General features: G+C 35.4%; 6 protein-coding genes across 11 annotated transcripts; 1 reads left to right on the top strand and 5 right to left on the bottom strand.

Moving 5' to 3' along the window:
- Positions 1 to 3,122: 3,122 nt before the first annotated feature.
- Peritrophin-A (Peritrophin A) lies at positions 3,123 to 6,747 on the bottom strand. The gene is made up of 4 exons (XM_069055972.1): positions 6,564 to 6,747; positions 5,703 to 5,924; positions 5,456 to 5,650; positions 3,123 to 3,526 (listed from the first exon to the last, which is right to left on the bottom strand). The coding sequence occupies exons 1-4, from the start codon at positions 6,604 to 6,606 to the stop codon at positions 3,297 to 3,299; spliced, it is 690 nt and encodes a 229-aa protein (XP_068912073.1). The 5' UTR covers positions 6,607 to 6,747; the 3' UTR covers positions 3,123 to 3,296.
- Positions 6,748 to 8,553: 1,806 nt separating this feature from the next.
- On the bottom strand, positions 8,554 to 13,256 carry LOC138136693 (protein obstructor-E-like). Its single transcript, XM_069055971.1, has 5 exons — positions 12,956 to 13,256; positions 12,708 to 12,908; positions 9,087 to 9,293; positions 8,822 to 9,035; positions 8,554 to 8,768 (listed from the first exon to the last, which is right to left on the bottom strand). The coding sequence occupies exons 1-5, from the start codon at positions 12,993 to 12,995 to the stop codon at positions 8,717 to 8,719; spliced, it is 714 nt and encodes a 237-aa protein (XP_068912072.1). The 5' UTR covers positions 12,996 to 13,256; the 3' UTR covers positions 8,554 to 8,716.
- Positions 13,257 to 16,797: 3,541 nt separating this feature from the next.
- On the bottom strand, positions 16,798 to 21,759 carry LOC138136181 (protein obstructor-E-like). The gene is made up of 5 exons (XM_069055239.1): positions 21,598 to 21,759; positions 17,601 to 17,795; positions 17,341 to 17,547; positions 17,077 to 17,290; positions 16,798 to 17,027 (listed from the first exon to the last, which is right to left on the bottom strand). Exons 1-5 carry the CDS (start codon positions 21,638 to 21,640, stop codon positions 16,976 to 16,978), a joined length of 711 nt encoding a protein of 236 aa, XP_068911340.1. The 5' UTR covers positions 21,641 to 21,759; the 3' UTR covers positions 16,798 to 16,975.
- Positions 21,760 to 31,143: 9,384 nt separating this feature from the next.
- obst-B (obstructor-B) lies at positions 31,144 to 37,116 on the bottom strand. Its single transcript, XM_069056001.1, has 5 exons — positions 36,957 to 37,116; positions 36,025 to 36,312; positions 31,840 to 32,040; positions 31,589 to 31,784; positions 31,144 to 31,539 (listed from the first exon to the last, which is right to left on the bottom strand). Exons 1-5 carry the CDS (start codon positions 37,000 to 37,002, stop codon positions 31,398 to 31,400), a joined length of 873 nt encoding a protein of 290 aa, XP_068912102.1. The 5' UTR covers positions 37,003 to 37,116; the 3' UTR covers positions 31,144 to 31,397.
- Positions 37,117 to 38,553: 1,437 nt separating this feature from the next.
- Dok (docking protein homolog) lies at positions 38,554 to 41,099 on the top strand. Its single transcript, XM_069055232.1, has 3 exons — positions 38,554 to 39,059; positions 39,112 to 39,704; positions 39,936 to 41,099. Exons 1-3 carry the CDS (start codon positions 38,991 to 38,993, stop codon positions 40,705 to 40,707), a joined length of 1,434 nt encoding a protein of 477 aa, XP_068911333.1. The 5' UTR covers positions 38,554 to 38,990; the 3' UTR covers positions 40,708 to 41,099.
- A 3,424-nt stretch (positions 41,100 to 44,523) lies between these two features.
- On the bottom strand, positions 44,524 to 121,983 carry LOC138136171 (protein bric-a-brac 1-like). Of its 6 annotated transcripts, none has more exons than XM_069055229.1 (5): positions 92,031 to 92,433; positions 70,731 to 71,486; positions 65,870 to 65,962; positions 50,068 to 50,689; positions 44,524 to 44,664 (listed from the first exon to the last, which is right to left on the bottom strand). In XM_069055229.1, the coding sequence occupies exons 2-5, from the start codon at positions 71,463 to 71,465 to the stop codon at positions 44,597 to 44,599; spliced, it is 1,518 nt and encodes a 505-aa protein (XP_068911330.1). In that variant the 5' UTR covers positions 71,466 to 71,486; positions 92,031 to 92,433; the 3' UTR covers positions 44,524 to 44,596. The 6 variants fall into 6 exon arrangements, with proteins under 6 accessions (XP_068911330.1, XP_068911329.1, XP_068911327.1 ...); XM_069055228.1 differs by lacking the exons at positions 44,524 to 44,664; positions 92,031 to 92,433 and adding exons at positions 44,685 to 48,986; positions 121,855 to 121,983; XM_069055226.1 differs by lacking the exons at positions 44,524 to 44,664; positions 92,031 to 92,433 and adding exons at positions 44,685 to 48,986; positions 119,555 to 119,804.
- Between the last annotated feature and the right edge of the window lie 21,063 nt (positions 121,984 to 143,046).

The following is a 143,046-nucleotide window of genomic DNA, read 5'->3' as shown; positions in this document are numbered from 1 at the left end:
CCTGCATTTAATTTCTATGTCTTCGAGACTTATCCAGCAAGCTTAAAGCTTTAGAAACATGCAATATTAAGCATTTGTAATTTATTGAACAATTTCTTCCGTTTTTCTATCTTCTCATAGCTATTTCAGCTTCACTTTTAATTTTTTGTGATCCTAAATTTTTCATTCTCCACTTCATAGTTTTTTTTCTCTCCTTTTCATCTTTATTAGTTTTTGCCAATTCATTTTTATTTCTTCTTCTATGTTTCTTGTTCAATATTTTATCATTTCAGAAGATACTAATTCTTTATTTAAACCCCGCATTTAATTTTTATTTCTTCGAAGCTTTATGAAGAGTCTTTCGAAGCACATTCTAAGCATTTGTATTTTACTGATCAATTTCTTCCGTTTTTCTGTCTTCTCATAAATATTTCAGCTTCACTTTTAATCTTTTATTTCCACCTTCTAAGTGCCAAAAAAGCCCAATTTACACACGAACGAGTTGAATACAACGTTTTTAGAATTTGCGTCTCTAATAGGTCGATTATTGTATTCAATTTGGAGTCGTTTATGGCTATCTATTAAAACGCTCGTAGTTTAATAGATCTCTAAGAAAATGTTTATCAATATTTCAGTGTATTATTGCATTTGCACCAAAAAACTTCCAATATTAATGTTCATTCTACTTTTTAAAATCTGTTGCAAATGTAGTTGCATCCGTTACCTTGAATTACCAACTACAAAATTCCCTAGAATTTGAAAATTAAATTTTTTTATTTAAAAATTAAAACAAGGGTGCAAATTCTAAAAAATAACATAAAAAACTCGTTTTATAAGAACATTGGCGCACTCGTCCCATACAAAACTCCCCTACGGGTCGTTTTCTACACCTGGGACTCGTGTGCTAAATCAACCCTTATAAAACTCGTTCTTTAATATACTATTTATTGTTCGACAAGCCCTTTAAAGGCTCCAAATCGCTTAAAATATTTAAAATTAGTTTGACGTTTCGTTTTGACAAGTGGTGACATACAATCTCCGTTCACACAGGACAAAATTCTCAAATTCTGACAGTATCGAACAAATAATGATAGTTTACAGGCATTTGTGGTAACTAAGTAAATGAGTAGTTACGGGTAGAGCTCAAGGTTAAAATTGCTTCGAAAATTTGCAGTCATAAACCATATTTCATTCATTGCCGGAAGAAGAAATTTCTTGCGTTCCCTGGTGAAGACTATACATTTTTTCGCCTGCCTTTGGCGAAATTATCCCAATTTTGGTTATTTCAAAAGTAGCTGTCACTTTTGACGTCTGTTCCGACAAGTCGATCAGATAAATATTGAAAATAATTTTATTATTCATACGAATTACACGTTGCTTGGCAATTGAGGGAAGGTATTCAATTTTCTCGTAAATGGAAAATTAGATCGAGCTCTATTGGTCAATTTGATTAATTCATAACTAAAAAGCTGTTGCACCCTGAATATTTTTCTAAACGTTTTTTACCTTCATTACCACCAAGGAAAACGCACTCTAAGTTTGATCCGCGAGTTTTGGGACACCTGTGTAAGGCTGATAAAATAAATGAAATAGAAATAAATTTACGTGAAGAAGAATTTATTAACCTGCCTCCCCCATTTACGGATTCACGAGCCGCCACTGCAGATCGCGGCAAACTCCATGTGCGAGTAGATCTAATCCGACCACAGTCCCGGGCGAAAGAGTGTATGATTTCTACATAATTTGCTCCTGATGCAAAGTTTCTGGCTACATAGGTAGGTAAAATTTCTGAGTTCGCTTGAAGAAGAATTATAAATTATTATTGTAAGTTACTTGTCACTAAGTGTGACCCCTTTCGATGTCGAAGATTTGGGCTCTGCTATCGTAGTAAAAGTTCAGGATACTAAAAATTATAAATCGCGATCATTCACCATTTTGGGAAAGTTTTACGTGGAAATTTGCAGAAAGTACATCGAATAGAATGAATAGCATTGTAGACTTTACTAATATTATCGAAACTTTAAGTACCAATAACAAGGGAAGTAGAAATTACTTGCGCTTAAAAATTTGAAGATTGTAACTGCAGGAAAAGAAAAATAAATAAGTGAGTTTATGTTCGATTTTTTTTTTGTGATCCGCTTGAAGATAAAATAATATATACTATTTTATCTTCAAGCGGATCACAAAAAAAAATCATCATTCAGAGTAGAAGGTCTTTTGTGCCCAGTTGTCGGCCTCACCTACGTTTCGGCCTTCAATCTCTGGGCTAGGCACAAAAAGACTCACTTCTACTCTTAATGCTATAATATACTATTTTTTAATAAATGACAGAACCAAAAGAAATTAAGAGGCTGAGGAGTGTTATGATAAGTAAATCTGATGATGCTACATCAACTAATGGATTAGTCTTCATTTTAGAGAAAGAGCCTAATACGGTACAGCATTATTTTCGGATGCTGCAAAAATATAGTTAATGATTTATTGTATTCTCAATTTGGTTGTAGGTCGTAAAATTTTATTGCATATTTTATTATGAACGATTAACGGGCACAATGGTTGGGTTTGAAAAGGTTGGGAAGCGGCGCGTGCCGTTTGCCGTACAATGCAAATATACCAAATGTACAATACAACCCTGCTTAAAATATTACCTGCTAGTGGTAAACTAGGATTTATAAGCCCCGCAAGATCTTTAACTTAAAGTACCATAAAATTTTACGACTTACAACCAAATTAAAAACACAGTATATGATTCTATTTATTACATAAAGCGTTGTGTTCTCAAGAGGCCTTACTAGTAGTGCCTAAATCCTTCTTTTTGCACTTTATAAATGGTTCTTTCCTCTTTTTCTTCTTCACTATTTTAATATTTCTAAGTGTCCACATTTGGTTCCATCCTCCAGTCTTCTATCTAGACTTTTAGAAGAATATTTAGAATCATATTCAAGCAGTTGTCTTTTACTGAGCAATTTCTTCTTTCTTCCCAGAGCTATTTCAACTTCACCGTTAATCTTTTCTGATCCTGAATTTTTTATTCTTTACTTCATAAATGTCGTTTTCCCTCTTTATGTTCTTCACTGTTCTAATATTTACAACTACTACATTTTTTTCTCAATCGACACCTTTTGAAGAACAAAACAACAATCAAAAATTTCTGTTTTAATTTATTAAAACCGTATATATACAAACATTAAATAAAACAAATCAAACAAAAATTATGGACCAGTGAATGTAGAGAGACATTGTTTTTTTTTCCTGACGAACTAAATTCAATTCTATTTCTGTTTCTGAATGATGTATACTTGATTGGTCTCGGGTTCCTACTTCCTAATGTGGTTGGCACAGTGCGGAACCAATTCGGGTTCTTCACAAGTGAGGCTGGACTGGTCGAAGGCTTTGCCTTCACCGCACGAAATCAAGCGAGGGAAACCGTTGACGCAAGTGATGAGACGGCTGCAGTCGCCGGGGACGGCGAAACGGGGGTAGGGCCAGAACTTGGCGGCGGGGCTGTTGGAGGGTACTTTGGTGGGGCACTTGAAGCCCACCACGGCTGCAAAAATTCCAAAGAGTTGAGTGGTTCTCGTCCGAAATTAAATGTCGTAGTGGAAAGGGGATTAGGCAACGCAGAGACTGAGGAACGCGGAAAAAAGAAGAAATGAGAAGAGTTAGGTGTGCTGAAAAGACGAGAAAGGAAATGTTGGGTTGAAAGAGGAGAGGGTGGACACGGATCAAGTCTAAGATTGAAGAAAGGAAAGGAAGGGAGGTGTTGAGAAGATAAATAAGTAGGAAGGTAAAGATTTTAGATAGTTGGACTTTCAACAAACTCTAAAAGACAAAAATTAGAAAGGAGAGATTTCCAGGAAGAACACTTAGTACTTTTCTTGAATAAAATGTAGAACGCGGGCGTAGATTTAGAAGAAAATTCAGTTATGTAAAAGTTGTAAGAAGGTTATATAAAAAATCAATTTTTTAACTTCCAAGAGACTAAGAATTTGATAGAAAAATAAACATAGAATTAGAAGAAAGGTAACCAAGAAGAAACATGAAGATCAAGCTATGTGAAGCAGATCTAGAAGTTACTAACAGAATGAGCAATATAAAGTAAACTGAAATGAGAGCGCAGGATATGGATTTGTTAGTAAAAGCAAGAGAAATGAAAAATAATAATGAGAAGAGGAAGAGAAAGAAGAATAAAGATATCTATGGATACAAGATTAAAAGTGAAGTTGAAACAGCTACGAGAAGAAAGAAGAAAATAAGAAATTGATCGGTAAAGCACAATTGCTTTGAATATATTTCTAAAGATTCTTCGGAAAGCCTAGAAGAAATAGAAACTAAATAGAAGGTTTAAATGGAGCACCAATGTCTTAAATAAACATAGAATAAGAAGAAAGGTGACCAACAGGAAACAAGAAGATTAAGCTATGTGAAACAGATGTAGCAGATACTAACAGAATGAGCAACACAAAGTAAACAGAAAAAAATGAGAGCGCAGAATAAGGATTTGTTAGAGCGAAACGAAAGAATGAGAAGACAAAGAAGAAAAAAGATATCTACGGAATTGAGAATGAAAGATTTAGCATAACACAAGATTAAAAGTGAAGTTGAAACAGTTACAAGAAGAAAGAAGAACAGAAGAAATTGATCGGTAAAATACAATCGCTTTGAATATATTTCTAAGGATTCTTCGAAAAGCCTAGAAGAAATAGAAACTAAATAGAAGGTTTAAATGGAGCACCAATGTCTTCTGAAATGCTAAAATAGGTAGTAAAAAAAAAAATAAAGCAAAATATATAAATTAATTGGTAAAACTAATAAAGATGAGACCAAATGTAGATACTTGCAAATATTAGAACAGTAAAGAAGACAATGAAGTAAAGAGTAAAAGATTTAGGTCCATAAAAGATTAAAAGTAAAGTTTAAAAAGCTTTGGGAAGAAAGAACAGAAGAAATTGGTCAGTAAAAGACACCTGCTTTGAATTTGTTTTTAAAGAGGAAAGTCTAGAGAAATAAGAATTAAATGCGGGGGTTTAAATCAAGCACCAACAGGAAACAGAAGAAGAAATAAAAATCAATTGGCAAAAACTAATAAAGATGGGACCAAATGTGGATACCTACTTAGAAATATTAGAATAGTGAAGAAGAAGATGAAGAAAGAAAACATTTATGAAGTGAAGAATCACAGAAGATTAAAAATGAAGGTGAAATAGCTATGACAAAAAAGAAAGGTGGAGGAAATTGCAAAGTACACATGCTTAGAATATGTCTATAAAGCTTTCGCGGAAAGTCTCGATGACATAGAAATTAAATGCACGATTTAAATGAAGCACCAATATCTTCAAAAATCCTAAAATACTGAACAGACAAATAGAAATCAAATTGCAAAAACCACTAAAGATGGGACCAAATGTGGATGCTTGTGGGCAATCTACAATCAAGGTTCAAGCTTTAGTTTTTTTGTTTGTTTGTTGTGGCGAACCTTCAGGATTGCAAACTTCCAGCAGAAGATCAGGCCAGTTGCATCCATGGATGCGGTCGTCGTACACCAATCCGGGTTCGCACTGCTGGGGCAGAGGCTCTCCATGGACGCACTTGATGTAGTTGGTAGAACATTGGGCGCTTTCTGGGTAGAGTCCGAACTGGTACTCGCACCCGGGGGTACTGATCGGGGTCACTGAAAAACGACTGTCAGTACCGTCGGTACCGGTCATCTAGAAAAACCCTACGGTCGGCTTTGCGGTTGCCGCATTCCACCGCCCAGTGGTAATTGCAGTGGTGGTGAACGGCGCCTTTGCCGTCAAAGAGGAGTCCGTTCTCGCACTGTTCCACGGTCAGGGTGCCGTTGGTGCACAGGAAGAACAGGTTGCAGGACTCGGGATGGGCGTAGGCCTGCACTCCGTGCTGTTCCGGGCAGCTGGGGGCGTCCTGGACCAGGACTCCTCCACGGACTGTAACCAAAATGGTACTGGCAAAAAATTTGACACAGAGAATAAAAGGGGGTCGCGAACGGTATCTTGAGGGACACGTTTTTAATTTCTCTTGCAAAATGGAAAAAAAATCGTGGTCAAATGTCAAATTAGAAGTCTAGTTTTCACCTGGTACCACCAGATTACTACTTTTACACTTAACATTGAAATTTCATTTTGTCGGTACCAACGAGCGAGAGTTGACCATTTCCACCTGACTCACCTTGTCCGCAGAAAAACTAGTTGTCTTTTTTATTCATGTTAATTGGCCATAGAAAAAATTAATTTCTCAGCCGGACCAACGAGTTTACGAGCTTGAATGGAGCCGCAAGTGGGTCAGTCAGCTCAAGACAATGCAGTCAATATTGCCTTCCCCAGGCGGAAGTGGTTTCTAACAGTACCATTCGAGAGGAAACGAAGGAGGCGAGCAGGGCCAAACGAAAGGAAAATCGCGAAAAGTGATACCAGATCGACGCACTTAGCGTCGACTTAACCTTTAGAAGTTTTTTTGTGGCACAAGATGCCAACGGTACCACTTTCACTTGTCTGGCCCAAAGGCGGTACCGATGCTCGGGGAAGACACCAAAGACGATCGAGATTCGGCCAAAATGCGGTACTCACCTGAGGACAAGATGGAAACAGCGACGAACAGAAACACTCTCATGGTTGCCTTATCCTTGATAACTGGCAAGAACAGCAGCGAATTCGTACCGCAACACTTTCTATACTACAAAAATGTGCGCCAGCTCGGTCCGTGCCGCACACGAGAACCGTTCACCTCTGGTATTTCACTTCGATTCGTGATATATTAAGCGGCGGCCGCGACAATACCCGATTTGGAACACTGGATTTTGCATGGTGTGGAGTTTTAGACACGTTTCACTGCCCCAAATATTGACAGATCAGCTGGAATATGTTCGCAACACCAACCTGTGAAGGTTTTGTACCTGGGGGTACTAAATTCTTGACGAAGCTGCCCCAAGGGGCATGCTGGGGAGCTTTTGGGGCATTATTTTTTGCTCGTGCAGCGTACATACGAGTACGTAATTGAGTCGTTGTGTAACATGGGAACCAGAGCAGTGAAAGTTACTTAAAAGTGTTAGCACTTAAGCGGCGTTTAAGTCGTTGTGTGTTGTGTACTTTTAAAATTTTTCGAGGTCGTTGCTTTGACGGTTAATCCGTGATGTATGAAATGAATTTGTCGAAAAGTAAAAGTGTTACCGACCTTTTCGTTTTGGTGAATTATGCAAATTGAGGTTTTTCGAAAGTAGCAGGAAATGGTATTTGGGAATGTGCCACAAGAGAAGAAAGGAGAGTTGGTTGTGAATGTGAGTGGAGATTCGTTAGGGAGGATAGTCGAGGGTGGATGTGTGAATACAATAAATAATACAATTTAAGTCTTAGTTTCGAAGAGAAATAGGTCAGGATGTGAAAATGCAACCATAAACAAAACATTTTTACTGATGAAGCTTGGTTTTATAAGGTATACATTCTTTGGCTCTTTTCTATTTCATAGTCTATATTTAAAAGCTCCGTTATTTGTAGGAACTAGGAAAATGTTTTGGTTTGTACAAAATAAAATAATTTAAAAACATTAAAAAGCATTGCCATTGTTTTGGATAGTCTACTTTCACAAATATATAACAATGTTTAAATGTTAATAATGATAATAATAACAGTGATTTATGAATTTTTTAAGCTCCAGTTCTAAACTAGAACATAATAAAAAAAATTTGGTTTCTTATTTTTATTATCTAAATTTACATTTTTTTTCTGCTTTTCTATTTACTGATACCATTGGTTTTTACAAAGGTTTCAGTTTTGTGAATAGTTTCTAAACGTAAATTTTTTTTTTTACTGATGAAGCTTGGCTTTATAATGTGACAAATTTCTATAAAGAGATCTTGATTACTGAAAAAAAATCATATACAGAGTGAAGCCGAAACCTAACTTTTATGATTGTTTAATATTGAAGTGGTTTATTTTATTTTAAGATACTTTTTTAAATACACTTTTACCATCATCATCACAATTAAATTATCTATATACAGTATGTCTCTCTGTGTACATTTTTAAAAATCAACCAAATTTCCAAAATTATAATTTCTTTGAAAGATATTACAATCGCAAACAAATTTAACAATGTTGATTATAATAAAATATCAATATCTTTCAAGTTTAGACCACTTGCCAAACCGGTAGCGAAATGTCACAAGCTTATTAAATTTTTCATGCTGAACTTTAACTGTACTACAAATTTGAAGGCAAATTGACAAATTATCCGTCGTTTCAAATTGTGTCAACTTCTTTTACCATAAGTGATTAGACAAGAAGCTGATAGAAAGTTCGTTTTATAACAACTTTATCTAATGTTTGCACTCTAGAACACCACTTAATAATTACACGTTAAAACCGTTAAGTAACGTGTTTAGCATTGTTAGAACTACTTAAGAAAAAATTACTTGTGTTTAGCTAGAGCGTCGACATCTAGGGAGCACCCGAAATTTACTTCTACCGACCGGTAGGTGGCGTTAGATATAGACAATCGCGCCATCTTCACGTCCACTCGACAGTTATATTTAGTCGAGGTTTTGAAATAAAACCGCCAAAATACAAATTTTGTCACTTTATTCTATCAGTTCACCTCTGTACACTCAGTTTACAAAAAAATTATAATAAAAAAATATAAAATATAAGTAAAAAATGTTTGTTGTGGTCCAATCGCAAACATTTAGTAGAGTCCCTATTCTATCGACTAAGTTTTTAGATCACTTCTAGGCTTTCTTCGTCTTCTTCTCTTTCTCACCCTTGTCGTAGTAATTCTCGCTGCAAAAAAATCCTCTCAACTCCCCACTCTTTTAAAGTCGCCCCTCACTCACCATCCCGGCACGTTCTGGGGTTCGTCGCAGGCGAACGTCTCCTCGTTGTAGACCAACCCCTTCGTGCACAACCCCTTCTGGGGCATCACCCCGTTCCTGCAGATGTAGAACCTGGCGCAGTCGTCCGGGTGGGCGAAAGTGGGATGGGGCAGTTTGCGACCCCCGGGGCCGAGAATGTCCTCGTCGGGGCAGGAGAAGCCGTCGTCAAGCGAGTCTGCAATTGGGGTGGGTCAGTTGAGGGGATGGAGTGATAGGGGGCGGTTACCTCGCTTGGCGTTCTTGCAGTCTTTGCGGTTGCTGTCGTCGAACCAGGCGCACGTGCTGGCGGTGTCGTCGTAGATGAGGCCCGGGGGGCAGGGCAGCTCGTGGGGGACGCCGCTCACGCAGTTGAAGAACTTGTCGCAGGCGCGGGGGTCCGAGTGGCGGTAGTAGCCGTTGGCGCGTGGGCAGCCGGGGGTGGATTGGGGCTCCTCTGAACAAAACAATGTCATTTTTTATTTAAAAAAAATCTACAGAAAATTTCATTTCACGGCATTTTTTTAATACAAATCAAAAGTCAAACAAGATTTTATCGTGTTTTTTAAATTGTCTTTATTAGACCATTTACTTTCAGAATTTTGAAAAATGTAAAAATTATACAGGGTGTTTGTTGTCCAGAAATATTTTCAGTTTTATCTGAACATTTGTAATATTTTTGCTGTATTTCTCTTAGTTTTATAATTTACAATGTGAATTTTAAAATTTGAAAATTCAGTTTTTTTTTTATTTTAGTAGTACATACATACATACATTTTTGGAATTTGACGTTATGTCAAATAAACGGATTTTGTAAATCCTAAGAAATTTTGACCGTTTTATTAACAATAGTGACTTTGTAGGCTAAAAAAAATCAAATTAGCAAATACCAAAATTATACAAGGTTGACTCAAAAAATATTTTGTCCCGAGAAAATTTGTATTTTTATATCGGGTGTTCATTTAAAATTATCTGGCGTTCAAGAGCCGATTGTGAACGCACCACGTCTTAATCTGCACACTAAAAACACAAACAACGTAAACAGTGAGGTTAGATTCAAACAGCTGATCTGTAATCCGTGGTGCGTTCAGAATCGACTCTTCAACGCCTACTTCGTGGATAAATTTAAATGAACACCCAATATTACACTAATGCATTTCAAACTATTAAGTCTCTCGCTCATGAAGGATAATTTATTTTTGACAAATTGTTTTAACCTAGAATCAAGCAACCAATGTTTCGAAATGTTGAAATCTTCTTTGGATTTAATTGAGAGCAATTTTTTGCTGTAATTTGGCAACTTGAATATCCTTTTTTTTGCGTTTTGTAATTTTTACTCAAACAACTTTTACACGAGTTCGTCCAAGTCAAAGACCTGATATTGATGTTGAAAGAAATGGATTAATACAAAAATTTATGCGAATGTTGTGACATACTGCGACTGTTAAGTAAGCAGCAAACCATCCTGACCTTTGAATTAAGAAGTTTTAAGTTTTTATGGTACAAATGCGAAGAAATCTTATTTAAGATACGTTATGAGATTTTACATAACATAAACACCACAAGGAAACATTTGAATACTGAAAATGTGAACTAATGTAAACAGACTTTTCTGTAATGTCTAAGGTACCGAGCGTTCAAAAAATTTGTGACCAAGGGGGGCGTGGTTTTGCGTCTATGTATTTCGAGTGTTCAAAAAATTTGTGAATGTTTATTTCTTACTGTCGTGTGTCTAAATAAAAAGATGACAAAAAGTGCTTTGAAAAGTTTTGTGAAGGGACGTCCAGCATAATATGTTACATTTAGTTAAGTGACAAACCACTCACCGTTGATTTTACACCCTTTCCGGAGCAATTTTCTGTCATAAATACCCTTTATTCAGTTAACTAAACCGTTTTGTAATATTAGACACCAGTTAGTTAAAAGAAAGAAAAACAAATACACAATGACAGGTGTCATAAGATACAACATGATGAAAATAAACAGAAGTTCTGACAGGGCACTCTTGATCTGAGTTTTATTTAGACACCTGTTACTATCGGGTGTTCATTTTTGCTCAGCTGGTGTGGAAGAATCGATTGTGAACGCACCACTCGTCAGAGTAAAAACGCAAACAACACAAGAAGTGAGGTTAGATTTAAACAGCTGATTCGTGATCCCTAATGCGTGGGCGTTTACAATCGACTCTTCAACGCCAACTTTGAGGAGAAATTTAAATGAACACCCAATATAATAACTGTTGTTCTGGATAACATAGTTTTGAGAAACACTCTGTAGCTGTTTTCATTAACTCAAAACACCTTTACACTTTGAAAAATGATGAACAATGACAATTATAAAGTGACAGATGGCAGCTGCCAAATGTCAAATTTACGTTCTGGCACGTATTATTATTATTCTTTACAATGGCCAACAGGTGAAGCTCATTTAAAGGACAGGTACGTATGCAGAAGAGGCGGCAAATCTGTACGTATATCAATCACAGCCAGCTACGATGTTGGGAACATTTATAATAAATTTGTAAAAAAATTTTGAAAGTTGTGAATATATTTTAATCACGAGCCACTGGCTTGATGTAGAACTCGGAAAAAATGTTTAAAAAATTCTATGTCAAAAAATAAAATGACATTTATTTTTTGAGCTAACAAACCAACCTCGTAGGTAAAATTTCGGCACATTTTAAAAATACACCCTGTATATCATATTTTATAAAACGTACACCAATGCGGTTTCCTTGTTTTAAAGCATATTTCCTATAGGTTACTTCGCATTGGCGTACATTTTATAAAACATGATATACAAGGGTGTATTTTTAAAATGTGCCGAAATTTTACTTACGGGGTTGTAAGACAACGTAGAAAACTAAAAGCAATTAAAAAAATTGTAGCTCAAAAAACAAATGTCATTTTATTTTTTGACAGAATTTTTTAAATATTTTTTCCGAGTTCTACGTGAAGCCAGTAGCTCATGATTAAAATATCTGCACAACTTTCAAAATCACCCTGTATTTATTATATTTTGATAACAACATAATATAAATAATCCAGGTTACGACGTTATGTTTATTAGCGTAATTTGTAGAATTGAAACTGTAAAAAACTGTCAATAAAATTAAATGAATACAAAATATACAGGGTGATTTTTGAAAGTATCTTCACTGTGATGGAATTTCATTTATTTATTACATATCATGTTACTTGTTTGAATTAGTTTTGAAATATTGAAAGTTCCAAACATGTTCCTGGATTTTGTAATTTTTACACAAACAACTTTTAAAGAGTCCCATTCAAGTTGGCACGATGTTGAAAGAAATCGACCGGTAAAAAAAAATTGATTGCAATATCGTGACATACTGCAAGTGTTGAGTAAGCAGCAAGCATTCAAAAAAATCGAGGATGAGATTTCTCATTTTGAAACCATCGTAGTTCTATTTAAAAATGAAAGTGTCAAGATTTTTGAAAAACAAATCAACAGTGATACAGTTTTGAAATCGGAACGCGGTGTTGAACGAAGGTCAAAAGACAAATAAATCGTTTTGTGCTGGCAGTTGAAGGTCAAGGAACGTGCAGTTTTGTTCGAGAAAGAAAAATTTTGGGAAGCTCCGTTTCGATTTTGAAAAATGTGTAAAAGTTGTTGCAAAATGAAAGCTTCACCATTCAAGCGCACCCGACATTTCTCACGCCGCGAAACATAACTGTAACCAGAAAAAGTAAAAATTTCTATTCGGACCATGGCGAAGACAATTCCACGCTTCAGCCATCTGCCGCTTCCGCGTGGGCCCGATAAATCAAAATCCGCCGAACCCGAAAGGTCGCTCTCGCCGAATAGCAAAACCTCTAGAAAGCCGCGGCAAGGACTAAATGTCACTTACGCAATTCGGTCCTTTCGTCGCAGTCCACGTTCGCCGGTATGTCGCACCTCTCGTGCCTGGAGTCCTTGGCGTCGAAGACGAGCCCGTCGGGGCAGAGCTTCTCCTCGGACTCGCCCTTGGTGCAGACGTAGTAGAGGTCACACTGCACCGGGTCCGGGTAGAATCCGGTCCTCTCGGGGCACTTGAACTGGCCGGAACACCCTAGAGCACCATAAAGTGGAAGCGGAACCGTCAGGGGGAGTACTCACCGGTCAGCAAGAACAGGAGCGCGGCTACGGCGGTCTTCATTTCGTCGCTGGTTCGGCGACAATGAGGCGACGGTGCGGCACCCTCGACTCCTTCTTCGCCCGCCGATCGCAGGTGGAGGTGAACACTTCGGCTTTGGAGGTTGCTTTCAGGATTTTGCGTACGGCGCTTTTCTCGTGACGAGGAAAATGCGAGGTGGCGTAATCGCGGAAATTGAGTAACCTTGGTTCCGCGCTTTTTTTGTGTCTGCAGCGAACGGGTTCTGCAATTGGATAACTGGCACGTAATGTGTGCAACGAGGTGTGGATCGGTCAGAATGGGTTCCCGATTGCGGAATTGGTAGGTTCTGGTAGGTTCGGTCGGACGGTCGAAGTGATCTTGATGGTAGAGGTGAAAATGGCAAAATTTTTGCATTTTGTAAACTGTGTTAACTTGACAACTCAAAGCTTCTTGAAAGGTCAACCGATCTAAATCCAACCAAGTTTTTGGAGTCTCTAATTATTAAATTATAAATTATTTTTTTGGGTAGTTTACAAGTCGACATTTTTTTTAATATTTTGGGACCAGTTATTTTCAAAATTTTTACATTAATCGTTACCACAACAAAGAACCACCACAAATGATTTATTTAAAGATTTTTTTCTGTTGTAGTTTTATAGCAATTTTAATTGTTACCTACTTTTCATACCTTTTTCAAAATTTTGTCTTTATTGTTTGTATCATTCATTTGTTTGTCCTGATTTTTTAAAATATGCCAAAATTTTTTTGTTCGACACTGTCAGAATTTGAGAATTTTCTCCTGTGTGAACGGATTTTGATAAATGTCACAACTTGTCAAAACGAAACGTCAAGCTAATTTTAAAGGTTTTAAGCGATTTGGAGCCTTTAAGGGGCTCGTCGAACAAAAAAAACGTTGTATTCAACTCGTTCATGTGTAAATTGGGCCTTTTTTGGCACTCGTGGGCCTTTAAAACGCTCGTTTCACTCGCGTTTTAAAATGGCCCACGCGTGCCAAAAAGGCCCAATTTACACACCAACTCGTCAAATAAACTACTATTTTTTTGTAAAACTGAAAAACAGAACTGATGTGAATTCGATATTTTTGCAATTTTTCAACTTCCAAAAATTTGCTTTGGATTTGGATTGGAATTTAAGACCTCCTCAGCTTTACAAATCTGTATGAAACCAGGTTTTTTGGAACATTACAACATTTTTTACTCAGTTGCCAAGTCATATTTTTTTAAATTTAGTAACAATTATTTTCAAAAGTGTCTCATTATTGATTGCCAGTTGCCACAACAAAGAACCACAAATAATTTATTTAGTAAATCACAAAAAAAAAAACATTTCTAACTTACTGCACAAATAGCTATTGCTTTATCACTTCGTTCAGTCATAAAATTTAAAAAATCGATTTTGAGAAAAAAAAAATGTTTGTTCATACTTCCCTAGAAAGTGAGCCTGCATCCATATTTACCAGTGGGTGAAGGTTTCCTCTTCATTCACTTCACTTTTGCTCATTCGTTTTTCTCTCACTGTCTTTCACTCACTGGTTTTCATTCACTCGTACATTTTTCCAATTCTTTCTGATAACGTAATTTTGATTTTTTAGGCAACATTTGGTAACTCACGTCACTCTTCCTCTTCCAGGACGTCTTCAAGAACACATAATTCCTTCCATTTTCACAATTTCTACAACGTGCACACAACTACTTTATTGACGTTACACAACTTTGTTTATTTTGTATTTTATTTTTTTCCATAGTAATTTACTTTCTAAGGAGGTATCGAACAAAACCAAATACAGCACTCTAAAGTAACGCCGCTTTCGTTCACTTGAATTGCATCGTCCACTCAGATATCCGCTTCGTGGTCGAACACGCAATTCTCGTGAACGAAAGCTTTGTCTTCCTCACTCATACTGTAAATAATTATTTCGTACACGCTCATAATTCACAATTAATTCAAAGAACATATTTATGAAATTCGCATCAAAAGAAAATTATTAGTTTTTGAATTATTCCAACTTTAACATTAACAGCGAAAAATGACCAAAATCTACAACTATAGTGTCATAAATAAATACCTAATTGTTTGTAGACAACCAACCAATTTCTGTTGAGAACTTTTCTAGTAATTCTTACCATATCATAAATAACCCACGTTAACCTCTTTTGTGGAAGTGACCGCCCAGATTTAATAAATCAGCTAAATTTTGCACTTTAATATCGAATTCCACTTATTTCAAAAACCGGTGATGTTTTCAATGACACCAAATTTTTCCTAAATGTTTGAAAGTTCTCTCAGTGAAAAATTAGGTAAATTAATGTAGCGTTATTCAATTAAAAAAATTGAAATTTTTACAGAATTTTCTACAACTATACACAATCATTCCTGAATTTTTTGAGAATTTAAAATCAATTACAAGTGTGTTTTCGATCGAGCGGTAAAACTTGACTCACCCTGTATATTTTCAATTTTCAAAAAATTTCTTTTTTTTCTGTTTTCAGAGTACCTATATATTGTATGTATAATTTTACAATTTTTCTTAATGAACGATTTGGATTTTAAGGCTTCTTTAGGTTTACAACTCTGCAATTCTGCAACAAACGAGATTTTTAGAATATTGCAAAAATTTGTAACATAGTTGACAAGTCATATTTTTTTAATTTAAGAGCAATTATTTTCAAAAATTTCATACTTTTGGTTGCCCCAACAAAGAACCACAGTTGATTTATCTAATATTGAAACATTTTTTCTTCTGTAGTTTTATTGCAATTTTCGCTGTTATTTACTTACGCCTTTTAAAAATTTTTTTGATTACTGATTTTGATATGCTTTTGTTTTATTAAACTAAAAACCAGAACTGATACGGCTTGAATTTTTGCTTATTGCAATTTTCAAAAATATTTAAAATTTTTAACTTTGTTTTAGCAAGTTCTTATGTTCTTACCTATTGCAATATACAGGGTGTTTCTGAAATAAGTGCGTTAATTTTAACTCGTAATAGAACTCATCAAAAGGAACAACTTTTCTCTCTGCCATTTTGGCGAAAAACGTTGCGTAATGGCTTAAAAAACTAGGAAAGATTTTCCTAAAACCGTTCATATCTCCAAAACTAAGCTACCTAAAAACGTGAAACAACCAGATTCTTACGAAGTGGATTTTTTGCTATACGGGTAGATTTATTTGAATTTCGATTTCGGCGTTAAAACACGTTTTCTGGATGAAAATTGATGTTTTTTCATATTAGCGCTGATCTCAATTAGGCATTGCAGTATTTAGTGGCGTAGGGCTATTTAGTGAAAAATCTCTCCAATTTTTTTTTGGAATTAAACATCGTTTTTCGGCAAAATGGTAGATAGAAAAGTTGTTACTTTTGACGAGATCTATTACCAGTTAAAATTAACACACGTATTTCAGAAACACCCTGTGTTTTCCAAGATTTTTGCTTTATTACTAAACGAAATTTATTAGGCAAAGGCATTTGATAAAATGTATACAGGGTGTATCTAAAATATGTGTGTTAATTTTAACCAATGGTAGAACTCGCCAATTTATGAAACTTTTCTCTATAACATTTTTACGAAAAAGCATTACAAATTGATTTAAAATTTGGAATAAATTAGCCATCAAAATGTATACCCGCTTTTGGGTAAGGAGCCTTGTCAAAAAAGTTACATAGTAATAGAAAAAATTAAATAATTAGAATTATTTAAGATGCCAAAGAGCTTTTTAAGGATTTAATCAAGTTGCTAATTGAAAAATCTGGTGTTTCCCAGTCCCCTAGCTTGGAGTTTTATTCTTTTTTTTTATTGTCTACATCAAAACAAAACCATATTATAAAAAAATCATAATTACTTTATTGCTTGTCATACACGTACATACACAACAAGAATCAGTTCAGAATTTGGCAATATTTTCCACGTGTCCATACAAAAACAAAAAGTAGTACCTGAACTACAAACAACTTAAAATAATTTACATATCATAAATGAAAATAAAAATTATTGACGACCAGACTAGGCCTTCTTGGAGGGCTTGCTTGCAGGTTCATCTTTGTACCAGTCCTCACTAAAACACAAAAATCAGTACCGAGCAGTACCACACCGCAGATCCTCACCATCCAGGTACGTTCTCTGGAGCGTCGCACCTCTGCGTCTCTTCGTTGTAGACCTCCCCAACTTGACATCCCAAATCTCTAGGTTCTTGTCCGTTGAGGCAAACGTAGAATCTTTGACAATCGGTGGGGTGGGCGTACTTGGGGTGGACAATCAGCTGTCCGTTGGCGTCCGTCTGTTCCGCCTTGGGGCACTCGAACCCATCCTTCAGCTTGTCTGCGAACAAAAACGTAAAAACCTCATTTTTTCTTCGCTGGGGGTCTTACTGGTGACGTCCTTGTTGCATCCTTGTCGTCCTCCCGCATCAGGCCAGACGCAGGTTCCGGTGAACTCGTCGAAGTGCAGACCGGCGGTGCAGGTGATCTCGGTGTGTTCTCCCTCGATGCAGTTGTAGAACTTGTTGCAAACGGCGGGCTCGGGGTGGGCGAAGAAGCCGTTACGTCGGGGGCAGTAGTGGTTCGGTTTGGGGGTTTCTGCAAGGGTGGTGATGTACGAGGGTGGAGGCGGAGGGGTGATAAGTACTTACGCAGCTCGGTACGGTCTCCGCAGTCGACGTTGAAGGGTTGGTCGCATTTGTTGATTTTGCGGATCAAGGGGTCGAAGACCAAGCCGTCGGGGCAGAGCTTCTCGACGGCGACGCCATCCTCGCACTGGTAGAATTTGTCACATTGGCGGGAGTCTTCGTATTGGCCGTCTTTCGGGGGGCACTTGAACTGCGCATCTGCGACAAAAAAATCCAAATTTGGAAAATGTCTTTTAGACCGTTACGGTCAAGTTGAAAAATCTCTAATGTGGAATTAAATAGATGAATGTGTACAGATAGATGAATTTTGGAAATTTTCTAAGTATTAAGTGGAAAAAATTAAAAAAGAAAAAAGAAAATCATGAAATTAACAATTACTTTTATGCTGTCATCTGTTACTAATTGTAAGAATTAATTTGAATTTTGATTTCTGTTTTAATATTTTTCAAAAATTAATCCGGCCTGAATGCCGTGTGACTGGGTATGTGGTGGGTCATAAAAACGATAATAATTTCGAATTAATTAATAAAAGAAAATCAAAGGGAAATTATTTGTCTGTTACAATTTAAAATTTTCAAAAATATCTTGAACGTAATTTGAAATTTCGAATTTTCTGTTTTTTATTTTTGAAATGTCTTTTAGACCTTTACGGTCAACTTCAAAAATCTCTAATGTGGAATTAAATGGAATAATTGAATTTTGGAAATTTTCTAAATATTAAGTGGGAAAAATTAGCAAAAAATAAAATGATGAAATTAGCAATTACTTTTATGCTGTCATCTGCTACTAATTGTAAGGATTAATTTGAATTTTGATTTCTTTGTTTTAATATTTTTCAGAAATAAATCCGGCCTGAATGGCGTGTGACTGGGTATGTGGTGGGTTATAACAACGATCATAATTTCGAATTAATTAATAAAAGAAAATCAAGGGAAACTTATTTGTCTGTTACAATTTAAAATTTAAAAAAATATCTTGATGTATTTTGAAATTTCGAATTTCCAGTTTTTTTTTTGAAAATGTCTTTTAGACCTTTACGGTCAACTTCAAAAATCTCTAATGTGGAATTTAATCGAATAGTTGAATTTTGGAAATTTTCTAAATATTACCTAAGTGGGAAAAATTAAAGAAAAATAAAGTAATGAAATTAGCAATTACATTTATGCTGTCATCTGCTACTAATTGTAGGAATTAATTTGAGTTTTGATTTCTTTGTTTTAATATTTTTCAAAAATTAATCCGGCCTGAATGCCGTGTGACAGGGTATGTGGAGCGTCATAACAACGATCATAATTTAGAATTAATTAATAAAAGAAAATCAAAGGAAAGTTATTTGTCTGTTACAATTTAAAATTTTCAGATATTCTGAATGAAATTTGAAATTTCGAAATAAATTATTTTGACGTTCTGAGAAATCGTGGTGACATTTTAAGATTCTTTAAGTCGTAATGTGCTTCATTTTATTTTCGGGATTTTTTGAAATTAATTTTGAAAAACTAGACTTAAGTGTAGGTGTTGGATTTTCTCATGGGCTATGAGTCATATCTGCGCAAACATTGTCATTCGTTACGTAGTGTCTCTCTCTCTCGTTTATTTCCAGGTAAAGTAGTCGACGCTCCGCTTTAGCACAGATATTTCCAAGGTCACAGCCCATGACAGAATCCAATACCTCTACTCTCGAAATTTTTTTTTTCAAATTTTTATTTAAAAATTGCAAATTTAAAGGATGTGGCTACAGTAGCTTCATATTATCCTTTGCAGGATAATTATTTTGACTTTAATTTGAAAAAGCTATCTATACTGAAATAGATATTTACGATACAAGTGGGAAATTTGCACAACGAGGCGAAGCCGAGTTGTGTAACCGCACAAGTTTGTTAATAATGCGTTATCACTCGTGTATTGTACAATATTTTACCTACAACCACCCAAAATAAAAAAATCTACCGAAGTGAGAATCGACCCTACTAACAACCAAGAATTTAATATAATAGGTAAAAATTCACTTCACTGTCTTCATCGGGAGCTTATTTACAAATTGCAAAGATTGTGTAATTAATATTTATAAAAAATTGTTAGATCAGTTGTTATTGTAGTTAAATGTTTATTAAATTTAAATTTTGATTCATTGGTTGTTATATACTTATTATAAAAAGCGTGCTGTAATATAAATGCGTGTGGTAATGAAAATGCGTGCTGTAATGAAGTTCTTATCTCACACAAAATTGATGGGATAATTGTTATTTAGCTCACGGGCGTAGATAAAACCATTTTATTCCAGTTTCGAAAACTAGACAATAAAAACTTTTTGAAATATTCTGTTTTAATTTGCTTCCTTCTACTTGCCTGAGAATTTTGTCAAAATACGCAAAATTCAAGTTAAATTTAAGTTCACAAAAGATAAAGCGGACAGATTAGCTTGAGAATAAAATTTGGAAATATTTATTAAAAAATGTTAGGTACATTTATTAAATTGTGGTTAAAAAATTTTGGAAAAATTTGGAAATTATCTTTTCAGTTTCGTATTCTGACGCTCCGTCAAAACTATTCAAGACTCTTCTTAAAATGATAAACAATTGAAAATATATTTCAGATTTAACTGACAGCTTAGTTCTGCATTAAAATTTTGACTTTTTTTAATGGAAATCCAAAATTTTGAAAATATTTTTCTAAATAACAATAAAATATGTATTATCATCACTTCTGCATATAAAAGTTGTATTAAAAACAAAATAATATATTAATGTACTTTCTGGCACATTCCTTGTAGTGACGTCGAAAATAAAAAAGATTTTGTCAGTTTTTGACGAAATTTTGAAAAATCTGTTTAAAAGAGAAATAATGCAAGAACACATTTTCGAATTGGTGAAATTTTGAATTATTCTCTACAAAGTGATAAGATTTTTTTATGAATTTTTACTTTTATTCCGTCCTGAAATCGAAAATTTTGAAAATAAAATTTTGACTTTTGACCTAAATTTAGAACAACAACAACAACGAGTTAGGTACTTTATTTTGCAGAATCCAAATCCAAAATGTACCAAACAACATGATTGAATAATTTTGAAATTTCCTGCAGTTTACCGAGTCCTAAATCTTATCTAATCTTGTCAAAAGTAAAAAGGAATTAAATCAGCAATTTCTCCAAATTCAAAATAGTTCGGAGGACTCAATCAGAATTTTAATATTCATAAGATATTGAAAAAATTTGACCCACGAACTGATCCAAATAGAAATTTTGAAAAATTGTTTGCAATTTTTGACACCACTTTTGAAAAGATGTCTTATTCCACTTTTGAAACAAATGCAAAACGTGTCTGAAATTTTTATCGTAACGGAAATAAGAGATAGCTGACAGATCAAAATTTTGACATTCAAAAAAGATTTTTTATCCAAATTTGCGATTTTCAGAAATTTTTCAACAGTTTTAGAATCGTTGTACAATTTAAGGGGAATTTATACCTACGTGAAAATGTCAAGACAAGAAATAAGATGTGACTATTTAAACCGGTCTTGTTTTCTTAGGATTTTTTTGATTTTTTACGAATTTTTTGAAAATGACGTCATTTACAAGACCAAATTTTGAATCACCCGAAGAGAGTTTTTCGAATTTTTGACCAAAAATCTCACCACCAGCCAATTTGTGAGCTTTTTCGCGTTTTTCGAAATGGTAAAAAATTCCACGACCGCTCCTGCCACCGCTTGCAGTTGCAGGAGTCAACGTGTCAGCAGGAAAAAGTGAAAGGCTGAAAGTTTTGCAACGAAAACGAAACCTGCATCGATATCCCATCGTCCACGGCACACCGCGATCCGAACTAAACCCAATTTGGACCAGCCGAAAATCGCCCAACAAATCATACTTTCTCCGTGTGACATTTCCGACAGATTTGTCTTTTTCACAGAAATGATATAACCACCAGGAAGTTGCCACGCCACGTACGCACCCGGTTCAAAATCGAACAAAGCCAACCAATAACAATAATTAGAAAGTCATACTTACTGGCTGCGGAAACTAGAACTAGCGCTATCAATGCAAATTTCATCGCTAACTGTACTACTAAAAACTAAGTTAATAAATTAAGAGAGTAAGTGCGACCAGTGGGAACAAAGTTTTAACTGCACGTCCACCTCGGGGTACCTTATTTAAGAACTCTCAGCCTGTCGCACAGCCAATCATTGTGTATTCACGACGTCGCGATCACCGATCGGCTTCGATTGGACAGCTGGACGAGGTCCCCACCCGATCGTGGCGAAATATTTAACCTTTGTTGCGGATTCTTCGTAGACGTTTATCTAATAATATTCATAATTTTCTCTCGACTCTTCGAACCGATTCCAATTTAGTCGAGTCGATACTCTGAGGCGGTTTTAGAGAAGCGAGGCGAATCTTCACTCGTCTTGAGCCTTGAGCCGAAAGGTTAAAAGCGCCTTTCGTTGTTCGCAGAGGTCGGTTTTACAAAAAACAGAACTTTCTTCGGTAAAAGTAAAAATTTTTGCGGTGGTTGGCACTGTTGGGCGATGCGTGAAAAGCGTCCAAGTGTGTGGATTTTTTCATATTTTACCAACGAAGCGCGCACGAAATTGGAACTGGTCGATGCTCGATTGATTTTGACGATTTTTTCCAAAATTTTGATTTTGTGCTGGTCCTTCTCATGCATTAATTCTAATTCCCCTAAACAATATTCAATCTGAGCGTATCACTTTTTCACAATTTCCCAAATTGAAAAATATGTTGTTGCATGATTTCTCTTTTGGACAGATTTTTCAAAATTTCGTCAAAAATTGACAAAACCTTTTTTCGACGCCACTGCAAAGAAATGTATTGGAAAGTACATTGATATACCATTTTGAATTGAGTACGAGTTTTAAATGCCAAAGTAATGATGGTAATTTATTATTGTTAAAAAATTATTGCTAGCTGTGATACTGACCTGTCAGCTCTCTCTTATTTCGGTTATGTTAAAATCTTCAAATGTGTTTTGCATTTGTTTCAAAGGTGGAATAAGACATCTTTTCAGAAGTGGTGTCAAAAATTGCAAATAATTTTTCAAAATTTCTATTTGGGTCAGTTCGTGGATCAATGTTTTTCAATATTTCATGAATATTCAAATTTTGATTGAGTCCTCCGAACTATTTTGAATTGGCAAAAGTTCAAAGAAATTTGCTACTTTAGGTCCTTTTTAAATTTTGACAAGATTGGACAAGATTTAGGACTTGGCAAACTGCAGGAAACTTCAATCATGTTGTGTTGTAAATTTTGGATTTAAATTCAGCAAATTTTATGTTCAAAATTTTGGATTTCAGGGCAGAATAAAAGTAAAAATTCGTAAAAAAAATCTTATCATCTTGCAGAGAATAATTTAAAATTTCACCAATTCGAAAATGTGTTCTTGCATTATTTCTCTTTTGAACAGAAAAACTGACAAAATCTTTTTTATTTTCGACGTCACTACAAGGAATGTGCCAGAAAGTACATTAATATATTATTTTGTTTTTAATACAACTTTTATATGCAGAAGTGATGATAATACATATTTTATTGTTATTTAGAAAAATATTTTCAAAATTTTGGATTTCCATTTCGAAAAACGCGAATATCTGACATTTTGGCAGTGGTGGTGAGATTTTTGGTCAAATGGAGCGACAAAAATTCGAAAAACTCTCTTCGGGTGATTAGAAATTTGGTCTTGTAAATGACGTAATTTTCAAAAAATTCGTAAAAAATTAAAAAAATCGTAAGAAAACAAGACCGGTTTAAATACTCACATCTTATTTCTTGACATTTTCACGTAGATATAAATTCCGCTTAATTTGTACAGTGATTCTAAAACTGTTGAAACATTTTTGAAAATCGTAAATTTGGATAAAAAATCTTTTTTTGAATGTCAAAATTTTGATCTGCCAGCTATCTCTTAATTTCCGTTACGATAAAACCTTCAAACGCCTTTTTGTTTTTGTTTCAAACGTGGAATAAGACATATTTTCAAAAGTGGTGTCTAAAATTGCAAACAATTTTTCAAAATTTCTATTTGGATCAGTTCGTTGGTCAAATTTTTTCAATATCTTATAAATATTGAAATTCTGATTGAGTCCTCTGAACTATTTTGAATTTGGAAAAATTGCTAATTTAGATTCCTTTTTACTTTTGACAAGATTGGACAAGATTTAGGACTCGGTAAACTGCAGGAAATTTCAAAATTATTCAGTCATGTTGTTTGGTACATTTTGGATTTGGATTCTGCAAAATAAAGTTCCTAACTAGTTGTTCTAAATTGAGGTCAAAAGTCAAAATTTTATTTTCAAAATTTTCGATTTCAGGACGGAATAAAAGTAAAAATTCATAAAAAAATCTTATCACTTTGTAGAGAATAATTAAAAATTTCACCACTTCGAAAATGTGTTCTTGCATTATTTCTCGTTACTTTAACTGCTAGATGGTTTATTGATTACCAAAATTTTGCGAATTTTTGAAAATGTCCAAAATTGTGACGAATTTTTCAAAATATATGAAATGTTGAATCTATAAATTGGTGCTTGTCTTCAAAAAAACCTTCAATACATTCATTACTTTGAACAGAAGCATAAAAATTTCAAAAATTCAAATGTTTCATTATTTCTCTTTTTTTTTCAAAAACTTCTTAAAAAATGTACATTTTTTTAAACGCCACTGTAAAGGAATGTGTCGGAAAGTACATTAATATGTCATTTTCTATAAATATTAATTAAAATCATAATTTGGACACATTTTTACAAATTTTGACTTTCATTTCATCGTGAAATAGAACATTTTTAAAATAAGATTTTTATTTTTGAGCTTAACTTGGAAAAACTAGGTAGATACTTTGTTTTACTGAATCTAAATACAAAATTTTGAAAACAACATCATTTTGACATTTGTTCTAAAATTTTGAAGTTTATTTTGGAGGACCTGTAGATTACTGAGTTTTAAATCTACATATCTGAAAACCTTGTCAAAATATTTTAAAGGATCTAAAATGCGACCATTTGATTTTTTCCAAATTCAAAATAATCTGAAGCAAAATTTGAATATTCAAAAAATAATAGAAAGACGTGACCCAGGAATTGACCCAAATTCAAATTTAGAATCAATTATACAGGATTCAAAGTTTCTCAAACTGAAAATGTGTTATTGCATTATTTGTCGTATGTGCACATTTTTCGAAATTTCCTCAAAAATTGTAAAAAAAAATTTTTGACGCCACTGCAAAAGGAATGTGCCTGAAAGTACATTAATACATCATTTTCTATAAATACTCAATCCTCAGGCTGTAAACATAACACTTAACATTTTTCTTTGAGGCCTAAGTACTTTTTTCATTATTCGACAATTTAAATTCTGAATTTCTGAGTACAAGTTTTCCAACCAAAATTAACAACAATAATAGCAACAATAATTTCTTATTATTACTTGTTTATGTTTCCTTGTGTCGCCTCTGACTTTGTCATCCATTTTCTTCGCCTCTGTCCATGTTTCTGTCATCGACCGCCGACCTTCGCAGCATTTCTGCAGAAAATCGTAAATACCACCATTACCAAACATCCGCATCTCACCAATCGAACCGATTACTTAACACCTCACGTCTTCTGCGAGGCGATTTTTCGTCATTCGCTCAAATTTTTCCAAATCGTCGATTTATCCGAAATGTGGAGTGAACCGTGAGGCGTTTAACCTTGCACTTGGTAGTACTGCGATGGTCGTTATTGTTTAACCTTCAGATATTCAAATTTGATCAATGCACCTGATTGTGGGCGTGTAATCCAGTGGAAAAAAACCTAATCGCCTAATTGTGGCCAAGTGAAAGTCCTCCGCATTTTTCATCGAGCGTGCTGTTTTCGACAAACGAAAAATGTACTCTGGATCGACGGTTTCCACGTTTTTGCCAGTCTAGAATCTCGCACAGGCAAGAAAGATCGATAAAATTCGATCAGAACGAGAGATTTTGCGGTTTCTTTACAAACAGCCATGTGGAAAGCCCTACGTGAATCCCATTGAAATACCGTAGATCAGTGTTTTTTTACGCTAAATCGCAAACATTATCTGTACCGACCCAATTAACTGTCAATTTGGACCATTTACATTCACTCTACCAACCAAATTCTTCTACTTATTTGTCACAACTTTTTCTCTAATTGTTTAAAAATGTACGACGTTAATATACATAAATTACAAATAGTACGGTTTGGTGATCGACCTTGCACGTTTACTTGTTGCTCAAGTAGCCAACAATATAATACGGATTACAATGTCATATCCGGAATTCCTCAAGGTTCCACTCTGGGCCCCCTTTATTTCGTTTCTCCACCAATATTTTTATTAATGCTTGTAAACTATTTATATCTGTGATTACTCGCGATTGTGACAGACTACAACATAATTTCGTTACACAGTGGTGTAAACATGTAAAAAATGTAAAAGTGTTGTACGTCGTCCTGCAAGCAAATTTCTTGTCATAATTTAGTCCTGAAATGTTGCCATGACTAAAGAGCTGGGAATTTATTTTGATAAAGCATTGACTTTCACTCAAGGCAGACATGTACGTGGGGTGTGCATGTACGGTACTGAGATTTGCACTTGGAAACAGGAAACTGCCAACTGCAAGAGAGAACTTATTAAGAAAGATCTTCTTAATGTAGGTATAAAGAAATCTTCGTAATATTTTTTCTACAATGTGTTTGCAGTTCGATACTTCTTGGGTAGAGATTTATTATTATCAGTATTAGTATTATCGTTCTTAGACAAATTCCTCAGTTACAAATTTTTTTGTATTATTAAGTAGTACCACCCACTCGTACGGCAAGAAATTCCATGTTTCCTAATTGTTTTAATTGGTTTTTTATTATACCCGAATCATAATCCTTGCTTTTGACACTAAAATGCGTGCGAAAAAGGACCCTTAAAACACTTGCGACGTTAAAAGCACTCCGCTACGCGTCGTGCTCTTAAACTCATCGCGCGTGCTTTAAAGACTTCCTTACAAACTTGTATCATAATATACTATTTTCTAACACTAATATCTTATACTGTTTCTATGGTGCATTTGAGCTCACACCTTATGTTTCCCATAAAATACGCTCATACACCCGGCGGCACGGCAATTTTGCCGGAGTACATACACTATTACGGATATTACTATCAAGTAATAGTGCAGTGCTTATCAACATAATTACCGGCATCTCGCCTCCGCATTATGACTTTGTTGTGTGTTATGTTCTGTGTCAATGTTAAGGAACTTCCTCACGATGTGACATGGGTATAATAATATACCTTTTTGAATTTCAACTACCAATGTGTTATCTAAATCCAGAATTTTTAAATTTTTAAGAAGAGATTGCGGTACTATTCCCGTTGCTGAAATTAAAGTGGTAAAATCGAAATTTTTTCTAAACACCAAAGATTTCTCATAGCAACGGATAGCTCTAAATATTTATTAATTTTTGTGTTATATGTCTGTGTTATATTATGTGAATTTGGAACAGCTATATCTAAAAGATATGCTTGCTTTTGTTGTTTATTTAAAATTATAATGTCTGGTCTGTTATGCTTAATATGAATGTCAGTTAAAATTGTTCTATCAAAATATAACTTGTAACTGTCATTTTCCAAACAACTTTCTGGTGTATAACTATAATGTGGTTGTGTATTCTTTAATAAATTGAATTTAACACATATTATTCAAGAATCATTTTATTCATCATTTTTACAGTAATTATCACAAAAGTGAAAAGTACAATTATTGAATTGGAACTGCGACATTAGCTTCGTGCTCTTGTTCCTAACATCTTCTTCTTTAACTTCTGCTGTTTCATCCAATGCAAGTGCCCCTCCATCGAAAACTGGCAGTCTTTACATCTTCTTCAAATGATTCTTGCCGTAATGTGAATTAACTTTTAATGAACTTCTACACACTTACCCCATATTAAGAAAAGCCAAAATGACATCTTCCGTCACCTCCGTGATGCTTTTATAGTTACGGCCTTGAAACGAAACATACACCTTTTCGTATGCACTTTTAGACTTCATTGGTAACAAATTGCCCCTTTTTCTACCATAGTACCCACGGCAACCTTCGCATTTTGTGTATTGTGACGCGCCTCGAATAATTTCTGAATTTATTAAAATTTCTGATAAGATGTTAGTGTTAGAAAAAATCTTGAAGACAACACGTGTTTTATAACGCGTGTTCAATTGAAAAGATCATCAAATTGGCTTTGATCTTTGTCGCTATCTTTGTCTAACCAACTTAATTTACGATGTTGTTGTCTTTTAAAAAATAAAGTCAAAGCCAACTCAATTGAACACTTGTTAGTTTAAAAATCTAGGGGCCAGTTTACAGAAAGAGAATTAAATATTTAATTCGAATTAAATTTTAATGCGCGATTAACCCATGAATCCGAAACTTCGATTGGTTCAATCTGATCACGTGTTCAGTTAATCTCGCATTTGATTACGATTAACTTAATTTCGCTTCTGTAAACTGGCGCCTGGTCTATTAAACTACGACCTCGATTTTTAAATCGTCTATAAAACACTTGTTGTCTTAATAGCTATAAAATACATTCCATTTTTTAGCAAACTGGTAGTACCACAGCTGCCACGTCATGACGTAATAAAATGTATTAAATTATTTCCATATCCTTTACTTTTCATTTTCTTTATTTATATGTAACAGATATATTCCCATTTTTTCTCAATTTTTTATTTTTATTATTTAAGTAAATTCAGTCAATTAACGACATTAACGCTGTTTATAACCTCAAACTTAGAAAAACATAACCTAATTCAACAGACAGCTTTACTAGGATTTCTTAGTTTTTGAAGCAATTTCTCAGTTATGATTAGACCGGAACTAGTAAGTAGTACCACTGGTACGATAACCTATCTTGTTAGATAACGTCTTTACATATTTATATCTAATTAATTATGTCTGTTTGGTACAAAACCTACACTTTATAAATTACATAAATGACTTTGCCCAGCACCCATGGTACCACTTCTTGCCTATTGCTTATCTGTCAGTCGTATAAATTCTTTTATAAATAGATTCTTTCTTTCTTATTATTGCATTTTGTAACGTCTGAAGCAAGAGAGTAAAATTATGTTTGGAAGCTGAAAGCAGACATTTCTAACATTTAGGTACTCTAGTTCGTAAATACGATTGGAGGTCCTCATGATTCTTTTACAATCGACAGGTCACACATAATGCACACCTTTATGAAAATCAAGATTTCAACGTTCTCAAAATCAATAACCTAACTTTTAAGACACACTTGGTAATTGAAATTTTAAGGAATTGCCAACTGAAATTTTTTTCGATCTCACGGTATTACTACTATAAGTAAATTGAATAAAGTATATTTTTTGTTCGACACTCGTGGGCCTTTAAAACGCTCGTTTCACTCGCGTTTTAAACTGGCCCACTCATGCCAAAAAAAGTCCAATTTACACACGAACTCGTTAAATAAACTATTATTTTTACAGCTTACAAGATACCAAGTGGTACTGTTTGATTGCAATGACATAATCATTCTTTAAAACGTTACAAATCTCTATTTCGAATCTAAAATGAAGCAATTTTTTTGGAACTTGGTACTACCCAAGCTGTTTAACATCAAACACGTTGAAGATCAAGTTGTTATTACAAACAGGATTTGCTGGTTTTTGAAGCAATTTCTTAGTTAGGTTTAGACCGGCTTGTCTTTAGTATTATGAAGTAGTACCACACACTGGTACGGCAACAAATTCCTCATCTCCTAATTGTTTCAACAATAAGTTCCATTTTTAAAAAATTGGTAGTACCAGAGCTTCATAATGTAATAAGGTTTATTAAAATATTTCTATAATTGAATATCAATTTGCTATTATGAATAGGATTTCCTACATTTCGAACCAATTTCTCAGTTATGTTTAGACCGGAACTAGTAAGTAGTACCACTGGTATGATAAATAATCTTGTTAGATAACGTCATTACATATTTATACTTAATTATGTCTGTTTAATACAAAACATTCATTCCATGAATTAAATTTTTTACTCAGTACCCATGGTACCAGGTCTTACCCATTATTTACCTGTCAGTCGTATAAGTACTCTGACCGTTTCCTTCTCGTTAATTATCGCATTTTGTAACGTATGAAGCAACAGATCGTGCATTATTATTGTCATCATCATTATTATTATTATTGAAATTTTCGAAAATCCGGTCATGCCCGTTCGTAATGAATCGGCTCTCGTTCCAGTCGGCATCAATGATGCAAAATTACATAATCCCCCACCTGGGAGATGTTTGGGACAGATTCGTACATAAGAGACTTTCACTCCACTGATAACATGTGAAAGTTTAATGTAGGTATATGGAACACTCCTAAGAATAATTAATTTAATTTCGTTCGCCTTGGTTCGATTACGTCCGTCCGATAGTCAAGAAAACCGTTTTCGTAAAAAGGGTCAATAGCACTGAAAAAAAAATTACAACACTGTAACGCATTTGCAACGAGCGGTGAGGAATGCGAGACGGTCATACCAAATGTCAAGCGGTCTCGTTCGTATGGGAGATGGGTCGCTAGGAAATTTCCCATTCGAGGGGAGAGCGTCGGGTGCATCTGCTTGCTGCATAACAAGCGGCCGGATTTGACACCTATTGGATTTGTGTGGGAAAGTGTAGGATGCGGCACGAAAGTGGACAAATACATTTGGCGACAATGAATTGCGAATACTTTCGGTGGGGTAATGTGTTGGTTCAGTTGTCCAAACACGGTACCACTTTTTGGCTCTCGCTCAGGTGCTTTCGGTACCGCTCGTTATCTCTGATTTAAGCGATGTAGTTACGAAACTAAATGTTTTGTAGCAATTAAATTGAATCTTGAGTAACGCGTCGGACAGATTTGAATCCTACAGAATTTTTATGGGATTCGCTCAAATTTTCTTGCAACACGTATGTTCTCGAGGTTGGATTCTGTAAGAAATGTGAAAAGTATTTCATAAAAGAATTGAAATATATTTTTCGTTAAAACAGTCGAGGATTTTATGAAACTTTGACAATTTCAAAAAAACTTATACATTCTTTATTAAAAACATCTAAGAATCTTTTTGTTGACATTATCGTTGCTAAACAATTGACAATTGTTGGCAAATTTTACAAAATAAATAGAAATGGGGTTAGATTCTTGACAGTTTATTTTTAGAAATTATCCTGTCAAGAACCAGACATTTTTATTTTTCTAAAAATTTTAATAGTAAAAAAATCATATGAAGACATTTCGCATTGTGTGCTACAATCAATAAGTCTTTTTTCTTTTATTTTATTGCGAAACCTTTAGTGCTATTTGTTTGGGTAAAAATTGTTTTATTTCTATTTTTCCAAAAATGTCAAAAACCATTTAACGATCTCCAAATGTCTTACTTTGCACAAAAAAAAAATCTAAAATAATTTAAAGAGATGGTTCAAGTGTTACAAAGTTAAAAAAAAAGAAATTTTATTTTTGGAAAAGTGTCAAGCATTTTGACAATATTGTCAAAGAAAAGAATTTGTAAGACTAATTATTTTTATTATAAAATAAATGTCAATGATTTACAAACATGACGAATTATGCAACCAACTAAACTCGTGTGGTTACCGAATAAATCAGTATATCGATCAGAATCCCGTTTCCACCGGAAACGACAACAACTTTATTTTTATTCCTTAACCTAACAAATCGCCAGCGTCACCGCCAACATTCTAACGAGCTAATTTAAGCAGTTCCCTAATTAGATTTGAAGCGCAATTTCCTAATTAGGCTTATTCTTCTTCGGCGCGTGGTGAGTGCTTCGGCGGCCTCGGCTTCCTCCTGCTGACCTTGGTGGGCCTGGGTCTGGGAGTGGGTGGATTCTCCAGTTCCGCCAACTGCTCGTCAGTCAAGCGCCCCTTGTACCAATCGGCACTGAAAAATCCCCAAATCACGAATGGAACTACTCGGTACTACCACCCACCATTCGGGAACGTTGCGCACCCAGTCGCACTTCTTCTGGACGTCGTCGAACACCTGTCCCAATTTGCACCCGCTCCTCCTGGGGGTGTCCCCGTTGATGCACACGTAAAAGTACTGACAGTCGTCGGGGTCGGCGTACCTAGGGTGGGTCGCGGCCGCGCTCTCGTTTACCTTGGGACATTCGAAGTTGAAAACCTCTGAAAACAGTACCGGTTTGGTGACGGTCGATTTGTAGGTGCGCAACGGTACTACCTTCGGAGGAACAGCCTTTTTTCTTGGCTTCGTCGGGCCAGGAGCAGATGCCGGCTTTTTCGTTGTAGACGAGGCCGTTGGGGCATGTGATCATGTTGAATTTGCCGTCGACGCAGTAGTAGAATTTGTCGCAGATGTTGGTCTCTTCGTGGGCGAAGTACCCGTGCTTGCGGGGGCAGTGTTGACTAGGTTGGGGTGTTTCTGCAATTTTAAATCAAGAGAAAATGGAAGTGGGAGTACGTGAGAAGGCAGAGAGGTGCCCGGAGGTACAGGGTACTAGTGGTACTGCCGAGCAAGGAGTGATAGAGTAAAAAAATCAATTGGTCTGGGATTGTTTGGCAACAAAGAGACAAACTGACCAAGTCTTGAAAGTACTACATATTTACAATTTTCTACCGGGTACTGTAATCGATTCAATTAAATTAATCAATTAAATTTACCTCTTTTTAGTATAATTACCTCTTACAATGACAGTTAATATTCGTTATTTGTGACAATTTAAAAATGTATAAGTACATAGTGGAAAGCTGATTTCTTAATTTTTTAACTAACTAACTATGTAATTAACTCTTACAACGAGAGTCATTTGTTCTTTTTAACATTTAATTACAAACATTTTTTGGGGTACTATTTGGCTCGAAAATTATCTTTTTAGTTCAGTTTAAAAAGCGTTGAAAAATATTGTAATTTAATTTGTTCTAAGAAGTGCGAAGTGGGAAGAAAGAGAATTATACAGGGTGTTTCTGAAATAGGTGCATTAATTTTAACTGGTAATAGAACTCGTCAAAAGGAACAACTTTTCTATCTACCATTTTGCCGAAAAACGATGTTTAATTCCAAAAAAAAATTGGAGAGATTTTTCACTAAAATAGTCACTACGCCACTAAATACTGTTTTAACGCCGAAATCGAAATTCAAATAAATCTACCCGTATAGCAAAAAATCCACTTCGTAAGAATCTGGTTGTTTCACGTTTTTAGGTAGCTTAGTTTTGGAGATATGAACGGTTTTAGGAAAATCTTTCCTATTTTTTAAGTCATTACGCAACGTTTTTGGCCAAAATTACAGAGAGAAAAGTTGTTCCCTTTGATGAGTTCTATTACCAGTTAAAATTAATGCACCTATTTCAGAAACACCCTGTATTTCTTTTCCTAATGCAGACTTTATTTAAAAATGTTTCTTTGCTTCGATATTAAGATTTTCTGTTTAAAAATTTAAATAAAAAATTACGGTAAAATTTTTTACTATTTTGAGATTTTTTAATTAGTTAACTCCTACAATAAGAGTTATTTTTATGTTTTTTGTACCTACATTGTGTTGTGTCTAAAACTGAAACATCATGTAATAAAACCAATTTCACAATTTTTCCAACTACATAGTTAAATTTTCGTAATGAGAGTTTTATTTTTTTTTGAGAATGTGTGCTTAAAAAATAATAAAAAACTAATACATGCCCATTAAGAAATAATTAGACCAAAAATTAGGTTTTAATATTTTTTAAAGTTTATGCTCGTAATTTATGACAATTTGAAAATCTATAAATACATTGTGAAAAGCCGAGATAACTCTCACAATGAGAGTTATTTCTTCTTTTTAAGGTTGTATTTATTTAAAAAAATGGAATAACATTTAACGCGAAAATTATCATTTTTTGAAAACATCGATTTCGGCTTTATAAAATTATATAAATATATAGAGTGTTCTATTTACAAATGGGAAGTTAGAGTTAATATTTATTATCCACAAATTGATAACTCAAAATTTCAGGTTCTTTTTACATAACATGAAGAACGAATCTGATTGACAATTGTTTGATCGTCCAATAGTTTAGTTTAGGAAAAAATATTTTAACTTACGCAAATTAGGTATCCTAAGAAGTGAGAAATGTCAATTACATTTCTTATTAAACTGTGATTGAAAATGTTTCTTTCTACGTTACAAATTTCTATTCAAAAATTGAAAAAAAATGATTATCGTAAAAATTGTATTAAGTTTTTTTTTTTTATTAACTAACTCTTACAGTAAGAGTTATTTTTATATTTTTTCATGCATAGACTGTTCCGACTAAAAATTGAAGACAGAGTTAATTTAATACAATAGCTTACAAAATACTGTAATTCACGTAAATTCTCGAAGCAGTGAATTATACAGGGTGATTCATATAGTATCATACAAACTTTAACCAGTGGTAGATTCCAACCCCTAAACACTCTTACAAAAATGTCTAGGTTCTAACGTTAAAATTGTTGAAGATAAAACATGTTAAAGAGTGTACTACCACCTTTTAAGAACTGCAGATAAATGAAAATATTTTACGTTGAAACAAACTGTCGGACATTGTTGTCAAAATGAAACTAAAGCGACCTTTATAATACCAATAGTTTCTCTATAGCAACAGTTGTTTGCTTCTATTATGACATTCATGACATTTGTTATACATTGGACGTAAAGTAGAATCAACTAGCGAAGAATGACATTTACTAATAGTGAAAAAACCGATGTGGTAATTTTTGCCAATTTTTGAAGTACCTATGTCTCAATATTTTATTGTCAAGGCCTTTTGAGACCGGAATCTGCCACTGGTTAAAATATTTATGAAACAATATGAATCACCCTGTATAACAAATCTAATTTCACAATTTTTCAACCTTTCCACCTGTTAACTCTTACAATGAGAGTTATATTTTTTGTTAAGAATGCGTTTTCGAAAAGTGTAAAAAAGCCTAATTCCTACAACTGAACAATCAGCCTAAAAATTGGATTTTCATAGTTTTAATTTTCTTTAACTCTTCAATGAGAATTATTTGTTCTTTTTGGATGATATAAAAAAGCAAACATCAAAACGTGCAAGCAGAAAATGAATTAAATTGATATTTTCTTTATAAACTACAAGTTTTTGGATACTATACTAATACTTTTATGAGGGTTGGAACGGTTGGGACAGCCCATTGCTGTCGGCCGTCACAAATTACTCAAATTATTGAAGGTTCAGAAATGGGCCGTATTTAAACATTTCTTATTGGAAGTCTTCAACGCATTTGTGCTCTGCAATCTTTGCTAAATAATAAAAAATAGATCGCATCGATCAGGTTTGTGATAAATGTCATTTTTTATAACAATAATAATTTAAAAATTATTCGTCTAAGACCAAATACACATTAAAATTTTTGTTTGCTAATCAATGCAGGTTCGCGTGACATAAATATTATGGACTATTTTTACTTAGTGGTCCTAGGTAGGTACCTAGAAGGGCCTGGAAAATCCAATAATCCATTTATTGTCGAAACAGTCAAAATTCCTGGTATACATTACAAAATTTCGAGTACGGACCATCATGATGCAAATGTTCGGAGTGTGCCGAAGCGACCGAAATCAGGTATCATTTACGTAAATTCACCTAAATTCTTGAAGGAATTAATATAAGAAATCCAATTTTACAAATTTTCAACCTTTCCACTTGTTAACTCTTACAATGAGAGTTATATTTTATAAAACTTTAGGTTTTTGAATATTAACTTCCTGACTGATCTTATCAGACAAAACCATGTTTTCTTTCGAACCATAAATCTTCAATTTTCTACTGTCTGACAGTTTCTGTCTAAATTGTGAACAGAGTTGGATTTAAAAAGCTTCCTTGGGACACACTAATCGCTCTAGATTACAGTTTAAATGTTATTTGGTTTATATTATATCTTAACATCTCATAAAAGGCAACATTTGTATTTATGTATCACTCGTCTTCTTATACCTAAAGAACTACTGAAGAGAATTTGATGCGGTCTTCACTAATAGTGAGAGTTTTTCTTTAGCGAAGTTTTAGTATATAAACCATGGCACCACCTTGCAAGAAGACCGACTAGTAAAGAATTTAGAGTTTTTATTTTTGATATTTATTTTACCTTCGATTTACATCAACAACTTAGACAAACTCTCTCTTACAGCGTTGCAAGGACTAGATTCTATTCAAAATTGCCAAGCATAAATCCACACAAATAAAACAAAAACATCACGTTAAATAATCACCCAACCTAGTAGACCGTAGAATATTTATTATGATTTTTTCGTACCATTGGAACAATTGAAGCGTGACTCTCACAATTTCTACAACCCAGAATGCGCAATTCATCACAGAACAAGTCTCAAAACAGTACTCCCGACAGTACCAGGACTAGGAATGCTACTCACGCAATTTGGACCTCGACGAGCAATCTATGTTGAAGGGCAAATCGCACTTCTCGTACTCGCTGCTGTAGTCGTTGAACACCATCCCATCGGGACAGAGCTTCTCGGTGATTTCCCCATCCCTGCAGTCGTAGTACTTGTCGCACTGTTCGGCGTCGGCGAAGTACCCAAAGGGTTCGGGGCATTGGTCCGTGGTCTCAGAGTCTTCCCCCGTCTCACGGTCTTTGGCGGCGTTCTTCCTCCTGTTCTGCTCAGCCGCCTGCTGCTTCCTGCCGGCCGCCGTTGCCATTCCTGCAAAACCAACACATCTCAACCGGAGGCGCACCCCAAGGGTCTCGTGTTGGTCAACAACTTTTCATTTTTTGCCGAATCAGGTCAAGCTTTAAAATTTGACAACAACAAAAACAACAACAATAATAATAGATCGTTTTCCACTGCAGCACACAAAAAAGAAACAGCAACACAAATTAAATGATGCAAAATAAAATTATTATTATTGGTTTTGGTATTGGTACCATTGGCCAGTTGTAGAATTTTGCAAAAACAGAAAAATCAAGTAGGTTTCTTTTTGTGGCGTTAGCGGATGAATGACGTGTCGAGGGTTTTGTTTCGCGAGAAATCAGTTGGTAACACTATTTGTAAATATGAAGAATGCAGGAATTAATAATGATTGACATTTCTTCTAATCACAAAAGAATTCTGTCGTGTTAAATGGCTGGAGGTGGCGGTTGGCCTTTGTCGTGCAGGAATCCAAGAATCACTTTCACGACGCGACAACGCCGCGTTTACGTGGCCGATCGTGTTGCCGAAAAGAGACTCCGGAGACTCCGGGATGCCGAAAAGACGCAAACTTTTCCGACGGATCGTTCGAACTTTCCCATCGGATTTCTCTGAGACGAAGAAGAGCGCTCGGCGAAAAAAGGTGTAACACTTACCAACGGCGAAAAGCAGGAGAATAACGATATTCAACAAGCGCGGCATGTCTGCGACTAAGAACCGATTTCAAATCACTAACACTTATAAATTGGACGTTCTCCCTGAGGTTGACCTTGCGAAACGTCGACCACAGCGGGTTTCGTCAAATACAATGGCTCGAAGAAGAACGCGTCAAGTGACGATTTTTATTCAAAATTTGGCGATCACGCGGAAATGTGAAAGTTGGGGCACTTATCGAGGTGAAGGCGGTCGCTTTGTGCCGCTTTGTTGGTATTTGAATGGTAATGAGAGTCGGATTAAATCGCACGAGAAGATGCGGATGGACTTGAGTTGAATTTTTTTTCAAATTGTCTTGGAAAGTTTTTAGTTGGGAGGCTCGAGGCAACGGCTCTTGGGAGAAATCGGTTTTGTTGTGATTTTTTCTCTAATGTTTTTATTAAGTGAATTATTCATATGACTCTTTGGTAATAAGAATTGCCAACAAGTTTCGTTCCGGAGGTCACTGAATACATGAACTAAGCGAGAGGTACAGTACGAAATTTCTAAATCCGTTTGTTTGCGAATCGTAATTCTTCAATTTCTAACTCTTTGACAGTTTACGCTTTAATTTTGAACGCTTCCTTGAGACTCACCGATCGCTCTCAAGTACAGAACATGGTTGTTGTTCTGTGCACTTTAACATTATTTAAAACTGGGTCGCAGAAATTCTATTTTTTATTTTCCTTTTTTTCTCTCTTTGAATTATATTAATTTGACGGAAACAATAGATCGATAAACGAACAGTAAATTTTATCTACGCCACTGCTGACACTCTCCTTAACTTAAAGTATTGTTGGTTGCGGGAGAATTATTTTTTTTATTGTGGAAAATTAGAGGAAATGGCGTGAAATTCAAACTATACACTGTTCCAAAATGTTTACTTTTTTCAACGTCAGTCAGCCCAGATTTTCATTTGAACGCATACCTATTAAGAGGGCGGACTTTAGAAATTGCCAGAAGAATTGGCAGATCTCTAGACACCATTTTAAGATGTTGTCAGGCATGGACTCCAGAAGGCCGTGAACACAGGGCTAGGGGCACCGGACGTCGTAGGATGACAACAACATGTTTTATTATTATTCTGCATGTTTGCACTTAGGAAAGACGAAAGAAAACTTCAGTATAGTAGGAGTAATATATTAGGTTTTATTCATACAGGATATTTCACGAGTAATAATGAGTCCGACGGAATTAAAAATGCAACCCACAGTACATTTTCGAATTTCCGAAAAAAGCCGGCTACTGAAATTAAAATTACAGCTGAATCCTGAATCTGTTGGTATGAATGAAAATTTCAAATTTACCATGAAAGGTTCATTTCTGTAATAGCATAAAGATAACCGACATAACTTTTTTTTTAATGCGGTGTCAAGTTAAAACATCCGGTCAGTGCCAGTTACGAGACAAAAAAACACCAATGTTTTTCAATTGTTTCATTGCCAACAGCAAATAAAATACATAAGTATGTAATAAAATGAAGTGACAACATCTAAAGAACGACTTTTATTTTGACATACTGTCCTTGTCACTTTCAAAGTTTCTTTGATAAATATTTATTCGGTAAATATACAAATACTAAAAGAAGATCTCTAATAAAGTATAAATTTTACACCGACAAACTGACGCCGCCCATGTATGTATCAAATACATGATTTGCTTTCCACGACCTTGTCATACCAAAACCTAGTTGTCAAATGGTTTAGGATAACACAAAGAGGATGTAATTTACTTGAAGAAATGGTTGGAATTGTGCTGAATGAAATATAGGAACGAATTATTTTGTCAAAATGTCTGTAAAAGAAATCTTGACAAATCGGATTTTTTTTGTGTATTTTGTGTTTTGATGGGCGCAAATGTGGCAACGCCGCTTGCGGAAATTTGAACGATGACTTAGGTTAGGTTTAAGTGATAAGGAGTGATATGTTTGTGATAAAATCCCACATTGTTGTGACCATACTCGCCGAAAACCAGAAAAATTGCCCACAAGCAAGATAATGGAAAATGAAAAAGAGGTCTACAAGGGTTGTCTCGCCCTACCAGCGAGCGGGAAACTCCTGATGAAGGTAACCCAAACAAAGAAACATCGCCTTATCGTGACCGTTTTCGGAATTCCAGAAATCCTGGCAACAGAAGTACTGCTACTTATTCAAAGCGAGCAAATTCGGCATCGAACGACTGGAAATATGGGACAACTCTGACAAAACCAAAGGCGTCCCGGTCAGAATAATCACGCTGGAAAACTGCATCAAAATCGGCTCGGACGGCGACACCAGATTCACAATCACCACCAAAACGAACTCTTGCCCCTACGAATTCGACGCTCTGACCGCTGAGGAGAAAGCCAAGTGGTTGGCTGCATTCCAGTCGGTCGCCTTCCCAGATGATCTCTCCAACATCACCAGCATCCAAGAGGACAACGACTTGTATTGCTCTTCGGGGGAGGGAATTTTCAACGTGAAAATCTACCCCTCGCCGGCGTCCGAACGCTGCGGTCTCGATAGCGGTTCCATCTACATTCTTGTTTTAACGTTGAATGCCATGCAACTGAAGAGGTCATACGATGGGACTGTTCTCTACACTTGGCCGTACCACTTTATCAGGCGGTATGGCTACAAAAGCGGAAAATTCACGTTCGAAGCGGGGCGCAAGTGTGACTCGGGGGAGGGGACGTTCTTCCTGGAGCACTCAAATCAGCAGGAAATCTTCAGGTTTGTATTTGACTACAGATTCCTGTAATCGGTAACATAACTGTCAAAGAAGTGGCAAAATATCGTCCGTTCAGAGGATACTTGTAACATGTGTTCAAAGAATAATGTCACTTGCGAAGATGTGTTGGTACGTGAAGAATGTTTTTTTTTTTGGTTTTCGATTGGGAACGTAATGTTTTCAATGTTGAGAAGAAGATTGTCAAAAAATTCAGTAGAAATTTGTATGAATAGGTGTCTGGCATCGAAGATGAAGTCGATGAAAAAGCTTCTCCAGGAAGACTCCACCACCTCCTTACCATTGCTCGACTGCGGCGACAATCAATTCCACGCCGCCCTCAGCATGGAGGCCCGCTCTCGCAGCCCCCTGCCGCCATCACCCACCGCCTCCACGACGCTCCACGACGTCGAATCATCCAGTCTCGACTCGGACAAGAAGCCCCGCCCCAAACCGACGAAGCCGCCGCGCAAGTTCCTCTCCAATAAAGCCACCCCCAAGGTGATGAACGACACGTACGAGCCCATCGACAAGTATGACAAGATAGAGTACAGGAACGACGCCTGGAAGACGATGGGGGTGGATGACGTGAAGCACACGGAGACCCTGGTGCAGGAGGAGGACGACGACGTGTACACCTCGTGGGGGGACCTAAAGCAGAATCCCGCTGTGGTGCCGGCGCAGACCAGAGCCCCCAAGATCATAACGCAGAGCTCCACCGAAGACAACTACGACAAATTGGAGTTCTTCGGCTCGTCGAACAAGTTGAACGTGAAGTCGGGGTACAAGCAGGTGTCGGTGGCGTCCGGCTTGAACGCGGTTTGTCCGCCCTCGTTCAACGATTACGACGAGGTGCAGCCGGCAATGGAGGAGATCCGGTTGGCCGACGACAAGCATCTGGGGTACGCGCTAGTGAGAAAAAGCTCGGGGAAGGAGAAGAGCGACGTCGACCACCAATTCCACAACAACGAGCCCTACGCGGTCATCAGCAAACCAAAAAGAGTCTAGTCGAGTGTCTGATTTGCCATTAAACTACTTAATTTTTATACGATCGAGACGATGGTGGTCGAAGACGCGTTTTCTCTCATTTTTTCGCCCATTTGTGCCATACATGCCAAATTTTAAAAGTGAGGTTATGTTTGTATTTTCCAGTCGAGTATTTCGTCTCGTGACGAGCGCAATAATTCTTGTGATTTTGGTGTAAGTGAGAGGAAATTCTTAATACGAGTATTTTTGTATATTTTTTACAAGAAATGTAGATATTTAAGTGAGTATTTTTGTAAAAAGACCAGATACTTAATAGTATTTTTATTACCAGTTATATTTACACATTGAATATTTTTTATGCGCTAGCTTATCGCCTACATTTTATTTGCATTATTAAACATTATATTTTTAAATTTTTCTTTCACTTCGTACCCTCAAATTACACCCAACAAGTGCAAATTCCTGTATTATCGACTTCTCCAAAAATAATACACCTTTTAATATTTTTGTTAAAACAAGCAGGTATTTTTTTTTCTAAAGGATAATTTCTTTATTTATTCAGTAATTTTTGAAATCTTTATTAGCATACGCATGTCACATGCCCATCTGAAATTGACCGATATGATGCGAATTCAAAAAATCAGGTGTATAAGGCATTCACGATCTTTTTGGGACCGAGTCGGCTATGACCATCTAGTGATTTTGTTGGCAGTAATTCGGTGATAACTAAATTCCCTAAAGGAAATTGACACTTTTTGTGTTAGGTTAGGTTGTTTTCAATGTACGGTTATATTTTCTGAATAGGTATATTGTTGCCGGATCTCTTAAATCCGGTCTGCCCTTTTCAAATTAAATTAAATCGTTTAATGGGAATTTTTTATCGTAATAATAGTAGTTTTTTGTTCGACACTGTCAGAATTTGAGAATTTTCTCCCATGTGAACGGATTTTGATAAATGTCACAACTTGTCAAAACGAAACGTCGAGCTAATTTTAAACGTTTTAAGCGATTTGGAACCTTTAAGGGGCTCGTCGAACAAAAAAACGTTGTATTCAACTCGTTCGTGTGTAAATTGGGCCAAAAAAGGCCCAATTTACGCACGAACTCATTAAATAAACTACAATTTTTGTTGAGTTTCAGGTTTCCGTCGTTTTCTTTCTGCGAACCAATCGTCGCATTTACTTTGGTATTTAGTTTTTTTTTGAATAATTTTCTGCTCATCAAAAGACACATTTAAAAGTTTTATTTCTTTATCAATTAAAAAATTGACTTCGCTTTCCTGCATATCGGGTTTGGCACAGGATAAACCGTAATGCGAATCGTTGCCTTGATTTTTTAAAGAAGTATTTCTTTCAAAACAAAAGTGCGATTTTTTACTTGGTTTTTCAGTCGTTAACCAGGTGTTTTTTGTTTACAGACTTTTAAAAACCACTCGGGTCCAAATCCAAACTGATAGGCGCCTTGGGATGTTATGTTAGCCATTCCTTGTTTCATAAAAAGTTGCTTTGGACCCATTTATCCTACAATTATGTCCTCGTCCTCAATGACCATGTTTAGAATTCAAAGGGCCATAAAGCAATAAATAGTACCCAGTGGTGGACGTATTTTGGGAAAAACCCAATCCATTTTACAGTTCCTTGAAAGAAATAAACTGTTTGTCTATCTATCAGTTTGCAGATGGCACTGATGATATTGGAGTTAGTAATTGGTCCAGGCTATGGGGACGCTACTGTGCAGTGTTGCGTAATTAGTGTTGCATTTTGAAATTATAATCTCAAAATGCTTTTTTTGAGGAAAAAAACATTGTTGCAGCCAATCATTTGACTTACATCTTCTTTTCATTATATTTACAAACTGTACAATGGGTTTTTAATTTTAATTAATGTATTTTTGCTTGATTTCGAATCGTCCTTTTTTAATTTTTTTATGTAAAAACTGTACCGGGTGAGTGAAGTTTTACTGCCCGCACGATTAACCCTATTAAAAAATTAGTAAAAATTACGAAACTTTAGGGTTACATTACCTTGGTATAAGACTTCAAATGTATGTAATCAATTTTCCCTTATCACTTAATTCAGTCATAAAATTTAAAAAATCGATTTTGAGTAAAATTTTTTTTTTCGTACAAGCTCATAATTCACAATTAATTCAAAAAAGACATTTAAGAAATTCTCATCAAAAGACAATTATTCGTTTTTGAATTATTCCAATTTTAACATTAAAAGCGAAAAATGACCAAGATTTACAACTGCAGTGTCATAAATAAATATCTCATTGTTGGGAAACATCTGTTGACCACTTTTCTAGTAATTCTTAAGTTCCTAAAGGGTACCATAAATAACCTACGTCAGCTTCTTTTGTGGAACTGACCGCCCAATTTAATAATAAATCGTAGCTAAATTTTGCACCTTCATATCAAATCCCATTTATTTAAAAAATCGGTGATGTTTTCATTATTTCAATGACACCAAATTATTCCTAAATGTTTGAAAGGACTCTCATTGAAAAATTATGTAAATTAATGTAGCGGTTATTGAATTAAATCAAAATCTTTACCTGTTTCATAAAAAATTTTGAAACTTTTACAGACTGTTCTACAGTGATACACAATCATTCCTGAATTTTTTGAGAATTTTAATAGTATATTAAAGAACGAGTTTTATAATGGTTGATTTGGCGCACGAGTCCCAAGTGTAGAAAACGACCCGTAGGGGAGTTTTGTATGGGACGAGTGCGCCAATGCCCTTATAAACGAGTTTTTTATGTTATTTTCTAGAATTTGCACCCTTGTTTTATTTTTTAAATAAAAAAATTTAATTTTTAAATTCTAGGGAATTTTGTATCAATTGGTAATTCAAGGTAACGGATGCAACTACATCAGCAACATATGTTAAAAAATAGAATTTGAACATTAATATTGGAAGTTTTTTGGTGTAAATGACAATAATACACTGAAATATTGATAAAAATTTTCTTAGAGATCTATTAAACTACGAGTGCTTTAAGAGACTCTAAATTGAATACAATAATAGACCTATTAGAGTCGCAGATTCTAAAAATTGATTAGAAGTGGGTGTTTTCGCTCGGGCGGTAAAACTTCACTCAATCGGTACATTCAAAATCACTCAAAAAAATGGAACACCGACAGAAAAGCCACTGTAACGTGATGCAGGATTTTCATTAAGAATTGGTGGCTCATTTTTAATATAAAAAATAGAATGTGGTTAAAAACATGGTTTTTCTCATTTTTTTTTAAAAACTGTCCACCAGATTTTTTAAAAATTAATTTTATATTAAGCTTGAATGTATGTAATGTAAGGTATTTTTTTTCTTGACTGTAGTACAACCTTAAAAGGAAAGATTTGTCGTGTTTTGAGAGTTCAATTGATGATAAGATTATCCAGATTAGTATTTTCAACGTTTCGTAACCCATTATCGAAGAAAAATATTCAGTTTAGAAAATTCAAAAAAAAAGTTAGGTTATGTCAAGTACATATTACGTTTTACTTTTTAAAGGAATATACCAAAATTAGCGCTGGATCTCTTTTTCTGGACTAATTAGAACTGAAATAGGAATGTTGGAAGTCAGGTCACTGTGGTTAATGTAATGAATAATGATTTTATACATTTTAACTTAATTCCTGCTAAAATTGTGACTCAAAACCACAATTTTGTTGTCTCTATTTGTACATTTACTTTTCGTCGAACTGAAGAGAAGTATTTTTGCAATTGTTGAATAAAAAAAAATATTTTTTTTTTTTGGGAAATCTCCACTGGAACTCCCATCATGACATAAGTAATCTTGCGGTCTTTAAAACGTTATGAAATTGTAAACGTACGCAAAGATGAAATTTTTTGTTGCTTTAATCTTTCAAATATTTTCTAATTTTAAATTAATCAAATTCTGCGTTTAAACAGTGCGGTGCGTCCTTACGATCGTTTGAGGAGTGTACACCAGTGGCGACTCGTCGAGGGGTTCTGGAATAAAAACAGCCAAATGAACAACACTTTTCCCTTTTAATGAACGAATAGAAAAAAAGTTTATACATTTACTTTGTATAATATGTATTTAAATAAATTATATTAAAAAATAACCATTGAAAACTATGAGATAATAGCATATAGACATACATCGAGAGAAACATTTAAGTATTTTTCACAATTATTATTTTAGAGATTAAGTCTATGCCCCTCCTTTGCATTATTAACTTGTTTTTTTTCCTATAATTTTCTAAATAAAACGCTTCTCATAATATAGTAATATGACAATAACAATTACATGTCAACACCTAATCACATTTATTAGGAACATTTATATTTATAACTATTCAGAAAAACCCAAAGTGTAGGTTATGTAGGTTGCTCCGGGACGACGTGACGCGATTTCAAGATGAAAAAACATTTTTACAGCAGTTATGAGGTGGCTAAAATCGATCGATCGGATATCACAGCAATTGATCTCGTTAAAATCGAACGTAAACCGGTTGTGGGGTCGTCTCGTCGCGAAAGCAATCGATAAAAATGGCTTTTCATCGGTAAAATATCTATAGAAAAAGGCACCGTCATGTTTTTACAAGATCTCGTGGGGTCGTCGCGGAGCAAGATGGCGGCCTAAATGTTTAACATCATAAAATGGCGTTAGGTACTTGATGATTGTATTGAGCATCGTCGGAACTTATCGATTATCGTGTATAAAAAATAATTATCGGCATGCGGACAGTGGACATTGTACAATGCTTGTAGAAAAATAAGTGTGTGCTTATATTACTTAAGTAGTTGTTCGATGTTAAACATTTGATCTGCGTGAAACGGAAACTGAGCTAAAATATTTAACACCATCTAAACACATACGTCATGAGGTACATCGAAATTGGCACAGGACTACATAATCGAAAACCGGCTAGATTCGATAGATCGCTTCTAATATTCATATTCGATGTTTCCGTGTACAAAGTGTTGAATTTTCGTGGACATTAATACTGGAACAAGGCCACAGCAGTTACTACCGTCATGACTAGAAGGAACATTACCAGCTACCAGTCCAGTTTGTTCATCTCTTTAATCTCTACATCTACCTATTCTCTCCTCACTAATATTGCTTTTGTTGCTAACTCACTAGCGTCGTCTAATGGCTAGTTCGGGGGCGGCGGGCGCCCCCTGAACGCCCCCCGATTATAAAACTATAACACTTTCAGATTCACAGCCATCAAAAGAAAAATGCAAGGACGGAAAACATTCTTATCGTGGACACAATTGGATTATTTATTTACTCGTCGGAAATGAACGAAGCGCACTCGAAGACCGTCCACTCGATGGAGCAAGCGAAAGAACACCGAACGGTTCAAATTTGCCGCCGGACCGTTGCCAACGCGACGGACGCGAAGTCACCAGATCGAACGACACTGCTCGAGATCAGAATCGGACTAGTTCCACTTCTTTGGCCTGAACTGTTGATGCTTTTCGACGGACCGGACCATGCTGAGGGTCGGTTTCTGGGTGAATTGTAGGGCGGAGGGGCGGACGGCAGGGTTGGGCGGCGGTGATCGATCGATCGATCGAAAGGTGAACGACTGACGTCACTTCAGATTAAAAAATTGGAATGGGTTTGAGTTTTTGGGACACCTGCGGATGTTATACCGGGTGACGTACGACAAAATCGGTCTTTCCTTTCGTCGCAAATTTATAATTTGCGTTTGCGATCGTTTAGCAAAAAGTTTTTGTGACCACCTGGTATGATATAATACAGCTGAGCTGGTCAAGAATTCTTTCAGAAAATTTAAAAATTTGTTAGACTCAAAATAATTATTTTTTTTTTTGAAAATATTAAAATATACACTGTGATTTTTAAACTGTTTCGTTGTAGTTTCACCCAATGAATTTAAAATGCGCCTCTCCATTTTTGGAGATTAATTCTGTAAATAAAAAATATTTTCGTTTTAATGATCACCGAGTATAGTATTTACAGGTTTAAATGTTTGATGTGTAGAACATAATTTTAAAATTTTTAAATAAAATTAATTATGAAAAATTTTCAAAATGCAAAAATACAGGGTGTTTTTGAAATGCGTGCACAAATTTTAACCACGAACTACTGGCTTCACGTAGAACTCGGAAAAATATCTAAAAAATTCTATGTCAAAAAATAAAATAACATTTATTTTTTGAGCTACAATTTTTTTAAATTGCTTTTCGTTTTCTACGTTGTCCTACAACCTCGTAGGTAAAATTTCGGCACATTTTAAAAATACACCCTGTATATCATGTTTTATAAAATGTACGCAAATGCTTTAAAACAAGGAAACCGCATTGGTATACGTTTTATAAAATATGATATACAGGGTGTATTTTTAAAATGTGCCGAAATTTTACCTACGAGGTTGTTTGACAACGTAGAAGACTAAAAGCAATTAAAAAAAATCGTAGCTCAAAAAATAAATGTCATTTTATTTTTTTACATAGAATTTTTTAGATATTTTTTCCGAGTTCTACATGAAGCCAGTAGCTCGTGGCTAAAATTTGTGCACGCATTTCAAAAACACCCTGTATACACAGCGATTTTTAAACAACATTCATTTTATTTTTTATTTAACGATGCCTGAATACTCAACCGCAAAATGTCTCATTCAAGTTTTTAAGATAGTTCAAGTAATTTCTCGATTTTATTGAACACCGGGTATAGTATAATTTGGGAAATTTAAACTAATTTCAAAAAGTACATAACATTTTGAAATGGTCACAAATTTCAAAAATAAATTAAGTACATATTTTGAAATAAAAATTATGAAAATGTACAAATATACCGAGTGGTTTTTATAACAGGTATACTTTAATTTTAAAATATCTTTTCAAAATTTTCAAGGATGTTCTGTGGATAAAAAAAAATTAATGTTTATTGTTTCAAAGATTTTGGGTAATTAGATATTATTTTAAAATTCGTTGTATTTCCAAAACTTCAGAGTGAAGATATACAGGGTGATTTTTCACTATTGTCACTCTATTTCTATCACAGTAGAAAATAAATTACTTTTATTACAGCAAAAAAAGACCACCAAATTTTTGAATTAATATGTAAGTTATAGCTGAAGATATTTTGGCAAAACTATAAGTTTTTATTGTTTTCAGTTCCGCGTGAAATGATTTCAACTTTTAATATGACACCCAAATTTTCAACAAGAATTTCATTCAGTATTTAATCTGTTTCTAATCAGGTGGTACCATACTATGCACTTTTTTCTTTTTACATATACAGTGTGTTAAATTATTATTTATTAAAAGTCAAAGTTAAAGTACACTGTTCTCAAAATGTCATTTTGTTATACTGAAATGTGTTATGACACAGTTAAGAATTGTATTTTTACGAATTAATAATTGCCTCGTCACCCGGTATAGTATACTTGAATTGTCTCTTCTGACAGATATTTTTTGATCGATCACTGATTATTTTACCCAACTCTGGCGGACGGAAATCTCGACGAGTTGATTTCAAAATTTCCAACAAGATCGGTTTAAATGGGGCGCCACCAGTTCAAGAATGGCGCCAAATATCCATCTCTTCACTACCCGTTACTAGATGGCGCAAAAGCGAAGCATCAAGGTCACGCGCCGGCAAGGCAAACAGTTTCACCACGATAAAAGTTTTTCAAAAAAGTACACAAATCACCAAAAATGCATATATTTTTTTAAGCGCGCGTCGCAAAAATGGCAGTTCTTTGTTTTTTGCCTTCGCGACCTTGACGCTTGGGTCACCCGTGCAATAAAAAAATCAAGGCCCTCTCGAATTCGTTGTCGAACTGTTCACTCGCGATCCGGTGTCCGTCCCCGCGAACCCGCCGCCGCCGTCCGCGCCGCCCCCTGCTTGCAGCATCAGCGCGACGTGTTGATGTGCGTGGTCAGGTGCTTGGAGAGGTAGTCGGCGCGGGCGAAGCACTTGCCGCACATGTCGCAGTGGTACGGCCTCTCGCCGGTGTGGATGCGGAGGTGGCGTGTCAGGTCGCTCTTGCCCCCGAAGGCCCGGCCGCAGAAGAGGCAGACGAACGGTCGCTCCCCCGTGTGCTTCCTCACGTGCAGCTTCAGGTTCTCCTTGGAGCGGACACACTTGCCGCAGAAGGGGCAGGCGAAGCGGCGCTCGCGCTGCTTCTCGGCGGCGTCGGCGCGCAAGAACCCGATGATGGAGGAGTCGTGGCCGCCGCGGAGGATGTCCAAGCTCGCTCCGGAGGACACCGGAAACGAGAGCGCCATCGAGTCGATCGTGTCGTCCTGGTCGGCCTCGGTCTTCTCGGCGTCGGAGGAGGCGCCCTCGCCTGCAACAAACCGGAAACTGGACGTGAAATGATAGATGGCGCCAGTGTCCACTCTTCGCGCGCGCATCCCCACCTCGCGACTACATAAGTCGAAGCAGAACACGCAACAAACTTCTGTTGCGTTCACTGCGGCATGACTGACGGCGCTTGGAAACGCGACTCTAGAATTAATATCCGGCTAAAAATGCAAAAAGTGTTAGTCAAATTGTGCAATAAATTCCAAATGCGAACGCAATGAAGATTAAGCACCACCGCGAATGCACTTAATAAAACTCGAAGGTGTTTTACCGGAGGCAATTAATTACAGATGGTGGAACTGGGAGCGATGTAAATCTCGCACTTTCCTAACGATGCAACAACCAGAAACGCGACAAAAACTCGAAACCTGGTGGGTTTTTACCGGATCTTAATTGGCATCCATCTTTTTATTAATTTGCCGGACGAGAGTTACACGTACGGATATATCGCAACGTCGGTGAAGTAATGGGGGAGTAGTTGTAAAAGGCAACGAGTTGAGTAAATGGACAAGGTTTTTTGATAGTTTGTCTGATCGGAAAAGTGTAAAACAACGCTTGCGTAAAGTGTATGCATCTAAAAACACAGCGAAGGAAAAGTAGCTGTCGGGAAAGATATTTTTCAGTGAAGTTTGTAGAAGACAACTTTGCCGGATATAACGGGCCTTCAAATAAATTTATATTTAGAGCAACCTATGGAAATTCAATTGTTTGCAACATTTTTCCAGCGTAGAAAATGACACAAGAAACGTCTGACATTTTAACGAAATAAAATTAGGTTAGAAAATATTTTTAATTTTTGTAGTGCATTCTCCCTATTCCCCCTCCACGGAATATGACAATATGAAATTGGGAAAAAGCTTACTATGTAACCTGTGTAACTCCGGAGAATAATTAGTTACCTACAAAAATTACTTTACACTGTTAACAGAATTAGAATGTCGGCCACGCCTACTATAAATATATATTTATTTGAAGGCCCGATAGTTTTCGTTGCAAAACTATTAACTGGTTGTTTTTTTTTTGGTCACAAAAACGTTTCAAAACTCGAAACTATTTTTGCTTACCGGCACAATCATCAGTCAAGTTCTCCTTCTTGACAACGACGGTGCTGTCGTCCCTCCCCTCCAACACAATGGTCTCGTTCGAGCTGGACACCTGGTCGCTGCTGTTCTCCACGTGGCTCTTGGAGGCCTCCTCGCCGACGCCGCTCCTCAAGCTCGCCTCGCTGCTCTTCCCGTGCAGCTTCTCGAGCGCGTGATTGAGCCTGTGCTTCTTGAACGATTTCAAGTACCTGAACTGCATTCCGCAGACGTCGCAGGAGAAGAGCTTGTCGGCAGGAAGACGAGCCCTGTGGTTCTGCTCCCTGTGCTTGACGTAAGCCGAACGGTACCGGTAGCTTTGGCCGCACTGCTCGCAGATGAAAGGCTTCTCCATGGAGTTGAGCGAGCCGATGTGTTGCAAGGCAGTGTGCTGCTCCAACAGCCAGATCGAGGGGAAGGCGGCCATGCATGATGGACAGCGGAACATCTCCTCGCTGAGGAGAGACGGGTGGATGAGGCCCACCTCTAGGATCGAAGTCGGGAGAGAGGGGAAAGGGAGAGCGAAGGGCGTGGAGGACCGGCTGCTCTGGGTGCTCGACGGGCGCTCCAAGGGGGAGCTGGAGGGGCGTTCCATCTCGACGGAGCCCTGGAAAAGGGATCGAGTTAGAATTTGACATGACTGGTGGTGGTGGAGGGTTGGTGACAGAAATAATATAGTGGATTCTAAAAACATCCGTGCTGTCAAGTGTCACAATTTGTTGAAACACAACTTTTGATTGAAAGTGTACCATACTTTATTTTTTGTGAGGTTATGTATGATGAAGACATACAGTTGGTTGTAAAGAAAAACGGGAACTGCCAGAATAAAATTGACTAATTTTTTTAAATTTTTTCATAGTGTGAAACCTTCTTACGAGAGATGTAGGTTAGAATTAACGTCAAAATTCAATGACATTTTTTAAAACTATTTGAAAGGTATTGTCAGGTAGACAATTAATTGACAAATGGGACAAAATCAAATTTACATTAGGAAAATTTTCGTTTTCCGTTTTTTTTTTGCAACCAACTGTATTACATTACATATGTAGAAAGACCAAAGAATTTCATTAGAACAGACAATTGCTTGCTTTCTCTGGCTGTTCTTTTTTGCTTCTCCATTTTTTTCGAATTGTTGACAAATTTTAATGACACTGTCATAAAAATTTGGCGGGGTTTGTCAATACAACAATCTGCAGGGTGGTCAACCAAGTACATTGAAAAGTACTAGAATAGCTTTGTCAATAATCACTGTGATAACTTGACGGAACGTTGATGGTTCGGATGTTTTTGGAATTCACTATAGCGACAACATTGACAAAACTGTCAAAAGTACAGTTGGTAGTGACTGGGGCTGTCAAAAGTTAACGATTTTCGTTAAACTTTTCATTTTATTGAAATAAATAAGTTTAAATAATGTTACTAGAAACACAAGCGTCTGCAAGACACGAATAATAGTTTGAAATCCTTAAATTTTGAATTTTGTGTTAAAGAGGTGCGACAGAATTGTGCGATGTATTTAGCTTTGTGTTTTTTAATATTGTTTCCGAAAAGTGGAAGTTCCACTTTTTGGGGCATCGTTTTTCACGATAATAACCTTTTTGTTGACATGTTGTCACTGTTAGCAGACTGTCAAAATCGAACGGTGTACAGTTGGTAGCAATGGAGTCGCGTGTGCTGTCAAAAGTGAAATGTTTGTTTTCGTCGAACAGTTAATTCAATGAAAATAAATGAATAATGCCGTGACACAAGCCTTTGAAAACTTACGACACAAGAAACAGGGTTCACATAAGCAACACTTCGAAATCTGTTGACGCTATCGCAATGCGCTGTTCGCTGAGATTCTCTCAAAAAGATTGAGGTGTCGAAAGAAGAAAACCAAGTTGGAAGTGAAGGAATTGCCTCCCAGAACGGAAACTTACGTCACAGGCGACTCCCTCACAGTAGAACCGAACAATATCTTCGACAAGATTCTCAAAGTTATATCGGAATTGTCGGACGCGTCGAAAGAGGGTTCAGCCCCCTTGAGTAAAAGTTCAACTCTGGACAAACCAGTCACTCACAGTTTGTGCATAGAAATAGAAAATAAAGTGGCGCGTGTCTCTTCTTTGAGTTACATAGAGCTGTCAAAAATTACAGAGAATGAGGTTATGAGCAACGATCAGGTAGACACAGCTTACGAACCAATTTTTTCTGCCACATTTAGAGAGCGACAAATTGTTCATTCGAGCACTCCGTGCGTCACAGTATCTGTTAGAAAAATTGTAGCCGACTCGATCTCGCCAGTAACCAAGTCGGACTCTTCAAACTCGTCAAAATTGATAGAGAAATTTTGCGACCAAATAAGAAAGTGGGATGAGAATTTCCCAAATTTGGGCACGAGGGAGACTCCAAAGGGGTGTTCGGCGCGCGCGGGGGGCAAATTGGGAGCCGACGTTAGCGGACGACGGCGGAAGTTGTCCATATTGATCGGTGAGGAGCCGAAAAGGCTCTGTCAAGATTGGAAATTGAGTTGCCAATCCAAAATTTATTTAAAAGCTTCTGATATCGAGTCGCGCCGGACCAGATCTAAATCCAAAAAAGAACAGATCGTTTCAGATTTCAGAGGGTTCAATCGAGAGGAACAGTCCTGTTCGAGTAAAGAGTCCAGTGAGATTCACGAATTTTTGGAGGAGATGGACTTGATCAGGAAGAAGAAACACATCGGAGAGATTTTAATTGCAGAGAGTAACAACAGACGTAGGAAGAAGACAAGTGGAGGGAAAATTAGTTTAGAAATTGCGAAGAAGCAAATTGTTAATAAAAGTCGAAATTCTGAGCTTCCTCCAAGTTCAGTGAAAATCTACAATAAGCGAGCTTTAAGGAGCTGCAGGGTCAGGAGGAGTCAAAGACTGCGCGGACAGATTATCGAGAGTAGTTTGGTGCTCAAACCAACGAGATTTTCTTCAAAGTCGCAAAAGAATGGACAAGTCGAGAAAGAAAAAGACAAAGACTCGTCAGAACCGAAGAGGAGTCTTCGAGACAAGAGGCGAACATCTAGTGCGCCAAGAAGTCCGGAAAAGAGTCCCCAACTCAAAAGAAAGAGCAACAAACGGTCGACAGTCTCTCTGAAAAGATCACCACAAAGGGAAGTCAACAGAAAGACTTCTCAAAGAAACTCGATCAAGAGTTGTGGAACCGAGTCTTTAAATTCTTCGCCTGACGAGAGCAAAGGTTTTATCACCTTGCTAAAACGTCAAGTGTTCTTTTGTTCTGTCAGCAAGAGAAAAAAACTGACGTTGCCTCGAGCAGCAGAAAGTCCAAAATTAAAAAAAGCGTTCATTGCATCAACATTACCGACGACATGTTATCGGAAAAGAAAGTGTCTTACAGCCATTCTAGCAACGTGAGTAGCGTTGCCTGTTCGGAATCGTCACCCCCAACAGAAATTATCCAAGATATCAAAGTCGAAGGTACCGGAACGCAGATCGAATGTTTTAAAAGTGGAACTAAAAGGCTTTGACGATTTCATGGAGAGTTATTACGGCGACCAGAGCGACGAACAAAATGAAAAGAACGAAAGGAGTGTCGAAGATGAGGCAAATAGAGACGCTAACCACAATAGTGCCAAGAGTGACAATAAGTGATGATGAACCTCCCTTGTGAGATTGTCGACAGTGTGATACCGGGCACCGTTATGTCCCGGTTTTGTTCGAAGTACTTTGCCCGTTCATTGGTCCAATAAATAGGTGACGCCGGCCGAAATCCCGCCCACTTTCGTTCACACTCTAAACGTGTTCGTTTCGTTCACTCCTCTCCTCTCCATCTACAAAAAAGACTGCGGCTCCGTAAAAGCGAGCTGGACAAAAAGACGTTGCTTTTCTTCGTGCATCGTGAAGCGGGATCCAACCGGCTCTTTCCAGAGTTACTCCGGCGTGGAAGAGGCATCAGTCGCTAAATGTACACCGGCCCCGAAGATGAGTGATACAATAAAAGCAGAATTAGTATCTTTAGAGATCATACCTTGTCGGTTCACCTCGAATCAAATATTTTAAAGGCTCATTTCCAAGACGAGTGTCTGACATGGCGAAAGTAATTATGAAAGGTTATATTATTTACGAATTACCTACGATTAAAAAAACTGTTCACGAGATACAGTCGCGGACAGAAAAAAGTAGGACGATGTTTTTTCGCTAATGTAAATTGGTTTACTCTTTCTATGGTTACTATTGAAATATTTATTTATTTACCATAGTAAGCCCGGTTTACTCCACTCAATTTTAGCTAAAAATCTTAATAAGACTTGTCCTACTTTTTTCTGTCCGCGACTGTATGTCTATTAATGTTTTATGATATTTGAAAAATATGTGTTTTAAAAAGCTAATCTAACGATATGACAATTAGCATTTTCATCCTCCGACTCAAAAACTGACAAAACTAGTAGGTTCTAGTAGTAAAACATTAAAACTCATTTTCCTGTAAGGGTCAAGACAGATGTGGCTGAAATAACGGATATCTTGTGAAACAAATAATAAATTCATGGACATCTAAAGAGAAGGATTTTGTAGATGAGACCAATATTTCTGCCGATCAGTCCTGCCAACAGCGATTAATTCTGATTAGAATTACGCCACTTGTGTCGCAAATATTCATTATTTACAGAATTCTCTATAATTATGATTTCATGACGATTGTTATAAATTTGTAAACGTTTAAAATCCCTGGATTTAGTCATCATTTGAACAGTCTTGTATTGATGGTTGCATAACCACAATACATATCAACGTTCTGCTTCTACCATAGAATCGATTTAAAAAAATTCTTTTCAATATTACTAGTTTCATTTTTGAACAAAACGAACAATTTTAATTTATTATCAACGAGAAAGAGAGAAAAAACATCTGCAACTGTTCCCTCGTCTAAATAATTGAAAGAAACAAATCGATTTATACACGGTGAGTGAGATAATTTCCAGATGAATTATGCAACTCTTTTAAAAATGGATGAACAAAAGTGGAATCGTTATTTGCACGGAACATCCCAGTTCGATGGCAAACCCTGGGAATGAAATGCAGTTCGTGTATCTGTGCGGAGTGTCACGCGTGAACAGTTGCATATACAGCATGTCCCAAAAAACCGTTGGAGTTTCGATTAAAACGAAAACATTTATTTATACATATTTTATTTGTCAAAAAATGGTTTTTACAGCTATGATATGCATTTTCTTTTATAACAGTAAGCATTGCAGACATAATGGCAAAAATAAAAAGGATGAGTCTGATAACAATCATGTTCAAGTATACAACACATAAAAAATAAATAACTATCGTGGCTAAGGTAACCAGCAACAAACGAAGGTACTCAGACGAACTAAGGAACTTGGAGAATTCGTGACTACCGTATCTCTTCCTACTGTCATTTTATGCAAAGTCGAAAAGTGCAAATGAACGTCCAACTTCAGCTAATTCTATCGTTTTAAAGCTCGTGTCAGTTTCCAAGGTCGTGCGTCTTATCGAGTGTAGATCATGATCGCGCGCGCGCGCGTTTCGGAAAAATATCAAAAATAACTGTCAAACTAGTGTCATGGTTGACGATCGCCGCCATTTTGTCTCTTTTGCGCCGGACGCGCGAAGCCGGTCACGTGAGCCGCAACGTCACGGACGGGATTCACTCGACCGAGCGGCTGTCATCTGGTTTCCACCGTGAAGTCGCACAAGTCAGCTCAATAAAAATCAAGAGTTCTTGTAAAATATTATTATTTTCACTATTGATAACAAATATGGACTTACAACATGGATTAGTGGAGCCGAACTGTTACTTTTTGCAGTGCGGTGCACAGTGTACTATCATCTATCGACGTAACACATAAAATCTAGTAGGTATGGATCACAATGGAAATAATTTCAGTGTTAAGTTGTAGTCGTCAATATATAAAATACAAAAACTTAACAACATCACTATTATCTATTTGGTAAGTTGGCACTCAACAAATCATCAAATCTGTAAACAATTTATTAACATCTGGTATAAAAGTTGTATCTATTGTGGGAGGGGGGAGAATGCGGCGACATCTGTCGGCGACTGTCCAATCAAAATAAATGAATGAAAACCGGCCTTGATCCAGTGATTGCGCGTGTGTGTGTTTGTTATAATAATGTACAATGCAGTGATGTTGGTCAGTTTATATCTAAATATATTGTATTCGTAATTCTATTGTTAGTGGAAGTGAGTGGCCCTGAGCTACCATAGAATTAGAGATCCCGATTTTAAGATGGACTATTCACAAAGCTAGGGGCGCGGGACAAGCCGACGGCTCTGATGTCACAATTTGTCATTTGACATTTCGAACTGTCAAGTTTGTTGGGTTATGTCGAAACAGAAACGGCAGTTTGACAGTTTTGCGCAGTTTTTGACAGTTTTCTTGACAACAACGACGGCAGTTAATGTAAGTCAAAACAAAAAAAGTTTTTTGTTATCTGAAATGAAGGTTGTGATACGGGTTTCGAATTGAAAAGTTTTTGTATTTTTGTGAATAAAATAATGTAAATAAAATAGCGACATAAATAAATAAATAATAAAATAAATAATATAAAAACTATATGAAAGAATTAAAAATATGTGAACGATGCAAATTTTTTAAGATCTTAAATTAAAGATTTTAAAACTTGTTATAGAAAAAATAAATAATTGAAATTAAAATTCTCATGGTTACAAAAAAATAGAAACAAGTGGTAAAAATTAGGGAGAAAAAAAATCTTGGAAAACTTGCGAATTTTACTAAATGTTATTGAGAAAAGTTTCGTAAATTGGCGAGGTCTTCCGCTGGTTAAAATTAGCACACTTATTTATGATACACCCTGTATATCTAAGATGGCAAATCCAATTTTTTGGAAATTCGCAAAATATTTTTTTTTAGAAAAAAAGAAAGTTTACTAAATATAAATGATAAAAGTGGTACCAATTAAATAACACTACAAAATTGAACAAGAATTTTTTTGAAATCTTTTCTGAAAAAAATTGAAAAAAGTAATTCCCGTTTTAATGCTAAAAAATTTAAAATTACGAAAGACAAATTTGCAATGGACAAAAAAGCTACTTTATGCTAATGAAAATGTAAGCTTCATGGCAAAAATGAAAATACAGGGTGGACCATCGTAGAGCATATTCTCAATAAACCATATTTCTCATTACGAAGGTCCACCCTGTATAATAAAATGAAAATCAATATGTCAAACGAAATTTTTTAAAAAAGATTGAATCGAAACTTCATTTTGCAAAATTAAAAAAAAAAAACAAATTTGAAAAATATTTTTGAAACTATCTAATCTAAATCAACAATTCAAACCGTAGGAAACGTCTTCATCTCGACAACAAGTGCCTACGTTGTAAACAACATAGATATGAACATTAAATACAGGATGACGCAAAGAATTATTCACTAATTTTGAAAATTTGTTGGTGGTGGTTTCGTGAACACGCCAACTCGAATTTCAGCACCCGACTGTCAAAAACACATACAGGGTGATGCATTTGCGCCAACTGTCACCGTACGTCACGTGACGTTTGTCGACTTGTCCCACCGTGCGTTCACAACTATCGACGGTGTATACTTAACAAAAATCGAATCGCTATCTTACTTAGACACTTATCGTTAAAAAAGTCGCATACAGCTCATCCTACCGTGTGTTACACATCACATACAAATCAATAAAGTATACATCTAGGCATGGGTGGGTGTGTATGTTTGTCGACAAGAACAGAAAGCACAGATGATCACAAAACGAACAGAATCGAAACGTACAATTAAAAATTAATAATAATAATAATAATTTAACAACACGAGATTGTTTTCATCACAGACTATCACAGATTACATCTGCAATTCTTTATTTTTTATTACTTAATATGTTCCCTACACTCACTGAATTTCCACTAAGGTTTATCGCATAAGATACAGAAACCGACTGTTTCTCGATGTAGTACTTCAGTCCCAAGACTCTCACGAGGACGACCGATTTCGCGCGCTTTTAATTCATATCATATTTTTTTTTTTAGTATTTTGCGTTATTTGTTTAAGGCAGTGCAATTTCCGTTATTGTTTTAGGTTATCACACGAACTCCATCTAGTTTACACTGCCTCAACTCAACTGACAGCACCTTTCATTAGTTTCGTGTAGTTTTTGGTTATGACTGGTGAATAATAAATTTAGTAGAGGCACTCGTAATGATGATATCAGTCAGGCAACTATATGCCGACCACTGGCCCGTCGGGCCGGATTGAGTATCCAGAAAAACCATAATAAATTACACTACTCAACTATAAGTATGTATCTATGTACAACAATATATATTTCTCTATTAAAAATATCATAAATATACTCTCTTAAGTAGGAAACAAAAATAGTAGTCCAAACTTATGACTAAGGCGTCTAGGTGCTGATATATATGCATAGCTGAGTACGGCCGGGCGTACAAGTATATATCATAAATATTATTCTATTATAGTACTATTTGTATATGATTATTGCTATATATTTCCCATGGTAAACAATGATCTCTAAAAAACAAAGGAACAACACATCTGCAGGATATTGCTATGGTAGACGGCACTGCGCACCGGTCAGTGGTCAGCTTCCAGTGTAAACACAAGTTTTTATTTCTTTTTTTTTAGTTTTTTTTTTTTTTTTTGTTACCAACCGAGGGCGGGTGCCGAATTTCCTCCCTGCATCATAATACTGCGAAGGTACATTTAATACCCTAACATATTAAGTAACTAAGGCGGCGCCAATGGAATGGATATCACTCACTCATCGTGGAAGATCACCAAATTACACTATGCGAAGGTGTACGACGAACGCGACCACCGACGCGAGGGGGCGGACGGACGCCGGCCTGGACGCCGTGCCAGAATCGAGACTCAAAGAGTGCCTTCAGAAAGGGTGGGTCACGGACAGAATGTCTCCGACTGATGAATCTGAACGTTTGTTTCGTGTCGAACGTGGGGGTGGTGAAAGCGAATTTTGTGTTGCAGAAAATATCGACAGAAGATTTTCGCGCAGAATGTTCATTTTCAGAACGAAACTCGTCGGATCTTGCACGTGTCTAACACGGAGACAGGATTGAGTGAACGTACTTTTACAAAATTCTGCTCTATTCGATTCGAAACTTTCCCTTCAATCACCAAATCTTTATATTCTTTCATTTTGAGAGTGCGTTTGGGAAAGATATTTTAAGAAATGTGCCGGATTTTGCCTTTTTTTTTTAATTCAGAATAGACAGATCTCAGTTGCAGAAAAATACTCGCAAGATATTGCGCAGAATGTTCGTCGATAGAATGATTCCCTTCATTAGATCTTTTTCCGGTGAATAACAACGTATTTGAGTGACATAAATAAGTGACCTCGACTTTTCCAGTATCCAACAATCGGTTTTAATTTTTTTCTGCTGACTTTTGTTATGTGGATGAACGGATGATCAATCAATCTGCTGTCATGTTGGTACTGACTACTGAATTTTGACGTTATTTTCGCTTGAGAATGGAAAAAATGACGGAATGAGTGAAAAAAATGAATCTTCACTTGCAGAAAAAATACTATCAGCATCTAAATGTCAGAATGTTCATCTCCAGAAAGTGATAGGTCAGAATTTCTGGGACAATCACTTTTGTTCATCGGATCTTTCTTCCTTATGTCAGTGTCTTTACTTTTAACACGGTGACAACATTCAGTGAACGTATTTTTGCGTTGACAAGTGACCTTGTGCACTTCGAATAATCCACTTGATTTTTTTTTAACTGTAAGGCTCAAAAATGTTGACAACTTCTGCTCTGCTGATCAACATTCCATTCGTAAATTCCTTCCTAACATGACACGTTGCAACATCTCATATTTTTAGAAACTTAAAATGCCAAAATATTGTCACGGTGCGGTGGTGCCTATTCTTGCATTTTGAGGTTAGTTTTAATTTATAATACCAACAAAAACTACACGAGAAGTGGAAGTGATGAACATTTCAACTATAGAAAAAAACAGTTTTGGAATAATTTTGTGCAGAATGTCCGTTTTCAGAACGAAATGAATATTACATGTCATCAGATATTTTTCTCGTGATTTCACTATATTTATTCTTTTCACACGCCAACATTAAATAAACATCTTTCCGTGGACCTTCTGAGTGACGTAAGTGACCTTGTCGTCTTTCGAACATTTTGCGACTCAGTAGATTTTTCTTTAATGACGGCGTCAAAGTTCTGCGAAATTCCATTCTGTTAAAATCCGTCCAGCTCAATTTTTATATTTTACTTCGTCTTTCTTTCTATTTGAACCAATTTTAGAAAAGCATAATTTTTTGAAAAAATATTGATTTTTTATTTTAGAAATGTTGGTCAGGTTGGTACTACCTGGTAAATTTTGACCTTAATTTCAGTCTACAATATAAATGAAAATGGTAGAACAAATAAAAGATGACTTCATTTGCCGAAACATATTTTCAAAATATTTTTGTGCAGAATGGTCATATCTACAATCGAATTAGGGCAAAATTTGCTTCCATCGGATCTTTTTCAGTATTTGTTCAGTGTCAATATCAGGTGGACGAATTTTACGTGCGCCACAAGTCGCTCTTGGAATATTCTGCAACCGAGTGGGTCAAAATTGTGTTCGTTTCGTTCTGTTGATGAACCTTCGGCTCAAAAATTTTCTGCGCCTTTTGACATGCGAGATCTGCGAAACGGACAAATCCAAGATGGCGTCCCAGTTCGAGTTTTCTAAATATGCCGTTTCGCCCCCTTTGGGTCGGTCGTCCGCTTAGTTGTACCGAAAATCAGGCGGACTCACCCATAAAATTCGAAACGTACCCCATTAACTAAGTTATAATTCTATCACAGCTCTTACAGATGCCTTACGAAGCAAAACCTATGATTAACCCCCCGGTCGTGACCCGCCCGATCAGTCCTCGGTCCGTCCGTCTGTTTCTCGGTCTAGTGGGGGCTCTCCTCCTCCGTGTCCAGCGGACTTGGCGACAGGAACTTGCGAACGTATTTGGGATAGTGCGTCTTCTCGTGGGCCTTGAGTATCGTCGACCTGGAGAAGGTCTTCCCGCAGAGGCCGCACCGGAACGGTCGCTCGCCCGTGTGCACCCTGCAGTGGTCCTTCATGTGGTGGCGCAGCTTGAAGGCCTTGCCGCAGAACTCGCACTTGAAGGGGCGGTCGCCCGTGTGCACCGGCAGGTGGGCGATCAGGCTGCTCACGTCCGGGAAGCTCTTGCCGCAGAACTTGCAGAGGACGACGCCGCCGGCGCTCGCCTCGCCCAGGTCCACGTCCATCGTGGGCGGCTGGTCGGTGGGGTCGGGGGGTGGCACGCCGCCGCCGAAGAACGCCGGCGGCGGCTGCAGCTGCTCGCGGTACTTGAGGGTCTCGAGGCTGTGGGAGAGGATGTGGCGGGTGAGCTTGCTCTGATGGGGGAACGAGCTACCGCAGTACATGCACGGGTAGAGGCGGGGGGAGTCCTCCCGTTCCAGCTCCTGCAACCAAACAATACAGACATCAACTTCTTGCCGAAGCGGGGGAAGTCGCGAGGGTCTTTCGTGCCGTCCACAAGAAGTTGACGCTCATTGATTGTTTGGCTGGAGGAGGAGGCCGCTGCTCTGATGGACTTTTTGGGGGGTGATGGGCATGGATCGCGCACATCTCGCGACGCGGACAAGCATCTCGAGCCAAAATGAATGTCAACTTCCTGACGGCAAGCACACAGCGCACCGAAATTTACAACCGAACACTTTGAGGTTAGGTTTGCCGACTTGGAGGCCGAAAGAGGCGACCGTGACGTTTCCGTATTTTTTCAACGTGCGCTGTCACACCTCGGCCCCCAAAACTACACAATCTTGTCGTCGTTACTCACTTCGTCAACTGTCAGATTTGCAACTAGAAATCTGCTTTATCAACGAAAACAATTCGCATCAATTTGTCTATCGGTTCTTCGTGAAACAAGAAATTACTTCACGAGTTCGATTACAAAACAAGATTAATGGACCAACGTAACTGACCCACAAGATTTAAACCGATAACCATTAGTTATTTCTTTTGTGTTGTAATGTTGGTAGTGTCACCGACTGCATTTGTTGACAGTTTTGTTGGGTGGTAACAGTGATTGTCGCCGCTTTTGTAACGTGAATGTCAACGTTTCAGCACCTTTACTCCAGTTCTTGCAAGTAGGTACAGTCGCGAGCATTAAATCTTGGCCTGTCACAAATTAAAAATTTTGCCTGCTTATTTCGCTGATAGAGAGGGGGCTAGGGTAGCAACCCAGTTGGGACTTCCAAAAAGTTGACAAGATCTTGATAAGACAAGGCAAACAGGATTTATTAGAGGTTATGCCCATTTCGCATTAGAGCGTCAAAGAATGACCTTGACGACCAAAATTTATTGCTCGCGACTGTACATCGTACGATTCCAATTCTACCACAGATTCAACAACAGTAGGACTAAATTCTTATTTTCATTCCTCAAACGAGAAATATGCACGACTAGCACGAATATCATAACCCCACTTTGTCTTTTTTTTTGGTCGTCGCACACGATACTAAAGTAATGTCAACAAGAAATTACAAAAGTAATTTTGAATGTCTAAGGTTGGTTACTATCAATTGAGAGATTCTTTGCGCAAATCTAACTAAATATGCCGCCAGAAACCAAAACTGATTGTGAAACGAAAAAACATCTGTCAGTTAGCGATAAATCATCCATTTGCAACTGTAACAAGGAATTTGCTGCCTTACATTTTTGACATGGTTACGATACCTTTTGTTTGTCACCAGAAACCACATAGCCGCCAACCTAACAAAAATTATGGCAACCTAGTCAGGAATATCCTTAAATCCTAAGGAGTATAGTCCAATTTTTACCCTTTTGAGGTGACGTCACGATTTCCTTCCTCGCTTTCTCTTTATTGAAACGACAGAAACAGAAAAAAACAAAAAAAGACGTTTATTTATTGATGGTCACTTTGAGGTTATTTTATGCTTCTGTCAATTTGACAATTTTTAATTTCTTTCACTTATTACATTGATTACAAACATAACCTTTCGAAGCAATTGTCAACAAATTTGACACTTTTATAGTTATTTATTATGATCAATTCAAATTTGTAAATTCAAATTAGTTAAGTTGTAAGTTATTCAAAATACGTAAAGTTACTAGATAATGACGTCATCGCAAAAGGGTAAAAATTGCCTATAATTCCTTGTTGACATTAGTATATTCAGTTTCATCTGTCAAAACCAGGTGTATCAATAAAGTGGGTACATAAAGTTTAAGTAGTTGGTGAACTAATCGTTTGACAGTTCCGTGTGTCAGTGTTGCCAACATGAAAACTCTTTCGAGAAAACTTGCCACTTGCACATTTTCAGTTGTCGATTGGATTGTTAGTGTTTTTTTTTTTATGACAGCAGACAAAGGAAGAGCGAAATGACGTTTGCTGCTTGATCCGTCGTTGAAATCACCGACTTTATTGATTCAAAAACAAGATTCTCAAGAACAGATTTAGTTGCAGAAAATAACAAAATGAACTCTAAATGGCAATTTGGAACAATTTTTTTTAAATACACATTTCAATATTTAACAGAAGATAAAAGTATAGCAAGTTGGTTTAAACAAAAAGTACGTTTTGCCACAGATTCAAATAAATATTTTTTTTATTCTTTCTCGTTCCACTTTTTTCTTTCTTGCTTCATTTTTTAAAGGTTTTTTTTTTCTTTTTTGTCACATTTTTCTGTATGTACCGGGTGACTTTCAATGATTGAGACTAATTTAGTGGGTTGGCACTCCCGAATAATTGTACGTTTAATCATTTGTCAAAGAGTTGTCTGTTGATTCGCTTTCTAGGTTAAGGTTTACTTAAAATTAGTTTCATTTTGACTTTTGAACTGTCATATTTGAATTTGACAGTCAAGTGTACCAACATAAAATCGTAAATGAGTTGCCAACAAAAATAATTTCAATCGTTAAAAGTCACCCAGTATTTTCTAACATTCATAGTGTTTTATAAAATTTCGTTTACTTCTGTTTTTCCTCAATTTTTTTGTTGTCTTAAAGTATTTAATCCTTTTGTTTTTTATCCTTTCGGTGTTTATAACCAGCTAACAGATACTAATAGCGTCAATTTATTAAAGATATGAGAAACTGGCAAATAATAATGAAATGAAAGTTTTCAAAATTCTACAAAGACAAGTATGAGTACAGATTCAGATGAAAAAAAAAATGGAAAGGAAAAACAAGCGAAGATTGCGAGATATTTTGGAAAAAAATATTCTCAATCTTGTGTTAATGCAGGATAATGCACGACCTGACACTGCACAACAGAATGAACGTGACCACCAAGACTAGCAGACTCGAATCCCACAAAACCACCATGTCTTTTATTTTTCTCTTCATTTAGTCACATAATTGAGAAAAGAAACCTTCTGGATTAAGTGTTAGAGCTTCATCAAGAATCGCAACCCACTTTAGACCGACCTACTCGAGTAATCCAGTCGAAAACAGTTTACAGTTAAAAATTGGATTAGAGTCATCATCATCATCGGAATCTCCTAGCAACAGTTATGATGCAATTTCGCTCACTTTTTACGGTACAAAGTCACGAAGCGCAATTAATCAAGAGTCGCAAGAAGATGATTAAATGTTTAAAAAGCAAGACCGTGACAAGTGGACTAATTTTTGCGGCGGCATTTTCCAATAGGTAAGTAATTGTGTTGTCACTGTCAAACTGCAATATTTTAACTTTTTACGTCGCCGGAGCGGCGACAAAACATCATGGATTTGTCTGCACTACAAGAAACACAAAAACGAAGGAATTGCACGATCGAGTGAAAGGCGTCGGTCACGTTGACAGTCGAGTTATTGATTCACTCTGTATACTTATTTGTTGTTAATTATTTTTTTTTGTAACTGATTTTTCTCTTGACCAATTGCATCACTTCTGAAGGATTAGTCACTCCTGTCGTGTCAAGGCAACAGAGGATAATGGCACAACAGGTATGAGCGAGGAATCAACACTGTAACTGTCCCATGTGGGTGCGCATGTTGGCTTAGATAATGCAGTTATCGAAATCTGATTATGCAATAAAACGCTCACACCTTTGGTGCACACGATGCAATTATTTTGCAAATACAGAGAGCTCTAAATACAATTAAAAAAAATATTGTTTTGAACGAGATAGTTAACCTCACTGATTTAGTTGTCTTTAAATATGGAAAGTCGAGACTTGCCAGCCAGATCGCCTGATTTAGGTCCCCTTGAGTTTCAATGGTTTGAGAATTAAATACTCTTATTCTGTTGAGATAATTTTAGGAGACGTTATTAACAATTAAAACAAATTAAGATATTGATTTAGCGATTTATTAAAAGAGAAATCAGAAGGAGAAGATCATGTTGAGAAAAAAATGCAATAAAGTTTGGCAGATGTTCAAGTGTTTTTTATTTTTCAGATAGTATTTTACATTTTTAATTATCCGAAGTATCTTTAGATTTTGTTTTTAAAAGTGATAAAAAATCAAAAAATCTTCTTTAGTTATGATTTTCTTGTGCTTAATACAATTTTTACGGTTTGTGCACGGTGGTATTCGGAACGATTATTCCTCCGCGAAAAGTTTTGAAATTTGAGTGAAGCGTCAAACGGTGACATTTGACATTTCTGCACTCGCTCGCCATTGGTCCAAAAATGACAGATGGCGGAACACTATCGGCAGGACCGAATCCGAGCGCGAAAAAACCATCGTCCCCACCCCACCCAACCTGAAACAGTCGCAATACTCACAGAATCGTGGGGGTGTCTCGAAAAGTCTGATGAACTCTCTCCTGTATTTTTGTCTTCTAGACCTCCGCTCCAGTCAACTTCCTTCTTGAGGCTCTGAAACAATAACGCCAGATGAAAAAAATCGCGTGTAGGCTTATTGCTGCGCTATTTGCATTCGCGTTGTAGGCTCCGGTGAGTGGGCGAAAAGAACGAGTTAATTGTATTTTGTTTTCGTTGATGACTGTTGTGTTTTGACGGTTGCCTTTGGAATAACAACGGCACAGTAAAAAGGACAAAAGGAGGTCGCAGACTTGAGAAAAATCGACGACGATTGGACAGCTTTAAAAACTGTCCATTGCTATACCTAGTGTTTGTTAAATCTTGAGCTGAACAGCAACAATGAAAGGCTGATCCCGCACAATTAAAACTGTTATTGTTGGAGAAAATTTAAAATCTAGAGAAATGTTGATTGAAAATGACAACTTCGAACGTAAACACCGTTCAGGTTGTTTTGGCATAATGGGAGGCCATGCTTTATTTTTTTAACGTTGGACACACTGTTTGATTTCCGTCACTAAAGTGCCTGACATGCGGACCTATCAAAATGAACATAACATGTTGCTGAATTTCCCGCGATGTCTGAGTATTCTTCTATTGCAAACTAGTAAAACTGACAACAATGCACTAGACATTGATGCTATTTATAACTTCAAACTTAGAAAAATCTAACCTAGTTCAACAGATAGCTTTACTACCAAATTCCATAGCCTCCCATTATGCCAAAACAACGTGAATGCATTTTATATTGTTTATAAAAATCGGAGAAATATCGATTACAACTGTCACTGAAGCATACATCAGTTGTTGATTGTTTAAGTGTTTTAGAAATTCTATGAAATATCAATTAAATAAATTAAATTGTTAAGAAATAGCTAACGTTCTTCCAATGCTTAAGTGTGTATAGCATTTTTAATATTCTGAGAAAAACAAAATTAAAGCAACATTTTTTGGACAAAGAAAATCTACAAACTGACACCTCCATAGTTATCTGTTTCAAAATCAAAAATCCACCAACAGTGCATTCTATCACGAAAATACAACCGACAACGTCGCCAGCTTTTGTTTTTAGTGTGTTTGCAAGTATCAGAAAAAAGTGGGGTTATGAAAGAAAACTGTTGACAGTTGTTTAGGTCGTAATTCATCGTGTTTTTATTCTCATTTTATTATTATTATCTCTCAAAAGTTGTGATACGGTAGCTGCCACCTTTTTGCACATAATAATTATTTTGTGTTACTCAACAGTTCAATGTCAAATTTTGGCGGGAGGTTGGGCCAACCCAAAAAATGAAATTTATTCTAGGGATTTCTTTTTTTCTGCCAACATAATTCAACAGGTGGTGGATTTTTGTTTTGAAACAGATTATGGTTCTTTTAAAATTCTAAGAAAGACGCATTTTGTTCCTAAAATCATCAGAACTATTCGTTCAAGTATAAAATAAAACAACAAAGATAAAATTCAATATTTTTATACTGGAAAATAACAATAAATAAATAAAAGCGTATAGTGTTTTCAAACTTATAGGGAATATTGTCATGGTTAAAATATTTTTTTCTGAATGTGTTGTGGTCTACTTCAGTTTCGCTGTAAATGACATTAACTTTTGGAAGACTGATGACTCGTCTCTTGTTTATTATTTTTTAATTATTAAACTAATTAAAATGATCAAAGTTCGTTAATAAGCGACAATTCGTATATTGGATGTTTCCTTGAAAATTTTGTTTTTAATTAATTAGTAAGAACATTTTTATGCAAAAAAAAAATATGGGAGTAACAGCATTCTTTGTTAAATAAATTAAACAACAATTTCTTGTATTTTCTTAATGTCAAATTATAGTACATAATATTGAAATATTTTATTCTAATTAGAAAAATGTTAACAGGTACCAGATTTTTAAAAATGATTGCTATTTTATCTAAAACATTAAAAAAAAGAAGTACTACAACTGTGAATACTGGTGTAATGTTTGTATCTTGAAGTAACGTGACATGGAAGAATTATTTTTGGAAACGTTTTGAGCTCGAGTACCAGATTATTTCTGTTTTTTTTTTTTTTAATTAATACAAATTTTCTTTTATTTCCGTCTAACCAAAACAGTTGAACACTCCCAAATGTAGAAGTTTTTCTAAATGGTACTCTTTAAATCCTTAATACGATTTGGCTAAATTATGAATATAAATGAATTCATAATAACAATAGTTATTTACGAACCGAGTGCGAGAAGACATTTTTCGCACATGAGCGCATTACTTGAGGCACGAGCGACGAAGGAGCGAGTGCTTCATTTGCGCGAATGTGCCGAAACGTCTTCGCGCATCGAGGTTTGTACAATATTTTTTGAAACGAACATTAGCATTTTTAATTATTACCCAATAGTTGTGAATAGGTGGCGCTTGCCCAAGTGTCAATCGAATTAATAACGATTTATTTTCATTCTTTCAAAATTTTCAACATCCAAATTGGGGAAATGACGTTTTCTAAACCAGATTTTATTATTATCAAGTCAAATCATTCGATTAGTGAAGTTAAGCAACGTCTTGTGTGGTCATTGTTTGGATGGGTAGCCGCTGGTGAAATCGCGTTATGTCGTATAACTTCAACACTTCACAGCTTCATCACTCAATTTCAGTACTATCTGCGAATCCGGCCTCGCTGCCGTACCCTCCTTTTTCCAATAATAATAACCATGCCAAAAGTGAAGACTCGATTAAAATATTGCAGTCTGCCATCTTCCTACCACACTTCCCGGGTCAATCCTGACCAATCGGGTCTTTCTCTATCCACGGTGACATTTCTAAAATGACCCATGGCTCGCCAAGAAACGTGAGAGCGTGGAAAAAGAAGACATCGACAATTTTGGAACTGGTTTTTCGCTTTTTACGATGAATTAAATTACGATAAATCTGCGATGAACACGACGTGTGGCGCTTACGCGAATTTTTCCACGCTCCTTAATAACGGAATCCATGTGACGGGAATATTTTTATCCGTTCAAATGTCAAAATCACCACGTTATTTGATATAACATGCGGCAAGGACAAGTCGAGAATCGATGAGCGATTTTTTTTCTCTAGGCCAAATCGATGCAGAATGACTGAAACATGAAGTAGGAAGTGAGCGCGCTGCAATTTTCAGTTTTACGTGACGTGCCGGACACGGTAGGCAAATAAATGTAAAAGTGAGTCGACACGACAGAGGTTATTTTAGTGGTAAAAGGTCAAAATTTACATTAGTGTTTTCAAATTAATTTAAAAATGTACAATGTACAATTGTTACAAATTTTGAAAGAAACAAAAAATATACACATTTACTCACTTCAAGAAATATGTAAACTAGGGAGTAATACTGTTCGTAGTTATCCAGTATATGTATGTAAATGTCATTTTATCACACTAGTGCGGTAAAGTGCATCATTATAAAGTTCGACATTTTGTACTGACAGCATACAAAGTATTTTATTTACAATTTATTACTTAATTTGCCAAACAAGATAAATTTCCGGTAATGTACTTAACACTGCTTCATTTCACTTTCACCACCGTGTTTATACTTTGAAGTTTCATTAATTATTTTTTTCGTAATAATATTGTTTCACACAGACAAACTTGTGTCATTAACAAACTCGGCCCACGACCTCGTCGTGCCAATTTCACGTGCTTGAGATAATAATGTCTATCTATCCCACTTGTTACGTAAACAATTATTACGTATAAAGAAAGAATACAAAAATGTGTGAATAAAAATATAAAAATTTGTTGTCGTTTTATGAATTTGCTCTCAAAAAAAAGAAATGGCAATTTTTGTAATCACTCTGTGTACACAGTTAGCTACACATTAACATATAGCGAGTGTCTCCAAAAACCCATTTCAGATGGATCGGCAATTAATTTAAAAATAATGATTTTTTTACAATTTTTAAGCTTCTCTGGTGTTGCTGATAAGTGATAAGATAAGTGTTATTTGAGAATTGTTGAAAGTACTTTATTTAATTTAGAGATTATAATATCAAAAATAGATATGTAAATAAACAAACAAAACCTCGAAAACATTTTTCTTTTCAGAATTATAAAAAAAAATCATCTATACACACTTTAAGGGGATCAAACAAATTTTGAATTGTAATTGACAGACAGAACTAATCGTGATTACTTTTCAATATATACAGGGTGTATCTGAAATGCGTGTGTTAATTTTAACCAGTGTAACTTTTTTGACAAGGTTCCGTTTCTATCACAACAGAAAATTTTCGTCCTTACCCACAGGGATGTATACAGGGTGTTATTGAAATGCGTGACTAAATTTTAATCACGAGCTACTGGCTTCATGTAGAACTCGGAAAAAATATTTAAAAAATTCTGTCAAAAAATAAAATGACATTATTTTTTGAGTTACAATTTTTTTTTTTGCTTTTAATCTTCTACGTTGTCTCATAACCTAGTAGGTAAAATTTGCTCACATTTTAAAAATACACCCTGTTCATCATATTTTATAAAACGTACACCAATGCGGTTTCCTTGTTTTAAAGTATATTTCCTAGAAATTACTTCGCATTGGCGTACATTTTATAAAATATGATATACAAGGTGTATTTCTAAAATGTGCCTAAATTTTACCTACGTGGTTGTGAGACAACGTAGAAGATTAAAAGCAATAAAAAAAAAATATTGTAGCTCAAAAAATTAATGTCATTTTATTTTTAGACATAGAATTTTTTAAATATTTTTCCCGAGTTCTACATAAGGCCAGTAGCTCGTGGTTAAAATTTGGTCACGCTTTTCAATAACACCCTGTATATATATATTTTAAATATAATTTGGACTTACCAGAGGCACTTGTTGAACTGGCGGCATATTCGAAGGTCCGGGAAGCGGTTCACCGATCGGCGAGGGCAGCCTCGTGCAGACGATCGGCGCCCCCATCCCCGAGCAGGCCATGTTGTTGGTGTTGCTGTGAACGGTCATGTCGCTGGGGCCGCGTTCGACCGCTGGCGGCGGCGGCGAGCTGCGCGCGTTCTCCGCCGAGGGCGGCCTCTTCGGCTCGCCCTCCAGGTCCGGCGGGGTGCGGCAGACCCTCAGGTTCTGTGGTGGCGGCGGCGGTGACGGCTGCAGGCGATCGACGCCGTCGAGCGAGGGCGACCTCGACGGCTGCCGCCTGGTCAGCTCCGTCGGCTCGGTCTGCTCCGGCTCCTGCTTGTAGTCGCGCGTCATCTCCGCCAGCCCCTTCACCTTGAGGCTCTCGGCCGTCTTCAGCAGCGCCGACAGTTGGCAGTACTCCACGTTCACCTCGCCCTTGTACATGAACTCGATGAGGGTGCGCAGCTCGGCGAACCGGACGTCCTTGAGGATGACGATGGGGTGGCGGCTGGGGTGGTCGACGAACAGCGTCTGGAAGTAGGAGGAACACGCCGACAGGACGACCTTGTGGGCGCGGATGGAGTGGCCCTCCGAGCAGGCCAGGGTTACGTCTACTAGACTTTCGTCACGGAGCAGTTGACTGAACACCCCGAGCAGGTTGCTTTGATGATTATTCCACCTCAAACAGTAATGCTCGCTTCCCATCTCTCTGCACGCCGATCAACACTAGAAACAAAAAATTACGCTCATCAAGGGACGACGACACGATCAAAAAAATATGTATTGGGACGACGCATTCACACGCTTATCCTTTACACCGCACCGACCACCAACACATTTTACAAAAAATATTACTACAATAATAATCATGATGCAAGAAGTTGACAAGAGCTGAAAGAGGTAACGAGTAGACTGAAGAACAGGTACCTACAAAAAGAGGGGCAATACTTCAACGAGAAGAAGAAAACCAAATACATATACCTATTTAGGAACAGTATTTATAAAAAAAACTGAACATCGCGGAAGAGATCTGAACCAAGACCAGGATAATGGCAGGGAACAGATCTATAGATGCACCGCAGAGAACGATTAAAAGCAAAAACATCTCCATAGATGCAAAGATCAGGATCTACGAGACAGTGATGGGACCTTTAATAAGACAGAAAAAACAAAATTAGAAGTGCGGAAAGGAAAGTACTAAGAAAGATATTTGGAGGAGAAAGGATGGGCGAAGTATGGAGAAGGAAAACAAACGAAGAGATAAAACGGCTTTAGCATGCAACAAATACCCTGCGATCGAAAATTTAAAAAAATCGAGAAGGCCGTGATTAGTACGCTTTAGTTGGCAACACGTCAAAATTTAATTCAAATGTCATCAGATGTCATTACAATAGAGACCGTCATTATTAATTATTGACTATTAAAATTTGCTATTACAATATGTTCACTTTAAAGCAAAAAATGTTCATTGTGCAGTGTTACTTCATGGAGAAAGACTTGAGAACGGCGAATGGTCCTATTCGACACCTCTAGTTTTTGAGGAATTTCAAAAAAAGTTTCCAGACTTTCAAGGCACTTACGAACAACTTGCCTTGATTATTTTGTTTTTCAATACTTGAATACAACGTGTTCAAAAACAGGCCTGGCACAATTCCCGAATTAATGCAAGTAATTACTGATAACTGCAATTTAATTGATGTCCCGACTTTGCAAAGGTCATTTAAATATGAAGCGAAGAGTAACATTATGGGGCTCACCGTTGATTAAAGACGCGGGAGTTTTAAATATCATTGTTTGATTGCACTAGGTGAGGAATAGTAATTTATGCAACGAGTTTCTGTGTAAATTGGGCTTTTCTAATTGCCCGAGGGACAAGATTAAAACACGAGCGTAGCGACGGTTTTAAGGCATCGAGGGCAATTAGAAAAGCCCAATTTACCCAGAAACGAGTTGCATACAAAATTTTATTGTTTGAAACGACGTCCCTGAAGCTTCCAAATCTTTTAAAAATGGTTTCGCATTTGCTTTTGACAGTTTTGACAAATTTTTCAAGACCTGTCAGAAATGTAACGTTGAATGTAATAACGGTTCGTTATCTGCTCATTTTGCTTTAGGGCAGTTAAGAGGCAGTTTACAAAGGAGAAAAACGAGAATTTATGACAGTTGAAAACAATAAATTCTTTTACAACCGACAGGTCACACATATTTTACTCCTTTATGAAAATCAAGATTTCAACGTTCTCAAAATCATTAACCTAACTTTTAAGACTGACATCTGATAATTCAAATCTTTACGAATTGCCAACTGAAATTTTTGGTCACAACCAACTCTATTTTTTTTCTCAATCTCACGGTATAACAGAGGAGGTAAAAACACAACGACTTAGATGGCCAGGGTATGTGGAAGGGATCGATGAAGGAGTCCCCAAGATGTTGATGACGTGTGAAATAGGCGGGAGAAGGAGAAAAGGTAGACCAAGGAAAAGATGTAAAGGAGAAGTAGAGGAAGACTTAAGGGAGATAGGAATAATCGGTTGGAGAACAAAAGCGAAAAATAGAGAGAAGTGGAAAAATGTAACAAATAAGCCATGGGTCTGCTCGTTTCGTAGAGCTACACTAGATACAGGGTGTATTAAAATGGCGCATAATACAGCGTAATCAAAAAGGACTGTTTAAGTTGGCAGTATTGATTTTTACTTTCAAATGGTATAACTGGAGTAACTTCCGGTTGTTGACGACTTCACACTGACACTAAAATATCTGTCAAAAGACGTATCCGGTTGCAGTATTGCAAACAGGCGAACAACAAAATGCTCTTAATTGTATTACCAACTTAAATAGTCCTTTTTGATCACCCGGTATTAATGTCAAAGCAAATTTCCAAATTTCCGAGTGTTAACAGTAAATTGGTACTAGAGTTTTTTGCTTGTATTTCAACATAGATTCGTGTGATGTAAATACTATGCGCCATTTTTAATTCAGCCTGTATACAGGGTGTTTTCGAAGTTAAGGCGTTTCTTGTAACACGAAGTACGATACATTATTCTTAAGTATTTTAGCCTAAATCTTCTCAGTAAAATGTTTATATTAACGGAGATAATTGATGGTATATTTTTATAGTTTTCTAAAATTTTGAATCCGGTCCTGTCTATTTCACTGACGTGGCCCAGGATGGTGTCTTTCTGGAAATCGCTCTGATAGTATTGCCCATACATTAGCAACATATTTGTGAGCTCGTTATTTTCGCAATGACAATCCATTCAGACTAATTAGATGACAACTCTGACAGGATTTTTGATTAACCTCCATGCTCACTTGACTTTTTTTTTGTTCGGCATTGTCAGGATTTGAGAATTTTCTCCTGTGTGAACGGATTTTGATAAATGTCACAACTTGTCAAAACGAAACGTCAAGCTAATTTCAAAGATTTTAAACGATTTGGAGCCTAAAAAAATGTTGTGAAACGAGCGTTTTAAACTGGCCCACTCTTGCCAAAAAAAGCCCAATTTACACACGAACTCGTTAAATAAACTACTATTTGTCAATTCTAATTTCTAACAAATCATGGCAAATTCAATTTCAAAAAAATTAACTTATTGTGTCTTCATTGCCGTACACATTTTACTAAGATGATTTTGGCTAAAGCTCTTTAGAACAACGCATACTATCACATGTTAAAAGAAACGCCTCAACTTCGAAAACACCCTGTATAATATTGAGGATGCTGTATATACTGATTCGTCGTTCGATCATAGAAGTGAAGCGATTCTAGCCGCCGTTAATATCTGGATGTCGAATGAATAAAATTCAACATGAGTAAAGCACCAAATTTTGGTGTATAGAAAAATAAACGATACTACATCAATGATGTAAGAATATAATTAGTGCTCTCAAAGGAATTATCATCGCTTATTGTGTATTATCGTGATGATAATTAAATCCGGCCTCAATACCGTACCTCCTTTTTTACACACAGTTAGATGCTAACGGCGTAGCTGGTTGTGATTTGCACGTACACGGATAGATTTGCCGCCTCCAAATTTCTGGATCTGTACTAGTAGATTTGACATTTGACATTTCACACTTGTCACTTTGCAGTTTTGTTTGCTCATCTTTTTTTTAAGTTTTAAAAAATAACGGTGCTCCGTTAACAGGAGCCTTTTTCGAGGCAACCCCGTACAGGACTTAGCATTAGACCTAATAATCACTCTCTTGCTTTAGCAGCAATAAAAATGCAACAGAATATTATTTATTGCAATTTCTTATACCTAAAAGGAATATTTCACCGTGTCTAGGAAACGTCTTGGTGGTCCGCATTACAGACGCTGTCAACAGATTTGTTCGAAAAATTCATGGAAAAATGCTAGGTTGACAAAGATGAATGATTTTGCTGTAGGTTCTCGTACAGGTTTCACTTCCTTCGGAAAAGAGCTCAGTTGGAGTCGGATTTGCTGTCACATCCCCCGTATTCGCCTGATTTGACTCCATTTGACTTCGACGAAAAAATGTTTTGAAGATGTTGGGGACTATGGCATCGCTGAACCAAGTGTAGTGATCCTCTGGAAGATATCGCCCAGTAAAGGGAAGAAATCCTATTACATATCACATCAGATGAAGGAGTTTCAGACTCGTATTGAACCATTCAATGCATGCCAAATCGGTATTGCAGACTGGTAAATTACAGAGTTATTCTTTTCTACTCAATTTATTTCTGTATTAATTATAAGGAATTTGTTACACATTGTATTCGTTTTGCTGCTCAATTCCTGTTTATGGAGGACTTTGACAAGTCCAATTATTATTGTGTGACTTTTTCAAAGTAGAAACCCACAAAACTGGTTTAAATTAGACAGTTTTAAAGCCACTTTTTATATTTTAAAATTATTGTGGTTTTATGAGGTTCATGTACCCTCGTTCTAACAAAAAATTATGTAAAAAAGTCACCTTTAAACAGTAATAATAAAATGCATGATCAAGAGCGGTTGTTAAAAACAAAAGCATAGAAAACGTGTGGTGCAGCTTTATACAGGGTTATTCTAAATGATTGTAGTCGAAGTAGGCCATGCCCATGTTATGAAGTTTTTGCCCCCTCACTGTGAACTGTCAGTTGTGTCGCTGTCACTGACATTTTTTAGGTGAAAAGTGCGGTGATGAGGATTTTATTTATTTTTGTTAAATTAACGATTGAATCCAGAAATATTGAGTTGTTTTACAATCAATTTAAAAATATTGAGTTGTTTTGCACCCAATTTAACACATCATTTTGATGATTTTTTTATACATTATTACTGCATTATTACGCACAACCACAGAGTAAGATTCACATAACCTAATTTTGATTTTGTAAATTTGGGTGCTATTGGACCGTATCTAAGAGAGGGTGGCTCGGTCAAATTGTGACTCATTCATATAGGAACCGTTCTCAAACCAAAACCATTTGTGACCTTCGTTCGTAACAACTATCGTAGTATGTAATGAATGACATTTAAGGCTGCATTATATCGAGCGATCAAATTAATTTGTAATCGAGTCATCCATGGTAAAGTCATTAGGTAAAGCCAATTTACAACAAAAATGTATTAATCAAAATTAATTTCAAAGGACTGAAAAAAAAACAAGGAATCATATTTGTCACAAAGGCCTGACATACGATTTAAGTTTAAAATTTGTGTAGTTTAAAGTGTTGCTGATTTGGAGTGACATTTGGCAGGTTTAGTCTACAATATTAATCCGACCAACACATTCCTTCTATGTTGTTCTGAATTATCATTCATTATCATTTATCTTTTGTGTATATCTATGTACCTACGTAAAATTATTAGTCCTTCGAGCCGGATAATACGTACCACAGGATATTTTTACTGACAACATTTTCAGCCTTACTTTAGCGGAATACTAATTGATTTACAGTAATTACAATACAACTGTGTTACACAAATAATGAATCAAATTTATTTGATGTAGTGTCCAAACCCGAATGTTTATTTATTTACTGAACAAAATTATGAACAACTTCAGTCTTTCTCTCCTTTAGTCTAACTACCGAGCGACTTTTAATGATTGAGACAAATTTAGTGGGTTGGCACTCCCGAATAATTGGTACGCCTATTCATTTGTCAAAGAGTTTCTTCGCTTTCTAGGTTAAGCTTCTAGAACTAAATAATCACAATTTGATTTATTTTTACTTTTGAACTGTCATATTTGAATTTGACAGTCAAGTGTACCAACATAAAATCGTAAGTGTGTTGCCAACCGAAAAAAATAATTTCAATCATTAGTCACCCGGTAGTAGTTAGAAAGCAAAATAATGATTAGCATTATTATTTTTCTAAAGTTCATCCTCAGAATTCGGGTTTGTTTTTTTCTTCAATTTTTTTTCCACTTAGAACTCTTTTTTTATGTTCTTCCAATCTCTTCGGCTTTTTTCCTCTTTTCTTGTTTTTATGCTTTGATAATTGCATTACGTTTTCATGTATAGCTACTTTCACAGTTCTTAAATCTTTCTTTTTACCTCTGCTTCCTCCCATCTGTCCATATCTATCTATATTCATATCTGTTCTCTTTTTGGCTCGTCCTCATTCCATCCACAGTTCATAATTTCTTATACCACCCATAAATAGTTGAAGAGTCAACATATTACTCGTATTTATATAGAATCAGTCAGTTCTTTTTCTTCTAATTCTTTTCTATTTTTATTACAAAAAATTGTTTCTTTTGATAATTTTTTTCTCTCCGTTTAGCAATATGTAATACATTTTATCCAAAATTGGAAATTGTACAATTTTAATATTTGTAGCTTGTTTAGTTCAGTCAAAATAACGGCCGTGAAATTGGATTTCGCGGCCTGTTTTAGGTACGCGAAGTGCTCGTTTCGCGTACGGTTGCACAAAAAAATATTTTAGTCTTTTAAATCTGCTGTAATTTTCTATTCAACAACAGACACCTCTCAATGTATGACAAAACTCATCTTCATAATACACTTCTATGTCGTCATTGGCACTTTACTATCCACGTGACTTCAAAATTCTTATAGGAATCCGACATCAAACCATAACACTCAGTTTCCATATTCCGCGGCGACCCGAAACTCAATTTTGCACATTTCTATCGCTCACGTCAACCGCCATCAAACCATATTCTTCATTTAATAGAACACGTCGGCGCAACAATGACGACTGTCACCGTTCTCCCAACAAGAACGAGCCTCGACCGCAGAAACTCTTCTTTCACGATGATCCTGCAAGTCGCAGTGAAATTTAGCGGTTTTTCTGACGTCACTGTGAAATGATGAAGCTTAAAATGTAATCCTGCACGTCTTGCTTCACTAACCTGCAAAATACAAAAGCGTGTTCTGCTTGGATTGCTCCGCAGTCGAGGGTCTCGCCAGGTCGGCCGACGAAAACGTCAAAGAACGCAACGAAAATCGCACGAGAGTGACACATGTCATAAATGAAATGTCAAAAGGGTTTGTTGACAGGCGCCGACAGCGCCACGCTTGCAAAATCCGTTGCACGCTCTCTAAAAATTCTATTTATAAATTAGGTGGCTTTCTTTTTTGTTTGTTGTTGTCATCGTTTGACCATTTGTGGAAGCTCGATCGATTAACAAAAACATTTCGCCACACTGTCAAATACAGGGAGCGTGGCTAATTACGTGGAGCGCCATCTATCGACGCCGATGCTCGATAAACGAGTGATGACGAATTAAGCTCAGACGTGACCGGAATGCGTCTACCCTTCGGCGCGCAATTAAATCAGCGGTGTTTGTTTTTGCGGTGATCGTTGCCTGGAGCATTTTGAAATTGTGCCAAAATCAACAGGCAAATGATGCAAAGTTTGGAGCTGTTCGACGGTGATTTTGTTAAAATATGAGAGTTGTTTTGAAGTTTTGTTCGGAAGTGTTGTAAGACAGCTGCGAGGTCGATTTTTGTGGAAAATAAAACTAGGCCAGGTGCAACGGTGCAACGTGAGACTAGACGAGACCTGCAAATTGATGTTATCTAGACAAAAGTGAATTGTAGGGTCTGAGTGCAATTTAGGGGTTTTACAAAATTAATAAGTCCTAAACAGGTGAAGTTTGTAGGTATTGCAAATGTACGTCTTTAATAGATTCATTCACTCGTATTTTGACAGTTCTTACTAAACCACGTGATTATCTTAGTGTTAATATATATTTTCAAAGATGCGTGTACATTATTGGAATGTTGAAACTGTTTAAAAATTGTGGGAAAAAGCGACAAAAGAACAAATATACGAAATACAAAATGTATTATTGTCATCGGAAACCGACTTATCGCGGAATCAGGCGATTCAAAATCAAAGAAATTCCTTTTCGAGAGGATTTCCCTTGCCATTCAACGTGGAAACGCTGCAAGCATTCGGGGCACTTTTCCAGATTCCGCAATATTATCGGAAATTTTTGTATTATAAAACAAAAATGTTTATGTAATTATGTTATTAATATAAGCTCTTTTCTTTTGATTAAAGTGTGGTTATGAAAGAAAAATGTATTAAAAAATTTACAAAAATTGAAAAGTCTGATATTTGCAGAATAATAATAGAGTGTGAATATTTTGGAAGGCGAAAATAATTATGGGCTTGAGATGTTATATCTGTGAACGATTTATTTATTTGTAGGGTCTAAAATTTGGCAAATTTTCGAAATTTTCATAGCCTTGAAAGATATTTTTAGAGAAGACCTTTCGATGATGCCAGAATTGAAATTGACTCATTCCTTGAGTGAGTTAATCGTTCAGATCTAGGTATACCTTTCGAGGATTTATTGTCAACAGTACCTACACTAAAAGTACTACAATTTGATAAGTTATGTAATGTTTTTGTCTTTCTTTTTTCAAAGTAATATATTGGGCACAATTTTATAGTTATTGCCGTTATTGATGAACTGATGCCGTATCGGAATCAATCCACAAAGTGCAAAACGTAATCCGGAACTGTCCCGTTTGAAAAAAGATTGTTTGAAGAAAATCGTTGCATAAGTTTTTGAGGCTGGATTCAAACAAAAAATCAGACAGACAAAAATTCTAAAAACTGGTAAATTTCTTCTACGTAAGCAAGTACGTTAGAAAATTGCTTTAAATATCGATATATACTTCAGTTTTATTTATACAGGGTGTCCAAAAAGTACCACATTTCATTGAAGGTACGTCATTTATGGATGTGGTCGAGTGGTGGAAAAGTCTTTTTTTTAAATCCTGACCCTCTATTTAGGAAATATACACAATTTCAAAATATAAAAAGGATAACGCTGTACCTAATCTGAGAATTACCCCTACCTAGGAATACGTAATATCACTGTATTATTGAATGCTTAGGCAACGATTTTGATGAGCTTCAGGTAACACAACAATCAAACACTTCAACGATAACAGTTTTTTTTATTACAATAAATGTTGAAAATTTTGCCCATTTGGATGGCGCCGATGAGGATAGCGTAGGGTTTTCGCGAGCTGCTTCAGCTGCATTTCCGAGACATTCACCCAAAATCAAATACATACATGTCGGTGTAGCTGTCAATAATTGTTTTTTTAAATTTTAGTAAACATGGAGTAACAATCCCTCGTTTTAACCTCAATTAGGTGCACTGGCTATGTTGATGTTTAATCCTAACTCTTGAAGTGATGATTTTATACATTTTGAAATATCGAAATATGTACTTATGACTTAAGGTATGCTTTATAAAAAATTCAAATAACTAACTTTATTGCTTCGAGAACAAAGTACGTTACATGATTATCAATTGTTAAAATTTTTCTCAATTTTGGTTTATATTGGGTGATTCAAAACGATTGTGGATAAGTATGACAACTATGAACGAAAATTTATGTGGCATCTGTGTGGGTAGGATGGAGTTGACATTTGTATGACATTTCATAAGCCTGGATTTGATTTTTTTTATACCATTGCACATTGATTTGACAATTTACAAAATTGCGCGACTATGAACTGTCAAAAAAATGTCAACTCTATCCTACCCACATAGTTGCCATACTTATCCACAATCATTTTGAATCACCCAATAGTTTTTTAAGGTTTAGCAACGGAAAAAATACGTAAAGACCACAGCCGAAGCAAGTTACAACTAAAAATAATAAAATGTATTTATGAGAATAAATTAGTCATAAAAAATTGTGATCCAAATATTTTCCAAATTTATTTGTAGCTACTGCTGAAAACAATACATTTTTCAAAATGAAAAATATGTAAAGTAATACCTAATACTGATTTCATTTCTTAAAAAAAATATTTTATAAAAGTATACTAGATTATTAAATTATCCTAGAGGTATTCTAGATTATGCTAGAAAAACAAAAACAGCCTAAAACTACAATGAAAAATGACAATTTGACAAAAATGAAATGAAAATATTTATTGTAGAAACAGTATGTTTTTAAAACCACCCTGTATATGAAACGTACTTAACTCTTAAGTTCGCGTTTTATTCAAAGCTACCCAAAAAATATAAACAATATTATTGGCCACTCTGTACATATTCTCCGACTATTATAGGCATTGTCGTATTCCATTTTCTTTAAATTTCATGAATCACACTGTCTGACTTATCAGATATAGAGGGTGAGTTTTAAAAAACACCACTTACCATGCTGTTCATCACTGTTTACCGTCAAAATTTCAAAATTTTGATTAAAAAAAAAAAAACAAAATGAAAAGCACTATCAATCAATGAATGTCAGTTAACAATGCTCACTATTGTGGTTTTTTGACAGGCGTGTCACGTAATAATTTGCCTGTCAATAATTATGTAGATACCTAAATATACTTATTATACCGAGTGTTATACTTTCACGTCACCGCCATACGGAATTTTATTTCAATCTTAATCCTTTGTTTCAATAATTTTTAGATTTCAAATTTACAGTATTTCGAAATTTTCACTTTTGCAATAACCAACAGGTACAAGGTGATCAAGAAGGACTGTTTGATTTGGCAATAGATACAATTAAGAACATTTTTTTATTCGGCTATTTGCAACACTGCAACCGTATATGTTTTGTTGGTTTATTTGACTTAACATTAACAGTGACAAAATGGTAGGTTATGAGAGTAAAAATTAACTATAAAAATGAAATTAATCTTAAAATACAGAACAATTATTTAAAAATGAACTAAAGGAAATGCTCAAAGTGCCCACCATTTTATTCTAAACATAAATTCTTTTTAGGCTCTCCAACAGATTTACCAGTATGTTTAATTTAATTTGAAATGTCAAATGTTACTTGTCATAGTTGTCAATAATTTAGCTGTCAAGTGTCAAGCGGTCAACAACTGGAAGTTACTCCAGTTGCACCATTTAAAAATTAAATTCAGTATTACCAACTCAAACAGTCCTTCTTGATCACTTTGAATATATGTATAGGGTGTATTAAAAATGGTGGATAATATTTACATCACATCATTCTACGTTGAAATGCAAGCAAAAAACTCTACCAACTTACTGTGAACCCTCTGCTCAGTGCTCATGGAGTTATTAACAATCGAACACTAATTTTACCATTTTGATTATTGGTTTAGTTCATTTAAAAAAAGGCAAAGTCTTTGTTGTTCATTAATTTTGAAGCTATTGCAGCATCGGAACTAAGCTAGAGTGATTTTTCGAACTTGAGTAAAATCAGAAAGTAACAAGGATCGTTAATAATGTCACATTTGATAATATGTAATATCTAATACATAATTTAAAATCTATTCGTCTAAGAGCAAATTCCAATTAGAATTTTTTGTTTGGCATTCAACGTAGATTCGCGTGACATAATATTGTGCGCTCTTTTTAATACACCTTGTATATACAGGGTGATTCAAGTTTTACCGCCCGAGCGAAAACACCCACTTCTAATCGATTTAAAATTGTCAAAAAATTCAGGAATGATTGTGTAACGCTGTAGAACATTCTGTAAAAATTTCAAATTTTTTAATGAAACGAGTAGGTAAATATTTCGTTTTAATTCAATAACCGCTAGATTAATTTACATAATTTTTCATTGAGAGTCCTTTCAAACATTTAGTAAAAAATTGATGTCATTGAAATCATGAAAGCATCACCGGTTTTTGAAATAAATGGAATTCGATATTAAAGTGCAAAATTTAGCTATGATTTATCATTAAATTGGGCGGTCACTTCCACAATAGAAGTTGACATGGGTTATTTATGGTACCTTAAAGGGACTAAAGAATTACTGGAAAAGTTCGCAACAGATGTTTCCCAACAATGAAGTATTTATTTATGACACTGCAGTTGTAAATCTTGATCATTTTTCGGTGTTAATATTCAAATTGGAATAATTCAAAAACTAATCATTTTCTTTTGATGCGAATTTCATAAATATGTTCTTTGAATTAATTGTGAATTATGAGCGTGCACGGATTTTTTTTTTATTATGGTCAAATTCAATTTTTTTAATTTTATTGATTGCACACGTTTGAAGCCTTATATGAAGGGAATGTAACCCTAAAGTTTCGTAATTTTTACTAATTTTTTAATAGGGTTAATCGTGCGGGCGGTAAAACTTGAATCACCCTGTACAACATAATCAACAAAATAAAAAGGATAATCGGCGACTATGAAAAACGATATGTCTGAAATAAAATAAACTGTCAATAAAATGTCAATTTTGACATTTGTATCTGAATTTTATTTAAAAAATAGTTTTCAGCCGAGAACATAAATTATTCATGACGGACTCCCATTTTTGAGATGGAAACGAAGAAAATGGTGACTGGATTTTTACACAACTTTGTTGGAGTTTCGGCAAAACCCTCCTTCATCACTGATCTTATAGTATGATCGAAGCTACGCCGTACGTTTTCAAAAGTTCTTTTTCCCACGCCGTCCCTTATCTTTGGTTTTTGTTGATTATGTAATTTTGATAAAAAAAAAGTAAGATCGATACAATTATCTCTCTGTCATTCGGGAGATCTCAAACACGCACAATATCTCCCCATAAAATGGCATACTGGCAGGTCAAACCGTATACAAAAAAATTTCAGTTGGCCACTCGGTAGATGTTGTTCGAGGACCAACACTCGTCAGTTTTTGCCAGCCACGCTGTAGATGTCTTTAATAATAATCAGACCGCCAGAATTGACACGAATTAAATAATTTGGCAAATACTGAACCAAAGATTGTCGGACACCGTCGAACCCGCTCGGTTTTCGTTCGGTGATTTTTTATAGCACCCCGCATTCCGCCATCAAAACCATTCAACTGTCTCGCTGAAAAATCCTGCATCACCAATACAACAACAACAGTTGCGTAATTGGTAATTTTCCTGTCCACGTGTGCCTCGACATTCAATTGAATTTCTGGCGCTGATTCGGCCTCCGCTCGTCCGGTTCGAAATGTGGAATTTTCGGGGCTTGGAATTTCGATGAAAAATCCGTGATTGGTGTTCCTCGCCGCTTCTTCTACGACATAACTGGTCACGCTTGCGTGTCTCATGTTAAAAAGGCGGTCTGAAATGGTTCACTTTCCGGGTGGGCACGGTCGAACGTGGCGGTACCACATTCGCAATAGTTTTTCTTTTCGGTTTGTCTAAACGTTCCAAGATTGAAACGTCTTGATTTGTCCCATTAAAACTGACGAGTTTCCAATTTTTAAACATGAAAGTCGAACGCTCTCTTCTCTGTTGCTAACCGTTCGAGATACAAAATTAACGTCGTAACCTCACTTTCAAAAACGCCATGACAATCAAGCTATCCCTCATAGAAAACACACTAACGTCGAGTGTCAGTTGGTACACATTTTTAATTAAGGCCCAACGAGTTTCTAATATCTTATTTATTTACGAAAATTTATTTGGGAAATTTGTTGTGCCACACCACCCACTATCTTCTGATGGTTGCTTTTGTTATTTTATTTCTTACAATTAATTTACAACAAACAGTCTGTGACAAGGACAATCCATAGATAAAACAATATAGATTGTCACCTCTCCCAATTATTAACAAACTGAAACTTGGCATATCGGGTGAGGAAAAAAAACAGTACCACTTATCTTTTGTCATACTAGCGTTCTTTAAAATTTGAACCACAAGGAATGACAATTGAATGTCAATTGTTGACAGATGACTGCGTAACTCGGTGGCTCGTTCTAAACCCCATGCCATTTAAATTGTATTAAACCAAGTTATTTTTACTTGCACCGCTTAACATGTTTTTAATTACTATAATGAACAGTAGATGTTAAAGGTTTGACAGAAAAATGACAAGAACAAAACGATTTGAAATCGAGTTTTCAATATGCTGGCAAGTAGGTACATATAACGCAGTGTTTTATGTTTGTAGACCTGAAACTCTATTTGGATTATAGTCAATTATCAACATGTTAACAATAAGTGCAGCAGTCATGCCAACTTAACAGTGCATACAATAATCCAATTCCGCTGGTTTTACTTTTCGATCTTACAATTGTAAAATATTTGCGAATGTTTCAATAAACTACATATGAAGAGCAACAATACACACGTGATGACATACGTCACTTGTCATTTACCGCTCATCGATAAATTACATATTCGTTACGTTTTTTTGATTGGTTCAATCTTCAGAGTTTGATAGTCGAGTGTTCACAAACTGTTTGCAAGAACGTATCAAATTTGACAGTGGCCTTGACTTGTTATCCAAAATTCCCCAAAAACAAGTAGGCACTTTATTTTTCTCAAGTTCCATTTCTGTGGAAAGCGGCGCCATGCGAGCGCGCCCAGGAAGTAACAAACCCTAAAGTATGGCGATAAGTCGTATCTACTGGCGCGTCCTCATTGGTCTAAGATGAGCGAGGACACGCCCCTTATACTAATAGAAGACGGTTATCGCTTCTCTTGTACATAAATTAAGTGACAGAGGGGTCCCGCAACACGTGTTCCCAAGCTCCCCCTGTACGACAGAATCACCGCCATTTTCCACCGAAGCAAAGATGGCGGCGGCCATTCCGACCGAGCAGATTAGAACATCCTCGATTCCGACTGATCGCGACTGCACCGACATGCAAAACCGAGGCGTCGCATGCCGATACTGCAGAAAGCGATAAGGTGTTCGCGGACTTATTATGTAGGTGCGTGCAGGGAGTTTGCAAACTGTGTTGGTGACACTGCAAAGTGACATCTTTGACAGATGACAAATTCGCTTACTCGAAACTCACTAATTTGATCATGTATAAAAAATGGCACGCAACGGTTGAACCTGGACAAACTCCTCGATTGTTTTATTCATGTTAATGGCCACGAAATGATGCGAACGCCATTAGGTATATACAGTGTGATCTGTCAAAACAATTTTTCGAAAATTCCTACATCTCTACAATCTTCGAAATCTGTTTCCACCAAGTTTGAACGGTTTTTTTGCAAAACCTTCAAAAGCAGAATCGACGGGTCGAGGTGAACCTGTAGATCCACCAATTAATGTCAAAATTTGCAAGGTTTTCACTTTTCTACACTGTGCGCCATAATTATATGCTCAAGGCATAAATTAACCGAGATTGTAGAACAAGACTGTGCAAAACGAAAGGACACTTGATTTTGCATTCGTCTATTCTATTGGCCGGTGTACTCGCAATATTCGTATTCACAGGCGCACTCAAAACAAAAGACAATCTCGCCGTGAGATCTACACCGAAAATTAATTTTTACGAGGCTCACCGATTAACCAATTAACAGACAAAAACGAGGGGAAAATGTGGGTGGTACCCCTGGAATTAGCATGAAAACGATTGGCTATTAAGTCATTGTTGGCGATTATTTCATTTGTTTTATTGCGAATATGACATTCCGATCGTCGGTTTGAAATTGATGGCGTTTACAGTTACCGATTGTACAGTTAGTGCACGCAGAGTAGTTATCCCCCGTGATGTGACAAGTGACGTAAAGTTTTGACAGACACGACGGCCAACCGAAAAACATTGATTTGTGTCGAGTACGTATCGAACGAATTCGCTTATTATGTTGCGACACAATGCAAATCTGAATTCCGAGTTCAAAAGTATCAAAATTAGAAATATTCGGCGGGGCATGCATAAAACATAGGCACTTAGAATGTATTCAAATGCTGCACAAAAAAAAATGTGAGTTTAGTGGTTTTTATGCGAGTGGTATCAATTAATACGAAATGCAAAAGAACACGTCTGCAAGGTTATGAGAATTGATGGAAAAAAATGACACATGGCATTTATTAGGATTAAGTAGGGTACAGTGTGATACCTACTGAAGAACACAAAAATCATGTGACATCTAAACTGTCATTTTAACATTTTGGGAAATAAGTCAAACTTGTGGCAACTGTCAATGACAATTGGACTGTCGTGACAGATACATACACAATTTTATTTATTTCTGAGACGCACGAATGTAGCTACATAATTGAACAAGTGTAAACGTGACAGCTCTGTAATTAACAAAAAGTAGTTGTAACAAGAGGTAATGTCAAAAACGTGCACTGGTTGAGATTCTGTCAAATGGTTTCAAATTAACTACTCTAGTTAGAAATTGGTGAAACGTCAAATTGTTGCGACTGTCAATTACCGTCATTTAATTTTTGATTTTTGCCAAAATTCGGCGATATGTAGGCCATTATAGTGAAATTTAAACATTTCTAGAACGAGTTATACAGTGACAGTGTTAGGGAAGACCGGTATTGATTACCTACAGTTTGTTGCAAAACAGTTGAATAGGTATACATATTTTTTTACGAATCGATTTATTATAAAACACTTTAAATATTTTTGATATTTCTATTATTACGCAAGTGAAGCCAACTAACAAGAAACAATCTAGTCTGATACTCACGTAATGCTATAGGTACTTCAGCTGTCATTTAAAACGTGATCTTAGAGTGAAACTGTCAAATGTCTAATTACAAATATGTTAAATTCTTCAATTTTCAAAAATATCTGTGAAATGTTTAAAATGTAATTAATGTAGGTACTTAATACTAAGGTACTATAGGTACCTTTAGAAGGTAGCGCCATCCCGCTCCACAATTTTTGTCCTCAAAATTAAAAGAGAGGACATTATCGATAAATCCCGTGAGTGTGACAAAGAGAGAAGTGACTATTTTTAGGGATTTTTGTGATTTGAAATTTTACGTGTCAAACAGATTAGCTTAACGTCACTCAAAATTAAGTGAGATGGAAATATTGGTCGCAACCGTTGTCGTTACCTTTTATAATCGAGAACCTTACTTAATACATACTAGTATCGATTGTTGGCAACAATGTACTTACAAATACGTCACACATATAATTATTATTAGTGTCACTGATAGTAATTACAAATCTAAATTTTTATTTATGTTTTTTAAATGTGACAGATTCAAAATAAAAAGAAACAACATACATTAAAATATACAAACTGTCAAGTTAAAAATTTGTCAAATGTCAAAATGTTGTCAATCTCACTCTATTTAGTCTTTCTTTGGTAAACATGAACATTCTATGGCTGTAGGAAACGGAATGTACAACAAATAATAATTAACATAAACTCATTGTACGTATTTCCAGGTTCACGAAATTTATTCGGTCGGCAATCTTGCCACATCTTCCAAATGATAAGTCTTGTTCGGAAAATTGGTATCACAAAAAAAAATCCACGCTCAAGGTCGAGAGGAGTATTGACATATGACGTAAAATGAGTAAATGAAACAAATGAAGAATCAAATTTGAAGGTTAAAGAAATGTAATGTTTTAAATTATTTGATATATATATCAATTAAAAAATAAATCGAGTCGGCGTGTTACCTATGGTAACCCATGCTATAGCATAGGCTCCAAAGCAAAGTCGATTTATTTTTTAAATGATCGCTCGGTATCTGTCGGGTTTTAGCAGGATCGTAAAAAGATGTCGTCGTATTAGATGAAAAATATTTTCACAACTGCAATAAACACTGATTTTATTTCTTAGGTTGGTTACAGTGAAACATAACAATAATAATAGTAATAACAAATTTTAAAAATAGTGTGACACTCCGATCGAAATAGTATGTAGGTAGGTACTTCAAAAGTGTCAAATGTAAATCATCATGTAAAAAGATTTTTTATTTTTTATTTTCTCCTTTTAAAGATGTAATTAGTAATTACATCGTAGAATATACGGGGTGATCAAGAAGTTTGAGTTGGTAATACTGAATTTTATTTTTAAATGGTACAACTGGAGTAACTTCCTGTTGTTGATGACTTCACACTGACAGCCGCATCATTGACAAATAAAATTTGACATTTCAAATTAAATTAAATATGCGGATGAATCGTTCCAGAGAAGAGTTAATTTATGTTTAGAGCAAAATGGAGAGCACTTCAAGAATTTCCTTTAGTTCATTTTTAGATCCTGAATTCCAACTGATTTCTTTTTGTAGTTAATTTTTGCTCTCATAACCTACCATTTTGTCGTTGTTAATGCTACGTCAGATATCTGTCAAATAAACCAACAAAACATATCCGGTTGCAGTGTTGTAAATAGACGAATAACATTTTTTTCTTAATTGTATTGCCAACTTAAACTTAAAACGAGAAGAAACATGTACAGGTCGGACGTCGTATACGCGCATGCGAGAAATCACGACTAACAATTAAATAAAATAGTCGAAATTTTATATACCCAGCTAATTATTATTGATAAGATATATTTGAGGATTTAAAAAAAAAGTTAATAAATAAGGGCGTAACAGTTTTGTTAGTTTTCTGATATTCGTAATTCTGTAATTTTTGAAGGGGCGTTAAAATTTTAGCGTCTTTTCAAGCCCCAGTTATAGAATACGCCCCTAAAACTGTTAATTTACCTATAAAGTTTTTGCGTTAAATCTGTACCTGCTACCGCATCAAACCTTGATGGCACAAGTACAAATTTTGATTTGGTTAGCTAAACATGTAATTCGCTTTTTTATTTAAACGCAAACCAGACGCGTGAATTATGGCCCAAATGGTATAATTTGCCAACAAAAGGATCATTCACTACTAGCCGACCGTTTTGACCCTCTTATTTACAGGTTTGTCATAAAATTGGCAATTCCCATTGTCATCTAAATTTACAACAGCACAAGTAGCAGGTCATACTTAAATAAAAATGATTTTCAAAGTTGAAATGTAAAATTGCGTTTAATTCAAAATCTAATTGATGTTTTTTTCCGCTGATTTCGTAAATAACTATAGGAAGTGAATCTGGGTAGGTTAGTATAAAAATCAGAATTTAACTTTTTGGTAAACTTTACTTTTTTTGGCTTTGTTTGTAAGTGAAAAATTAGCAAAATAGTAGTTTATTTAACGAGTTCGTGTGTAAATTGGTCTTTTTTTGGAATGAATGGACCAGTTTAAAACGCGAGTGAAGCGAGCGTTTGAAAGGCCCACTAGTGCCAAAAAAAGCCCAATTTACACACGAACAAGTTGAATACAATACAACGAATACGCGTAGTGCTATACCATTCTAGGAGTGAACGTGTCAAATGTCAAATTATTGCTAATGTCAGTCTAACAATATGTAGTCGTTCTATACTAGACATAATAATTTTATTACCCTGCTGCTGCAATAAAAGAAATTAAAAATTAATAATTATAGCGCACCTATTTTACTAATTCCATGTTCAAGAGAATGATGTCTTAAATTGGCAGCGTTGCCAAAACTTCTATTAGCGCAAATGTCAAAAATGACACCAATAAAACAAAACTCTCTACCGATTTTGCAACCGAGGCGATTAAAATTTGTTGCAAAAGAGTTGCATATTTCCCGTTACGATTCTGATTTGTCACTTTTTTATTTTTGGTATGAAACGCGAATTAAATTTAACGACGGTTACAATATTTGAGACCGTTCAGAATTGTCACAACATAGTGATAATATTTTATCGATACTGGAACATCCGCAGATAAAAAAAATAATTGTATAAATATTAAAATTTCGAGAAAAATATGCTCAGTACTTATTATTGTGCAAGTAGTGCCAACTAACGCACGAACACCGCAAAAAGTACACATTCAAGGTCAACAATAATATGTAGATTTGATAAAATGAAATATGCGCCAAGAATAAAGTTTAAAAAAAAATAATGGCACGTTTAGAGTGTGTATTTGAAACATCTGTGCTTTTTAAAATAATGTATAATTAAGTGTACCTAATTAAAAAAAAAATAATCTGACACCTTCGCTGTAATTTAATTGGTTGGTTTTGAAGCAAAACTGTCAAAATTGTTGTTCGTGCGTTCTAATTGTCACGACTGATGTAATTTTTATTTTTGTTGCAGTACACGGTTAGGGATGTGTCAAATAGTGTTTGTAATTATTCTGGTTACAAACGTGTCAAATGTCAAGTTATTGTCAATGTCACAAAAAAATTTCAGACATATTTAGTACTATCGGACAAGTATTACAAAATGAAATAAAGAATCAAAGCGTTCCCAGTTGTAACACAAACCCATTTTTCTTATTTCCGGGTTCAAGAAAATTATGTCTTAAACTGGCATTGTTGCCACGTCTCCTGTTAATGCAAGTGTCAGGAATGACAGCAAATTGTGCATTTTTTGGTTTTCAGTCGTGTTTTAAAAAAGAGATATTTTTAGCGACGGTTACACACGATTTAGTAAGTATGATTCGGAAGTGCAACAATGTATCGATGATATCTTATCGACAGTGCAGCAATGACAGATCAAACAAAATTTGACACGTGCAAGTTGTCAAAATTATTTTAGCGTTGTTGAAACGGGCAATGCAACAGGAGCAACAACCGTATTCGGCTGTTGAGAAACGACAATTTGTCCGAAAATTTTCTAGGTTAAACTGGAAAAATGATCGAAATTTGCGGCAGACATAATAATTGATCCAACGGGAAAAATCCTTGTGTGGGAACGCGGTGTGGGTGCTTCGAAGAAGTGAGATTTTGTGTCAGCGAGTGCAATTCGCAACGCACATAATTACGTTGCGTAACGCTTCAAATTCGTGAAATTTTGTATCGGGTACGAGTCGTGCCCCCCGAATCGGCACTTCCGGCACGGCGCATTACATAATTCGGCGATAATGAAGCTAACCTGAACCGGTGCAACAAACAAAATGAGGTTTTTCTGAGTGAAGAGGAACGCGGCAAAGTTGGCAGCACCGCAGGTGCGAAGCTAGCAACAATGGTATTTTTTCGACGACGAAACGTCACATTATCGGTCGAGTTTAGCGCTATTTTTGCGTGTCGGAGGAGGTGTGTGTGTGTGTTTGGTGTAGGAGCAAGCGGCGAGACCCCGGGCCCCCCTCCCAGCGTAATGTCAAACAAGAGGTACCTTTCTGTCATTGATTATGCAATGCGTCGGACGCACTCGGTTTCAGCAACTCGCAACGGGAACAACAAACACTCAGCACTGGTTTACGGCTCGGCAACTACTGCAGGAAGTCGCACGTCGGCGTTGGCATGTGTCTTTGACAGCCGCGGCGCGACCATCGAGTTGTCGGCGTCGAGAGCGAGCGGGAAGATCGCGCACCAACCGCGCCAGCCGGCGATTAACGGTAAAGAGCGCGTCTGGGGCGCCGAACCCGGAACTGCCGAAACGGTCGCTCGCGAAAACGACGGCACTAGGTCCTAGTGCGAGGGGTGCATCTCGCGCAATGCCCGACCCGGCTTCGTGTGACGTCGCGGGCCAACTGTCTGCGACCGCTGTCAGACAACAACTCGGCCTGAATCGCAGGCGGACGGTCGCCCCCGCAGCCCCACCATCGCCGCCTAGGTGCATACGCATCGCCTTCGGCCGTCGCGACGGCCTCGCCGGTGCAGCGAGGGGCGGCGGTGCGTGCGGGGAGGAGGGGGCGACCGAATCCGCGATCCGAACCTTGAATCTGTCAAGATTTGCACAAATTTTAATTACGCTTTTACCACCCAAAATGTCGCGAAACGAAAATGTTCCTAAAAGTGAAGCGCAACTCGGACACATCAATAACTAATGATTGCTCCTTACTTCAAACAAAACGCATAAATAAATGCATCATATAAATGATTTTTATCATTAGGTATCATTGTTGCACAATCAGAAGCATCTACGTGCTTACGAAGTGAGAAGTTTTCGCTCGAAATAATTTTAAAAACTACGAAAGTGGAGAAAAATGCAGATTTTTGTTAAAAATAGTTATGAGGGGGCTCATGCGGTACTGTTTTTAGCGTAAAGTTTACAAAATCAAGTGGTGCGAGTTGTTTTTTAAGAACAAATCTGTCAAAGTGTCGAACGTCAAAAGCACCAAATGAGATCGTGGGAACAAGAATTCAGAATTATTTTTTACGTAAAACCTAATTAAAGTGTGTAAATGTAATTAATGGTTGCAATTCTGAAATGTAACAGATTTTGGTTAAATGTCGCCGAGGACACAGATCGATGTTGCCAACCGTATAAAGTAAAAAGTGCTTCTTTTTGTCTAGTAGAGAATAATTTTAATGGTGGTTTGAAGATTTTGGAAGGCAGTTTAATGTTTGTATAAAATAATTGAAATAAGAATGGTCTAAAAAGCATCAACAAAATGGGAAAAAAACTGAAACGATTTCCAAAAATATCAAGAAAAAAATCTAGGTATATGAAAAAATAAAAAATCTACACATGATTGGTTTCTTCTCTGATTAAAAAAAAACGTGACTGTGGTTTTAGGAGAATCTAAAATGGCCAATACGCTACCTGATTTTTTTTGATTGATAAATGATCAAAAAGAATGTTCAAAAACGGTTTTAAAACTTATGGAAAACGATCAAGACAACAAGTTGGTGAGAATAGAAACGAAAATACTACATTTGTAAATGTTTTGCTACAAGTAATTTTTTTTTAATTTTATTATAAGAAATTTTCAAGTTAAATTAGATCTTTTACGAAAACGTTAAAATTACAAAAATTTTATTCTTTGTGAAAATTAGAGAATGTGAAATATAAAAAATAACAAATTATGGGATTTTAGAAAAACATTAGACATATACAGGGTGTATCTGAAATTCGTCTATTAAATTTGACCACTGGAAGAACTGGCCTATTAATGAAGATTTTCTCTATAACATTTTGCAAAATTCATAAAACTTTTCCCCCCAATATTTACCAAATGAGTCATTTTGTGAGATTAACTATAAAAAAATTTAGAAAAAACGTTTCATTTAACAAGCTCTGCTACGTGTTAAAATTAACACAAGCATTTTAGATACACCCTGTATAGCTGTCTATAACTAACTTTGAAATAAAATTGGAAAAATCAAAAATAAGTATTTGTCTTTTTTTTCTCATGCAGACTGATCGTGGTACAAAACTATTTTTTTTAGGGTACTTAACAAGGAAATCAGAAGAGTTTAAGAATCACTCTGTATACAGGGTGAGTCGAGAGGAACGGCCGAAATTCCATGAGCGTATTACGCGTGACAATAATGTTAAAAAAACTAATATGTTCTTATCCGATTTTCATTTGTTTTCAAGTTATAGCGTAATAACAAATACACAAAATTGCAAACATTAACATTGTCTTAATAAGCGCGTTCTTTTACTAAATGTTCAAAAATACCGCCGTTGACCTCTAAATACTCACCCTGTATAACAAATTAGAAAAAATCACTTGGTAAAACTGGAGCGCAATAATTTTTCAAATCAACATTTTGGATTATTAGAAAATCTCGGAAATATTTATTTCATTTTTTGAAAATTCTTTCAAGATGAATTAACGCAACATTTTTTGGGTTACTTATCTTTACTTAACAACCAGAACTTTCTATTTTTTTACATGACCAAGATTTGCATCTTATACAGTGCGAACAAAAAATAACCACGACGTTGTACACGTTTCCTAGACAATTTAGGTGTCACTCAGTTCAAGCTTGTCATATTTTCATAACCTCACAAGAGCTTTTAACATTCTTCATCTTGTAGTAAATAATTTAAATTTTAGCTTTTCAAATAAAACACTGTTTTTCTTTTCCCTAAAGTTATAGATCTGATAAAATGATCTATTAGAATATACAGGGTGTATCTAAAATACGTGTTTTAATTTTAACACGTAGCAGAGCGTGTTAAATGAAACGTTTTTTCTATTTGAATTTTTTACGAAAAAGCGTTACAAATTGATTTAAAAATTGGAATCAATTAGCCATCAAAATGTATACCCGCCTATGGGTAAAGTGTTTTTGTTAGATTTTTTTACAAAATAAATAAAAATTAGACAGTTGCCAAAATGACTGAATTTCCAAAACGGAGTAGAGTATCAATAAGCAAATTATTTCATTGTTATATGTATTCAAGTGCCTTTTCGTATTTGTTTAGTGTAACTTTGCTCAGTTTTTTTTTTTTCAAAATAATTAAATAATTTAATTTTATTATAGGTACTTTGATTGGGACCAGTTTTGACCGAACAAATGACGTGACCCATAACCTAACTTTTTAAAGGCCCAAATTCGCGGTAAAAAGGTGTGTTCACAAGACAAACGTTACTAAATTTAGTAACTCTAGTTCGTCATTACAAAAATGAATTTACTATATGTAGTTAATCACAGAAAACAAACAGGGACAAAAAAATTTGGAAAACTTGAGAATTTTGCAAAATGTTATAAAGAAAAGTTTCATAAATTGGCGAGTTCTTCCACTGGTTAAAATTAACACATGTATTTCAAATACGCCCTGTATATTTTTTATCTATCAGTCTGAAACATCTCGTAACAAATAATGTACTTCCATTATCGGATTAAAGAGGTACTCAAACTTTTCCACAAAACATTCGTTTTTGCAAAACATTCCGTCAGACACGACACCCCAAACTCTTTTACTGTGACAGGCAAACATTCTACGATTTCTACGAATATCGATCGATTTGCAACTTACCCCGACGCAACAACTCTTCACTTCTTCGCCAATTTAAAATATCTCCCGACTTGGCAAACCGAACAAAAACCCACAGCTCGGGCCCCCGCGACAACACCCATCGGGACCCTTTCCTCCTCCACTCCGTATAAGGTGAGATATGGCCAAGCAAAAAAAGTAAAAGGACGGCCGCAATAACGGCGTTCTCTCAGAAGTCCCGTCGAATCGCTGCAATATCGTTTTTGTCCAGAAAAATATCGCCACTTCTGCCGATTGAATATTCGAATAATTGCTTAAACAATAGATTCGATTTTATTTTCCGACAGCGCATCAGCAGAAAACAGGCGATCGCTTTTACAGTTAGGACTTTTTGCGCGCTGTGACCAATCGACGGGTTTTTGCCGATGGTACAGCGTGCGTCGGAACTGATGTCGCCCGATAATAGACCCAGATGGGACGATTTGCCAAAAAGCCTCACGAGGTGAGCAGGTGTCCATAATAGATTAACAAAAAAAATGCGTTCACTAAGATTGAGATCATAAATAATTTTTTGTTCGACACTGTCAGAATTTGAGAATTTTCTCCTGTGTGAACGGATTTTGATAAATGTCACAACTTGTCAAAACGAAACGTCAAGCTAATTTTAAAGATTTTAAGCGATTTGGAGCCTTAAGGGGCTCGTCGAACAAAAAAACGTTGTATTCAACTCGTTCATGTGTAAATTGGGCCTTTTTTTGGCACTCGTGCCAAAAAAGGCCCAATTTACGCACGAACTCGTTAAATAATCTACTATTCAGCAACGGGAATAGTACCGTAATCTCTTTTAAAAATTTAAAAATTCTGGATTTAGGTAACACATTGGTAGTTGAAATTCAAAAAGGTATATTATTATACTCATGTCATATCGTAAGGAAGTTCCTTAACATTGACACAGAACATAATAAAACACAACAAAGTCAAAATGTGGAGGCGAGACGCCGGTAATTATGTTGATTAGCACTGCTCTATTACTTAATAGTAATATCCGTAATAGTGTAAGTACTCCGGCAAAATTGCCGTGCCGCCGGGTGGTGGAGGGTTATCATAATAATACTTACCGATAATAATGAAGACAACTTATAGTGTTCTAAAACATTATTTCTATAAGAAGAAGAAAGTTGTGATTTCCGTTCAAAAGATATTAAACAATTGACATCTACAGATTTGACAATTTTAGTTTAATAAAAAATTTAATACCGTTTGGTTCTTTACCTTTGGTTCAATTTTTTTTACTCTTCTTTCCTCACAATTGACTGATCCAAATTAATCGGAAATTTGTTTCTTTTTGGCACGTTTTTGCAAAATCGCACTAGACGAATTTTCGAAAACATCACGATACTGTCTCCATCACTCGCCTTTCGACGCGAACCGATTTCCAAAAAAATAAATAAATAAAACCTCGAATCGTTTTGCTTCTTTACTTTGTTTCAATGAAAAATTCTTTTGTGTGAATGAGATTTTTTTTCTGTCGGAAGTCGACCTACTACTGATGTTCCCGATCAAAGCATCCGATTGATCCCGCTTCCTCTCTCGAGATAAACTTACTTCGCATCATGGCTGGATCATAAGTGGTGATTGATCACGCATCAATCAGCTGTCGAGTAGATTTGATTTTGATTCTTATCCCAGAGTACTGAAATAAATTTTATTTCATACTGTCCGGTAAATGCTCGATTGCATCATCAATTTGAGTCCGGTAGGTGAGTTATAACAGTATCAGAGCCGGAAAGTGTCACTTAGCAACACCTACCGGACTGTTTTCCTTTTATACATCAAATCTGACATTGAAAAGTGAAAAAGTCAAAAAATATTCGATCTAGAAAAACAATAGCAACGGCCGTTGCCACAGGAAAAAAGGTAATGCTATTTTCACAACATAATGTGATTTTTTAATTTTTGAAATAAAATGATGATGCACAAGAGACTTCCAGTATGAAATAAAATACATTACGATATACATCCGGTAGTACTTGTAACAGGTACTCGTTTAGACATTCTAGACTCGGCTCCTAACGTCGCCTCGTCCATAATGTCTAACTCGTACTGTTACAAGTAACCTACCGGACTTATAACGTAAATTACTATTGTCTTGAGCTTTTTTCCAAAATGATCCACAGTAGATCAGTAAATATAAAAAAATATGCAAAATTAAATTACGCAGATTAAATCAGGTGTTTTTTTAACTTCAAAATTTTTAATGTTTTTGGAAATCGAGTCCGACAAAATTAATAACGTGCGTTCAGAAACTAATTCGTTGGGAGGGGCGTGTCAGATTGTGTGAGATGCATTTGACGTCTTGTTCATATTCGTGAGTTTAATTTTAAGTAAAGTTATGTAGGTTAAGTAAGGACAAACGTGTCTGAAACCATAGCCAACCGTTGTAGTTTTTGAACATTTGTTACAAATTTTTCAATTATGTACATAATTATAAATCTTGATTGTTTTTTTCTCGTTCGTTGATTTAGCAAAAATGTTTAGTAGGCAGTCGCCGCTGTTAGTCTAAAGTGTAAAATTATCACTGATAAAAGTTGTCACGTGACTTGCACCAACGTCAAATTTGACATTTAAAAATAAGTTTGACAAGCTTCGCCCAATATTTTTTTTCCAATTTTGTTCTAATAATTTGAATAAAATGTCATTAAAACCAACATTTATTTGTGATTTTTTTCGATACATTTTTCCACAAATCCCATTCTTGAGATCTAAAAAAATGTCAAATTTCAGGTTTACCGGAAGTCACGTGATAATTTTTCCTCTTTAAGCAAGCAGCCCCGATTGAAAAATTTTTGGCAAATCGATGAATGAAAATTTTTCACACAATTCTCATTTATACAGTGTGGACAAAAAATACTCATTTAAAGTTGCTCACTTCAAACATCCGTTATGTAACTTCCTATGATTTCCTGTTTTTAGATATTCGTTAACTTAATAAATAACGTTTCTAACCAAAAAAATCTGGCAACATTACAGAAATTGGTGATTATTATAAACAATTGTTATTTCTCACTTTTAGATCTTTTAGATCATAACTCTCAAACTGTCAAAATTGATGTTTAGTTATTTTTTTGTACCTAAATCTAAAGGCCAGTGTGCATGTCGACAACCATTTTGAAACCTAATACACTATATTAGATTTCAAAATGGTCGTTGACGCAGTTGACCCTGAAAATTCAAATTTAAGTTGGCAGTACGGCCATTTATAGCAATTTTAAAGTTCTTTGGTTTACATTTCAGTTGGCAAAAAAAACGTCAAGGTCGTCAAATGTCACTGTCATCGTTTACTACTTTTCTTTTCTCATATTTTTCCCAGTTTTAATATCGTTTTTAAATGTTAGAAGCAGTTGTCGTTGTTATCACGAACTTCTAAAAGATTCAAATAATGTGAATTTAAACTATGTAATACCTTTAATATAATTTAAAGAAAAAAAAAAAAAATTTAAACTAAAATGTACATATTCACTCTTATACTTGTCATTTCTTTTGGATCATAACCTCAAACTGTCAAAATTGATACATATTTGGTTACTTTTTTGTAACTAAATCTAAAGCCCGGTGTGCATGCTCATGACATGCTACGTCGACAACCAATTTAATTTATAATGTACACTGTGCTTTGCAGTAATGAAACATTACGTCACTTGTGTTTCTCTCCGTTTCTGCAAATTTTGATTTTTTTTCCCGAAACAGAACTACACTTTGACCCCTACAGGTATTAATTCCTAACCCAAACATTACATCACGTGCGTGTTTCCCCCCTCTCGATAGTCCCCCTTCCAAAATATCTTTGACCTCGCCACTGCAAATTTTGGTTTAATTTCCAAAAAAAACATCTCACTTTCGACTTCTAATCGGTGTTACGTTTCAGACGCAGGAAGACCTTGACGGAAGCGGATTCCCGGCCTCGTCCCCCTCCTCGTAGGTAAGTCCGTCCCTGGCAAAAGGTCCAACTCACCCTTCCTCCTTGCTCTACACCCAGCGTCGGCCAAAACACCACTGCTGCCAAAAGAAACGGCGATTCCTCCGCAGATAACGAGCCTGTTGCGAAACCGTCAGCTCGTTCACATTTTAGGCGATGCGTTTCGAGGTCGCGACCGAATCTGCAAGGCAAGGTGACCACCGTAGAGGGGACCGTGTGGCATTTGCGTGCAAACCGCACTCGGTTATTATTGTTATCTGGCTCGAATCTGCACTATCGGCGGCGTTTTGTGCAGGACCCGAACACGTCTGCTTTCGCACGCACACGCGTATTCCTAAAATAGAATTTATTGCGTCGTTCGGTGGCGCGCACCAATATCTAGCCGCGTTTCTGCCGACGCGGATTTTCTTCTCTTTTTTTTTCCTTCTGTTCTCTGGTTGTTCGTTTCGACCGTCCCGCCACAATTACGCAGTTCGCGGCGGTTCCCGCGGGGCCTGGAGAACCCGAATTGCATCATCTCGACGAGGTGCCGTTGTTTCCGCCAGAAAGACACCAAGAGCGACGGCCGCGAAAGTCGGGGGCGCTTCCGGAGAAACGAAAAGCCGCAGCAGATGCGTCAGGGTGCGTTCGTACAATCACTAACGAGAAACGAAAATCGAAGAATGTTGATGACGATGATGATGACAAAATGGATTGTTGTTTCGTCAGATTGTTACGTCTACAATAAAATCGGGAAGATTATTAGTATGGTTGAAGAATAAGAGGGACCAAGGATGGATCCTGGAGACACGTTTCTGGTGAAATTAATATTTAAAAAATAAATCGCCAAAAGTAAATAATGAGAATTATTAGAATAAAATTGAACGATCTGGCAGAAGTTAATGTGTTATAAAATGTTAAAAAATCAGAAAGAAAGAATAAACCCAGAATGTTTGAAAAGGATAAATAAGAAGAAATAAATAATGAACGTTGTAAGAATGAACTAATGTTGTCAAGAACAAGAAAAAAAAGATACATTCTTAACATAAATGAACAACAAATTTTTCTCTAAATCAGAAAGAAATAAAATTAATATTTTTTATAGCTTTAAAAAAATGTATTGTACAGACGGGTTCCAGGCCGTTCGATTCATTTTCAATTGGATATAAATCGCTAAGACAGAAGGACAAGAAAAATCAGAATGGTTAAAAAATAAATGAGCTAGAAGGTATAATAACAGTTACAAAATTAATTTGTAACGGAAGTGAAGAAAAAATTTTGAAAAATCAGAAATGAAGATAAGATTGATAAGATTTATCAGATTAAAGCTAAGCAGAAGTGAAGACAAAATTATTAAAGGAGCAGAAATAAAATATAAATTAAAAAATAGTTATTTGTACAACTAGTTATGAAAGTCATACTTTTTTTTCGAATTAGCAGATTGATTAACGAGGGCGTAGCCCGAGTTAATTAAGCAAATAAGTGAAAAAAGAGACTTTCATAACGTGTTGTACATACTATTTTTTGCATATCGATGTAAGTTGAGAAATTTGGTCTAAAAGGATTTATGAAATATGTATGTATTAAGTACAAAAAAAAAAAAATTGGTATGCTTTGACAATCATCTCCAAGGAGATGGAATAAAAAGATGCAAAAAAAAGTACTACTTTCACTACGATTTTGAGTGTAAAAAAGTGCCACTTTCATTACGATATGCAAAAAAAATTTTATTTGTGTCTAGAAAATAAATAAATTAACAAGATAATGAAATCGTACTTAGAGAGAATCTCTTAGGAAAATACAAAAGAGAATAAGAAGTAATTAGCAAATTTTAGAGTAAAGAGAAATAAACACAGTTAATAGAAAGTAAAAAACAGATTAAAAAATTGTAGTGAGTGCATTAGTAACGAAAAAAATATACTCGTATGAAGGTCTATATTATGGTAAAAATAATAATTGATGATCAAATAGGTAGTTGTTTTTCGTATAATTGGATAATGATCACGAATCAGAATGAGAGAACTGAAGAAAGAAAGTGACAACAAATGAAAAAAATCCGAGCTAAAAATAAAACAAAATCGTTACACAAAAAGGGCACAAAACGTGAACAGAAAGATGTAAAAGAGCCGTTAAAAGAAATTTAAAAAATGTTAGTAAGAATTGGAGAAATAGGGTAGAAATTGTAAAAATATTAAAATGAGGAGATTTGCTTCTAACAATAAGAAGAAACTTTTGTCACATTTTGACATTTGGAACGTTTGGAAAGTCCTGCTGACGTAAGAAAAAGATAGGAAATTAGTTTGTTTATTGCGAATAAAATGGGACTACCGATGGAGCCTTGAGGTACGCCGTTCGTACCACCAACGTTCTGTAGAGAGACAATTTCTACTACAACACTTTACTTGTTAAATGAGAAAACATAAGTTTTGAAATACGAATGGAGTAAAGTGATTTGCTAATTAATGCTTCGTGAAGGACGCAATCGAAAGCTTTGACCGGCTCTAAAAAAGTATGTCAAGTAGAGCTGCTCTTGTGCAAAACTTTTCAGAAATTTATTGAAGCATCAAAATTTGAAAAAAATCTTTTAAAGTAGTCTTACGCTAAACCAAATATGTAAAAGTGTGTAAAGCTTTTGGACAAAAAGTCGCAATTGAAAGTTGAGTTCACGTCCGGAGAAAAGCATTTCCAATTGTCAAAACATGTCGGTGAGAAACAGAAACAGAAGACAGAAGGTATTTGTGATGGACGATAATGATGATTAGAGTTGTCTTTTTAGCGGGATTTGGTTGGGGGCGAAGTTGGCGTTACTTCCGGCCGAACCGTGGAAAATCGCGAGGCGAGGGGTCCGGAACGGAGGCGGAATTTTTTCCGTAACGAAGATTCGATCGAAAGTTTTTATTTGCCTCGCTGATAACATCTCTGCAGCTATTTATGTTAATTTATGGCATTATGTCGGAACGGGAGAGTTCAGGCGGTGCAAGATATGGTAATTTAGCTGGCCGTTTTGATAATCGACCATATTTAATTTTTAAATAAGTTTGGATGTGGGAGGGAAGTGCATTGACGGACTGAACCTGAACCACACCGTATTATACTTATAGCGCAGCCTGGAATTCACGAGGAAATTTTAAAAATGAAATTTTTGTGAAATTTCATATTTTTCGAAAAAATTCCACAAAAATACCCAACAATCTAAAAATCGAAATCTTTCTTGACATCACATAACTTTTTTCTAAACAAAGTTTGTTTAAGCTCCGCTTACATTTTTGAAGCGTTACAAAATAAATCAAAATTCGTCAAAAATGTTCAAAAATTGAACTTCTGTTCCAACTTGATACTTTTCTTTGTGTTTTTAAGTTTATGATTTTCCTTGTTTTCAAATACAAATTATGTTTTAACCACGTCTGTCTGTCTTATATTTTTATAAAGTAAAAATTCGACAAAAACGCCCAAAAATCAAAGGATTTTTTTTAACTAGACCTATTCTGTTTTGAGCAGGCTGAAAAATTTGGCTGTTTGGCTTGAAATCGAAAATTTTTAGAAAAATTAAAATTTGTCAAATTTGCTCCAAATTGGAACCTATCTTTTTATTTTTAACTACAAAGGCTGTTTTGTTTAATTGTTTTTGCTTCGGTTGTAACAGCATTCATCGATCTGTGTTAGATTGATTTAAATTGTTTATTGTCTACTCAAAATCTACAATTTTTTTGAAAGTCAAAATTCACCAAAAATGCTCAAGAATCTAAAAAAAAATCCACAAAATTGATATCTATTTGTTTCTAACTGTGCCAAGTTTGTTTTAGCTCCATTTGCATTTTTAAATGTCAAAATTTGATCCCTCAAAATATCAAAATTTTCAAAAGTGATGATAAATCGAACTGTCTGTTCCAAATTGATATTTTTCTTTGTGCACTATAAAGTAAAAATTCTCCAAAAACGTTCAAAAACCGAAATCATACTTCCAAATTGATATTTTTCTTTTTAATTTTATTATACCGGATCTGCTGTATTTTCGTTTCATTTTTGACTGTCTCGTTCAAAATAAGACATATTATAAAAGTCAAAATTCGTCAAAAACGTCTAACAATGAAAACTTCACTTCCAAATGGATTTTTTTTTGGCTTTATTACACCGGCTCTGATTTAGTCTCGTTCAAGTTTTAAACAGCTACATTCAAAATCATTCTAAAAGTCACCATTCGGTCCAAATATAAAAAATAATATGTTTTTGATCAAACTTATTCTGTCATGACCTGGTGTTCGGAGCTTTCATCAAAGTTCCACTCGAAATTGAAAACTATTCAAAAAATTTAAATGAGTCAAAATGAAATACATCTTTTTGTTTTTAACCACAATGGCTGTGTTGGTTTACTCAAAGAATTGCGTTTCTCTCTATGCCTAAATTTTCCAAAAATATCGAAAAATCAAAAATTCTGTTTCAAATTGATCGTTTTTTTCCTTCGTTTTAACTGTATATATCGATTCTGTTTCAAATTGGTTTTAATTATTTGTTATCTACTCAAAATCTCTAATTTTTTTAAAATTCAAAATTTGCCAGGACATTCAGAAATCAAATCGTAATGAAAGTAGCACTTTTTTAAACGAAAAATCGTAGTGAAAGTAGTACTTTTTTGCATCATTTTATTCTATCTCCTTTTTTTTTAATTTTCCATAAATCCTCTTAGGCCAAATTTCTTAACTTACAACGATATGCAACGATATGAAAGTGTCTTTTTTTCACTCATTTGCTTGATTAACTCGGGCTACGCCATCGTTAATTAAAACTGCAAATTCATGAAAAATAGTATGACTTTCATAACTAGTTGTACAAATAACTATTTCGAACTTCAGCGACTGTCGCATCCAAAATTTTGGATGATTTTGCGAATAGTGAAAGTTCGTTAAAATAAATTGAAAATTTATCGAAAAATTAAAATGTATGTACATACATATAGGTATCTGTTTCAAATTGAGACATATCTTTTTGTTTTTAACTGGAAATGCAAATTGCTGTTTTGGCTTCGTCTAAATTTTCGACGGCCTGAAAAGGTTTTATTTCTCCAAATGTCAAAATTCGCCAAAAATTTCCAAAAATCAATTATACTCTTTCAGTTTTTTTTTTCGTCCTTGATTTCTTAACCTTGATTCTCTTTAAGATTGGTTTCATTTTTTATTGTTCATTAAAATCTGTCATTTTATTCAACATTTGCCAAAACGTGCACAAATCGAAATCTCACTTAAAATTATCTTTTTATTCTACAACGATCTCGTTTAAGTTTAGCTTAAAGATGGTCACATTTCGAATGAGACATTTTTCGAAAAGCGCAAATTCGCCAGAAATATTACCCCCTTAATGAAAAATTTTTCCAAAAATTAAACACAGTCAAGACAAAATATCTATTCCAAAATGGGACCTATCTTTTTGTTCTTAACTGGAAAGGCTGTTTTGGCTTCGTTTAGAATTTTGAAAGATTTTTATTTTCAGTGTGTCAAAATTCGCCAAAAATATCCAAAAAATTAAAAATTCTTTTCAGATTTTTTTTTCTTGAATTTTGATTGCACATATCGATTCTATTTTAAATTGGTTGTCTTTTTTTGTTGCCTATTCAATAACTGTCGTTTTTCTAAAATTCTCCAAAAACGCCAAAAATCCCGTTGAACCGACCTCGTGGGACCCTGAACTGCACCCGCGGCACGTACCTTCCGGAATCGAACGTTACCGTTTTTCTAAATTTGTCGAATTCTGCGCGAAAGCCGACGCGTCCCAAAATCACGAATTCGCCACACGCGTGAACACTTCTTTTTCCGGCGGCGAAGGTCGCTCTCATCCTTGACACCGACCGGCACACCATGCGAAACTCTGCACAGGATTGCATTTATTTTCGCACCAGCGACGAGGAACAATCGCACGCTAATAAAATCGGCGGGCGAGCTGCGACGTACGGCCCGAAAACCGGCACGGGCTCGCACATTTGCATAATGAGCGATCGCAGAAAAATTCGCTGCGAGTGCCAGCAAATTGATTTTATCGGAACGGAGCCAAGTGCAGGAGAACGCGGCGGGATTGCGGTTGTGTTTCCGTTGTGAGGCTTTCACGTTGATTGTGCACTCATAAAAGGCAACGCTTCCTGGTGACGGTTTCATTCATGATGCACTGGGAGAGTGGGTGGCGGTGCGCCGATCGGTACTTTTTTTTCTTTCTCGATAAGAGATAAGGAGCGAGGTGGGGAAGGTTGGATGTGGAGCGGTGTGATAAAAGCGCCAAAGATAAGGCGATAAGGTGCGTTTTGAAATTGTCAAATTTGATTCGAGTTTTCCGGTTTTTGACTTATTTTTGGAAAATTTACTCAGAAGAAACTACTTGGCAGTTAGATTAAAAACAGTTATGACATGACGAATAAGATATACAAGGTGATCAAGAAAGACTGTTTAAATTAACAGTAAAAAGAAAGTAAACTGGAAATAGAGAAAAATGACACAAAAATTAATTAAAAGGAATACTCGAAGTACCTCCCATTTTGCTCTAAAGATAAATTAATTCTTCTTTTTAGGCTTTCGAACAGCAGCATGTTTAATTTAATCTGAAATGTCAAATGTCACTTGTCAATGGCGCTATCAGTGTCAAACCGTTACTCCAATAGTACCGATTAATTCCCATATCAGAGCGCTTGCTTTCATCCAATCAAAAATGTTTATCGCGGTTAAAACGTCCTGCCTTATGCTACTCTGTCATCTGTCAAAAGTGATTAAAATTGCATGCTACTCCTGTCAGATTTTCAAATTGTTTTTAATAATTGTGTTTTTATTAACTTCCAGTTTGTATTCTGGAATTAATCTTGCCAAAAATAACACGACCTAATTTTTTATATCTGATAAATTTCCCAATTTTCACTTAAACATTTTTGCTTTAGACAATTTTACGAGTTGAATTTGGGCATTTTTATTCAAAGGTTAAAACCTCGAGCTAAAGCTCTCGGGCCTAACCAGAATAAAAATGTCCAAATTCAAGGTGTAAAATTGCCAAAGCAAGAAGTTTTCGTAAAATTGAAAAATTTATCCGATAAAAAAAATTAGGTCTTGTTATTTTACCTTCGATAAAAAATAAAATTCAGTATTACCAACTCAAACAGTCCTTCTTGATCACCTTGTATACACAACAGTTCTACAGGCCATTAAAACCCATGACTTAGTCCTTCCAGCCCAGCATTCTCACGTCTGCTGTCACTACTCCCAAATCATTTTTTCTTCGGGCTTCACTTCTTTTTTTTTTTCCTCCTCCCTCTAGCAAAGATCTTTTGGCACGTCTATGCTCTGGCATCCTACCGATATGTTCCCAGCCACCTTATCCTTTGTGTTTTTGTATCCTGTACTATACTGCTGTGTCTGTATAGATCTTTTTTCTCCTCAATTGTTTTTCGTTTCCATCTTTCATCTTCGGTTTTTGTCCCCTTAAATATTTTCCTCAATATCTTCCTCTCTCAAGCTTTCATATATACGACCACTGGGTTCACTACTGTCCTGTATATTCTTATTTTCGCCGTTCTAGAGATTTCTCTTGACATAGCACTCTTCAGCAAAATGAGCTCATTGCCTTTCTTCTTTTATTCATTCTTTTATCAACCTCCAGCTCTTCTTCTATATTATTCTTTGCTTTCGCATTTCGCCATCTCTAAAAACTGCTTCTAAAGCTATACTAAATAGCACAGTCGACAGCTGATCCCCTTGTGTGAGTCCGATTTTTCCTCCAAAACTTCGTAATACTCTTCCGTCAGTTGAAATTTTGTTCTGCTTGTCTGTCAGGGTCATTTTTGTCAGACCGACTAATATCTTCAAGATCTTCAATTTTTTCATTGCTCGATATTATTTCTTTCTTTCTATTGAGTCGTAAGCTTTCTTAAAATCTACGAACAAGATATGTAGACTTAAGTTTTGTCCGTAGCTTTGCTTCTGCAACATCTTCAGTGTAAAAATCTGATCTGAAGGTGATCTGTCCTTCCTAAATCTTCCTTGGTACTCGCCTATTAGGGTGTCATGAAAGAAGCTTAGTCTGTTGCTAACTATTCTTGTAACAGTGCACTCATCCTTCATTTTACTTTTCCTCCTAGGTATTTTACGTAATGTTTCTGCCAGGACACCATTCTCTCCTGTACTCTTATTACTTTTTATTTTTTCTTCTTCTTCTATCTCTTGCTTTGTTGGTTCCTGCACTGCTTCTTGTTCATTATTATCCAATTATGTGCGAGTTTCCGGTGTGAGACTTTCGCGTTGATTATGCTCTCATAAAAGGTAACGCTTCCTGGTGACGGTTTCATTCATGATGAACTGTGAGAGTGGGCGGCGGTGAGGCGGCACGGTTCGACGATCAGTAGGTTTTTTTTTCTCTGATAACAGCTACAGATCGAGATGGGGAAGAGTGGATGTAGAGCGGTGTGATAAAACTGCGAAGTGAACGATAAGGGACGTTTTGAGATTCAAGTTTTTAGATTTTTGACTTATTTTTGGAAAATTTATTCGGGAAAGGATCGATTATTTTTTGCTCTTGCTGAGAAGAAACTAACTGGTAGTTAATGGTAGTATTCAGTATTGCATATTTTATCATGTGCTGCAAAATTTTGGCGGCAGTTTTGAAACACCCTGTATAATTTCCTGTCGAGATAATATCTTTTTACCTAGCAACAGCAAAAATCATGTTGATAGATGAAATTAAAGCTTTTGTTTATTTTTACGCCATCATTATTACCAACAGTATATTAGTAAATACAGGGTGTCCCCAAAAAAGAAGACGAGTCCATAACTCCGTTATTTATCGGAAGATTTTAATTATCTGTACACCAAATTGAATGGTTGTTAATAGGCTACAAAATGGCCTAATAAATTCAAGTATAGCCCCATGGGATTCAAGGATAAACTGTCAAAATATTTTTTTTCAAATTGGATTGCATATTTTTTTTAGTAATTCTGATAGAGATTTTTATTCTGAAAACAACAATGTATCACAAGTATACACTTAAATACCAAAAATTCACAAAAAAAAAGTAAAAAATGTTACTATCGTCTATGTTCCATTTTGCGCTAAACATTGGTGGCAAATCTGCGCAATCCTACATGTTATTATTTGTCATTTGTTTTTCCAGCTACCTTAATTTGGTTATTACATTGTAACGCAATGCATTTTGACAGCTTTTCGCTTGGTGCTCGTCATTTGTTTCAAAAGTTAGTGTTATTTTTTTTTTTATGTGAAGTTATACTTGTGATACATTGTTGTTTTCAGAATTAAAATCTCTATCAGAATTACTAAAAAAAAGTATGTAATGCCATTTAAAAAAAAATATTTTGACAGTTTACTCTTGAAGCCCTTGGAGCTATACCTGAATTTATTAAGCCGTTTTGTAGCCTATTAACAACCATTTAATTTGGTGTACAGATAATTAAAATCCTCCGATAAATAAGGGAGCTATGGACTCGTCTTTTTTTTTTGGGGACACACTGTATAAATTTAGTTTTGACAGCTTTATGAAAATGTTCGTAATTGAAAACATTTTTGCAATTGAGTTTTTTTTTTTCATAAAAACATATTTGGAAAATTCATGTAGCTTCTGAAAACAAATGAATTCGTATGGTATTTAATTTTCTGCCGAATTTTTTTTTGTGATTCCTTTTTTCAAAATCAAAAATTCTATCTTTTTGATAATAAAAATTAAAATTTGGACTTTTCTGATATAAGAATTTATTGCATCAAAATTGTTTTTGATAATTTTTTGAGTTCCCAAAAAGTTTTAAAATTAAATTTAGTAACAAAGAAAATTTTTGATTTTGGTTTGGAACACACTACATTCCTACCATATTTTTGCAGTGGTTATAAAATTTTATACCTATTTTACAAACCTTAGACCGAAATCTTTCCATTCCAGAATAAGCAAAAATTCGCAATTTTTTTGGTAATTTTTGTATTTTTTGCATTTGCATTCTTTCAAAAATGTGCGTTCCAAATGATTTAAAGACTTATCAGTTAGCAAGTCCCTTGTAGTATGTAATTAGAAATAAAACTAACCAACCCAGTGAAATATTTAAAAAATGGAGATCGTCGTAGATCTCCAAATTTAGAAATTTTTGAAAATTTTTGTAAAAAATTTTTTTTGGAACATCAGAAAGTCAGAAACTCAGCCTCGTAAATCGTGAACCCCAACTCGATCGAAGTGTGCATTTTTCGCTCCAGCTCCCCAACCCCCTCCTCCACAACCCCCGCACGCATTTCCTTTCGTGAAATTCGTTCCTTCTTGAAAGGGCTTGCCCTGCACGTACCGTGCGAATTCGGAACGTGGCTCAAGTCGATAATTATCAATTCGTCTGCATAATTCAGCGCTGCAGTCGGGAGGCAGCAGTGCAGTCAGTGTGGGAGGGTGGGTGGTGACGCCTGGGGGTGCGAGACAGCGCGTGACGCAGTGTCTGGAGTGAGGGGTGCTGGACTAGCCTAGACTAGGTATTGATCTAGGCTACCTTCACCCACTAATTTCGTTGCCGGTGCACGGGGCCAGACGTCTGCCCCCCCGGCCGCCCCCGCTGCATTCCCTCCGTCTAGCGTCTTCGTTGTTTTGACTTTGTGACAAAGGAACGGGGGCGGCGGGTTTTTCTGGGCGGTCGCCGGAGTTTGTTGAATTAAAGGGAGGCCGATTCTGAACGGGGGCGCAAAAAGGAAATGCACAGGAAGAAATAATACAACTTTGGAAAAATGGAAATGTAATTTCCTGGTTTGTTGGATGAAGTGTTTTTAAAGTGGAATTTTTAAATGAAGCCGTTGCGTACTCGACCCTTTTTTTGTTACAGTTTAAATGTGCTTCTTTCTAAAATTACACCGGGCGAGGTTTATCTCTGTTTTGTTTAATAATTAAATTTGGTTTTTATTTATTAAAAATAGTTTTTTAGTCCACCGAGTGATACCGATTTTTTTTATTGTATTCTGCATAGTTTTTAAATTAAATAGTTAATTAATTTAAATATTGTGATAATTTCATTATTTAAAATTTTCGTCGGAATTAGAATTCTTCAGATATGCTGGGAAAATCTTAATGTATAAATAATTGTTCAACCGGAACATCCTGTATATTTTGCATTTTTATATCTCATTTTAAACATCATAATAGTAGATTATATCATTAAGAGTAGAAGTGAGTCTTTTTGTGCTAAGCCCAGAGATTGAAGACCGAGACGAAGTCGAGGTCGCCACTGGGTGTTCTTCCAATTTAAAATCTAAATTTGAAAAACAGCAACAATTCTGTCTGCTGCTGTTTTTTATTACGAGACAATACAAAAACTCTACCAGGTGTTTAAATAAAAATCCGTGAATAGTGCTTTATCACAAATTCTATTTATTTCAAGTGTGTTTTAGCTTATGCTTCCCTGTGGCTGTCACAGTTAGTAAGAAGTTCCATTTTCGCTTTTTTCTCCACCTGGTATATTGTATTTCCCACTGACGTTGCAAATTTTTTAAATAAACTTCGTACATTTAGTAGCAAAATTTTGTTGGAAAATTTCAAGTCTGCTTTTGGGATGCGAGTTAAGCGTTTTGGTTTTTCCAGAAACAGAATTAACTGTGAGGCTAAAAAACTGTTCGCAACACAATTTTGAAACGCGAAGTCGTTTTCTAATGTTTTATGAAAAAAACACAAGTTAAGTTTTGGAGGCTAAGAAATTTCACCAGTTTTTTTTTATCTTGATATTTAAACGTAAATGAGAAAGGAGTCCTCATCAAATTAAAAATTACCCAAATAATTTGTCTTTAAAAAAAAACTTAGATGGCCTTGAGGCAGGTTTTTGCATCCGTCTAAAATATATAATTGTTTTTTTCTAGGGAAACTAGTTCATGCATTTAAATAAATAAATAAATCAAATAAAATTTAATTATTGTCACATAAAAAATTTACCTTTGACAACATTAGTTTTTTTGATCCACTGAGTGATAGGATTTTCGTTATGTAATCTGCGTTTTTTAAATAACTAATTCACCTTTTACTTCAAATATAAGCAAACGCTTCAGTCTGAAGCATTAGCTTCAAATTATGCATTATTTACCATTATGCATAGAAGCAAAAGTCTTGGGGGGAAGCAATTGCCACAGGGAATACTTCGATTTGTAGTATTTGTTGAAGTTTATGCTTCAGTTGAAGCAAACATTTCAGTTTTAGCGAAGTTGGGCAATTAGTAACTTCAGAGCAAGGATTTTCGTTGAAAATGGAATTTTTTGGTATTATCAAAAGAAAAAGAAAAACATCTTCAGAGAAGAGAGTCTATGGAGATGACCTACATCCAAAATTGTTGAGCACGGATGATCTTCATCAATAAGGCAGACCCTCTGTAATTCTTGTAAACTAAGACTACCCACGAAATTCCTATTTATAAATATTTTTTGAACTGGCTAGAGCTAGGCGATGTTTTCTGTCGCCCTTTCTTTTTCCCTTTTAACGGAAACCAAAAGGTAACGTGTTCTCTGCTAGAGCAAGGAGTATTTGGTGTAGCATTCGCTTCCTCCAAAAGTATTTGCTTTATGTAAATTAAAAAGTGCACATGCTCTTGGAGCTTTTGCTCTTGCTCGAAGTAAAAGCGAATGATTCTTTTTTGTACTCATATCCTTGAAAGCAACGCTTCCAACATCCAACGCTCGCTCCGAAACCCGTGCTTCCCGGTCGACTCGAATGTAAAAATTGCAAAAAACACTGGCCCTTTGAGGCATTCAAAAAAAATCTGTCTTGATAATAATAAAATTTTGTTCATAAAATACAACTTCCCTGGGTTTTCCTCCATTAAAAAATTACGGAAAGATTTATAATCGTTGAAAATTGTTCCTGCAAAATTCACAAATTATTGCAAAAATTTAAATATCAAGTGAAGCAATTGTTTCCAATAACCAAAGATCACTGCCTACTTGGTTTTATGTTCATTTATGTTTAATGTATTAAAACAAAACATTTTAATTTAATTTTCGTACAAAAAATATTGTACGACCACTTGCGCATTAATTAAAGGCACTCGCTCCTTCGTCGCTCGTGCTTTAAAAAATACGCTCATGCGGGAACATCGTCTTCCCGCACTTGGTTCGTAAATAACCATTTATTCATATCGCTCATTGTTGCACGCTAAAATATCGGTTATGATTTATAAAAATGCAAATTTGATGACTTAAAAAATTACAAACCTCCAAAATAAAAGTCAAAATGTTTTACAGCATGCATATATTAATAGAAAGTTCATGTCCAGTTTTTTTTTTTTTGTGTAGATAAAATAGTACACATATATCATTCAGAGTAGAAGGTCTTTTTGTGCTTCTCCCAGTTGTCGACCTCGACTTCGTCTCGGTCTTCAATCTCTGGGCTTGACACAAAAAGACTCACTTCTACTCTCAATGATATGATCTACTTTTGATTTTGCAAAACTTTCTCTTCCAAAATTGCATCATGGTGTGAATGCCGAATATTTTGAAATTTTCGACCACTTTTGCTTATTGGTGAAATCTCTTTTTCTAATCGATGAACAAATCCGATTGACGTATAAATGACAAAAAATCCTCTTCAAATGAATATTAACCAGCTCAGTTACGTGAAAAAGAAACTGCACGGCCTTGATGCAGTTTTTTGCATACACATTTTTTGATAATTACATTTTTTCCGCCGAAACTAGTTTATACATTTAAATGAAAAACAGATAAAATTAAATTACCGCATGGTATAAATAATTTATATGCCCCAACGAATGGCGCATTAGCATCTGAATAAAAGTCAAATTTTTTTTTGCATGTATAATTAAATTTTTTAACAACTATTATAAACATGCGTCGTCCTTGCAAATTTTTTCTCACATAATTCTATAATTATTCGGTTTTTTTTTTCGCGTCTAGTCTGCTTTTTTCTCTATGCATGTCTCGATGGTTCAATATACTGGGTGTTATGGAAGTCCACTTAATAAATTTAACCACCAATAGTTTTCGTTAAAATAAACATGTTTTGTATTTATCATTTTTTCCGCAAATTCTTCAAAACAGAGTTAAAATTAAATATTCTTTGAACCTTATTAGCACGAAAAAAAATTACTCGATCAAAATACTCGAATGTTAAACAGTAAAATTAAATGTGTTACGTGGATTTCAATAACACCCGGTATTTTGCTTGTGCTCTTCGCCGCCTAAAGATCGGTGCACCTTTCGCTCTCGCCTCATTGGTCACATCCATCCAATTAAAAAATTTGCAGATTTCCGTTAATAATTAATGCAAAAATTTTGACATCATCCTCTCTGTCACGAGGAAGTCCATTAGCAGTAAACGGTCTGCTTATTTATTGCTATACAGAGTGAGCCAGCATGAACGATCACGCCTCTCGTTACCGCCGCGATTTATTGCACCGCGTGTACGCTTTAATTGACTGGGCGACCTCAACCTTTATTTATTCTTCGATACGACGGGATTTTTGGGAATTCTGAAATTTCAGGAATCGAATCCGGAAGTAGATGCTTCCGCGGAGATGTACACACTATCGTAGAACCACACCTGTAGTTTTGTATGTGCAGGTGTCCAAACGAACAGACAATTTTGGGAATTGCCAGATTAGCGAGAACGATATCGAGACCGTGTAACGGTATACACAGAGTGGCCGATCACAAAAATCACAATTAATTGTTTTTCCGGTTAAGTGTAACGCAGCGCAACGTAATGAAGCGGAACCGTTTATGGACCTGGTGGTTACGCCCCGAACCGAGGCTAGTCTGGACGCGGAAGTCGTTAACGTTGCGTCTGTGTTGTGATGTTTGTTTTACAGAAAGGAGAAAAAACAAACGAAAACGAGAATGGAGGCTGGGTTACAAATGTACCTATACACGTAGAGTTAGTTGTATGTACGTAGCAGTAACGTAAAACGCGCATACATTTTTTTGTAATTGTTGCGTTTGAATAACAATTTGTGGAGATATACAGAGTGTTCTATAAAAAGAAATCAGAAAAAACTTACTCGCCGTTAAAATTCAACATAAAACTAGGATTGAGTGTTTCTTCCTTTACTTTATTAATTTAGACAAGATGAAAATCTTGGGCTTGGTAATTTACATATACTCAAGTTGTCGTAGGTTTTTAATTTTGCGTTATGTCAATGCTTAACTTTCTAAATCTTTACCTAAAAGCGGCTCAGGTGTTGCAATTAAGAGTTAATGTGCGGTTGCAGCAACAGTTGTAACGCAGGCACATAACTCATAAAATTTTTGTCGTAATGCGTAATGTTTCCGGTAAAGTAAATAATGATGTAATGGCTTAGTAGAGTTTTTTGAGGTGAGGCAACCGAGTCTAAAACGATATTGATACATTTGGTGCAACTAAAAGATCAAAGAAATTTAAGGATAAAAGTAAGAAGAAAGGAAAAATCAAAGTCATCGCATTATTTTGGGGGAAGCAACTTTATTTTTTATTTTTGACGTAGCACAACGTAAGAAAATCATCTATATACAACAGATAAGAGAATGTTTTAGTGTTACGTTATGTCTAAGTGTGCGTAAATGCATAAAGAGTAATTATCGAGTGTCGCAACGTAAACTACATTTGTTTCTGAAGTTGGAATATTTAGAACAACTGATAACACTACGTAACATTACGGCAGAAAAAAAAATAAGACTATTTATCTTACGTTAAGTTTACAGCATGTGTTTGTCTTAAGAATAGCGCAAATATTTTACCGAACAACAAAGTTCACGTGAACAAAATTTTATGATATAGATCCGGATGACAGAATTAATAAAATATGTATGTAGTAAAGTAAGAGTACGTAAAAAAATAAAACATTGTAAATTTGGTGGTTATGTGTATCTACTTTTCATATAAACTTAAAACAAGAACATTTGAAAGAAAAGCACAAGGATTAAGTAAAAGAAAATGAAAGTATTGATTGTTTTAAGACTACTTTAAGCGTAACATAAATGTAACAGAACTAATGTGAACTGTGAACAATATCTTAAATAGTGCTGCGTTGCGTTAAGCAAAAATAAATATTTTAAGAATGTTACGTTGCCTTAACCGTAAAGTGTCATCTGGATTAGAAAAAATAGTAATAAAGAGAATATGTAATGACGTAACCGTAAAGTATGTAGATTTTATACTAAGTAATTAAAATAATGTTAAGCTAGATTTAGAGTAAAAATGTGTACTTACAATGTGCTAACGCAACGTAACGAAGTCACTCTTTCTAAAAGGTAATTTATAGTCCGTAATTTAAACGGAAAACTTTAAATAAAAATGGTGTCTATTATTGACGTGACGCAACATAACGGTGTTAAATTAAATAAAGCTGGTATAGATGTCAAAGTTTGTACCTTTACATTTGAATATTTCTTAAACACAACGCAAGACTAGAAGATAAAATCTAAATTAAGTGTAAATGCAAGTAAATCCTTATCAAAGTGAATATATTTAAGTGAATTATGTAAGTCGTAAAGTAAACCTGTTGGAAACGTTTAAAATGTAACAATAACAAAGATTTGGGATACGAAGTGTTCAATGTGAGGTTATGTTAGTTTGTAAGATGGAATCAATGCAGTGTTCAACGTAACGCAACGTGCAAAATTATAATAATTATGTTTTTAAAAAAATGCTCAAGTACCTAATACCTACAGTGTGTCCCCGGATAGGTGAAACGACTCTTGTAAAAGATAAAAAAATTTCGATTTAAATTTTAATTTTTTGGGGTTTAGCCCTGCTTGGTTAATTTTAATTTTGAAAAGTCAAGTATCCCTTGGAAATTTTCAAAAAACCTATTTTTCTGTCGAGTAAGTGCCTTTTATGTGATACATACGACAAAAAGTTATTAACAAAAGTTGTTTAGAATCAACATCTAGGCGCCTAGACAAAATTTCAAAATCGGTCAACTATGATTTTTCATTTTTTTTTCCATTTACTCAAAGGTTTTAATTTACTTTTATTTAATTATAAGTAACTTATTAGTGTTAAGTAACTTGTAGTAATAATCTAAGTGTGATTTTTTTTTTACTCATAATAAGAGAAGTGTTGAAAATAAATTTCTTTGATTTACAAAAAAAAACCTTAAAAAAGTGAAAATTCATAGTTGGCTGATGATTTTGAAATTTGGTATAGGGGCCTAGATATTGATTCTAAACAACTTTTCTTAATAACTTTTCGTCGTATTTGTCACATAAAAGGCACTTTACAGGAAAATAGGTGTTTTTTGAAAATTTCCAACGCATACTTGATTTTTCAAAACTAAAATTATGTTAGAAATTAGTCTATGACCAAGCAGGGCTGAACCCCTGAAAATGAAAATTGAAATCGAGAATTTTTTATCTTTTACAAGAGTCGTTTCACCTATCCAGGGACACACTGTATAATATGTTACTTTACGTTAATGTTAAAACATGATATTTAAGAGTAACGCTGAATTAACATAATTTCCCAACCCTAAAATTAGAATAAAAAAAATGTAGACGTAACGTAATTCTCAAGATGTTTTACTAAACGTTACTGCGATTAGAATATTGAAGATTAATGTTAACGCAAGGCAAGGCACTGGAGGAGTTAGTTGTAAATTATTATCGTTGGAACTGTCAAAATTCGCCGAAAATCTAATTAAACGCATCAGGCAACGTATTTACAAATTCCATAAAATAAGTCAATTTAAACTGACGTAACTAACGTAACGTAACTGTACTAAACGCTTTGGATGTAATTCACGAGCGCGAGAATCACCTGAGCTGTCAAAATCCGCAGCAACACCAATTAAACGAATCACGTGACGCGTACCCGCAACGTTTTCCACGACTCTACGCAAACCTAAAAATCTCATTTAAATTATGATTATTATCGTTACTGCGGCTTTACTACAACACATAAAACTCCACATAAGGTCAACGGCGATATCCACAGCTCGCCATTGGAATATTAATGTAACCCGTCGACATTAACACGATAAAATTCCAAATTGATAGATACGTAACGCGCGACCGATCCGCATCGGTAGCCGTGAACGCAAACGTATCCGGCAAGTCGAGGGCGGGGGGTGGATTTTTGAGAGAACGAATTTGGAAAAATTTCGAAGGGTGGTCGGCGGGTCACGGCCGGAAACACCATATCGATAACGTACCCCCTACGTATCAGGGGTGAAGCGACTCCACCCCTCGGCCTCGAGGGTGTCGGTTGTCGGCGGGTATTGGTCGAAGGGAAGCTCGGACACGCCTGTGCGTTCGTTATAGGACAGGAATGCGGCTAACGCCGAGACTTCATTAAATTTTGAAAAAGAAGGTCGGATGGGCCGTTAGAGGGGCGAATTTTCGGGGGGGGGGTTGAAGCTCGTGTTCGGGGTGAGGGAGGTGCCGGAAGGGGTGGGTTGCAAAAGCGGGTGGACGTGAGTGGAGAATTTCTTGGGGGATTATTTGGGTTTACCTCCTCGAGCAATAATACGATAAGTTAGATACATTTATAAAATTAGTAAATTAAATACGAAAATGCGGTCAAGAGATCTAGCACACTCTACTTTGATATGTGTCTTTCGTGGTAGTCAGTTCGTTTTGCCGCTACTAAGGAATTAATTAAAATAAAACGAAATTGAAATAATGCACTAATCAAATTAGTCTAGCAGAATGCGAAGAAAAAAATTTAAAAATACATATTTTAATCATTTTATCAAAAAGATAAACTAAATTATGTATTATTAACTGGTGTATCAGCATCTTTAAATAATTAGGCAGTTAGATTTCTTTCAATTAAAATATAAAATTTTGGAAACCGTACGCGAAATGAGCACTTCGCGTGCGTACAACAGGCGGCGAAATTGAATTTCGCAGCCGTTGCCTTGACAACGGCCGTAAAATTAAAAGCCAATTACAACATATCTATCTGCATATTTCCGGTGTAATCTTACAAAAACTGGATTGGTTACAGTTAAAGTTTGATTTTGTGTCAGGAACGGCCACTATTAGTACAGAATTTTCATCCGGTTTGAAATGAGACAGCCGCATGAGGTTGAAGAGTCGATAAGACAGATCCCCATTATCGATCTATCATCTATATGAAACATACACATGTGAATTAGGTTAATTTTGGTTAATTTTTCACCGATCAAAAAGAGTAATATCTCGTAACATTTCCTGAATGTCATCAACAGTCATTTTGGTTTATTTGTGTCTTTGCACGGCTCCTGATATTTCCACGATTAAAATAACCCAAAAAGGAGCAGATGATACAACCTAGCATAACAGAACTTAACATTTACCTTCCACAATAAATAAATTCCAATAAATAGGTAAGCCAGTACAACATTATCCGACACGGTTTTCACATTCTTCTTGTTACATCAGTCTCAAAGTCACTGTAACATTTTTCATATTGCCGTTTCGATTTTTCAGGTTTCAAATGCGACACTGCACAATTTATAATATTTTTTTAACTCTGGATGAGTACACAGAACTGAAACATCGTAATTTTCTTCGGACATTTTTGCAATTTTTCTCAAAGTGAATTGTTTTATTTATGTCATTTCTTTAGCGACATGGCGACATGTAGGCTGACTTTATTTTTATTGACAGTGAAGGAAATTTTACTTGTTCATTTTATAATTACAAATTTTCGGATTGCACACAAAATGTTGTGTACACCTTGGCTGTGAAATCCTTTGACGACCTCGAGATTGTCTTGTCTCGGCCGCAAAGCGACCTTGACGACAATTTTTCTCTCGGTTCGTCAAAGTACGATTTCGCATCCTTGATATACAAATAACTATTGTATTTCTGGAAAGAGATTAGTAAAATTAATTCGACTTACCTCCATGAAAGTATTAGGTAAATTAGTTTAAATTAAATTAGTCTGGTAAAATAATCCGTGAATAATTAGTATCTTTGAGGAGCATTAGTAAAAATTATTTTTCCCTTCTTTACAGATACTTAGCAATTAGATGCCTAAATATCACTATAATAGAATAAAATTAGTAAACTCTTTCATTGTATGAAGGGAACACTAACTACTATATCCAACAAAGTTCAAGTGCACCGATTGATATGTGATTGGTAATAAAATATTTATGAAGAACATATTTACCTTTTTTATGACATCATGTAATTCCCCTCTCATCTCTATCTTTTTCTAGTCAACACTCATCACAATTTCTCACAGCCTCATCACACACAAATTAAATTTCCCCACACACTCTTTCCCCAATTTTGGTTTCGTCGAAGACGCCTCCAACTTTCGACTCGCAATTTTCACACCAACCACTCCGTTCACGCACAACTTCACATCCTAATATTTTTTTCACGAACCATTTATTATCCCACCCGTATTTTAGCGTGCCGTGCGTATGAACGTCTCACATGTTTATCGTAAAAATTAATTGAACAATGGACTCTTAATTTACACAATAAACGCCTCATTAACATGGAGTGTAAAATTGCGGCGATAAACCAGCCACCGAGGATCAGTATAAACAATTGCTCGTCCTCTCGAGCAAACACACCGAAAACTAAAGCGGAAGAAGCGAAAAGGTCAGTCGTGGGAAAAAAATAAACAACTCCAAGAAGTTATGGAATAGAAGCGCATTCGATCTTTGGATGGCTTGCTTTGCCTGTACTATTCTTACATTTAACTCTGTTTTGGTGTTGCCCTCCCTAGATGTTTTTTTGTCCCTAGGTATAGCTGTTGGATTTTCTCATTTTTTCCGTTTTCATTTGCAGATTTGTCGCCTTCGCGCAGATATGTCCAAGGTCACAGCCCATGAGAGAATCCAGTACCTCTATTCTCTATTCATAGCACGTTTTTATCACGTGACCATATACACTGAGCTCGTTGCCATCTTCTCCTACTACAGTTAGATATTTTGTTTTGTCATAGTTCATTTTTAGTCCTTTTTCTTCATAGCTATTTACTAACTTCGTATTTATCTCCAGCGATTACTACTTGATTGTCTGCGAATGAAAGTGTATGTAGATATTCTTCATCAATTTTTATACCCATTTGTTGGCATTTCTTCGACCAGCCCTTGAGAATTTCTTCTAGGAAGATCTTGAATAACGTTGTTGACAAGCTGCATCCCTTCCTAAGCCCTTTGTTTACTTGAAATGGCTATGATATATGTTTTCCAAGTTTTATAGCTCATACATTTCTCTAATGACATCTACGTAACATTTTTTATACTACATACTTCTTTCTGATATTCCAAATAATCTTTGAAGTGGTAGGTGCGGCATCGTAGGCTGCTTCCAAATCAACGAGTACCAAATGTGTTTCTATGTTTTGTACTTTTCTCTTTTCTATTAATTGTTTTATAGTCATCATCATCATCATTATTTCCTTTTTGCACCTTTGCAGGTAGCAGTTAAAAGTTTCAACTTATTTCTCAGTATTATCATTATTGTATAATGCATTTCGGTTAACCAGTCGACCGGATAACCGGTTTAGTTCGTGCGAGTACAGTCTGCGGCAAAGTTAGTGGCGTCCCTACGGTCGTGTTCTTCCGATGCAGTCACCTTGTCCTCCCTCGGCACGCCAACTCCGATCGACTCATTAACGTCTGTGCATTGTTTGCGTTTTTTGTGCGTTTTGTTTAGGCCCACTCACTCGTCTGCCGCAAAGTCGAGCCTCGTGTTTGTGCGGTTCAGTGTTTGGTCAGTGGCGCATAACAACCACCTATTCATTATGCACGCATTTCGGCTGGGACTGACCGTCTCAAGGATAAATCTAGTCTACTAGGCCTGACATTGGCAGCAGAACGCAGCGCGAGCACAACCCGTGAGAGGGCCCCCCATTTTTTTTCCAAAGCGAACAACACGACGCGCCTATTACGTAATCCCGGTACTGTTACCTGCCGGTGGAAGTGGGCGGCGGTGGCGCTTACGGATCGCGAGGAGGACTCGGGGTGGTTTCGACCCCCTCGACTGGCCGGATTCGGTGCCCGGTGAGGCTAGTTGGAACCGGATGCGATGTAGGCGGCACCGCGGGGAAATCCCATGGTTATTGTTGTCGGCGCAATTATTTCGGAACGGGAAAGACTTGGCCGCTTCTTTCTATCAGATCTGGCGTAATTTATTGGCTCGTTTCTTTGTTTGGTTCGTCGGTGCGATTAAATTCCGCAGAGGTGAACTGAAACGGATTTGACGGCGAACGCTTGTTTTGGTACTTTTCTATTCGGTAGTTCTCCAGACGTTTTTTTTCCGGTACTCGCACCCCGGCTGAACTGACGCGGAAACGGATTATGTATGACAGCCGCAAATTGTTTTGGTACTTCGTGTTTTGGTGGTACCTGAACACGACGCAAATCTCGACACCGAAATATGTGTGATGGTACTTGAACGCTAGGTAAACGAACTTGTCAACGAAATGTGTTAGTACTTGTATGGTGGTACCTTATTTTGACAGCAAATGTTGTTGTAGCATCTCGACTGCGTAAAAACCAGGAGTCACACGCGTTCCATTTTTCATGTTTACGAAAGTACTACTTTTCAATGCAAGGACACTACAAAAGACGCAATCTGTTGATCGGTACGGGAACCGAATGATTAATTATTATTTTTGATCTGTCACGGCGTAATGACGCGTAATTTAGCTAATCTTACATCAAATTAGGTACTCATTTTTTAAATTGAAGCTGGAAAAATGTGTCAATTTCTTGTATGAAAAAGAATCCACGGCTGTCGGCCAATCACATCCCTTGTATTTTCATTCTACAACGGCAGATTGCCAATCGCTAATTATTAAAAATCAAATTAAATTCCATTTTCAAAGATTGTTTTTTCTTGGTATAGTCGTGGAGAAAGTATAGTCTTGAACTCGCGTATAATGGCCATTATTCGCTCGGATGATTCACCACTCGCCTACGGCTCGTGTTGCAATTTTCATCTTCTTGAATAATAGCCATCATTATACGCTCGTTGAAAAATGTACTATTTTTATATAAAATGTGTTTAGAAATATTTTTAAAGTATTTCTTCAAGCTTGATGATCAAAAGAAATTTACAATATTCGTTACAAATCGTTCACCTCTTCTCTAAATTAGAATTTTTGGAGACACCTAGTATACCATTGACTTAAATACGAAAATAAAGTTCAGCTCAAGTGTTTTTCTTACTTTCTGTTTGTCCTCTACTTCCACCAGAAATGACTAAAGACTTAAAATTCATCAGAGAAATGTTTGTGTTTCTAAAATATAACATCATATCTAACTTTGTTTTTTTAATTCCGAAATATTGTTTTACGTAATTTCCGCAAAATGAAAGAAAAACAACCGCTTCGCTTTTTGCAAATTGTTTTACATTTTCCTTATCACTGATAACAAGTGCATGTCATTATTTACTGTTGTTACTGTACATATTACCTTCAGAAAGAGATTTCAGTTTTTGGAAGACCCAATAAAAGTACGCCTGAATAAAATTTTCCTGTCAATATTTTATTTTTTTTATGTCACAAATAATGACACACTTGTAATCCAATTTTTGTGATCACTGTGTATGTATTATACTATGCGGCTAAGTTTAGAGTTATTAAGACACAAATGCTAAATTTTTGAATAAATAAACAATAACTTTTGTAATTTTTGTAATTGTCAAAATTTGAAATATATCGAGTGATTCACAGAACATCCTCGAGATTGTACTGCCTCGGCCGCAAGCGGCCTCGGCGACAATTTTTCTCTCGGTACGTTAAAGAATGATTTCGCGGCCTTGATATACAAATAACTATTAAGTATGTCAACTTTTGTAAAATATATTATGTATTCTCAAATTTTTGCTAAAACTCAGTATATTATACCATTTGAGTTACTTAGAGAACAAATGCTAAATATTTAGATCAATAAACAACAAAGAAAGTGTTCAAGTTTATTGCACTTTGCAGGACACAATCGTATTTACATTTTTTTTTGTGATTACCAAAAATTTAATATACAGGGTGTCTCAAAATTCGGCAATTCCGAATTCAGAGCGTGGTAGGGAAGGACCCAGTGGAGCTCGAAAAATACTTAGATAAAAAAATTCGCTCTTCCTGAAGAAGATATAAGCACTTTAATTTTGTTCAATACATAGCAGCCTTCATATCCACAGTGACAAAATACCTACTATTCTAGCTACGTTTCCGGTCCATTTTTAAGAAAAATTACAAAAATGTATGATTTTTTTACTCCAAAGGAAAGCTATTCTTCAAAAAATTGTTTTACGTTATTATTTTCCATAATCATCTACACCATAAATAACAATAAACACTGAACTTTTCAGCCTGTATTTGAAGAAAACGCAGTTCAAAGACCACCTTCAGACCAATGTATCTTTGATGGGGGCAGTCCCGTTTTTTTTTTATTTCCATATTTGGACTACTGAAGTGATCCCCTACAACGCTCCGAATTCGGAATTCGCGAGTTTTGAGACACCCTGTATGTATGTACCGGGTGTTTCACAAAATAATTTAAACCACGCTTTCTATGCCTTATTGGTAATCACAGCACAAGAGAATTTTGTCTGGATCTTTGTATATTGCTGATAACTCCAATTTTTTTTATTTTTCAATGTAACACGCTGTATACATCTATACATATAATAATTCAAATATGTTTTTTGTAATGTTTGCAGTTTTCAGAAGGTAACGATTTCATCGAGAAAACAAAAATGTCGTTCTTTTTACCTACACAGGTGCTCGATAATATTTAAATTAATTCCAGTGGTTTTTACTTCCTTCTTCCAAGTTTTAGATCATATTGAAGGTTCTTAATTTTTCGCCGTGATAAATAAGAAACAATAACAATATTAATAGTGCTAACATCCACATTGACTTTATTTTATTTTTTGCAATTTTAAAAATACAAAATTTTACAGGGTGTCCTATCAGAAACGAAACTAGATTCAGGAAGTATGTACATATTTACACATGTTCCTTTCTTTAATTATGTCTGTATAAATCAAGAAAAAATCTAAAGCAGTTTTTGTTGTCACCCTGTATATTCTGGTGCAGCTCATAAACTTCGGTGTGAAAAGGATTCTCCGCAAAGACCAAAAAAATGTTTCAAACCACAAATGGCCACTGTGATATATTTATTCAATTTTTTTACAACTTTGAAAATTCGAAATATACCGGGTGATCCTCAAAACGTTTTTGTCTTACTTTTTCGTTACTCATCATTGCAAAAAAATATGCTTTAAATGGAAAACACCGTAAATATGTATTTTTAAAACTTTCACAAATATCAAAAATCACTCAACGTTCTCAAAAATGTTGATTTTTTTTCTAAACTGGTATTTTCGTTTTGTTTTGTCAGCTGTACAAAATCTTTCTGTCACCAGTTTTTGCATACATGAAAGTACACCGAAATGTAAACGTAAAGTGGAGTACCACAAGAGTCTCAACTGGGACCCTTTTTGTTTCGTTCCATTTCCATTCTTTTCTTCTGCACTGCACTCGACGCAATTACGAGAGTACCACTTCACGCTCCAGCACTACCTCGGTAATTTATTCCACAAATCTCACTTCGAATCATCGTCATCATCTCGAGTCGAGCCAAATCTCATCATCCAACTTCCTCGAGGAAAAAAATTGTAAAATCTATATTTGCACAAGTTCTCGCCACCTGTCGCTCCCATTCAGTTATTTCGGTCTGTCAAAAAACAAATCGAGGGGCGTAGACCTACACACTGAACTCTTAATCGAAAACCGCAATTATGCAAGACAACATGACGCTGACAGTTCAGCTGTGCCGCAAAAAACCTCAATAAAACAAAGAGGTTAACACACTTGTCTGCATAATTGGGCAGCTCGTTCAAACACCGGAGGATTTAATTAACCGAATCGGGACGTACTCCACATATCCTGTGTGCGAGAACAGGACGCTCCAACAAATCGAATCGCGATGGAGAAAAACCAACGAATCTGGTCGATACGATGGCACAATCGGTTTTTTGACGAAGGCATCTTCGCCCTCTGAACCGGGTGCTCGTTTCGGCCCCTCCGTGGGGTACCACCGCCGCAGCTGAATGATCGCGGTGAGTACCGTCCGTGCGTCGATTTTACAGCGGATTCGTCTCACCGGCGCATTCCTGGTGTTAAGTAATTGTGACCGCTTCTGGCTAGAATACGTAACGTCAGAGATTTATGAAAAAAAAAATGGGAAAATTGCCCATCACGAGAGGTGATGCGCCGCTGTCAGTCTTAACAAGCACGTCTGCGGCCATTAGAAGTTCGTTTGTTGCTTCTCGGAAACATGTTTGGACTGTGGAATTATCGGATGTGAGCGGATGGGCGGTTGTCAATCGTTGATGAGTGGAACGGGAAAGTGGAGAAAGGTTTTTTGCTTCTGGTTGGTCAGTGGTTAGGAGAGGTTTCGGTGCGGCGCCTTGCGGGCCGCTTTAATTTTCTTCCCAGTCTGTTTCCGTGAATTATTAAAACCGTGAAGAGACTGTTCAATCTGGTATTTGATTGGTCATTTGAAAACAATCAAAAAATTTCCCTTTCGAGATTTTGAAAAAAAAAACGTAGATAACTGAAAATCTTTTTGAGTGTATTACACCAAAAAGGTTTTCGTTGAAGCCTTTGCCTTTTGGTGCTATTGTTGTCCGCCCTATATTTTTTATATGTATTATCTGATTCTTCTCTGTACAACTGTGGTACTATATCAAAATGAAACAAAAATACTACTGTTGCTTCTTCACAGTTTTCTATTTTTTCATGTGTAGATGTTGAGTGCCACATTTTAACATATCCGCATAGAATGTGGAATTTCCTGAAGGGAATTCTTTTATTTTTGGTGTATGAATAGAAAAGATTTGATCTTCTAGATCTTATCATTCTGGAACTAGGCCAATAATGTAGCAGATCTGAAGATAGCGAAATTGGTTTTTATATTCAAGTTTCCAGAACTGTGTCAAAACAAAAAAATACTGTTCGTGACTCTTTAAACTTTTTCATTTTAGTCATTTTAGTCATTTTAGTCATCTAAAAACATTCTTCTTTTCGAAGTTTTCCCTTTACTTATATTTTTTGATTTGTTTGAAGTTTGATGTCTTAGATAAAAACTTAAATTCATTAATAAAATGAGAAAGGAGTTCTTCTCTGTAAATAATTAAACATAGAATCTCCAGAATGGTGGAATTGGTGGAAATGGGCCAGTAATGCAGCAGAGCTGAAGACAGAGAAAAAGATGTTTGTACAGTATCCTCAATTTTGTTGTAGGTCGTAAAATTTTATGGTACTTTAAGTTAAAGATCTTAAAGATCAATTCTAGTTTACCACTAGCAGGCAATATTTTAAGCAGGATTGTATTGTCAAACCCAACCATTGTGCCCGTTAATCGCTCATAATAGGCAATAAAATTGTACAACCTACAACCAAATTGAGAAAACTATACTCACGTTTCCAAATCTGGTACTACGTCAAAATAAAACAAAAATACTTTTTATGACTCTTGAGACTTTTCTATTTCTTCATCTGTCACATTTTAACCTTTTTCATGTAAGTAAATAAAACAAAACAAGATTTCTCTTTATTTTTTTGAAGTTTGCTGTTTCTTAAAACCACCAAGAGTACAAAATCTAAATTTGAATTCGTTAATAAAATTGCAATGGAGTTCTTCCGTGTAAATAAAAAAGATAATTCTTTTATTTATTGAGGGAAAATAGAAAAGATCTACTATCGCAATATTATACAAAGAACATGAACGATCAGGCAAGATAAAAAACCTTATCTTGTTGAAACTAGGTCAATATTGCATCAAGGAAAAAATGTTTTCTATTTCACTATTGTTTATTTATTTTAATCGATAATTTTGTGTCTTTAATACCTTTTTTAGAATTTCTGATTCTTTCCAGCACTTGCCTAACCTTAGAAAATTCAAGATGAAACACTTCTTCTCTCTACCGCTGCAATAAATTTAATCAGTTTATTAGTTGGCATTAATCAATGTCATTTTTTATGTTCTCTGTTTATCTACTTTGTATAACAATGTGATAAATAAATGAAAGAAAAAAATTAGTTTTTCTTATTTTGACATTTGACAAAATCTTGCCATCTAGATTCTTTTACTGTTCTTGAAAATACAACCAACAATTTTTTTTCTAAGGGGTCATTATATAAATTATTGTTTCATCGCAGTAGGCATTGGTGTCGCAAGCCTCATAACATGAGTGAGACTAGTATCGCCGATAGGTGGCGCTCCTGACGGTAGTGGAAATCTGTCTAGTAGTTTGTCTCACGTTGCGAGGCTGGCGGCACATTCAAAATTTGTGTCAACTGCGATGGTACAATCATTTATAATGACCCTGTATAACAATTTAGATAAATGCTTTTCCGTAAACACATGAATTGATGTGATAAATTATTGTATAATCTAGATTCTTCCTGTTCTATTTATCTACTTATTTATTCATCACTATACATTTTTTTTACAAACATCTATTTACTTCTGCTCTACATCTTCAACACTGTCTTCTAGTTTTCTAAAATATATTCGCTCAATCGCTCTACCAAATTTAGTCAATTTTTTGTTATCTTCTTCCTTACATCTTTCTGTATTCAACAACAGAAGAATTTTTGCTTCCAAAAACTTCTACAAATGTTCTCATATAAATTCTTTCTTATTGCCAACCAATAGAAATTCTCTTGACTCATCTGCCACACACTTTTAACGGGGAGTTATTTATCTGTGCCGAATTATTTGTCATCTTTCCCATCCATTTTTTTTCTGCTTCTATTTCTTCGTCTTCTGTGCTTAATCACGATGAACTGGACCAAATGTCTCGGGTCCGGCGCTGCTCTCAAGAATTAATCCTTGTCACTTATAAATTAGAATTGCTCATATATATTCCAAGTGTTCATTACAGGCAACATAATTTAGCAGTAGCAGAAAATTCCCAACAATAATTTCTCTACCAACATAAAATTCTGAATACCTAATCTGTAATTATCAAGATTAGATCGCCCTATAAATCACCAACCGAATCTAATTATTACATTTTCCATTAAGCAATCTTAATAGTGTCCGTAATAACTCACGAGTCAGATCCAATTTTTTTTTTTTTGGAAATTTTTTGGCGCTTTTTTTCGAAATCTTTCCAAATCCGACCGGATGACAGTGATTGATGGCTCGCTCTAACTGTAAGGAAACCACCTCTCCATATAATTATCGATGATTATTAGTGCCGAATCAATTTCGATCTGTATATTGATTTTTTTGTGCGTACGACGACTCACACTGATCGTCGAGACGAATTAATTTTTTTTTTGTGTGTTGTTTAGATGCCACAATTAGTCTCGCTTTTATTTTAATCCGTTGCAAATGGCAGGGGAATTTCCCGGAATTTTTTTCACCGCCGCACATCGCCTTAATTATTTATATAGACGGTGAAAAAATAGAATTAATATGTGCATTTTTGCACAGATAAATTTTCTGTCTCACCTTGATCGACGGTGGCAGTGCGCGTCGAAAGTAACGCGCGGCGAAAATTTCGCGTGGCGCGGTCGACGTTGACAAGACGACGCTGCGTCTCACGGTGCGAGGAGGCGTTCGAGCCGGTCGTAAAGAGAGACGGACCAGAATCCGAACGATTTTTGAGATTGTTCGCAGGCGACGTCACCGGGAACCGGGAAGGTCAGTCCAAGTTTAAAAACTTTGTTTTTAGATTGTTCGAAGTAAACAAGTCCACAAGTCTGCGATCGACAAAATTTCTTGCAGAAAATCGAGCTACCGCTGTTACGCAATCCCACAAATCTTCTGGTTTCATCGAAAATATTGAGTTTTCAAGTGTCTACACGTATAGAATCGGTCCCAATTGAGACCCTTGCGGAACTCCCAATTTATCACAAGCCGAAACATTTTGCAGTGCAGTGCAGTGTCACAGCCAATTACTTGTTTTGTGACACTTTTCTTTGTTATAAACTCCCATGCAACAAATACTTGAGGAAAGTTGAACACCCTGTCTACAAACATCAAATTTTTCTCCGCAATTTGTTCTCGTTTCTTTCTTTTTACGTGATTTCATCGTTTACGGTGTCTCATTCTGATCCATTTTCTTTTATTAGTATTATACAGGGTGTCTCAAAATTCGCGAATTCCGAATTCAGACCGTTGTAGGGGATCACTTCAGTAGTCCAAATATGGAAATAAAAAAAAATCGGGACTCCCCCCACAAAGATACATTGGTCTGAAGGTGCACTCTTTGAATTGCGTTTTCTTCAAATACAGGCTGAAAAGTTCAGTGTTTATTGTTTATTATGGTGTAGATAATTGTAGAAAATAATAACGTAAAACAATTACTTTGGAGTAAAATAATCTTAAATTTTTGCAATTTTTCTTAAAAATGGAACGGCAACGTAGCTAGAATAGTATTTTGTCACTGTGGATATGAAGGCTGCTAATTAAAGTGCTTATGTCTTCTTCAGGAAGAGCGAATTTCTTTTTTCTAAGTATTTTTCGAGCTCCGCTGGGTCCTTCCCTACCAAGCTCTGAATTGGGAATTCGCGATTTTTGAGACACCCTGTATTTATTAGATATTATTATTTGTGAATTTCTTCTCACGCTCTGTGTTACTTTTGACGCGCAGTGTCTCAACAAGATACAATAACAAGATAAAATCGTCAGATTAGCGTAAACACCATACCTGTCCGGTGTTGCATAAGCCGATTTAGCTGAAACGCACTCAATTCCGGATTTGTGACCCTTGTTTAGCATATCGCGGTCATTCGTTGCTAAGATGGTGACAGTTGCAGGTACAAATCCACCCTCTCTACTGAAATTACCCTCTCCAGTCACTAGAATAATTAAATGCTTGATGGAATTATACATTTCTGGCATTTAAGTTAAATTTATTTATTTATAACGGGCCTTCAAATAAATTTATATTTAGAGCAACCTATGGAAATTCAATTGTTTGCAACATTTTTCCAGCGTAGAAAATGACCCAAGAAACGCCTGTCATTTTAACGAAATAAAATTAGGTTAGAAAATATTTTTAATTTTTGTAGTGCATTCTCCCTATTCCCCCTCCACGGAATATGACAATATGAAATTGGGAAAAAGCTTACTATGCATACAATGCAACTCCTACCTACAAAAATTACTTTACACTGTTAAAAGAATTAGAATGTCTCCTACGCCTACTCTAAATATATATTTATTTGAAGGACCGATAGATTGTTTTGGATCGTTTTATAGATCATGTTTGATCATTTAAATTGCATCCAAAGACTACATTTTATGAATCGCTCTTCTATGAATGATTCATAATAACATAAAGTGAGAGAATTCTTGGGGAAATATGTTGATATTTCTTATGTCTAATAATGACTTAGTAAACCACATTTAATAAATGTTTGTTCATTCATTTCAGTATAGTAGATCAAATATACTATGTTTTATTTTGCCCTACGGGCTTTTGGATTCCTGATTACATTTTCCTTTAAAATAAAACAGCAATTCCAAAAAAAATAATGTATTTCTATCCCCCACTCTTTTCCTTCTCTGTTCTTTCCCTTCTGTTCTAAGTATATCTCTTTCATCAATCCTATCTGTCTTCCGTCTTCATTCAGTATTCCTTCCCGCTCCTTTTCCTCCCTTATTTCGCTACATCCATTCCACATGTGCTCGATTGTCTCTCTCTCTCTCCTCATAGCACATTCTGCACACCTTCTTTCTTCGCCTTCCATCCAATACTTGTTTTCTCTCTCCTCGTTCTCACATCTGAATCTCGCTGGCATTTTTCTTTCTCTTGCACTCCCCAGGTACCCCGGAATTTCTTCTGTCATACACCCCTCATACTGCTTGTTGTACCATGATTCTTTGCTTCCCTCTCTTCTTTCTTGTTTGTCCGTGTCTTTGTCCCTTTCACCCAGCTCTACATTCATCCATTTTCCTTCTGCTCTCAATCTTTTTCCATTTCTTCACTGGCATACCCTTTCCTCTGCTAGTATTTCTCTCTCTCCTTCTTCTCTGTGTTCTTTTTCTTTTCTCTCCAGCATTCAGTCAGTATCCTACACTCTTCCCTTCCATTCATTTTGTCCTCAAACTTTGCCGTTCTCTTTCCCGCTTTCACTCTCAGTCTATTTTATTCCTCTTGCACTCTTCCCTCACTATGTAGCCTGGCGTTTCTCTGCCCACTCCTAGCACCCATATCAAATTATGGCGGTTCTAATAAAAAAATATCAGAAAATAGCTGCAAGAAGAAATGCTTAAAAGATCACCAAATGAGAAAATTTGCTAGAATATAAATTGCAAAGACGAGAAAAGAAGAAAAGAAACTAGTATGAGAAATTGAATTTAAAAAATTTACATATGACAGTGAGTGACAAGATTGGCAAAATACAATTTGCAAAATAATAAAAGATGGAAGAAAGCGTGGAAATCTGGTGATTGATTTTTGTAGATTTTGGTTTAGCAGAATAAAGATCGAATAAAAAAATCTTCAAGTTGTTTTCTTCTATCGCTGAAAAAGAAACAAATTGTAAACAGCCAAATAGAAGACAAAAATGTTTAGAGAGAAATTTCAATCCTTTTGTTCTTATTATATTATTACATACAGGGTGATTCATGTAGTATCATACAAACTTTAACAGGTGGTAGATATCAACCCCTAGACACTCTTACAAAAAGGTTAAAATTGTTGAAGAAAATTAGATAAAGCATGTTGAAGAGTGTATTACCACCTTTTAAGAACTGCAGATAAATGAAAATATTTTACGTTGAAACAAACTGTCAGGCATTGTTGTCAAAATGAAAATAAAGCGATCTTTATAATACCAATATTTTCTCTATAGCAACAATTGTGTGCTTCTATTATGACATTCATGACATTTGTTATACATTGGACGTAAAGTGGAATAATTTTTGCCAATTTTTGATGTATGACTCAGAATTTTATTCTCAAGAGCATTTTGAGACCGGAATCTGCCACTGGTTAAAATATTTATGACACTATATGAATCACCCTGTATATTTAAAAAAAATGTGTTTCGCAAAATTTTGTATGGTTGTTATAATGGAAAGATTTCCAAATGGCAAAAAACTTAACTTCCTCTTTGAAAGATCACTAAGTGAGAAAATTGCTAGAATATAAATTCCAGAGACGGCAAACGAGGAAAAGAAATTTGAAAGAAATACGTATATCGAAATTTTTCTTTCACCTGAAGATTATAGATTTTAATAGAATCTGCTACGATATCGATTAAAAAAAATAGTAGGTGAGAAAATTGACAAAAACCAAAAAGGAAGATTGAAAGAAGCTTGGAAATAATATGTCTATTGTTTGGTTACCCAGATCACATCTAATGATGGTATTTTGTAGATTTTGTTATGGCAAATGGAATAGAAAAATCTCCAGTTCTCTAATGAAAAAAAAAAAAAAACAAATCATAAAAAGCCAAAAAGAAGATTGAAGAGTTTGGAGTGAAATATGTCGACACTTTTATTGGTGGATAACCTTAACCACATTAAAAAAATGTGTTTTACAGAATTTCATGTGACACTTTTTATAAAGATATCTACCAATTCTACAAATAGAAAAAACGCAAAAGATGAAAGTGAGAAAATTGTAAGAATATAAATTGAGAAGACGAGAAAAACGGGAAAACATTTTGAAACAAATATATTAAAGTGTTTCTTTCACTTGTAGATTGATTTTTTTTCCATCCACAAGAAATAAAATATCCATATGACACAGAGAAGTACCTACAAATCGAAAGAACGACAAAAAGATGAAAGAAAGCTCGGAAATGAAAAGTTTATTGTGCAGCTATCTAGATCACACCTCCAGATTGAATTTTATAGATTTTATTGTAGGTCTATTAAAAATTTCTAGATTGACTAGATTGAAAAAGATTTGAAAAGAATTTTTGGTACTTGATGATCTATCTAGACCACATATACACACGGCGATTCGAATAAAAAAATCTTTAGTCCCTATTAACTATCAATTGCAAAAACCACAAACGCAAGGAAAAAGTTTAAAATGAGATGTGATCCTGTTTCTGCTATCTAATAATTTGGATCACCCGTCCAGACAGCGTTTTATATACTTTACGTAGATCGCTGATCGATGGAAAAACATTTCAAATTGTCAGTTCCGACACCAATTGAGAAAACGGCAAAGAATAAATTTCCAAAAAGACCGTGACATATGTAGAAGACTAGAAGATAGAAGAAAGCAAGCTTGTCATCTAGACCTGACTCGAAAATAGCGTTTTGTAGATCTTTGGAAGAAGAAAAACGAAATTTCTGAGTGTGAAAATTAACGTAATATGAATTACATAGTTCGCAAACAATCAGAGAAGAAAATGTTGATATTTATTCTGCAAATATGTTTTCTTCAGTGACAACAGAAATCGATCTTTCTTCTTTCTCGGTTCTTGGGAAGGTCCTTTATTGCCAAAATAGAACGCAACCTTTAGATGCATCGTTTAATAGTTATTTTCATACGAGTAGCGCTGTCAGATTACTGAAATTTGAAGCACGAGGCGGTAGCCGAGTATTGCAAAACAGGTCGAATACCTGAGAAGTGACAGCGCACAAATATTGAATAACGTTTTTCGTGTTCGTTTGGGCAAAGTGTTAAAAACCATTAATTAATTCTAGATTTTGAAGTTATCTTTGACAGATGTTAAGTTAGGTACATATATAAACAGAAAAGTTTATATATTTAGTTATACTGGGTGCCCCAAAACCCGCGAACAGCTTAGCAGTACGTTGTTAAGTAGTTATTAAAATATCAGGGATAAATGTTAAAACAAAAACAATCTTCTTTTTTGTGGAAGATATGGACCTATTTGTTACACTGAATAATGCAAGATCTAATAGTCTGCAAATATTTCATTTTTGTTGTATCCATGGACATATGAAAGAAAAATCAAAGCTATGTTGCCATATGTTATTTGAGGTAAAACCTACATAAAATCACTTCTTGGAAATGCTGGAAAAAAAGAAGAAAATAATTGCAAACCTGATCACAATAATTCAGAATTATTATGTCAGTGGCTAATAAAAAACAAATAGTCAAAATCTTTTTTTTTATATTTAAAATAAAAAGATCAAAGCTGCACCTTTTGAGTTCCCATATCTTCAAATCTAAAAGGTATAGATATAATTTTTTAATATACCGCATTCATAGACTACAAAAAAGCCTATGATTCAGTACCACATTCATGGTTAATTAAAATTCTTAAAATTTATAAAATTAATTTGGATTTGATTAACTTTTTATCTCATGTTATGACATTTTGGAGAACTACTTTAAATTTATCAATAAACAATACTAAATTAAAATCCGAGCCTATTCAAATTAAACGGGGGATTTATCAAGGAGGTTCTTTAAGTCCTTTATGGTTTTGTCTAGCCATTAATCCTTTGACAAATCTATTAAATAGCACTGGATATGGTTTCAATATTAGACTTAATAATACCACACTATCCAAATTAAATCACCTTCTTTATATGGATGACATAAAACTTTATGCATCAAAAAAGAATCACATTTTATCTTTACTAACAATAACTGAAAATTGCTCAAATGATATTGGGATGAGTTTTGGTATTGATAAGTGTAAAATGCAATCAATATGTCGCGGTCATTACGAACATTTAGAATATATAACTCAAGAAGGAGAAATCATTAAAAATTTAAATAAAGGAGAATTTTATAAATATTTAGGTATTAATCAATCAAATCATATTCAACACTCAATTATAAAAGAAAATTTAGAAAAGCAATTTTATTTAAGAATTAAATCTATTTTAAAATCAAAATTAAACGGTAATAATTTAATTAAAGCAGTTAATACATATGCTGTTCCATTACTGACCTATTCTTTCGGTGTTATAAAATGGTCCAAAACTAATTTACAGAACATAAACATTAAAACTAGAGTTCTTTTTACAAAATTTAGTAAACACCATCCTAAATCTGCTATTGAAAGATTTAATTTACCACGCGAAAACGGTGGTAGGGGTTTTTCAAATCTAGAAATACTGCTAAAAAATCAAATTGCTTCACTAAAAAATTATTTCCTCAATAGAGCTCGTGATAACACCTTTTTCAATGCTTTGGTTTCAGCCGATAAAGGCTACACACCTTTAAATTTAAGTGATAATATAATTTCAGACATTGTTAAGCCAAATATACCTGACACAATAGCAAATATAAAACAGAAGTCTTTACATGGGAGATACTTTAAAGAACTGGAACAACCAGAAGTTAATATTCAGGCATCTCATGCATGGCTTAAGAAATCAAATATTCACCCTGAGACGGAGGGTTTTATATTTGCAATACAAGATCGTGTTATAAATACAAGAAATTATAAAAAACACATATGCGGTTTACAATCGATAATTGATAAATGTAGGATTTGCGGAACTGAAGGGGAAACAATTGAACACATCATTTCTTCTTGCACCGTTTTGGCTCAAAGCGAATATAAAAAACGTCATGATATATTCGCTAAAATTATACACATGAATTTAGCTGTTAAATTCAATTTATTAAAGAATACACAACCACATTATAGTTATACACCAGAAAGTTGTTTGGAAAATGACAGTTACAAGTTATATTTTGATAGAACAATTTTAACTGACATTCATATTAAACATAACAGACCAGACATTATAATTTTAAATAAACAACAAAAGCAAGCATATCTTTTAGATATAGCTGTTCCAAATTCACATAATATAACACAGACATATAACACAAAAATTAATAAATATTTAGAGCTGTCCGTTGCTATGAGAAATCTTTGGTGTTTAGAAAAAATTTCGATTTTACCATTTATAATTTCAGCAACAGGAATAGTACCGCAATCTCTTTTTAAAAATTTAAAAATTCTGGATTTAGATAACACATTGGTAGTTGAAATTCAAAAAGGTATATTATTATACTCATGTCACATCGTGAGGAAGTTCCTTAACATTGACACAGAACATAATACACAACAAAGTCAAAATGCGGAGGCAAGACGCCGGTAATTATGTTGATAAGCACTGCACTATTACTTGATAGTAATATCCGTAATAGTGTATGTACTCCGGCAAAATTGCCGTGCCGCCGGGTGGAGGTGGGATAGTATTTCATGAGTTGACATTGTCCCATTGAATTGTTCCGTGAATTTTGGGGCACCCGGTAAATGTGTCTTTATAACGCAATATCCATATTCTATTCTATTCCGTAGAAGCATTTTATATACCTGCTTATTAAGACAGCAAAACAAAGTTTGTCCAAAAAAGAACCTCGAGGTATCAGCCAATTGGTCAATTTAGTTAATACGTAATTTCATACAACTAATATTTTATGTCAAAATATTTTTTTATGTGCTTACTAGGTACTACTAACGTACATATTTCTTCATTGTCTTAAAACCTCTCGATGCGTATCTTTAATTCCTGACCAACTTGAATCTAGAATATCTTAGTCATTGTCTCTTCTCAAGTTCTTGTTTTGTTGTTTGCGCACCAAACGTGGCCAGAGTTGATGTCTTAATTCGTACCTAATTTAATCACCCCCACCGGGCAAGATCCACCCGTCCCGTCCACCGCCGTTCCCATCAACTCTTCAGCTCAACGCCGAAGACACTTCGATACAGTGCCAGGCATTCCGGATGTAACGCTAACGTAGGTATAGAAAACGGCGAAGAACCCGAGCGTGACGAGATGAATTTACGAATTGCTGCACTGTTGTACCCTTCTACCACTTACCGGCAATTAGCGTGGATGCGAAGTCGTGTTATTCGACCATGAACGCAACCATTTTTTCCCTCTCGGTCTTCATCATCTTAGGCCATCTTCCAATTACCTCTGCAGTTGTGCGAAGAAGAGCGCCGGAATGTCCGCGATTGTTCCCGACGAACAAAAAGAATCAACGATTAATCGAGTTCCTACGGAAATGACCCCAACCAGCGGGTTCTCTCGTTTCTTTCGCCAAAACGGCCGATCAGCCGGAAATGACACCAACTCGACAAGGTGGCTTTCTTTTATTGCGCCAAAGGTGGAGTTGAGTCCTGTGGGAGCGTTTCGGCTCAAAAAGACACCATTCTCATGGAACAATGTTCTATTAAATGTGGGAATGGTGGTTTTAGAGCTAATGCGGCTAATCCGAGGCTCACCAGTTGGTTTCCTTGTGACAACCAGAAACAAATGAAAACTGTATTTTTTCTGCTGAGATGTTTTCTAGTGATGTCGTTTTAGACGACAGCCCAAAAAAAAATTTTCTTCCTCGTTGCTGTCACAATTATTATTATTATCATTATTATTATTATCGTTAGAACAGTTGAAGAACTTATTTTTTTCACCGCTGGTGCAATTATTATCATCGGTATTATCATCTTTTGGTACTTCCTCCTTCCTCCTCTCTTCCTCTTTCCCGTTCCTGCCTCGCCTCTCGACCTTCCGCCTTCATTAAATATTCTAAATTATAATTACGGAATATTTACGGTGGCCGTGTACGATGTCTACATCGCCGCATCAAGTTTCTTAATATAGTTTATTGCCCTTCGGGGCACTCCTCTGTGTCGTTCCGATGCTCCACATTCACGCTTCCCAACTCGGGAATACCCGAAACGGCAAGATGGCGCGACCGTCCGCCGTGGAAAATGTCGAATTGTGCCGAGTTACCGGAGCGAAGAGTTTGAGGACCGTTTTTGACGAGCAAATTCCTTCGTCCGTGCGGTTTTTGCGTCGCTTTTTCGCCAGATCTGGTCACGAAGAGAACGGGGACCGGAGGTGGTCCCTGCGGAACGCTCGTTTCTTCGCCGACCGTTTGTCGACCCCAAAGATGCGTTTCGGCGAGGAGAGTGGCGTCTTCAGGGCGACCACGCCGCAACGAGTGGTGCGGTTGTGGGGTGGGATCTGTTCGGTTGCGGTTTCTTTTGTCTTCGAAAGGAGAAGTTGATGTCACTCGGGTTATTTGTGGAATTGTTGTTGCGAAACGATTCAGATTAGCAGTCGGGGAAAATAGATTTTGACAAGCAATAACGTAAAAGCCTAATTACGAGTATGATAAGGAATTCGTGAGTAAAGGATTCTGTGGCGAAAAAAATTGTACATAAATAAACAAACTGATAGATAACAGGGTACTACGTCTTTAGAGTAGTGTTTTATCAGCGTGATTGGTTTCTCTGACAGCATCGGTTATTTCTGGATGATTTTTTGTTTTTTCGGATTTGGATAAAGTGGTATCTACTGATTTTATGGAGTTTTTTCAAATGTATCAGGTGGGAACACTACAAGAAAGATAATTTTTATGTGACTTTTATTTTCTTAAATATGAGTCGTTAAAAAGTCGTAAATGAAGATTGAATTGTAAAAAAATAAGTTGAAGGAATCACTGAAATAAAAAAAAATAATAAAACGAAAATAATAAAATAAAATAAACAGTGGGAGAATATGAATATGAAGTAAAAAACTAGGATTAAATGTTGTTGAAATTAAAATTAGAGATATCGGGTGTTCATTTAACTTTCTCAAAGTTGGGGTTTTGATCGTGGACCTTTAAAACGCTCGTTTCACTCATGCCAAATTGATATAACTATTTTTTATAAATACATAATATGTACATATTATGTAATTACACAATTTTTACAATTTGTTAAATAAACTCCGGATGAAGACACTTATTGTAAATTTTTACTTACTATATTAAATTCTTGGTTTATTAGTAGTGGTTGATTCTCACTTCAGTAAAAAAAAAGATTGTTTTTTAATTCTAGGCAATCATAGATAAAATATTCTACAATATACGTGTAATGAGGCATCATTAACAAACTAGTGCGATTACAAATTTCGCACGCGTTTGCTAATAATGCTTTTATCCCACTTGTATCGTAAATATCTATTTTCTAATTTGCTGTTTTAACAAAACAACTATTAATGCACTCATTTTGAATCCGTTAATTAATAAATTATTAATACATCCGAAATCTAGAAACTTTTTCAAATGTCATTTTTCAAACTGACGATATTATTTCTCGTATTTATTTTGTGAATTACGATTAGAAAGAAATCAAAAATAAAAAAACACTAAAATTAATACAAGGAAGCGCCAAAACCTTAAAATCAGACTATAAGGAAATATTTTTACCTAGAAGTATGAACTAAAAAAATCAAAAACGAAAAAATTGTGATTATCAGAGCAAGAACAAATAGTAAGTAATAGAAAGACTTTGGAATGGAAGCAAGTTTAAGCTAAAGACCTACATAACGAGAAAGTATTTAGCCCAATTTTCAATCAAAAACAGTAAAAAAATAAAAGCAAATATTTAACCAAAATTCATGTACATATCATGTTTTTACAAAAATGTTATAAATATGTATAAAAGATAATAAATATTCACTAATTTTATGTGTCATCTTGATAAACTGGTGTCAGTTATTAGCAACACAGAAACATCAATAAATTAATCAAACAACAAAGATTTAGTAAACTAACGAACCAAACAGAAAGGAGGAATCAATTTCAAGTTGTCTTTTTCCTGAAAGTATGTCGTGAAATGCTATCACATAATTATAAGAGTTCTAGGAATTATTCATTAAACGTTTTCAACACTCTTCAAGTAAACGACATGCTTGAAGTGAAGACATGAAACAGAGAAAGAAAGAAATAGAAAAGAATAAAAATTTATGACAAAGTTAAAAAAACAGAAATAAAGGCATAAGAAATGAGTCAACATTAATTTGAGTTATTATGATTTCCCCAGACAAAGAATTTTTTTGTTACAAAATTACTAGATAATTTTTAACGCATAACATGAAACAGAGAAAGAAGGAAATGAAAAAGAATCAAAATGTATGAAATAGTTAAAAAAACACTAATAAATGCATAAAAACTGAGTCAACAATAATTTGGGTAATTATGATTTCCCGAGAAAGAATTTTTTTGTTACAAAATTACTAGATAATTTTTTAACGCATAACATGAAACAGAGAAAGAAAAAAATTAAAAAGAATCAAAATGCATGAAATAGTTAAAAAAACAGAAATAAACGCATAAGAAATGAGTCAACATTAAATTGGGTAATCATGATTTCCCGAGACAAAGAATTATTTTTTTACAAAATTACTAGGTAATTTTTTAACGCATAACATGAAACCGAGAAAGAAGGAAATGAAAAAGAATCAAAATGTATGAAATAGCTAAAAAAAAACACTAATAAATACATAAAAAATGAGTCTACATTAATTTGGGTAATTATGATTTCCCGAGAAAGAATTTTTTTGTTACAAAATTACTAGATAATTTTTAACTTATAATAATAATAATAATAATAATAATAATAATAATAATAATAATAATAATAATAATATATAATATACACTAGTTAGAAAACGCAAAAAATGGACTATGGAAATGAATATTTTCATTATACGGGAATATTTTCGGATCACGAAACTACAGGATGTTGTGAGTACTTACAGGCTTGATTTATTTAAAGCATTCCAAAGTAAGTACCCCCAGTTTCCTGTTACTATTCAAAATTTAGCTGACCAGAGGAGAGCCATTATGAAGAAAAACTATATCCCTTCGGCAATTTGAGAAAAGATCAAAAATGATGTAAAGTTAGAATTGTCAATTAATTATTCTGACAATAATGAAGTTTCTAATAATTTAGTTGAAAATTCTGTTGAACCGCAAAGTTTACAAAGTTTACCAAATCATAATGACTCTTTCTGTTATCAAAGTAATTCAACACCAAACAACACGATACAAAACGACATAAATAATTTAGACTTGAGTTATAATGATATACATGTTATTAATCAAAATTTTTACTACCATCAAAATTTTAAAGAACAAATTGAAGATGAATTTAATAGAACTCTGAACGAATTTGAACATATAGAACCATTTAATAGACCACTATTACCTAAGCAACAAAGCTCCAAAAAATTCTTTGCAATGATTGAAATTTTAAATCAATTCATTTTACCTAAATTTGTAAATAACACGACAAGTTTTAGAAAATTACACAGTATCATATATAGTGGAGCTTTAACAATTATCAGATTAAATGGTTCAAAAGAAATTGACCAGACAAATAATATAAAAGCTAAAGAATTACCAAAATGGGAACGAAGACTAAATAAACGCATTAACAATATCAGACGAGATTTAGGTAGAATAACTCAATATTTAAAAGGTATAAATTCTAATCATCTAAATAACTGTATTAAATCTATTTTAAATAAAAACAGAGTACATTGTTTAAAATATAACGAATATAATGAAACACTAATAGAAATTAAAGACACTTTATTACAAAAATTGAATATTTATTCTAAACGATTAAAAAGATATAAAAATAATAAACAACGGAAATTTGAAAATAAACTATTTAGAAATAATGAGAAGTTGTTTTACAAAAATTTAGCAGATAATAAAACTCAAAATAATAATGGTCTACCAAATATAAATGAAATTAAAGAATTCTGGTCAAACATATGGTCAAATGAAGTTCAATTTAATAATCAGGCAGAATGGATTCCTAATTTAGAAAATGAGATACCAGATTGTAATAATCCACATCATATTCAAATTAACCTTGAAATTTTAGTTAAAAATATTAATAGTTCACATAATTGGAAATCCCCTGGAGGTGACCAAATTAATAACTTTTGGTTAAAAAAATTTACTTGTATTCATAAATGCTTACTTGATCACTTTAACGGATTTATTAGGGAACCTAACACATTTCCAGAGTTTTTGGCCCATGGTATAACATATCTGAAACCAAAAGATTCCGATACTAAGAATCCATCAAAATATAGGCCAATCACATGTCTACCTACAATTTATAAAATTATGACATCTTGCATTAAAGTAATAATTTACGACCATTGTCAAAAATTAAATATACTTAATGAAGAACAAAAAGGTTGTGTTAAAGAGTGTTTTGGTTGTAAAGAACAACTCATAATAGATACGGTAATAATGGAACAAGCTAGAAAAAATAATAGAAATATTTATACCGCATTCATAGACTACAAAAAAGCCTATGATTCAGTACCACATTCATGGTTAATTAAAATTCTTAAAATTTATAAAATTAATTTGGATTTGATTGACTTTTTATCCCATGTTATGACATTTTGGAAAACTACTTTAAATTTATCAATAAACAATACTAAATTAAAATCCGAGCCTATTCAAATTAAACGGGGAATTTATCAAGGAGATTCTTTAAGTCCTTTATGGTTTTGTCTAGCCATCAATCCTTTGACAAATCTATTAAATAGCACTGGATATGGTTTCAATATTAGAGTTAATAATACCACACTATCCAAATTAAATCACCTTCTTTATATGGATGACATAAAACTTTATGCATCTAAAAAGAATCACATTTTATCTTTACTAACAATAACTGAAAATTTCTCAAATGATATTGGCATGAGTTTTGGTATTGATAAGTGTAAAACGCAATCAATATGTCGGGGTCATTACGAAAATTTAGAATATATAACTAAAGAAGGAGAAATCATTAAAAATTTAAATAAAGGAGAATTTTATAAATATTTAGGTATTAATCAATCAAATCATATTCAACATTCAATTATAAAAGAAAATTTAGAAAAACAATTTTATTTAAGA

The sequence above is a fragment of the Tenebrio molitor genome, chromosome 8, assembly GCF_963966145.1.
Source record: "Tenebrio molitor chromosome 8, icTenMoli1.1, whole genome shotgun sequence".
In the NCBI taxonomy this organism is placed as follows: Eukaryota; Metazoa; Arthropoda; class Insecta; order Coleoptera; family Tenebrionidae; genus Tenebrio; species Tenebrio molitor.
Note: the sequence above shows the minus strand (reverse complement) of the source record. Positions and strands in the feature narration are given on the sequence as shown.

Bases quoted from the DNA above. Each gene is read 5' to 3' on its own strand.
- Dok (XM_069055232.1), top strand. From the start codon at position 38,991: ATGGAAAATGAAAAAGAGGTCTACAAGGGTTGTCTCGCCCTACCAGCG. The intron at 39,060-39,111 runs GTAACCCAAACA...TCGGAATTCCAG, and splicing joins GCGGGAAACTCCTGATGAAG to AAATCCTGGCAACAGAAGTA. The intron at 39,705-39,935 runs GTTTGTATTTGA...TTGTATGAATAG, and splicing joins AATCAGCAGGAAATCTTCAG to GTGTCTGGCATCGAAGATGA.
- LOC138136181 (XM_069055239.1), bottom strand. From the start codon at position 21,640: ATGAAATTTGCATTGATAGCGCTAGTTCTAGTTTCCGCAGCCA. The intron at 17,796-21,597 runs GTAAGTATGACT...TTTTTGTCGCAG, and splicing joins AGTTCTAGTTTCCGCAGCCA to ATGCGCAGTTCAAGTGCCCC. The intron at 17,028-17,076 runs GTGAGGATCTGC...TTTGTGTTTTAG, and splicing joins CCAGAGAACGTACCTGGATG to TGAGGACTGGTACAAAGATG.
- Peritrophin-A (XM_069055972.1), bottom strand. From the start codon at position 6,606: ATGAGAGTGTTTCTGTTCGTCGCTGTTTCCATCTTGTCCTCAG. The intron at 5,651-5,702 runs GTAGGGTTTTTC...GTCGTTTTTCAG, and splicing joins CGGCAACCGCAAAGCCGACC to TGACCCCGATCAGTACCCCC. The intron at 3,527-5,455 runs GTTCGCCACAAC...GAATTTTTGCAG, and splicing joins GGAAGTTTGCAATCCTGAAG to CCGTGGTGGGCTTCAAGTGC.
- LOC138136693 (XM_069055971.1), bottom strand. From the start codon at position 12,995: ATGAAGACCGCCGTAGCCGCGCTCCTGTTCTTGCTGACCG. The intron at 9,294-12,707 runs GTAAGTGACATT...TGTTTTGTTCAG, and splicing joins CGACGAAAGGACCGAATTGC to AGGAGCCCCAATCCACCCCC. The intron at 8,769-8,821 runs GTGAGTGAGGGG...ATTTTTTTGCAG, and splicing joins CCCCAGAACGTGCCGGGATG to CGAGAATTACTACGACAAGG.
- LOC138136171 (XM_069055228.1), bottom strand. From the start codon at position 71,465: ATGGGAAGCGAGCATTACTGTTTGAGGTGGAATAATCATCAAAGCAAC. The intron at 65,963-70,730 runs GTAAGTCCAAAT...TTATTGTTTCAG, and splicing joins CAGTTCAACAAGTGCCTCTG to AGCCTCAAGAAGGAAGTTGA. The intron at 50,690-65,869 runs GTGAGTATTGCG...TCCCTTTTCCAG, and splicing joins CGAGACACCCCCACGATTCT to GGCTCCGTCGAGATGGAACG.
- obst-B (XM_069056001.1), bottom strand. From the start codon at position 37,002: ATGCCGCGCTTGTTGAATATCGTTATTCTCCTGCTTTTCGCCGTTG. The intron at 36,313-36,956 runs GTAAGTGTTACA...TTGGTTTTGCAG, and splicing joins TCTCCTGCTTTTCGCCGTTG to GAATGGCAACGGCGGCCGGC. The intron at 32,041-36,024 runs GTGAGTAGCATT...TTAAAATTGCAG, and splicing joins CTCGTCGAGGTCCAAATTGC to AAACACCCCAACCTAGTCAA.